General features: G+C 37.5%; 8 protein-coding genes and 1 pseudogene across 16 annotated transcripts in view; 4 read left to right on the forward strand and 5 right to left on the reverse strand.

Moving 5' to 3' along the window:
• Positions 1-5,345: 5,345 nt before the first annotated feature.
• On the reverse strand, positions 5,346-16,135 carry si:ch73-31d8.2 (uncharacterized). 2 transcript variants are annotated; one of them, XM_052144443.1, is made up of 3 exons: positions 16,112-16,135; positions 13,255-13,505; positions 5,346-5,608 (listed from the first exon to the last, which is right to left on the reverse strand). In XM_052144443.1, exons 2-3 carry the CDS (start codon positions 13,460-13,462, stop codon positions 5,475-5,477), a joined length of 342 nt encoding a protein of 113 aa, XP_052000403.1. In that variant the 5' UTR covers positions 13,463-13,505; positions 16,112-16,135; the 3' UTR covers positions 5,346-5,474. The 2 variants fall into 2 exon arrangements, with proteins under 2 accessions (XP_052000403.1, XP_052000402.1); XM_052144442.1 differs by lacking the exon at positions 16,112-16,135 and adding an exon at positions 15,711-15,808.
• On the forward strand, positions 12,698-12,822 carry LOC127656514 (uncharacterized; annotated as a pseudogene).
• Positions 15,280-37,413, reverse strand: brd2b (bromodomain containing 2b). 3 transcript variants are annotated; one of them, XM_052144439.1, is made up of 12 exons: positions 37,283-37,413; positions 34,333-34,621; positions 34,026-34,163; positions 32,994-33,141; positions 30,594-30,769; positions 27,715-28,173; positions 25,721-25,849; positions 21,861-22,109; positions 21,364-21,608; positions 20,925-21,241; positions 19,281-19,409; positions 15,280-17,723 (listed from the first exon to the last, which is right to left on the reverse strand). In XM_052144439.1, exons 1-12 carry the CDS (start codon positions 37,312-37,314, stop codon positions 17,590-17,592), a joined length of 2,445 nt encoding a protein of 814 aa, XP_052000399.1. In that variant the 5' UTR covers positions 37,315-37,413; the 3' UTR covers positions 15,280-17,589. The 3 variants fall into 3 exon arrangements, with proteins under 3 accessions (XP_052000399.1, XP_052000398.1, XP_052000400.1); XM_052144438.1 differs by having other exon boundaries at positions 21,849-22,109; XM_052144440.1 differs by having other exon boundaries at positions 17,705-17,840; positions 21,849-22,109.
• Positions 37,414-40,126: 2,713 nt separating this feature from the next.
• tap1 (transporter 1, ATP-binding cassette, sub-family B (MDR/TAP)) lies at positions 40,127-51,873 on the reverse strand. The gene is made up of 13 exons (XM_052144880.1): positions 51,703-51,873; positions 50,575-50,931; positions 49,893-50,088; positions 47,586-47,700; positions 47,310-47,440; positions 46,841-47,046; positions 46,414-46,611; positions 44,802-44,930; positions 44,428-44,616; positions 44,046-44,219; positions 41,434-41,596; positions 41,114-41,250; positions 40,127-40,992 (listed from the first exon to the last, which is right to left on the reverse strand). The coding sequence occupies exons 2-13, from the start codon at positions 50,899-50,901 to the stop codon at positions 40,759-40,761; spliced, it is 2,199 nt and encodes a 732-aa protein (XP_052000840.1). The 5' UTR covers positions 50,902-50,931; positions 51,703-51,873; the 3' UTR covers positions 40,127-40,758.
• Positions 51,874-53,065: 1,192 nt separating this feature from the next.
• On the forward strand, positions 53,066-77,620 carry LOC127655895 (neurogenic locus notch homolog protein 1-like). The gene is made up of 11 exons (XM_052143940.1): positions 53,066-53,398; positions 57,244-57,388; positions 59,195-59,527; positions 59,775-59,986; positions 61,033-61,339; positions 64,868-65,010; positions 65,478-65,536; positions 65,735-65,864; positions 68,116-68,213; positions 70,162-70,496; positions 74,937-77,620. Exons 1-11 carry the CDS (start codon positions 53,341-53,343, stop codon positions 75,445-75,447), a joined length of 2,331 nt encoding a protein of 776 aa, XP_051999900.1. The 5' UTR covers positions 53,066-53,340; the 3' UTR covers positions 75,448-77,620.
• Positions 77,621-77,756: 136 nt separating this feature from the next.
• Positions 77,757-87,272, reverse strand: LOC127655897 (pre-B-cell leukemia transcription factor 1-like). The gene is made up of 8 exons (XM_052143941.1): positions 86,835-87,272; positions 86,161-86,234; positions 81,920-82,164; positions 81,398-81,588; positions 80,957-81,092; positions 80,668-80,809; positions 79,380-79,474; positions 77,757-78,576 (listed from the first exon to the last, which is right to left on the reverse strand). Exons 1-8 carry the CDS (start codon positions 87,089-87,091, stop codon positions 78,496-78,498), a joined length of 1,221 nt encoding a protein of 406 aa, XP_051999901.1. The 5' UTR covers positions 87,092-87,272; the 3' UTR covers positions 77,757-78,495.
• A 954-nt stretch (positions 87,273-88,226) lies between these two features.
• On the forward strand, positions 88,227-100,281 carry LOC127655466 (uncharacterized). 3 transcript variants are annotated; one of them, XM_052143304.1, is made up of 5 exons: positions 88,227-88,434; positions 89,214-89,771; positions 94,588-94,744; positions 95,525-95,763; positions 98,494-100,281. In XM_052143304.1, the coding sequence occupies exons 1-5, from the start codon at positions 88,375-88,377 to the stop codon at positions 98,629-98,631; spliced, it is 1,152 nt and encodes a 383-aa protein (XP_051999264.1). In that variant the 5' UTR covers positions 88,227-88,374; the 3' UTR covers positions 98,632-100,281. The 3 variants fall into 3 exon arrangements, with proteins under 3 accessions (XP_051999264.1, XP_051999265.1, XP_051999266.1); XM_052143305.1 differs by having other exon boundaries at positions 89,244-89,771; positions 98,494-100,280; XM_052143306.1 differs by having other exon boundaries at positions 88,307-88,434; positions 89,251-89,771.
• Positions 100,282-112,122: 11,841 nt separating this feature from the next.
• LOC127656077 (uncharacterized) lies at positions 112,123-127,039 on the forward strand. 4 transcript variants are annotated; one of them, XR_007972135.1, is made up of 3 exons: positions 124,959-125,013; positions 125,329-125,444; positions 126,476-127,039. XR_007972135.1 is itself a non-coding variant. In XM_052144242.1 (2 exons), exons 1-2 carry the CDS (start codon positions 112,195-112,197, stop codon positions 126,607-126,609), a joined length of 333 nt encoding a protein of 110 aa, XP_052000202.1. In that variant the 5' UTR covers positions 112,123-112,194; the 3' UTR covers positions 126,610-127,039. The 4 variants fall into 4 exon arrangements, 2 of the variants coding, with proteins under 2 accessions (XP_052000202.1, XP_052000201.1); XR_007972136.1 differs by having other exon boundaries at positions 124,967-125,045; XM_052144242.1 differs by lacking the exons at positions 124,959-125,013; positions 125,329-125,444 and adding an exon at positions 112,123-112,393.
• The window catches only part of ext1a (exostosin glycosyltransferase 1a), a 101,119-nt gene continuing 73,297 nt past the window's right edge, over positions 116,358-144,179 (reverse strand). The window contains exons 3-11 of the mRNA XM_052144240.1: positions 143,499-143,606; positions 140,111-140,230; positions 135,948-136,080; positions 134,756-134,874; positions 127,893-127,988; positions 127,559-127,648; positions 124,700-124,860; positions 123,346-123,517; positions 116,358-122,668 (exon numbers count right to left, since the gene is read on the reverse strand). Of these exons, the coding sequence (XP_052000200.1) occupies positions 122,483-122,668; positions 123,346-123,517; positions 124,700-124,860; positions 127,559-127,648; positions 127,893-127,988; positions 134,756-134,874; positions 135,948-136,080; positions 140,111-140,230; positions 143,499-143,606 (1,185 nt within the window). The 3' untranslated portion in view covers positions 116,358-122,482. The remainder of the gene's footprint in view (positions 122,669-123,345; positions 123,518-124,699; positions 124,861-127,558; positions 127,649-127,892; positions 127,989-134,755; positions 134,875-135,947; positions 136,081-140,110; positions 140,231-143,498; positions 143,607-144,179) is intronic.

Raw genomic sequence — 144,179 nt, forward strand, 5'->3', positions numbered from 1 at the left:
TGACCCACATTTTCGATTTATCGATTTTGGTTTAAAAAAAAAAGAAAAGAAAAGATAAAATTGTACCCTTGGGATTTTAATCTGAAGTAATATATTACGTTTACCAGGTACATACTGTGAAACAAATAGGCAAATATGGTTAAAGGGCCACAGTGCCATCTAGTGGCTCGGACATGTTAGTGCATGAAACGTGTTTCAGGGTCTTTCATGTTATGCAATGTTTTCAGTAGTATGCCTAATTGGCAAGCATTACTATTGCTATTGCAAATTTAGAGTTTGGTATTACAACAGACCCCAAACCTTATGTATAATGTCATCTGATCATTAGTTTGTCATGGTACCCTCTAAGTGCTTGTTTGTAAGGGTAAAACGAAGAAACAATTAATCTCAATTGAGTCCCTCTTCCACTTGAATCTCTTGTTTAATGAGGGGTTTTATGCTGAAGGAGAGCAGCACTTAAAGTCGGGAATCAGTATAGACATAAACACAGTTCTAGGTGGATTATTAACGCAATTAAGTACTGTTCTCCCCATATGCATGCTTATCTGGTGCTGTCAGAGCCCGAGCTGTAAATGAATTAATTAGCATTATCTGCTTACTTCATAATGAGAAAATAAAGTGAAGGCCACTGAACGCATACATCAGCATAATCGTAATGCACTAACAGGGTTTGTTTTGATGCAGTGCATTATATCCCTCTATAAAAGAAAACTGTTGCCACATCTCTGATAAAATGATATTAGAGGTGTGGTTTAAATGTCTTTACTCAAAGGAACGGTTTGGCCAATAAGGAAAGTTGTTCCCAACTTACCCTCATTTTGTTTTGTTTTTTTCTGACCGTGGCTTTGAAGCTCCAGAAATAAAAATGTAAGAAAATATAAAAAAAAATAAAATTTACATAAAAGTAGTCCATAAACTGAAAAAAAAAAATATATATATATATTTTTCTAAGTAAATCTTAATTGTATCAAGTTAAGTTAAATCTAAGCTACTTCACGATATACACTCACCTAAAGGATTATTAGGAACACCTGTTCAATTTCTCATTAATGCAATTATCTAATCAACCAATCACATGGCAGTTGCTTCAATGCATTTAGGGGTGTGGTCCTGGTCAAGACAATCTCCTGAACTCCAAACTGAATGTCAGAATGGGAAAGAAAGGTGATTTAAGCAATTTTGAGCGTGGCATGGTTGTTGGTAGGGCTGGGACGGTTACCGCAATACCGCGGTCACGTGACTCCAACCGCGGGTCTGAGCTTGTCACCGTCGTCACCGCAAAAAAACAAAAACAAAAAAAACATTGGCCTGCACATGTGTGCACGTTGTGTTTAATGACATGGATTCGTTGATTCTAATGATATGGATTATGTCTAATGATATTAGCCTACATGGATTCAAGGTTTTCTAAACAAAACTTATCAAAATATGGAGCAAATCCGACCTTTCGCGAGTTGGGGAGCGCAATGTTCCATGACACATAATAACATTCCATTTGTATTAGAGATGCGCGGATGGGCTATTATTATTTAATCCGCAACCGCATCACAAAACTCATCTGTCCGCACCAACGTTTTTGATAAATTTTCAAAACCGCATCCGCGGCGCTGACTGTTTTAAGGTCTGAGCGATGCAAGCGCTGCTGCCGCGAGGCTAGAAAGCTCTTGGCTGTTCTAGAAAGGAGACTGATCCAATGCAGCAAAGATATTTTAAAGGCTAAAGTCCCTAGTAGGCTATAGCCTATTGGCTATGTTGTATCCCCAGAATATCAGCAGTGAAGTCCGTTTCCGATTGGCGCACAGGGATAAAAATAAATAAATAAATAGTAACGCACATCGGCAAACCTGACTACTAGGCTACTGTAGCCTAAAATTTATTTATTTTTTTTTTTGAATTTTGTTTAAAATGCATTTTAAGATTTCTATTTATTTCTCATGTCTGTGAGGCAGTAGGCCTAGCCGCTGAGTTTCGGTTCATTTATGAGAGAGCTCACACGCAAGAGATCGCATCGGCGCTTCCACGTCCTGCTGCTGATTATATGTCTGCTATATTTGCTTCTTATTTATTAATTCCAGGCAATTAGTTAATGAAACAGTGATTAAAATTAAGATACAATTTATACAAATGAAATTTTAAGTTAAAGAAAGGCTTTCTACAAAACAAAACTACTTAAAGTGGTCAAAATCATGTCTGACCCATCTTCAATGCGAATGTATCTGAGAATAATCTTAAATAAGGAAATCTATACAGTGATTAGTTCATGCCAAATTACTGCTTGATGAAAATTTGACTATTTAAAATTGTGCTCGTTTTTTTTCTTCGGATGTAGGTGACAATATTTAAAGTCTGTCTATCAAAAGCGACTTCTGATGTGTGCGCCAAAGTCTGTCGGGGGGGGGCTTCTCTGATCCAGTGTAATGTATTTAATGCGGTTTACCGCTATACCGCGGTAATATCTTGCTTTTCAACCGCGGTTAGAAAAAATCCATACCGCCCCAGCCCTAGTTGTTGGTGCCAGACGGGCCGGTCTGAGTATTTCACAATCTGCTCAGTTACTGGGATTTTCACGCACAACCATTTCTATGGTTTACAAAGAATGGTGTGAAAAGGGAAAAACATCCAGTATGCGGCAGTCCTGTGGGCGAAAATGCCTTGTTGATGCTAGAGGTCAGAGGAGAATGGGCCGACTGATTCAAGCTGATAGAAGAGCAACTTTGCCTGAAATAACCACTCGTTACAACCGAGGTATGCAGCAAAGCATTTGTGAAGCCACAACACGCACAACCTTGAGGCGGATGGGCTACAACAGCAGAAGACCCCACCGGGTACCACTCATCTCCACTACAAATAGGAAAAAGAGGCTACAATTTGCAAGAGCTCACCAAAATTGGACAGTTGAAGACTGGAAAAATGTTGCCTGGTCTGTTGAGTCTCGAGACATTCAGATGGTAGAGTCAGAATTTGGCGTAAACAGAATGAGAACATGGATCCATCATGCCTTGTTACCACTGTGCAGGCTGGTGGTGGTGGTGTAATGGTGTGGGGGATGTTTTCTTGGCACACTTTAGGCCCCTTAGTGCCAATTGGGCATCGTTTAAATGCCACGGCCTACCTGAGCATTGTTTCTGACCATGTCCATCCCTTTATGGCCACCATGTACCCATCCTCTGATGGCTACTTCCAGCAGGTTAATGCACCATGTCACAAAGCTCGAATCATTTCAAATTGGTTTCTTGAACATGACAATGAGTTCACTGTACTAAAATGGCCCCCACAGTCACCAGATCTCAACCCAATAGAGCATATTTGGGATGTGGTGGAACGGGAGCTTCGTGCCCTGGATGTGCATCCCACAAATCTCCATCAACTGCAAGATGCTATCCTATCAATATGGGCCAACATTTCTAAAGAATGCTTTCAGCACCTTGTTGAATCAATGCCACGTAGAATTAAGGCAGTTCTGATGGCGAAAGGGGGTCAAACACAGTATTAGTATGGTGTTCCTAATAATCCTTTAGGTGAGTGTACATTTCTATTTATTTTTTCTCCCCAATTTGGAACGCCCAATTCCCAGTGCACTCCAAGTCCTCGTGGTGGCGTAGTGACTCACCTCAATCTGGGTGGCGGAGGACGAATCTCAGTTGCCTCCACATCTGAGACCGTCAATCCGTGCATCTTATCACGTGGCTTGTTGAGTGCGTTAGCACGGAGACGTAGCGCATGTGGAGGCTACACGCCATCCACCATGGCGTCCATGCACAACTCGCCACTCGCCCTAACAAGAGCGAACCACATTATAGCGACCACGAAGAGGTTCCTCCATGTGACTCTACCCTCCCTAGCAACCGGGCCAATTTGGTTGCTTAGGAGATCTGACTGGAGTCACTCAGCACGCCCCGGGATTCAAACACGTGACTCCAGGGGTGGTAGTCAACGTCAATACTAGCTGAGCTTCCCAGGCCCCCATAAATAAAACAATAAAACGGTGTGAATAAACTTGCAAAGAGTGAAACCATACAAGCTCATTCATTATTCAAGCAGGTCGCCAGTGGCTGGCTGTGAAGTCGCTAGTGGGCGTTCCCACTACTGGTTACCTAGTAACGTTTATAAATGACATTCACGGATGTCATTCCATTGCTGTTGACAGCGAATCTCTTTTCTTGCCGCTAAAAACAAACATTTTGGTGGGAAAAGACTAAATATAAATGGAATCAGTACATAAAATGCTTTATATCAAAGATGAATGAGAAACAAGGCGTGCTGTTTGCCAGAGCGGCTGTTTATCTGCGGCGAAAATGCAAATGTCGGTCTGTCTGGGTCCACAAAATCCCCGCGATCTCAGATACACCTTTCCACGCAGTATTTTTCTTAAAAATGTCCTTGTACGTGGGAAGAGACATATCATAGAGCACTGGAAAATTTCTAACAGCAAGAATTATCCTTTCATCCATCTTTCCATTACTGCAGGAGCTGAGAGAGAGAGAGAGAGAGAGGATCACGTGAGCTCTCCCGTCGTCTCTCCTATTGGCTGTCGCTTCCGTTAGTCGCTCTTCATTTGAATAAAGTTGAACTTGTCTCAACTTTGTTGCGTCGCTGGACACGCCCACATCTAGTCGCCAACGATCGCGACACCTCGTGTTGCTGGAAGTCGCTGTGCTCTCATTGAAAATGAATGGGATGGAGTCGCTGTCAGAGTGTACGCACCTTTACAAGTCTTCTGAAGCATTATGACAGTTTTGTGTGAGAACAGACCGCAATTAGGTCACTATTCACTTGTACATTTCCCCTATAGTGAGCCGTTGACTCTTGAACCACTGCATCCGAAACATGAATTTATTACTAATAAATTATTTTAGTTAAATGATTTTAACTACTCAAACTGATCCGGTTCTCGAGTTCATGAATCGTTCTGTCTGCTTTGTGAACTGGACCATCCGGTTGACAGAAAAGAGTCGGACCAGTGCGGTTCTCGAGTAACTCCCTGACTGTATGATCTCATAGGCATTAAGAAGGTTTTTTTGGAAAAATTTACATTTTCACACACATAATGTGAGACATCACTATCTAATTGTATCACTCTCTTATTGTTAATAATTTATTCAAATTTAAACCTGGAGCAAACAGCAATCATAGTAAAATTTAGGAAATAACACAAATGGATCAAGAAAATACAGAGGCGTGCAAAGAGAATTCATCACTAAGCCCAAACAAATTTTAGGAATGTATTTTATTCACATTGTGTTTTTTACAAAAGATAAATATGAACAAAATTGCATAACAGGCAATGCAATAATATACAATTACAAAATAATTTTAAAATATTCAAAATATAAACATCTGCAACACCTACATTTATTGGACTGATGTGTATTACATCATTTACTCTGAGGACCAAAAGCAGTATTCAACAGTATTTATAACAGGATAAGCAGTTTCTCATACAGAATGAAGCCGCAGAGGTCAGTTGCGAATGGTCATACAGCTGGTGGCTCCATCTTACTCATTACGATAAAAACAATTCCAGCCACCAGTCCCAGAAACCCCACAACAATCCCGGCCACCAGCACTGCTGTTTCAACCTCTCGAGGGTCTTCCTGCTTCTCCACCTCTGTGTGAACACACATAATTGAGTGTTAAGTAATATGTGGAATCAATAAAGGAAGTTTTGTGTACTAAAAGAAGCTTGTACCTGAAATCATCCATTACACATGTCCATATGAAAATGTGTAAAAATACAAATTTGTAGATTTTTTGTTTACTCGTTACAACCGAGGTATGCAGCAAAGCATTTGTGAAGCCACAACATGCACAACCTTGAGGCGGATGGGCTACAACAGCAGAAGACCCCACCGGGTACCACTCATCTCCTCTACAAATAGGAAAAAGAGGCTACAATTTGCAAGAGCTCACCAAAATTGGACAGTTGAAGACTGGAAAAATGTTGCCTGGTCTGATGAGTCTCGATTTCTGTTGAGACATTCAGATGGTAGAGTCAGAATTTGGTGTAAACAGAATGAGAACATGGATCCATCATGCCTTTTTACCACTGTGCAGGCTGGTGGTGGTGGTGTAATGGTGTGGGGGATGTTTTCTTGGCACACTTTAGGCCCCTTAGTGCCAATTGGGCATCGTTTAAATGCCATCCTGGCCACCATGACCATTCTCTGATGGCTACTTCCAGCAGGATAATGCACCATGTCACAAAGCTTGAATCATTTCAAATTGGTTTCTTGAACATGACAATGAGTTCACTGTACTAAAATGGCCCCCACAGTCACCAGATCTCAACCCAATAGAGCATCTTTGGGATGTGGTGGAACGGGAGCTTCGTGCCCTGGATGTGCATCCCACAAATTTCCATCAACTGCAAGATGCTATCCTATCAATATGGGCCAACATTTCTAAAGAATGCTTTCAGCACCTTGTTGAATCAATGCCACGTAGAATTAAGGCAGTTCTGAAGGCGAAAGGGGGTCAAACACAGTATTAGTATGGTGTTCCTAATAATCCTTTAGGTGAGTGTATATATATATACACATATATTAGCATGTTTTTCAGATTTATATATTTCAGTTTCATAACAAATCTCCATCAGATCGAACTGAGTTATAGTTAACTAAATTATATTAAATATGAATTACACTGACGGCAAAAAGTTTGGAATAATGTACAGATTTTGCTCTTATGGAAAGAAATTGATACTTTTATTCTCCAAAGTGGCATTCAACTGATCACAATGTACAGTCAGGACATTAATAACATGAAAAATTACTATTACAATCTGAAAATAATGTTCAGAACTTCTTAAACTACTTCAAAGAGTTCTCATCAAAAAATCCTCCACGTGCAGGAATGACAGCTTTGCAGATCCTTGTTATTCTAGCTGTTAGTTTGTCCAGATACTCAGGTGACCTTTCACCACATACTTCCTGTAGCACTTGCCATAGATGTGACTGTCTTGTTGAGCACTTCTCACACACCTTACAGTCTAGCTGATCCCACAAAAGCTCAATGGGGGTTCAGATCCGTACCACTCTTTTCCAATTATCTGTTGTCAATTTTTCTGTTTCAAAAGTCTGTGTTTCTTTGCCCACTCAAACCTTTTCTTTTTGTTTTTCTGTTTCAAAAGTGGCTTTTTCTTTGCAGTTCTTCCCATAAGGCCTCCTGAGTCTTCTCTTTACTGTTGTACATGAAACTGGTGTTGAGCGGGTAGAATTCAATGAAGCTGTCAGCGGAGGACATGTGAGACGTCTATTTCTCAAACTAGAGACTCTGATGTACTTATCCTCTTGTTTAGTTGTACATCTGGTCTTCCACATCTATTTCTGTCCTTGTTAGAGCCAGTTGTCCTTTGTCTTTGAAGACTGTAGTTACACCTTTGTATGAAATCTTCAGATTTTGAGCAATTTCAAGCATTGTTTAGTTTTCATTCCTCAAAACAATGATTGACTGATGAGTTTCTAGAGAAAGACGTTTCTTTTTTTGCCATTTTTGACCTAATATTGACCTTAAGACATGCCAGTCTATTGCATACTGTGACAACTCAAAAACAAACACAAAAACAATGTTAAGCTTCATTTAATGAACCAAATAGCTTTCAGCAGTGTTTGCTATAATGGCATGTGATTTTCAAGAACCAAATTAACCATTTACTCAAGGATAAGGTGTTGGAGTGATGCTGCTGTCTTCAAAAATGACTTTTTCAAATAGTGATGGTGCTGTTTTTTACATCAGTAATGTCCTGACTGTACTTTGATCAGTTGAATGCCACTTTGGTGAATTGAAGTACCGATTTTCTGAAACAGCAAAATCTGTCCATTATTCCAAACTTTTGGCCGCCAGTGTATATCTAAATCTATCTTTAATTGTGTTAAAGATTACTCAATTTAATGGAATTTTGTTATGAAATTTAAATGCATATATCTTAAAACTGTTATATAAGTGTGTGTGTGTGTGTGTGTGTGTGTGTGTGTGTGTGTGTGTATATACACTCACCTAAAGGATTATTAGGAACACCATACTAATACTGTGTTTGACCCCCTTTTGCCTTCAGAACTGCCTTAATTCTACTTGGCATTGATTCAACAAGGTGCTGAAAGCATTCTTTAGAAATGTTGGCCCATATTGATAGGATAGCATCTTGCAGTTGATGGAGATTTGTGGGATGCACATCCAGGGCACGAAGCTCCCGTTCCACCACATCCCAAAGATGCTCTATTGGGTTGAGATCTGGTGACTGTGGGGGCCATTTTAGTACAGTGAACTCATTGTCATGTTCAAGAAACCAATTTGAAATGATTCAAGCTTTGTGACATGGTGCATTATCCTGCTGGAAGTAGCCATCAGAGGATGGGTACATGGTGGCCATAAAGGGATGGACATGGTCAGAAACAATGCTCAGGTAGGCCGTGGCATTTAAACGATGCCCAATTGGCACTAAGGGGCCTAAAGTGTGCCAAGAAAACATCCCCACACCATTACACCACCACCACCACCAGCCTGCACAGTGGTAACAAGGCATGATGGATCCATGTTCTCATTCTGTTTACGCCAAATTCTGACTCTACCATCTGAATGTCTCAACAGAAATCGAGACTCATCAGACCAGGCAACATTTTTCCAGTCTTCAACTGTCCAATTTTGGTGAGCTCTTGCAAATTGTAGCCTCTTTTTCCTATTTGTAGTGGAGATGAGTGGTACCCGGTGGGGTCTTCTGCTGTTGTAGCCCATCCGCCTCAAGGTTGTGCGTGTTGTGGCTTCACAAATGCTTTGCTGCATACCTCGGTTGTAACGAGTGGTTATTTCAGGCAAAGTTGCTCTTCTATCAGCTTGAATCAGTCGGCCCATTCTCCTCTGACCTCTAGCATCAACAAGGCATTTTCAGCCCACAGGACTGCCGCATACTGGATGTTTTTCCCTTTTCACACCATTCTTTGTAAACCCTAGAAATGGTTGTGTGTGAAAATCCCAGTAACTGAGCAGATTGTGAAATACTCAGACTGGCCCGTCTGGCACCAACAACCATGCCACGCTCAAAATTGCTTAAATCACCTTTCTGTCCCATTCTGACATTCAGTTTGGAGTTCAGGAGATTGTCTTGACCAGGACCACACCCCTAAATGCATTGAAGCAACTGCCATGTGATTGGTTGATTAGATAATTGCATTAATGAGAAATTGAACAGGTGTTCCTAATAATCTTTTAGGTGAGTGTGTGTATGTGTATATATATATATATATATATGTTGTGTTTTTGCAAACCTGTAACGCTAGTAGACGGCAACAAATGAGCGTATTTAATGTGTTATGTGTGAGTCATTGAATCTTTGATTCAACCGATTCTTCACAAGCACAGAGTCAATCAGTTTTATTATTCTTAAATAAAATTTGCAGATCTACAAATCTACCAAGGGACAGAATGCATCCGGCGTTACAATCAAATGAGTCCGTCCGTGAAATAGAGTCCCGAGGGTGTGACTGTTTGTTATCGCGACGGCTTTGAAAGTGAAAAACACTATAGATATGACAATAACTTGACTGGCTTCACATAATTAATGAACATGTTTATTTTTATTTTTTTAAAACAATCATGTGTTAAAGAAAAGTTGGTTTAAGCTAATTGTTCTTAAATGTACTCAGAATTGATCAGGACACAATTATTTTTCCATTATAATTGCTGGTGTGCATATATGATCGGTAAGGTGTGTAAATATGTAAAATATTTTGTAATATTGTGGTTCAGTAATTCTGTGGCACAGGTATAGCTTGCCAAAACTGAAAAACAAGAAATGTTTCATTTCACAATGTATAGCTGTGGTAATATACTATTATTTGTCATATATTATTTAAAAGTCATTAAATGTTGTATTTACAAAGTTATATTGACACATCATAAAATGATTTTGTAGGATTTCTACTCAGACTCTGAATACAGGCAAAGTCTTTCTAGCAAGTCAGTCTAATGTCGGCCATCTTTGGAACGCTCTCGGGAGTTTATTTCAAGTCATGCCAGTGCAGCTCCTATCTACTTAGGAAATCTCAAAAATGGTTGGTCAAGATCATCAATAAGACAATCAAAAAACATATTTCAAATCAGTAATAACATTTGATAATATTGGAATCATAAATTGTACTTCTTTACCTCATATCATACATGCAATTTTCCCAGCTTGTATAGCTAATGCGCATGTGTGTTAGCGATTTGATTGACAGGCGATGTCTGTATCTAAAAGGTGATTGGCTCTTTTGCCTATAAGCCTGGACTTCCTTTCTACCTCCGTTGACCATTGGGAGCTAGAGCTTCTGGTTGGGTGATCCAAAGTCTCCCATTAATTTAAATAGAAGTGGCCCATCTCTGCTAAATACTCTCTGATATAGCACTCATTAAAGCCAATGGAATCGCTATGACGTCAAATGCGGCGGGGGGGGGACTCCGGCCCTCTGCTTCCTGTGAGATTCTGACTCACTTTTTTTATTTTTTTTATTTATTAACAGACTGCTTTATGGTCTGTCCATGGCATGGGGAGAATACTGACAAAAACATTTTCCTTCTGTAAGCTACAAGAGGTTAACCATTAATCAATACCAGACATGAGAGTACACGCCTTATTATTCCAAGTGAAGGCTTTCAAACCAGGGAATTTTTCTCACCAAATGTCTATACTCCAAATTTCTGCATAAAGGCCTTCATTGTGTTATTGGAAGAAGATAAAGCACGAGGGGGCCATCTGAAACATTGTGGTGGACCATTTCTGATGCTGTACAGGAAAAACTACATATTTTGATGTCAATTTTATTTATTTATTTTTAGAGAGAAATGGTATGCCTATAAACTAAAAATTATTTACCTATTAGGGAATAATTTTTAACTTCAATAAAATAAAATGATCTCTTCAAAAAAAGATTTGTTTTCACTCTTCAAAAAAAGGAATGCGGTACCACCCTTGGCCACCAGGTGCCACTATCAGTAAACACGTAATCGTATGCTTTTAATGCTTAATGAAAACACATTTTGAAGAGAGAAAAAAAAATACAAAATGTAAGTGAAAAAAATGTTTTTTTGAAGAGTGACATTTTTATTGTATTTATTTATTTATTTATTTTTTTAAGATTTTTTTTTTTTTTTATGTGAAAAAAAAAAAAAACTTTTGAAGAGGGGGAAAAAAAAACTAAATTTAAGAGAGAAAAAATTTGTGGTTCAGGGCTTCGATAGTTTTGGACTAATGAAATTGTGAAGTGTGACTGTGTGTTGAATTTCATTGATTTTCAATTCAGTACATTCAACTTCCTCTTATCTGGTTTCGAACTCTGTCGGTGGTAGTCAGCGTCAATACTCGGCACACAGTAATTCTAATCCAATACACTTTATGACAAATTCTGCAAATATCCCTCACAGTCCACTGTCCATTCTGTGGGTGGGCTGAAAAAAAATCTAGTATTTGTACACAGCCCTGGCTCTGTAAATGGGACAAATACAAAGTGGAACAGACCGATCCACACAACACTACTTGTGTGCCAATCAGCAACAGGGGGTGGTTCTTGAGCGTGCACAGGATGGGGGATGGGGACAGAGCGAGGGGGAATTTAATTAGAAGAGTGATGCGAAATTTCTGGACAAATGGCTGAGAAACAGACCAAAAGAAAAAGGTCAGATGAATATAAACTAAAAAAGAAGGATTATGATAAGTTTAGGGCTAGGAGCCGCGTCAGCATCAGCGATGCTTTTCAGTGGTGGTGAGACCTCGGAGAGGTAAAAGGCTTGAAGACGGATGCAGAAGTTGCTCTTTTTCTTCTCGATAGTTGGGTAACATACATTTTGCTATGTGTCACAGAACCCATATATGCTGTTGTTGCGATGTAAGATTTAGTAGCAGGAGAGTTGTGAGTGTCAAGAGCTGGTGTGTGGAAAAACCATATAGCATGCATGCATTTGGGGGGGCGGAGCTTCCAATGGAGCACTGAAGGGAGGGGTGTGTTTGTTTTGGCAGTTGAGTTTGAATATTAACAGTGTTTTTGAGGAATCAGTGAATGCACCTTTAAGTGGTATTGGTTCTAGAATTGTTTGAACCCAGAAATGTAGGAATTGATTCCGATTTCTGGTTATCGAGGAGGTAATGTTAAACATCATAATAAACAGCTCACTACTAAGCGTTCTTTGCAATGTTTATAATAGCATTAATTATATTTACTATTAATAGATCCATTCTAAAATTAAATCAGGGGCTATATGCACATACCAAAGCGTGATGGTTCATTCCCATGAGATAAATGTGAGAGAAGTTTGAGTAGTTGTACCTGTTTTTCTACAGGCAAATAGTCTTAAAAGCACCATTGAAATTGTCTGTTTCCACTCATGAGTTCTTGTTTAGAAATAGGTTTATATTAGAATGTACAGTAACTATCCACCACCTTTTGTGTGATACAGTTGAACAAACAGAGCGGATTTACAGATGCTGACGGACTACAAATGACTCCGTCAGGTTGATGGTCGTTAAGATGCAGCCATTTTATCATGCTTTTATAAATTGTTTTAGTGCTATTAGACTTAAAAAATGTTCATTAGTTCAGTGGTCGAGGAAATAAACAGTCCAAAAATATCAACCGGTTACTCCGAAAGGAATCGACTCTAGCTTCAAAATCGATTCCAACATTGAGTCGATTCTCGATTCCCAACACGACGAAATCGATTCCCAGCCCTAATCGCTTCTCGGTCTTTTGGCTAAGATCAAGCATAATATTTGTTCTTAGCGGTTTTATATCTGATACGTTCCTTATCTGGGGTTCATATATTACTTTTATTTTAGATCAGGGAGCTCCACTTATTGATGCCCTGTGTGTGTGTGCGTGTGTGTGTGTGCGCGTGCGTTTGTGTGTGTGTCCACGTGTGTATTTGTGTGCGTGCGTTTGTGTGTGCGTGTGGGGTGGGGGGGGTGGCATTATGAGTGTTATTGTCTCACCCCTTCATTTCAGAGTGCTTGTGTTTAGCATTGTGACTGATTTATTTATTTAATATAAATGTTATACGTTATATATAAATAAAAGTGTCGCTTTTTTTCCCACCACATTTTATTTTAATAATTTTCTTATGTTCAGATGGCAAATGGAGGAAAAGTCACCAAGTCTTGAACTGCTCTGATAAAGGAAACAATTTTTATTAAATGAGGACAAAGTTAATTGGTCAAAAATGGCCAAATACCATAGGAAGGTTAACTATTGAAAAATTATGAGGTTTCCTGCTCTCATTTAGAGGTCTTACCAATGGATTCTGATGGATCATTTTCTCCTGCAATACAGCGAGGAATATTGTAGAAGCAAGTGTTGGAGTGATGTTGTACTTGAGAGGGCAGATCGCTGGCAAGGGTCCAGTCTGCTGCAAACTCTGGTAAGCGTCGCCTCACTCTGTAGTCTGCAGGACCCATGTGCCAGAGTTCCTCACCTTCAAACTCAAAGCCAGCATCTTCCATCACCAAATGTCAGATGTTAGTTGACACATTAAATGCTTGGTCCCTAAGAGAAAGGTCACGTTCAGTTTAACAACCCACATACAAGGTCAGAAATTAAAGGCTTGGGCCACCAAAACAAAAGTAACAAAAATGCACCCTGAAAATGTGTAAAATGTGATGATAAATTAAAAAAAATCCTTCCTGTTTTTATCTGATTATTATTAATAGTAGTAATTTTATAAAATTAGTTACAATTTATAAACTGAATTTAGACAAATCCCATTTTTTTATTAAATTGAATAAACTATTTCAAAAGTTTTTAATATTCTATTCCAGGCCTAGTTATAAATTAATAATGTTGATTTTATGGGTAAGATGGAATGAATTCCAATTTATAATCAGACAGAATTAGAGAACTGATGATACTGACTTGATCAAATTGAAGCTTTTAACATAAAAGATAAAAAGTATTGTTAATCTGTTTTTTGTTTTTTTTAAATGCCCTAATAAAAGTGAAAAAAATTACCCCTGAAAATCAGATACATTGTGCAAATGTTATTTAACTACCACATAAAAGGGTCAGGTCTTGGGGCACCGAAAGTAACAAAAATACCCACTGCAATTTAAACATTTATATTTGTAACATCGGATTATTATTATTATTTCAACAAAGTTATTTACATATTATTAACTGTATTTTGACATGTTATAGCAACTCATAATGTAATAACAGCACATGATGTAATAAACTTAATTTAATAAATGTTAATAATGTAATAATTTTCTAAAAATGTGTGCATGCTAAATGTAATAGGTTGTTACAGTATGAAAAACGTATTACATTATGACCTCACCAAACAATGTTTTTAAAAATGTAACAATTTTGTTATATGGTAATCATTTTCAAAACAATAGTAGAATGCATAAAAAACATTGGTGTTCCTTTACAATAGTACATTTGGTCTAAATCTAGTCTTAAACTACCAAAGAAATACAATGGATTGAAATATTCATGCATTTATGATTATTATTATTACTACTAATATATAGCCTAAATACTAACATAAAGTATACCACTACTAATTATAATAACTAATAAATGTCACCTAACCTTATGTTTACCTGAGGAAAGATCGTCCCATAATGTGCTTAGCTTGTTAGTTATCTAGAGGAGGTGATAAAAACATTAATAATAATGCAGAATATTATAGAGTATCTATACAGTATATGCATTATATTTTAACTTACCTGTGTCTGTTATTGATGTCTGTAAAATTATTTAATGTAGCTTATGTTTGAATAAATCGCCTGTTTCTGTCAAATAATTGTTGGGGAGTCTTTTTCCAAAAAAAAAGTGTTTTATGATAGTCACTATTTAAATGATTAAATCTAGACAATGATTAGAAATGTAATAATTATATAACCAGAAAGCTGAGGCACAAAATGTGTTTTTGGGTCAAACTATCTCAAAATGATGGAGCTGGTCACAATCACAAAACTATTATATTTTAATAAAAAAATATTTGAGTTCAAAATGTAGTTTTAAGCATACATTTATCTTAATGTATTCATTACATTACTCAATTTTGCACATATATATATATATATATATATATGTTTTGTGCTCATATCTTTATGTTGAGAGAAAATGATTGTTATAAACATTGCTTCACTTATCGTTGTGTGCTGTTATTCCATTATGTACCGTGCTTACATTGAGTTGCTACAGAGAGTTCATATTAATAATAAATGACATTATGCACTCAAATTTTGATTCGTTTTAAGAAAAAGATGACATTTTAGACATTACATTTAACGTCTTGCATTATGTGCAGTTGTTACATTAAGCTTTATTACACTGAGTTGCAACACATCCCATTTTTTGTAATACATCATTATTGTTTTTATAAATATTAATTTCAATAGTTCTTAATTCTATTCTAGGCCCAGTTATTTATATAATTGTATAAGACGAGTTACTTTATGGGTAAGATGTAATATTCCAAATCAATCATTAAGAATGAGACTTTATGTGAATAAGTTGAAGTAATTTTAGTAAAAAGTTTGTAAAAACATGCACTTATAAACAGCAAAAATGCCCCTGAAATTTATAGCCAGGGGGCAAATATTGCCCTTCCAACAAAAAGTGAATTTCTGACACTGTCACATAGATGTACATGATTACAATCAACAGGAACAAACTCTACAAAACTCAAATATGCAGATCCGTCCATTTAAACAGCAGTTTTTAAAAAGAGAAAAGTGTTACCTTGATCTCTAATAAAATCTCCAATTAACAGCAAGAGTGCAAAATAGAAATAACCTCCAGAGCATTTCAAGGCCAGCGGCTGAATGTCACGAGTCAGCAGGACATGTACTGGTTTATTTACTTCCTCATCTATCATTGTGCTATTAAAGGTTCCTCACACCTGAATGAAACTACAGTGCTAAATTCCACCAGCCAATCAGGTTTCAGTTCTCTTAAGATACGATTGTAAGTCATTTTTTAAATTCCACAAAAGCCATTGTTATTGAACAATGGGATCTCTTGTATTTTAGGCTAATTAGAAATGACTGTCTGAATGTGCTGGAGTGACCAACACCTGAAATGGACTGGAAAATAATCTAACAAAACACTTTGTGAATACCCATAAGCATATCCATACGCACATTTAATTCACACAAAAACTCAACGGCTTCCCACACTATTCGACCAATTCAATTTCATGACTTGGTGTCATGAAAAAATATTTTCAGGGCTGAAAATCCTCATGTCAAAATTCCCTCACTGAACCAACAAAGATCCAGTCCCTCAAACCTTGTTTCACTGTATTCAATCCAAAGCAGTATTTTTGCAGCACTTACATATGGGGTAAACACCAACAGTAGCAGATCTAGTATTTCTTGTTCTACGTAGTTGCAGAGCAGTACTAAGAAAAAAGACAATTTCACACCTTTGACCTGTAGTTGTATTTTCAACCAAATAAAAACCCATGTGTAATCCAAGGTGCATAAACTCTTAATTATACCACAGATATGGAATATATCACAGAAAATCTGCCACTTGTCATACATTCAAAAATAATATTTTAGAAAAGAAATGCAAATAAATATAAGACGAGAGAAGCAGAAGCATCATTATGGAAACGACATACAGGAAACATGTAGCATTGTTTAATAAATATTCACTCTATTGCTTAAATGCGATGCCTCTACAGTTGTCCTAAAACCCATTAGTCTTAAGTTAACATTCAACTTAATACCTTTTCATATACCTAATGTAGAACATAACTGAATCTAGTCGTGTTTCTCTAGTGCTCGACAAATACAGTCCATCTTCAGAAAGCCAACGAGCCATTATGGCTGTTATTTTCCAATGCTTCACTTTATAAGAGATAAATGTCTTGTCACTAACATTTCACAAACACCTAATACGACTTGATTTATATTTGGACTGTGATTATATGATTTTCATATTTTCATAAAGAAATATAATATAATTAAAAGAACTCTTTCAAGGCAATATCAAGTTGAAACTCGCAATAAACTATGCGGTACACTTAATGTTCCCAAAACCAATTCTGAAACCATACAGTGCATTGTAGCTCAAAACTAAAAACTCTGAAATTAATATTTTCGGTTTGGCTTTAAATCATGCAGTCTGATTTGTATGAGGTGTGTACCTTCATGTAAGTTTTGGTTGCACAAAATGAGATATAAACACTGGGGTCAGTTTTAAAAATGACGCAGAGGTAAGCCACAATTGTTGTTAGGAGAGAAAAGGAAGCAAAAACAAAACAACAAGCTATTTCGTCAACTTAGAAAAGTAGGTTTGGTTTTAGTATACTCCCATTGGAGTTTCCCATTATGGGCATTTTGGTAAAATTCTTCTTTATAAAAGAAACAAAAATCATCCTACACAATATCTATATATATATATATATATATCTATATATCTATATATATATATCTATATATATATCTATATATTTTTTATACACAGAAATAAACAGCAAGCAAGGGATTAGGAGGCACAAATGTGTCCTCGTGTACGGTGGGCTACAGCTCCCAGAATTGTGTGTGATGGGAGAGCCCACTTCTTTTGCCATCCAGCATGTCTCTCTCTCTCTCTCTAGAGGAAGATCTCTTCACCTTGAGTCAGAGTCACTGGTGTCTGATGAAGAGGAGGAAGAAGAAGACGATGAGGAAGAGTCTGAACTGGAGCTGTTGGCGCTGAGACGAGATGGCTTGGTGTGAGGTTCCATGACGCTGGGTTTTTCCACTGTGAGATCGAACAAAATGAAAGGCAAGTTTTTACGAATGAGGAAAACTAGGGAAGTTGTTTTTTTTCTGCTGACTCAGCCTTTTCTTAATTGCCCTGGTGACATTTTCACTGGCCCTATAATGCAAAAATGATAAAAACTAAAATTTTCAGCAAGAAATTTTAAAAAGCATGCATCAGATGCAAAGTACCTATTATTAAACATTATTACAGTTGTTACGTCCCAAGGGACGTATATTATATCATTGTGATAGTGATATTTAAATGTGGTGTGTTGTGTCTCCCTGTGTATTTCCTCGTCATTTTCGCTCTCCATTTAAGCAGGACAATGAGGCCCACCTGTTGCTCATCACCCATGATTGGCTCACAACTCTCTTCACCAAAGAGAGAGGCACATGAGGACATTTTCTCATGCATTAGTTATTCTATCTCTTTAAAACTTAAATACAATTAAAGGCTAATGTATCAAATATGATACATACATTTTTTTTATTATTATTATTATTATTATTATTATATTTAAAAGATATGTTTTTTAGGGATGCACTGATATGAAAATTTTTGGCTGATACCGATGACAATATTTTGCAGCTTACCTTATTTTTTCATCAGTTATCCTCAGGAATGCTTCACTTACAACTAAGTACAAAAAGCTTTTTCACTGTTTTAACAATGTATTATAAACCAATATACTCATATGCTCCCAAGCCCTGGCTTTCAAACTGTCTATTAAGATGCTCATAGCTCTGCAAGATTACTCCAGAGCACTCGTAAATCTACAATCATTTTCAAATACTCCTTAAGTTACGATGGCTTTGGGAAACGGGAGGCAAAACTAAGATGAATCATAACATTTATTCTATGATCTAGACTTATGGTGCTTAACAGTGCGCGCACATCTGCAGTTAAAAACTCGAGATTAGAAATTTGAACCCGTTCACACGCGAGCGATAATCTTTGTTTCTATCAAGTAAAAATTACACCAGAAGCCTGTTTAACCGCTTTTTATTTCTCATATTCTCCGATGCGGTCGTCTTCTTGATTTTTCTTTCCCACCAATAAATATTTAAGGTCCATCAACCACCCACAGACAAAATAATGCATGATTTTAGAGACTTAAATATCTTTCCGAACTCATGTAAGCACTAAGTGTTCATTAAGTATTGAGATCATAGCACGTGGAATATATCAGAACCAAAGCGTTTTTCTTAAGTTGAAAAGATACAATCCACCAGTTCAATTAATCTTCATATAGATCTTCTCAGAACACCTTTGTGAATTTGTATTCAGCATTTCTCTATATAAACTTAAATGTTTCTTGCGGGCATGACGTAATCGAATACTATCTAAACTATATCTTGCATTTAAACTTAAAATATATTCTTTCTAGTCAACAACAAACTTGTATTTTTTCCATCATTTCCAATTGATTACATCATTCGCAGTGCTTCATTGGATTGTAGTTCATTTCTTCCTTTCATCATATACCTTTGTCTTTTTTTCTGATTTTCAAATATTTCATATTGGAAATTTTAAATACTTTTAACTTGACTGTACCTTTAGGTTTCTGTGGTTTCTTCCCAGAGTTTAGCTGTCCGCTCACATCCTGTAGTCTTCTCTCCAGCTCTCTCTTCTTCTCCAGAGCCAGCTCCTCTTGGCTCTTCCCACCTCCTTCTTTCTTTATTACTACATATACAAGTAAATAAAAAATTGGTTAGTTAACAACTGTACTTTTTCTACATCACCAAGGAAACTAGGATCTGTCCTGACCAGGCATGGTGACAAATGTATCAAAATAACACAAAAATGGTGATATGGTCATTATTGGTGAAGTTAATAGGACAGAAATATATTTATTTTATATAAAACAAGTCTAATCCTCAAAATAATAATTATAATTCAGTACAATATTATAATAAAACAATTTACTTGGTCACACAGTAATAATTTATTATTATGCAATATCCAACAGGGTTCCAAAAAATGTACCTTGTTCATTCACAAAAAAAATTTAGTAAAACATATGAAGGTGAATAATGCATTTTTATTAAGCTACTATGTATAATTGTATATAACATAAATACAAATATGTATAGCAAAGTGCATATCATTGAAAATTAATAATTCTCATTATCCCTTGTCTTTATTCATGTGAAAAACATGCCTTAATTATTTTTAAATAGTTTTTTTATTTGATGCCTTTAAAATATATAATTCATTTGGCTACAATAGATGTATGGGGCAGCTGTGGTAGAGCGGGTTGTCCACTCTACCCAGGGTTCAATTCCCAGCCCACCCGACTCCACATGCCGAAGTGTCCTTGGGCAAGACACTGAACCCCAAGTTGCTCCCAATGGCAGGCTATGGCATGGCAGCTCTGCCATCATTGGTGTGTGAATGGGTGAACGAGTCACAGTGTAAAGCGCTTTGAATACCGCTAAGGTTAAAAAGGTGCTATAAAAGTGCAGACCATTTATTTACCATGTTTGGACAAAATGATGGTTCATCTAAAAACATAATAATAATAATAATAATAATAATAAATCACATTTGAGCAATTTCAGAGCAAATACATAGAGATATATACTGAACATCATCAATAGGCTGAAAAATATAGAATATATATTTTTGGAGCCATATCAACCAGCCTTAATGTACGTGATACATGATTGTGTGCAGAAATGGTTTAAAATAAAGATTACAATATAAGTGCAGATAGAAAATGACAGTGTGGAAAAACAACCAAAGTATAAATAATATTGAAGAAAAACAAAACCAACAAACTGTTTGTAAATTCGATTCATTTCCACAAATCAGTTGCAACTGTCAGTTTCTATGAACTGATTCATTACTCTGATTCATCAATTAATTCAAACTCAAAACGTCTCTAAAAACGTGGATTTTCCATATTAAAACATTCAAACAAGTGTTGGAAAATATTGCTGCTTATTACCATGTATTGTTATACTGGTGCATATACATAACATTTATAAAAAATAATTTCTTGTATTTGAAATTAGTGAAAAACACTGTATAAAAAAAAAAAAAACATGCCTTGATTTTTTTTTAAAATAGATAACATATAGAACCTACTTGGCAACAATGCCTGTTTGTTCAAATGCAATATACTTTTAGCTATATTGTCAAGCCCTTGTTAGGATGAGATCTTAGTTTCACCATGAGTTTTACATCTCTGCTCACCATAAGGTTTGCAGGGCTTCTTGCGGAGACAGGTCATTACATATCGTTCTAGTTCACGCAGCGTAGACGGCTTGAGCATCTCAAAGTCGATTTCGATCTCCTCTGGATTGGTGTCACGCAGGGAGGGCTCACGTGACTGAATAATGTGTACCACACGGCCTAGTTTCTCCCCGGGTAGCTTGTTGATATCCAGACTGAGCTGACGTTTGTCATCGTAACTCATGGGAAGACAGTCCTCTTCCTCCTCGGAGTCGTAGTGAGGGATGGAGACAGCATTTGCCGCAAAATGAGATGACGAGGATGATTTCCTTGTGTTCCTGACAAACAAAACACACAAGTCGTATGGAGTTGAAACGACAGGAGGGTGAGTAAATGACAGAATTTTCATTTAGGTTGCACTATCCCTTTAATAAGAGCTAGTGAAATAAAAACTACACACTTGTGCTTGTTGCTTTTCTTAGCAGGCCCTTTCTTGCTTTGTGCGGATGAGAGTGACAGTCGGCTCGATTTGCTCTTAGAAATGTTGGTGGGTTTCTCGCATTCATCACTCATCAAACCTGTGCTTCCTTTGCGCTTCTCCGGCTTCTTTTTCTTCTTCTTGTCCTTCTTTTTCTCTCGTTTCCTCTTGGGTTTGATGATGGGGCCGGAGGAGAGAGCAGCCAGCTGCTCATGCACCGCTCTCAGCTAAAATACATAGATACGCAGCGTTAAATCGTGCATGCTACTGATCCAATTATAAATGACTACAAGCCTTTTATCAATAGCATTGATAAAATAAGGATTCTCCTTTTGATTTCAAGAGAAAAAAGTAGCATACAGGTTTAGAATGAGTGGAGGGCAAGTAAATAGAATTTAAATTTTTGGGTGAACTATTTCTTTAAAGCTTCTTGCGTGGATATGTGAAGAGAGAAAAGTTTTGTGTACCTGAGTACACACCTGGTCCTGCAGTTGGGCCAGGCGTTGCGCTCGCTCTTCCTCGCTGTCAGAACTCGGGCTGCTGTCCTCACTGTCACTGCTCTGTTCGCTCTCTGATGAGGAGGAAGAGGAGGATGAAGAAGAGGATGAGGAGGAAGAGGAGTGGTGCATGCCCAGCATACCCATGTTTCGCCCTAGTGGCATGGGAGACAATTCCTCCTCCTCCGAAACCTCATCGGGCATCTTTGCGAAGCGGAACTCAAACACGTCCTGAAGGAGAACAGAGTCCAGAACATTTTCAATATTATAGGAAATAACTGTTGGAGCTGTTCGGGCATCTTTGCGAAGCGGAACTCAAACACGTCCTGAAGGAGAAGAGAGTCCAGATAATGTTTAATATTAAAGGTAATAACTGTTGGAGTTAGGAGTTTTCATACACTTAGGTTGAAGTCATTAAAACACATTTTTAACCACTCCACAGATTTCATATTAACAACTATAGTTTGGCAAGTTGTTTAGGACATCTATTTTGTGCATGAAATTTGTAATTTTTCCAACAATTGTTTACAAACGGATTGTTTCACTTTTAATTGACTATATCACAATTCCAGTGGGTCAGAAGTTTAGATACACCAAGTTAACTGTGCCTTTAAGCGTTATTGTAACCAATAACAATCAATTAAATAGAGGACATAGAGAACACACCTATAAATACAGAAAATATAAACATCTACATTTTAAAGATTGAGGAGTATATGTCACTCTGATTCAGATTTTATTGAGAAGTCTGAGATAATGAAAAATAAATGTGTTCAATGGGGTTACCTGCCTGATTGGATTGAAGAAGCCTTTAGAACAGAGCTTCATAAAACACACTCTGATTTACTTAAATCAAAAACAAAAGAAAATACAAATTAATTTACTTTTACCAGAATCAGAATGAGCTTTATTGCTAAGTGTGCTCATGAATACAAGGATTTATTTTTTGGTGATAGGTGAAACAAGCAAGTGAACACAGAACATAAAACATGATAAGAGTATAAATAGACATACAAAAAAAAGAGGACATATAACATAGAATGGCATATGTACATGTGCAAGTAGTAATATATGTACAGTTATTGAATTAAATGAGTGAATTTACATATGACATATATTTATTTACATTATTGCACTATGGGGAGTCCTGAAGGCAGTTTAATTTGTTCATGTGGTAAATGGCCTGAAGGTAAAAACGGTTCTTGTGCCTGGTTGTACTGGCACTACGTGCTCTGTAGCACCGGCTATAGGGCGACGGTTAAAAAGGGAGTGGGCAGGGTTTGTGGGGTCCAGAGTGATTCTACCTACATGTTTCCTCAATCTGGAGACCAAGTGTGCCGCACAAGCCCTCAAAAGTGAAGCCAAAACATCTCGATCGCTCCCCGGTGACTGGTCCTAGTATAGGTCATAAACTCCGCCTCCCCATGTTATTCAACGGGACGTGAGACCAACTAAACAATTAAATTACACTTCACATATCTTTTTTCCAAAGATAGTTTCTGTCATTTACTGTAGTTTTATCACGTTGATGTAATTTCAAGTGTTTGTTTTCAAAATAAGTTTGTTTTTAGTTGGTTATTTGATGCTATAAAAACGGTGCTGTGACATCATTATTGACAGCTGTGATTGACAGGTTCTCTGAGCGAAGTAGTCACTGAAGCACCAACTGACTTTTTTTTCGGGATCTTCGGAGGACTGAGGAGATTGGAGCTTTAAATGTAATATCTAAATTTGTATAATTAATAATTTCACACCGTCAAAAGTGCAGGGGCGTATCCTTGCGATCGATTCAGCGAGAGTGAGGGCGGGACCTTGATTTCACGGCTTTACTTCCTGCTCACTACTGCACAGGTCTGGTCCTGAAATCGCAACTGCGCAGACTCAAGTCCCAAGATGTCAGCGCCATATCGGGACACTGGCGGCTTCAGTTCTCACCAATGGAAAAGATCGAAGGTATGTCGTCCATCTTTTTTTACAGTCTATGCTGGAGACGGACAGGTCTTGGAGGGTGGGCAGGGGGACTCCATAATTCTCTCAGCAGTCCTGACTGTCCGTTGCAGCTTCCTTCTGTCCGATTTAGTGGCTGAATCAAACCAGACAGTTATATGTACACAGGACAGACTCAATGACGGCTGAGTAGAACCGAGTCAGCAGCTCCTATGGCAGGTTGAACCTCAGCTGGCTAAGTACAAACTCTGCTGAGCCTTCTTCAAAATGGAATCTATGTGGGTGTCCCACTTCAGGTCCAGAGAGATGGTAGAGCCCAGGAACCTGAATGACTCCACTGCTGTCAAAGTGATATTCAGGAAGGTGGAGGGTGCGGGAGGATTTCTCTTGAAGTCCACTATCATCTCCACTGTTTTGAGCCTGTTCAGCTCAAGGTTGTTGTGACCGCACCAGACAGCCAGCTGCATACAAACTCATCACTGACGTGAGAGAGGCCTTTGACCATGGTGTCATCTGCAAACTTCAGGAGCTTGACAGAGGGATCCTTTGCAGTGGAGTCATTTGTGTACAGGGAGAAGAGCAGTGGAAAGACAATGCATCCCTGAAGAACACCAGTGCTAATAGTGAGGGTCCCGGGTGTGATTTTCACCAGTCCCACTAGCTGCTGCCTTTCTGTCAGAAAGCTGTTGATCCACCAACAAATTGTGGTTGGCACAGAGAGCTGGGTCAGTTTGGTTGAAAGAAGATCAGGCATGATATTATTGAAGGCTGAACTGATCCACAAATAGGAACCTTGCATAAGTCCCAGGTCTGTCGAGGTGTTGCAGGATATAATGCAGTCTCATGTTGACATCATCAACAGACCTGTTTGCGCAGTAAGCAAACTGAAGGGGGTCTATCAGGGGTCCAGTGATGTCCTTCAGGTAAGCTAAAACCAGTCTCTTAAATGACTTCATGACCACAGACGTGAGTGCAGGTCTGTGGTCATTAAGTCCTGTGGTTGTGGGATTTTTGTGGGAAGCAGCAGGGAACTACACACTACTCCAGTGATCTATTGAACATCTGTGTGAAGATGGGGGCCATTTGGTCAGTGCAGACTTTCAGACAGGCAGGTGAGAAACCATCTGGGCCTTAAGCTTTCCTAGTCTTTTGTTTCTGGAAGACCTGGCACACATCCTCCTCACAGACCATAAGTGCAGGTTGAGTAGCAGGAGGGGGGTTCCAAGAGATGTTGGTGTAAGTGTGAAGTTAAGATCAGAGTGGGGGAGGAGTGTGATACTGGGCCTTTACTACACAACATTGAACTGATTTTACAGAGACGTTAGATTTATTGAATCTACAAACTTCAAACCTAATCACTGATGGGACTTAATGATGAAGTGTAATTAAATTTTAAGCTGTAGAAATACTGAATCTATATAGTTTGTTTACTATATACAGTATATACAAAAGAAAAAAGAAATGGATCTGTATATAATGTTGCGGGTTATCTTCCAGTTGTAATTTATTATATGTATATGTTTCTCTTTTCTGGATTTATAGGTGTTTTTGGTTATGTTACATCACGGTCATCAGATGCGCTGATTGGTATGTATTTTAAATTTGGTGCTATTACACTCTGTGTTTGTAAATGCCCGAAAAAGGTTGTATGACCGAAACGTTGCCATAAATAAATTTTGTAATACTCTTTGCAAGCAAAGATGGTGTGTGGGATTCACACTACTTTTCAGGTGTGTGAGGTTAGTTGTTCATTGATTTATTTATTTTGAAAAGTTTTTTAAAATTTGACCCATAAAGGTCCATGTTCTCAACAGGTTTTATAAGATTCATAGGCTAAAATGTCTAAATTGCACCATCTCTAAATTCTAAATACTAAGGTATTGTAGTTTATCTACCTGTAGTTTTCGTGCCATGGTGACAACATCATGATCGGGTGGGTTGTACTTGTAGCAGTTGGAGAACATGAGTCTGACCTCAGCGCTAAACTGCTGAGCGTCTCTGTACTCGCGCTCATCCATCTTCCTCTGAAACACACAAACAAGATACACATCACTGCATTATGATTTGGAAAACTGACTTGGAAACTTGGTCAATTATATACATTTTCAAAGGCCTTTTATGTATAGATTTTACCTCTTTCCAGTCTCATTCCAGAACCAGACTTAAAAATTAGCTATAAAAACCCATGATTATATTATATTATATTATATAACCATTTCAATATTTATTATGTGATCATTATTACAATCACTTAAAAATGTATGTCTGTTTCACATTGTTTCAAAAGCTATTGTACTTGTTGGAAAGAATGTCAGTGAAGAGCATGCTTAAGAAGAAATGTGAGACGAGATGTTTGGGGGAAAAAAAATAATTAAATATTATTTGTGAAAAGAATATTTGAATGGCGATCATCTCAAGACATCAGACAGGAAGCTAAAGCTCGGTCTTCTAAATGGACAATGACCCAAGCATACCTCCAAAGTTGTGGCAAAATGGCTTAATGACGACAAAGTCAAAGTTTTGGAGTGACCATCACAAAGCCCTGACCTCAATCCGATATAAACTTGCGGGCAGAACTGAAAAAGCGTTTGTGAGCTCAGTTACAACGGTTCTGTCTGGAGGAATGGGGCAAAATTCCAGCAACTTATTGTGAGAAGCTTGTGGAAGGCTACCCAAAACATTTGACCCAAGTTAAACAATTTAAAGGCAAAGCTACCAAATACTAACAAAGTGTTTGTAAACTTCTGACCCACTGGGAATATTCTCTCTACTATTATTCTGACAGATCAGCCACAACGTTAAAACCATCTGCCTAATATTGTTCAGGTCCCCCTCGTGCTGCCAAAACAGCACCAACCTGCATCTCAGAATAGCATTCTGAAATTAAGTTAGTCTCACCACAATCGTACAGAGAGGTTATCTGAGTTAACATAGACTTTGTCAGTTGCAACTAGTCTTGCCATTCTCTGTTGACCTCTCTCATCAACAAGGCCAACAGAACTGCTGCTCACTGGATGTTTTTGGCATCATTCTGAGTAAATTCTAGAGACTGTGTGTGTGAAAATCCCAGGAGATCAGCAGTTACAGAAATCCTCAAACCAGCCCATCTGGCATCAACAATTATCCATGCGATTATCTAATCAGTCAATCATGTGTCAGCAGTGCAGTGCATATAATCATACAGATACAGGTCAGGCGCTTCAGTTAATGTTCACATTAGCCATCAGAATGGGTAACTAAAAATAACTATTCCAAGATGATGACAATCGTTAAATGCAATCTGTTTTACATCCATCCATCCATCTTCAACTGGTTATCCGAAGTCGGGTCGTGCCCCAAACTTCCCTATCCCGAGCCCAAACCACCTCAACTGACTCCTTTCGATGCAAAGGGTCTACACCGAGCTCCTCACGGATGACTGAGCTACTCACCCTATCTCTAAGGGAGAAGCCCGCCACCCTTCTGAGGAAGCCAATTTCGGCCTCTTGTACTCGCAACCTAGTTCTTTCGGTCATGACCCAGCCTTCACTCCATAAGTGAGTGTAGAAACAAAAATTGACAGGAAACTGAATCAGCAGGAAACCGATGGAGTGCGTACTCCGGGTAGGGAAGGAGGTATTGCCCCAAAAGAAGGAGTTCAAGTACCTTGGGGTCTTGTTCACGAGTGAGGGGACAATGGAGCGGGAGGTTGGCCGGAGAATCGGGGCAGCAGGGGCGGTTTTGCACTCGCTCTATTGCACCGTTGTCACGAAAAGAGAGCTGAGCCAGAAGACAAAGCTCTCCATCTACCGGTCAAAATCTGTTTTACATACCATTTAATAAAATAGTAAGCAATATACATTATATTCTGTACGTGTTTGTTCATGCAGATGCAGTGCATGCAAGTCACCTTGATAGTGCTGAGGTCCATGGGGTGTTTGATGATGTCGTGATAGTCATGGAGACCCAGCGTTGATGCATCCACAGGTTTATAAAATGGCCATGCGTATCCTGCATGTTTTTTGGACAGCAGCTCTTTAATGACGCCACTACAGTAGCGCAACTGCTTGCTCAGTTTCCCCCTTCGTGAGGGCTGATGGGGTCGCACAGAATCGGGCAGGTCCTTACACGGAGGTTTGATTGGCCGTCGAGACAGCGGTCGCCCTAAGATGGGCTGCAGGTGGGTGGGCTCATTCACGCCCCTGACCACACCAATGCTGGGAGCGCAGTCACCAGGCATGGAGGAGAGTGAGAAAGGCATCTCTCCGCCCGATCCGTGACCTTTGCCCATTCCTCCCATATGGCCGGGAACAGGGAAGCCAAGTGTAGTGGGTGTGGTGGTGTCGGCTTTACGCTTCACGCCCTTCTTCTGTGGAGAGAAAAGGGACAAAAATCAGCTTTCATTTAGAGCTTGCTTGTGCTGAACCTACTACGAACTAAAAAGTGCTTTAAAGTAGTCCATACAACTTGAGCACTATATTCAAAGTCTTCTGCAGCCATATGAAAGCTTTAACCATCAGGAACAGTTTAACAATCCAATTCTTAACTTGCACACATTTAAATCTGGCATGTTTATGGTGTAAACAGCTGACGGCATGATTTTTCATACCATCAAAATATATTTGCATAGCTATTAGTGGGATTGCTTTGTCCTTTATACATGAGAACAACACAGAAACATGGAGTAATGTGTTTGGGATGTTTCCTAACCAGGTAAAGAAAAGGAAAAACTTTTAAAGGTATAGTTCACCCAAAAATGAAAATTCTCTCTTCATTTATTCACCCTCGTGCCATCCCAGATGTTTATGACTTTCTTTGTTCTGCAGAACACAAAGGTTTTTAGAAGAATATCTCAGCCCCTGACCACAGGGTAGGTCCATACAATGCAAGAAAATGGTGACCACAACTTTAATGCTGCCTGTATGTGCTGTTTGGAGTTTTAAAGTAATCCATAATCCTCCAGAGGTTTAATCCATGTCTTCTGAAGTAATCGGTTTGGGTGAGAACATACCAAAATATAACTCCTTTTTCACTGTACATCTTGCCATTACAGTCTCTAGGCACGATCGTGATTTCAAGCTTGATTACACTTCCTAGTGCTTGACACATGTGCAGAGTGCAAGATGGCGCTAAGAAGTGTAAACACGCTTGAAATCATTAATGCTAAAGGAGAATGCTGATGTCTATTTTGGTCTGTTCTAACCCCATACAGTTGTATTAATTCAGAAGACATGGATTAAACCACTGATGTTTTATGGATTACTTCTATGCTGCCTTTGTGCCTTCTGGAGCTGGAACTTTGGTGACCATTGTTGTAAGGTTTATTTCTTGCATCCTGCTCTCCACTTGGTCCAGTCAAGGATGTATTTTAATCCCATGTTGACTTGTTGCATATTTCGAACTTTTCTTCGGTCGTCCATGGGTTCAGAGACCTTCTGGGTGGAGTCGTAGGGCCATTTTTGCCATTGTTTGGCCACACCATCTGAGGCACATTTTCTCTGTGCTTGGCATTATGTCTAATGTATATTCTGGCTTGGGATGTGGTCCATTATAGTTATTTTATTATAAGCTTATAATATATTATAATATATAGCTTTTTCTCATGGTCACAAATAAGAGCATGCGCTCTCTCTCCTTCTATCGCACGTGCAGTGGACGCACATGGACATGGACGCAGTGGACATGCAAAGCAGGTTCAAATTAAACTGATCCACTAGGTTTAAATGGCAAACAAACACGTATTAATGACATGTATCCATGTATGACTACAGAGAGCACTTCAATATGAAAAGAAGCAAATCCCAGGAATATAAGTTGATTTAGAAATCCCGGTCTGACTTTTTTAAGTCCCTTTTGGGGGTTAAGGACATATTGTCACCATAAACAAGCAGATATTACAGCTTTTCCTACTTGCATTACATCTTGTGGCCAGTTGTCCCACTTCCTTTGGTGATCAGTGTGCTGCACTGATAGGCTGAACAACGGGGCAGGCGAATGCTCTGACATCGCAATCCGCATATATCTTCTCCCTCGAAATGAATATTATCCATAACGAGCACATTAAACATGATAGTCACTATAGGACTGCAACAGTCATATCCGCAGGTTGGAGACGGTGCAATGGGGGTGTTTTCGCCTGTCAGTCAATGATGATCTATGAGAGTTTGGGCATACCAAGATGGCCGCTCGAACAGTTGCGGTGGCTTCACCTCCTGCAGGCAGTTTACCATTGCGTCAGCGATCCAGTTCTATATATACATATATCAGTGATATGAACGCGCACAAAGTTTTCCCAATTTGTACGCAAAATTTGGTGACTCAAATATTTCTTATTGCATTTGTGAGAATTTTACTTGCTGTCTGGAGCCCTGCATTTGCTGCATGACTGCAAATGCAGCACATCCGATCAGAAATGACAGTGAAAACTATCCATTTAGAATACTAATGCCAGACTTATCATTGTGGCCACTATCAGATCGTTCGTTTACCCAATCAGAACACTTTCTGCCTGTCAGTCATTGTGCACATTCGCAGGGCAGCCCACACATGCTCGTACAAGTGCCAGTGTCCTGCTCAGGAGGGACCAACAGCTCAGTGTTTTGGAAGATCCAGAATGGCTAAAATCGCTTAAAGCACCTTAAAGTATCTTTAAAGCTGCAGTGTAATTTCTGACTCGTTATTGACAAAATAAACATTGTTTTCAAACAGCCTTCCAAATACGTATAACCCATCTGCTATTGATAGAAAAAACAGATTTCATGAGATTTCAGAAGTTTAATGTGTACATACCTTTGCGGTGGGCTGAGTGGGAAGTGTGCTCATCAGTGATGGAGGTGGGGCAGTGTTGCTCAGCAGGGTCTGTGGAGAGGTGAAAAACCGAGAATCTGGTATATCAGGAGATGAAGGAGAATAAGCCGACTGAGATACTGCAGGCACCTGGTGAGCGCTGGTAACACATCCTCCACCTGATGGAAATAATTACAATATCAGAGCAAAACTATTTGCATTAGTAAGGCTGTAAAGACTGAACATCAAACAATGTATCTTTCCAGTGCATGGGTCATACTATTTATTTTAGATTTTGTTGAGCGTGTGGAGGCTTCACACTATTCTCCATGGCATCCATGGACAACTCGCCATGAGAGCGAGAACCACACATTATAGCAACCACAAGGCGGTTACCCCATGTGACTCTACCCTACCTAGCAACCGGGCCAATTTGGTTGCTTAGGAGACCTGGATGGAGTCACTCAGCACACCCTGGATTCAAACTCACGACTCCAGTTGTGGTAGTCAGCTTTATATATATTTTTTACATTCAATTTATCATTTTATTTATTTATTGATAAAGCCGTTTCATTGCAATGGGCATTAAAGGTCTACCATTACTGGTACTTCGGTTTAGATTAAAAAGGAACCAATTGTTTTTGAACCACTATACATCATAAATGTGTATAGCGTGATGTATATAGATATTGTCCAAATATTTTTAAAATAACAATATAATGTTTGTTTATATCACCTACCCCTTGGTCACAGTGTTTCTCAATTGGTTTTGCATCAGGACATACATTTACATTAGACATAATGTGGCAACCCAACACAGTATCAAAATTGCCAACTAAACATAAATTATTCACTATAATTCACTTCCAAAAAACACATTGTGGTTAGTACAAACCACGTTTATCCTTGCTGCAAGTGAATAAGAATATAAATGAAGTCTGTCTGACATTTTCTTTATCTTCTAGTAGATTTGTTCATGGTGGTCCAGAAGAGCATGTCACACAACCTGTCCATGTTGGTATCTGCCCAATCTGGCTAGCCTCAAAAAACCAAAAGAGCCAAAATACTGTAAAGTTTAATTGGACATACAGTCTTTGATGTAAACGCTTTTTGTCCTTGCTTTGAAAAACTGAGAAGACTTTATTTTAAGACTTTATTAAACTAAGTTAGGTTAACTAAGTTAATACCATAATCATATTTTACAATACTATACCAGCTAAAGTATCATGATACCACACAATAGTGTGTTAATTCTTAACAGTTTGTCATAGTGGTTCTTAGAAACTAGCCATTCCACTTATTGCTCGGAAAGTGGTGAAAATAACTGACGGTTGAACTGGGAGAAGGCTCAAATTGACTAACTTGTTACCAATACAAAAAAAAAAAAAAAAGTCACCGTATCAAAACAATTCAAACGGCAACGCCTTTAAACATTTACTCCATTATTTATGTGATTATTTGAATGTTGGTAACATATAAATAAAGACACTGTAACATTGAAAAGACTCTCCTAGTAAACAGCAACTCAAATGCAGATTACACACACACACACGGGTAGATCGCACACCTCAGAGGCATGATCAAACCTATCTGGGCTGCATTTTCCAAAAGCATTGCAAGCTTAAATTGATGGTAGAGACCATTGGTGCCAATCATAAATGCAAAGTTACCGCCACTGTGCATTTGTAATAGTTTTTGCATTTGTCGATTTTTCCAGAGAAACTGTAAGTGTTAAGATAAAGCATTTAGGTTAAATGAAGTGGCACTAACCCGTGTGTATTCTGCAGAAGCCATGGGATGTGTCCGAAGGCGTTTAATAATGTTGCTGGGGTTTTCCCCTTTGGCTTGAAATCTTTGTAGGCATTCATGGCCGATGGGTTTTTCCGGTCTCATCAGACAAAACCCAAAATAATTCAAAATCTCGCTCCATGAATTGTGCTATTTAAAACATTTCTCACTCTCCAAAGTTTTATATAAATCCATATTATCCATAAGGAGACATGACTGCCAAATGAACATGCTGGGATTCAGATGTGTGTGTTTGAAGCATGGGAAAGCAACACATGGGAAAGGCGACACCATTCAAAAAGACTACTTTAAAGGTCTGATTCAAATGAAAGTTTTAGCGAAAATAATTTACTACTGCACATACAACATAATGTAATTTACGGTACTACTATATTAACAGTACTACAGTTTAAAAAACATTTTTGGCACCACTAGTATTTTGAAGCTTTATTATCACGATACTACCATAGCACCGGTATACCATGCAACCCTTCTATGCATGACTAGCTATAGTTAATTCCATTTAGCATTGTTCATTCCCTGCTGTCCATGCAGAAGAGACATGTGACCGGCGACCCCCAGTTTCTCCTCCAGCTCCATCACTCTGTAACTCACCTCTCCCTCCGCGTCCTTTGACAGTCTTGGCTCCTCTGCCCCTCGGAGCCGGAGGGGCCAACTCAATCTCATCCTGGGGCATTTGGGCGACTTTCTGTAAGAAGACCTTCTCTAGAGATTGTGCCATTAGCACTATATCATCTGTAGGCTGTAAGAAAACATTCTCTTAATGGGCCATATTCTACACTTCTTTTTTACTCTCTCTCTGTCTCTCTGACCCTTAGAATTAAACAGGCTACTGTACCTTTAAGACTTCTTTATGTCAGTAACTTCTGTTATGTTTGGCTAAACTCTTTGTTAACATGTGAAATGAATAACAGCTAGTGCCGGGTGACATATTGAATATTCACATTACTTGTCTTTGCAATGTAAAATCAAGCAGCATTTTTGCTATTTTGATCATTTGAAATTGCCGATAGTGGATTAATCGGTCGATAGTTTTTAAAATTGATTTACAGAATATTCAAAAATATCAAATATTCACAATATTCAGTCTTTGCAATGTAAAAAGAAGGACCATTGTTGATATTTCTATCATTTTAAATGACGGATAGAGGATTAATCAGTTGATAGTTTTTTTTAAATAGTTTTTTAGAATGTTAAGAAATATTCTTAGACCTTCCTTACTATGACACATCCCAGATGCAGTTAAGTGTTCAACCAAAATCCCAATAATATACAGAAAAAAAATCCACATTTGGTGCATAACACAGGACCTAACGCTAGTCACATTTGTCTTTGCATTCCCTCGATTCAAATTAGAACACTAGATTATCAAATTCAAAATAACAAAATATGCATTGAAGTGAGGATAAAGGTATGGAAGAGTAGTGTCAATGATGAGAGATTAAGACCCAGCAAATCCCAAACAAGTACACTTTGTTCTTACGATAAAACCACAAATAAAGCTACAGCAATTACATGAAATAACCATGTTCAAGGCTGTATTTTCCTGGTCTAACCTTTAGGTAATGAATAAACCACTGCAGAATGTTTCCATGGCAACTTGTTTGTGTCTGCACACACGCACACCTTATTGTAGATGTAACAGTTGGTGAACATTGTGTTGAAGTCCTGCAAGCATTCGCTAGCACTGCGGTAATAGTCATTCTCCAGTCGTATCTTGATGGTACCCATATCCATTGGCTGTTTTATGATCTTATGGTAGTCCTGAAAGCAAAATAGGAAATTATGTAATTAGATGGCACATCAGATTACTTTGTATATGCATTCTCTTCTTTAGCATATTTGTGTATATGTATATATTCATTAGCATCATCTTCATTGGCATATTAATATAAGGTGAGTATTTAATGACAGAAAGTGAGCATTTACTTACAGGTAACTTGAGTTGGGTCGCATCCACCGGTTCATGAAAAGGCCACGCGAAATGATGCCGCCACAATGCCTTTACCAACACCTTGTAAAGGAACTGCAGTTGGTTGGTTGCTCGTCCCTGTCGACTGGGATCCTTCACCTGGGGCAGTTGGGATCGAGGAGGGCCGGGCAGAGGCGCATGGGGTAGAGACAGACTCTCAAAGCCCTCGTACAGCAGCGAGGGTTTCCGAATACGCTTGCCGGAACTCTGTTCCATCCCACTTATGACAGACAGCCCCACTCCCACAGAGCTGCAGTGAACAAAACAAGAGAAACATGGACAAACAATACAATCTTAATATAGAGAAGTAGGGGTTATACATGCCGTTACATGCCAAGTTTGGTGGAAAAAGTGTGTCCTTAAGTGTTACTGCAGTGATGTGGTGTGTTACGACAGGGTTGGAAATCCTTTTTTTTTGTGTGGGCAACCCAGGTTCGATTCTGCCTTTTGACCAACTTTTTCTTCCATCCTGTTTCCTGTCTCTACTCTTAATATTTACTTTAATACTACTTATAATAATACATAAAAATCAATATAAAGGTTGATTGCCTACCAGTGATTTGGTCACGGTGAAGGTTGGGGAGTTGAAAGGTTTGATTCGGGTAAAATTAACCATGGTTTTACTCTAGTAATATTGTAGTAACTATAATTTTTGGCGGAAGCCATAGTTTCAATTCAATTAACCATGGTGTTAATACAGTAATATAGCGTTAATATAGCAACTGTGTTTAATGTTGTGGTTACTGTTATTTTACTACAAAATGCCATGGTGATATTATGGTTACTGTAGTAAAACAATGGTTATTTTTTGTAAGGTAAAGATAGGGTTAGATTTAGGGGTTGGTGTAGGGTTTCTGTAGGCCTCTAAATAAACATACTGCAGTGATGCCACTATACCGTATTTTATTTCATTAGGGGTGCAAATACTTCTGTTAATACTTTTTCTGAAGACAGACACAAATGATGATAAATGCCAAAATATTGAGTAATCCATAATTTTGTAGAAGGTGTAAAGTACTATTTTTTGCCTATGATTGTGGAGAATCTAGATTCTAGCACATATGGTTCCAGTGTGTGTGTGTTTTAGTGGGCTAAAGTACAGAACTGGCAAGCAGAAGGTTGCTGGTTCGATCCCCACAGCCACCACCATTGTGTCCTTGAGCAAGGCACTTAACTCCAGAGTGCTTTGGGGGGATTGTCCTGTAATAAGTGCACTTTAAGATACTTTGGATAAAAGCGTATGCCAAATGCATAAATGTCCCTTATTCTTAAATAGTGCATTTGTAGACAGTATTTTCTGTTGGAAAAGAAAAAGTAGCCTCATGCCATGTGCCCAACATTTGGTTTTCCAACATAGAAAATGTGTAAAATGTAACAATTTACACAGAGCCCATTTGCAAGCCCCATATCTCTGGAATTTAACCATACAGGGCCTTAAAACTTAAGATACAAAGAGAAACCTTTGTTCTGAACCAGAATCTAAAAGGATATTAAGATATATGTAATACTAATGGAGTTATAGGCACCCCAACTTATGTTTGACAAAAAGTGTTTTTGTTCCAACACCATTAACACAACAAGGGGTGACAGTCAACTTGTTTTATTAACAGACCTACTTGTCTCAGTGTAAAAATAAAATAATGATGCTGCCATCTTTCTAAGGTTATTTTCTTTATCTGAACTTTTGCTCCAAAATCATAGGTGAAAATTTGTATTTTTTACCCTCCCCCCTCTCAAAAATAATGTATTACTCAGTAAATGTTGAATATTGCCATTTAATATTTAACTTTCATCATCATTTGTTTAACTTTAACCAGTAAATCAGATATCAAAACCACAACTTTGAGCCGGGTACATCTGTTAGAATTGACACAGAATGACTCATTACATATTTGTTTAGATTTTACTATACCTACGTATAAGATTTTAGAAATTTCAGGTAAGGGAGAATGAGAAAGTGCTTTAATGATCATGAAAATAATTATACAAGCAAAATTTTATTTTGTGGTGTAATATGATCCAGACATGTTCTTGTCTGAGATAAAAAATACAGTCAGACAGATGTTTATGAAATAATTAATGACACTTCAGACAAAATTCTACACTGTACAGTACAACATACTTTATTGTGGGTGTCATCAGGTCTTTTACTCGATCTACCCCAACTATCCACGCCACACTATACAGCCTACTTTAATGTGTGATCACATGCACAGAACAAACTTTGCATAGATAAAACAGCTTATATATGGTACATCCGGCGCAGTACATGCATACACACAAATTGTGCAATCACCACCATGCACAAACTAATCTAATGCACAGGGAAGTTATTTCAAAGCTTAAAATGACCACATTGAATGCAGGTTTGTGCAAAACTATGCATAAAATGTTACAAATGTGTTTACATTTCCCTTTACAAAAATGCACCATTGCAACTAGCTTTTAATAAAATGCCATATTAACTACGAAATATCCTTTAAAATATTTTGCCTAAGTAGCATTAAACAAAAATGTCTTTTTATAGACCGAGGTTCTCTATACTCCAAGTTACCTGCATTTAACAAAAACTGATATTTTACACCAGTAACTATGGTATTTTGACGTGAACTGTGGTGACCATATGTGTAAGTGTTACAGTGCAGTAGCCCTTTAAATGCTGAAGATGGCGGAGAAAACTGATGCAGTTTCGACCCCTCAACACAGGGATGCTCGGTGCATGCTGCCGTTCAAATGTCTGAAACTCATTTAAAAGGATACAAAATCCAGTTTTATTCGAGGTTTTAAATTCCACCCCCTATTAAAAGAAATACGCAATGTAAACAAACGCTTCCTTCCTCTTTCCTCATCCTTTGTGATCAGAGATACACATGTGATTCGTTTATAGACTCCGAAAGCTCGCCAATACTACCTGTCAAAAGACGGGTTGACGGCTGCCTCCATAAGGATGGATCGCGATTGTTTTACGGTACGGGATCCTGCGGCTTCGCCTCCGTTTTATCTCGCTCTGCTCGAGCTACCCCGCGCCGTCCAACGAGCAAATGGCGCCTTTCAATTTCCGCTCCCGGGTTTTTATACAACCTCACTACTGGCCAATAAAAAATCGCCCCGCCTTTGAGTCCGATTTCTTATTGGCTGAGTTTGAAGCCCCTCAAGAGAAGGATACGCCCATATACGGCAGAGCGGAAGTGAGGAGTTTGTGTATGACTCACGATTATCATCTGGTGAGGATTTTATAATGCTGAAACTGTAATATTTTGCGATTTATGTATTTGGCACAGTGCGTTTTAATGAGACTTTACTCAGAAAGACATTATTTAATTTAGGAAACAAAGATATATGAGTAATTTATTCTTCTTTATTTTGGTGGCTGAATTTCGTATTCATATAACCAAAAATTGTGCCTGCAAGTTCAAGAGTTTAAAAACGTTTTTAACCTACCAGACTTTTAAATTATATTGAATAAATTAAATGAATAATATAGAATTTGATAATATAAAATAATTAGGTCGAAAATTTTGTAACAACAATTATTTGGTACTACAATAATTTTCCAAACTTGTATTTTTTATGGATGTATGCTGCAATTCTTTTTATTATATTCTGTACAGTATACATGTGTTATTATAGGTAAATACAGGTAAAAAAAATATAGATATATATATAATAATTTTGCTGTTATCTTATATATTGTTTAGTGGCCAGTGGAAGCTTGCGACAGACCGTCGAAAATAAATAAATGTATTTTTTTATTTGATTTTAAATTGACTTAAATAATGAAGATAAAGGCACCCAAATAGTATGTAAAGCAAACATTTGCAAAATGATGGAAAAGGTTTCATGATAACAAGTTATTATTACTCTTTATAAGTCATTAACAAGCAATATATACAGAATTATAGATAATATTTAACACATCACTAGTTAATACAATCAAAAAGATAGAAATATCATGAAACTTTGATTCATATATTTTCATGCATATTAATCTGTAATTGCATTTAGTCATATGCATACAATGCAAAAGCATTTTATAATGTTTGCTAATGAAAATTATAAAGCAATAAAGTATTCTATAAAACATTAAAAAATTGCACCCATTGAATTTTTTTTTTTAATTTTTGCTCTGCGTAACTTTACATCTATGACACACACAAAAAGGTCAAAAAAGGTCATAAGAAATAAACATAAATAAAGTAATTTTCTTGCTTGTTTTACTACGCAACTTGTCCTTCTGTCTAACAGTATATGGGAGAATCTCACAAAACCGAGTTATATTTCATTGCAAAATCAAAAGAGAGAAGAATAAATATTTTTCTTAAAGGAAATTAAGCTTATTTTACGACCTTTAAGATACCAGTTTACTACCAATAGATTACTAATGGTGATGTTTTTTAAAAATGTTTTGGACAAGGCTACTGTATGTATCACATAATACACATGCAATGTAATCCATGTCCAATGGATATCTTTGTATACACTGTGTAATATAATGTGTGCAATACGTGCAATATTTACTTTTTGGCACACTATATATATAAAACTGGTAATCAATGTGTACTTTTGTCTTCTAATTCTTCAAATTATGTCTATTTATTGTAATGTATACAGTGAATAGTGTGTAAAATGTGTATCTTGTTTGTAATGTAGACTATTAAACAACAGTTAGTTTGGGTCCTGGAATCTGATTGGACGAAAGGTGGTCCAAGAGTTCTGATTTCTCACACCATCAGCCCTGGGACACTTTACTGCTTGTATCACTCCGCTTGTGTTGGCTTTCCCAACTAAAGTGTAAGAGCAGATAGATGTGTGAATTTTTCATTTATCCCTGTGACATTAAAGATTTGAGCCAGCAGGTGGTGACAAAAGATGGTTTTGTGTGTGCTATGAGCGAGTTGAGCTGACGTTTGACAAACTGCGTGTTGTCAGTCTGCAAATTTCTTCAAAGTAATCTGGAATTGTCTCTCCCTCCATGATTGTACGGATTACTACTACGCTATAGCTGAGAAATAGAGTTAAACTAGCAGCTTCACCATTACTGCCGATCACATCTGTGAGTCGCAACATAGTATTTTCACACTCTCAGATGAGTATTTTCACACTCATCTGGTGAAGATGAGAATGCTTTCTATGTCCGAGTCAAAATAAGAGTCCCCCAAAAAATATACAATAATGAAACTGGCATCCTCCATGATCACACGCTCATTCACATTCTCTCTCTCTCTCTCTCTCTCTCACACACACACAAACGCACGCAGGCTTGGTCACATCTTTTGAACTGGCAAATCCTGAATTAGTGCCGTAAGTAGTTCCACACACAAGAGCACTTCTAAAAGCAATATTAAAGATATTGCTTTAAAGCTGAAGTATGTCATTTTGTCAGCATTAATATACTTTCTACTATCCCAGATTAAAATGCTGAGACAACATTATGTAAGTGTGGCAGCGGGGGTGTGGTCAAGCGTCCATCCGGGGGAGAAAGCGGTAAGGGCGCTTGCACCTGAGCTAAATTATGTCTAACACCTGTCTCTAATTTCAGTGAGCATGGGGAGAGTGGCATAAAGACGGCCACAGAACCTCGAGAGAGACGTCAGTCTAGTGTTGGCGTGGTCCAGAGAGTCGAGAGAACTATTTCGTTACCCGAGTTGCGTTTATGAGAAGTTTGTGTTACGGAAAGTTGTGAGCACTACTGAGTGACCATTAAAGAACCTTACCTGAGTGGAACGGCTTGTCTTCGTGTCCTCTTTGAACCTTTACGGTAAGCCATTCATATGCTGTAAACTCTGTGTCTCTTTAGGGCTATAAAAATGACTGTTTGTTTTGAGTGACCCACTTAGACCCAGCCCAACAATGTTACTCAACCAATTGCTTGAGTTGGGGGCGGGGCTATCAGACTGTTTGAACTACAGTAGACGAGGGACTTATTCAGAAAGCTGTTTTGAAAACATTGTTTATTTTTGCAATTCCGTTCGGGGTGCTAGTGACAGAAATTGCATTCTTCCGCTTTAATATATGTACCTAAAAACATTGTATTTCAGCATACAATATTACAGAAATGAGAAACACCACTGAGAACAATGGAAATGAGATTAACTGGAAAATACTGGAAACATTATTTTTAAAATCATTTCTTAACGCAAAATATTATTTTTTATTTTTTCCCATTCGATTTTGGGGTGAACTGCAACCTGGACATGATTTTGTGAGATTCTAACATATTCTTTTTGATATTTACACCTAATTAAAAAAGACTAGCATTTATATGATTGAGCGGATTATGTATTGATGCATTATTAGAAATAATAGAAAGATTCGACTATCCCTGCTTCATGGCCACTGTTGATATCACATGGTAGCCGAGACTAAATGTAGAGCTGGAGACGTTCATCAGGGGTCGGTGTTTGTGGCATCCTTTGTTTTGCGTTGGATAGAAGCATTCTGTTGTCTCACAAACTCTGCATACAATCCTTTCTTTGCCAGAAGTTCAGTGTGGTTGCCCTGCTCGGCCACTTCCCCTTCTCGTAGGAAGAAAATGTGATCTGCGCTCTCGACCCCGCTCAGCCCGTTACTGATGAGCAGCACCGTGCATTTCTCCATGTCCTTTCTCAGAGCGCTGTACACCTGAAAATTACGTTATTCATGTGTTAAAAAGTTATAATGCAACTTCTGAACAAATACGGTGCATAATGGCTGAAAATATTGCGCTATATTTTTCATCAATATGGTCCAGCTCTCCTCTTACCCTGTGTTCACTCTCTGTGTCCAGCGAGCTTGTTGCATTATCGAGCACTAGAACCTGCGGTTGTCGAATCAGAGCTCTAGCGATGGCGATACGCTGCTTCTGACCTCCGGAGACTTGACCGCCCTTCTCTCCTGCATCTAAACCACCAAAAACACGTGTTACTTTCTCAAACAATTATAAATCAGTGAATCTGAAAAGAAATAATCTGGATAAATATTATCCGATGAGTACTATTAGCACTCTTAATCTAGACGTGCGCAATACAATATTAGAGCATCAGATGTGCTTTTTATTTACAGTTAGAATGGTAAAAGACTCACCTGTATCATATCCTTTAGGAAATGTATTCAAAATGAACTCATGTGCATTGGCAAGTTTGGCAGCTGCGTACATCTCTTCATCAGAGGCATTTTCTTTACCGTATTTGATGTTTTCTCGCACTGATCGAGCAAACAGAACTGGCTCCTGTGACACCACACTAATCTGAAAAGGGTGCAAATTGAACTACATAAGCAAATCAAGAATAACCAGTCAATTTTATTTATCTTCACTTTGATATATTGGGTGAATCTCACACGTTTCAAACAAAAATCAAAAGAAAGAAATAAGATGTTATATTTTGCAAAAAAAATTAAGCCTTTTTGTAAGACTTTTAAAATATGCAGCATTATGACATTATTTTCATAAACATTTAGGCTTCTCACTTTTTAGTGAGAATAGTTTTTTCACATTCAATCATATATATATATGATACAATGTATATTTGCTGACTGAATACTTTGCTGCACAGATTGCACTGTATAATTTTATTTCTGTGTTCTTTTTCCTTTTTATACATTTTTACTCATTTTAAAATATCTTGTATTTTCTTTATCATTTCAATGTAAATCACTTTGAATTAACACTGTGTATGAAATGTGCTATATAAATAAATTGCTTTGCCAATTGAAAAGACATTATTTAATATAGGCTACTGTATACTATGCTTTTTATGATTTCTATGGTGTTAATTTCCCCATTTGGGTAAAAAAAAAATATATATATATATATATATATTTATTAGGGCTGTTGATTTAACGCATTAATTCAGTGTGATTAATTTTACAAAAAATAAAGCGTTAAAAATGAATCGTTAATTAATCGCACTTCCCCCGGACCATAATAAGGACGATTCCTGAGAAATGCAAGCTTGTAGTACCACCTGTTTACTCCAGAGGGCAGTAAGTGAAATTTCAGCTGTATGAGCAACGCACAGTTTATACAGTGAAGAAAACACTTCAGTAGGCAGAACAACAAACATGCTTACGTTCTTGCGTTCTTAACACTCGAAGGAGCGCAAATGCAATCTAAGGGATCTCAAGATGTGTTTAAAGATTGAGTATTAAACTATATTTAACTGGACACCGTGAACTAAACATTTTATGTTTATGGCGCAACACACCCGAGACGTCTAAAGTAGGTGTAAATTGATGGGCCCTTAAACAAGCCCTCATAATAAATCTCCAACTGATTGACAAATTCACTTGTGTAATGGATTGCTGTGAACTGAACGCCAATGATTGACTTATGATCAATAATATGGTAGTAAACAATACATTGTATTCTAAAGCCACTTTTTGTATTGTCTTATCAATGATTAACTTCTGCCACAAGAATGTAAAGCATTTTAATTATCTGAATATTTTTTATTTTTATATATATATATAATTTTTGAATATTTAAAGATAACTATGTATGATTATATATTGATATAAATATGTATAATCATTATATATTGAATTATTGTTATATGAGGGGCTTTCTCAGCAAATATTTGTATATGCGATTAATTAATTGGGACACCATGTAATTAATTCGATTAAAATGTTTAATCGATTGACAGCCCTAATATATATATATAAGCCTGTTTTTCCGGACCAGTTCACTTGTTTCTTTTGCGAGATCTGCCAACATTGCAATTGGTATATCACTCACCCATAGCACAGCGTACTGTCATTTAAAAAAGAACGATATACACCGTTCATTTATTTAGTTCTAACCAGTTAACATCTGGAATGGATGCTGGATAACGCCAGAACCGGAGCAAAAAATTACTGTTTCTGCTCAGAACGAACTGAAAGGAAACAATCGAATTCTCATTATTGTAAAAGCGGGAAAATGTATTATTTAAATTGTAAATTACTTTTGTAAAGCGCAATTGTAAATATAAAACACGGTAGCATTTGTTGTACTTAAATTAACAGATTTTAATTAGGTCTGTCGATTTAACGTGTTAATTTAGTGTAATTAATTATATAAAAAATAACATGTTAAGAAATGTATGCAAGTAATCATGCCCCTTGACGTGTATGTAAATTACATAATAACAGTACAGATTTTCCTACCATATGAGCCGCAAGTGGGCGGAGATATCTACTAATGTTCATCACATACATAAAGCAGTTGTAGAGGTGCAAACAAAATCACTGACTTTTTCATGCTTGAAGTACATCAGTTTTTTACAAGCCGTGTGAATAGGTAGCAGCGTGCCTCAACAAACCTCACACAAGCAGTCCCGCCAAAGAATGAGATTCGCTCACTCTGAGGAAGCAGAAGCAGAAGTACAACGGGTTGGCAAAACACAAAAGAATGCAGAAATCATGCGACGTGATTTTGAAAGTTTCCACTACTTGTAACTTGACAGAGCGTCCTAAAAACGTGGCGTTTATGATGATGTCTACCAGCGAGATGGTCCAAATGCATCCGTCTGCAGCACGCACGTTCATAGAGCGACAATTAAAAATAGCACAGGCGGAACGAAAGATTGCACTTAACCGTAATGAAAATAATGTCACAATTAAAAAAAAAAAACATTTTAAATTATTATGATCATTTATTCTGAAAAATTTAAAATGCTAATAACACATTGGTATCTAACATAAAGTAAGATTACCTTCTCATGCAGATATTGGTCTTTGTAGGCTAGCAGTGGTTTTTGGTCCAGTAAAATCTCTCCATTATTAGGCTGGTAAAATCTCTCCAATAAACACACAAATGTGCTTTTCCCAGCACCTGACGGTCCCACTAGAGCAGTGATCTGACCTGCCTTCAGCTCGAGAGAAACATTCTGAAAAAGACCAGCAACAAACATAGAACCATTATAAAAACATACAAGCAACTTTCTATATTTTTTAATACAAATACAGATATTTTGAGTGGTTTTATAGCTTTTATTTATTTCTTTTCAATTTAGAGTTCAATATGACAGACATGTTCTAGACAGGTAACTAGCAAATATACAGACAGGACATTTGCTGGGCATTATCAATACAAACCTTCAGTACATATGTATCTGGTCTCTTTGGATAAGCAAATGTGATATTTTTGAATTGCACATGTCCTTTTAGAGCTTGAGGAGCGAGTGATCCATCAGGAGGAATATCAGGCTTACGGTCGACATACTCGAAGATCTTCTCTGATGCACCAACGGCCTTCTTTACATGCGGCCAGTATGACATCAGAGCCTGTCACAGAAGTAGTATGTGTTTAGAGGCATAATAGCAAACTAGATATTTGCTTGCTTTGCAATTTTGGGTATCACTCATGTCCATAGCACAAACAGAATGGAATGAGATACGCACCAAAGTTTAAAACACTGGATTAGGGGATTGTTTATATTGATAACAACAGACTTTGTGTGAAATATTACCTCCACAGCAGTCGTGAACTGCAGCTCATATAGCACAAAGGCCACCAGATCACCACTACTGACATCACTTCCTGTCACAAGCCGCCCTCCATAATACAGTATACTGACTTTTAAAGCCAGACTGGACATCTAAAAAAGGCACATTTGATTAGAAATGCAAAATATACATATCCATTAATACTGTGCTAAAATACCAAGTAATTTTTCTTAAAGGTACAGTTCACCCAAAATGGAAATTCAGTCATTATTTGTTCACCCTCGTGTTGTTCAAATGTTTGCATTCCACTGTTTAGAACAACATGAGGGTGAGTAGATAATGACATAATTTCTATTTTTGGGTGAACTATCCCTTTAAGTTAGACTATGTTCAGAATGGAATCCTAGAGTAATGCTTTTCTCATACTACGCAATATATACTGTATACTGCACACTACATTTGAATCCACAGTAAGTACTTCTGGTTTCTGCTGGAAATGGAAGGTCAAGTTTAGCACATTGCATTGTGGGATTTATGGCACTTTTCCACTGCATGTTACGGTTTGACTCGACTCAACTCTACTCGCTTTACTTTTCTGAGCTTGCTTTTCCAGTGCTGTTTATTGCCGCCTCAACGAGGGTGGGATTATAGGCTGATCGACATAGTTGCGCCGCATCTACTGCTGTGACATCATCTTAAATGCAACACAAAACAATAACACAACCGCTAGCTGTTAGCTACTAGGTCATTGTGGTGCATAAAGCAGTTGAAAGTGTAACAGTTAAATTGGCCTGGTTGTTTTAGAAGCAAGCTTTCTAGTAGCTGTTACCTAAATAAATGAAGCTTTCAAGCAGAGTAGAGTTAACGTAACAAAACATACCATCCTCCATCGTGGACTCCAGCTGTGGCTGAGTCCAGGGGACTCTCCCTTCCATTGCTCTCCAGTCTATATAGCGTCCATTTGGTCGAACCACTTCCACCTTTCCTTGATGGTTCTGTAGTCACTTTAAAAACAATTTTTACTTTTCCCTACACTGTTGGTAGGTCCGGTGGTTGCCGTGTCTCAGCTGTGCAGCCAACAGCTGAGACACTTCCTGAAATATATTTTCGTTTAATTCATCGCTAATGTGAGGAACATCTGCACCTCGTTTATTGACCACGGCGTGGTTTTTTTACAATTCGAAAGTCGTTTGAACAAATTATACTGTTATCGCAATTGCTAACTTCAAAACTAGCGGGTTGATGTCCTGTGTCGAAAATCCAGTGACGCTGGTAGTGATGATTCTCCCTGACCAATAAGTGATCTGCAGGGTTTTGACGTCACATTTAGTATCGGCTCGGCTCGCTTGGAACCTCGACCGAGGTGGTATTAAAAAAAGTACTAGGTACTATCCCAGTGGAAAACCCCCAAAAAGCAAGCAGAGTCGATTTGAGTCAAGTTCTGCAGTGCAGTGGAAAAGCCCCAATAGTATCTCATGCAGTGTTCTCTACTCTATACTTTGGCAAATGTCGAAGATCAAATGGATATTCCATGCATACTGAAAATTTGCATGCATATTGCATAGTGCAAAAATAGTGTGAGTAATATGGAAGTATGCTATTCCAAACATACGCTTAGTGCCAGTACTAACTTACACTATTGGTCCATGTAGAGGCAGCATAAGCTGCGGCTTCCACTTTGTTCAGTGCATACGTCTCCTCTAAGCGCTTCCTGTATCGCTCAGTTTCTCCGTCCTCATTAGCAAAGCTCCTGACTGTCTTAATGGAAGAGAATGTTTCCGTGGCAACATCGTTGGCCTTGGCGAGAGACTCTTGCACTTGTACAGAAAGTTTCTGTAGGAAAAACACATTTGCACGTGAGCACAACAGCTTTCAATGCAGTCAGTCACCGTTAACTTTCATTGTATGGAAAAACAATGTGGAGGCTAACATAATCTCCTTCTGCATTCCAAAGAAGAAAAAAAAGTCATACAGGTTTGGAACGACATGAGGATGCGTAAATTATGACAGAATTTTCATTTATGGTGAACTACCCCTCTAAATCAATCTGTATGTGATTTACCTGGTAGAACTGGCCAGAGAATTCTGGAATGATCCAGATGATTGGGAGGCCGAGAGCGGTGAAAATGGACAGTCTGGTGGACAGCAGCAGCATGGAGCCGAAAAGGAAGATGACACGCATGAAGTACCACATGAGAAGACTCAACTTCTCACTGAGAGACTCACTCATGGTGTTGGTGTCCGTTGTGATACGAGACACAATGTCCCCTGAAGAAGAGGACAGTAAAAGATTTGTATTCAAGCAATAGAGCGCAAAGTAATAGCCAGCATATTTACGACTGAGCTACCCAGGCCCCATTTATTCTATATATTTATATAAGCTACTAATACAAGTGTATTACTCTTAGCTCCTTTAAATTAATTTAAGCATGTTTAAATCCAATGAGCAGAATTTTGCATGACAGTTATAACAAAAAAATAGATTAAAATCTATCTGAAGCTAGCGGCACTAATGTTTACAGAAGTTTTACCTGTTGAAGCTTTATCGAAGAATGGGATATCCTGTTTGAGCACCGACTGGAAGACGAGACCTTGGATGGACGTGTGTATTCGGCTCATGGTGATGTTGTAGATGAGGTCGCACACAAACTCGCACACAGCACTACAGAAAACAGGTACTTTTATCTTTGAAGCATCTGAGGAACTGTTTATCCTACTGATTTCTTGACTAACATTTCAAACAAACACTACATACTATTCAAGCCTGTATAAACATGTGAGTATGTGTTGTTTGGTCCTGGTCTCACCTCATAACGGTCATCAGTGTCATGACAGTGATAGCGTGATTAAATGCCTCAGGTTCATCTTCATTCATGATCCAGTCTGTCATTTTACCAGTGTAATGGGGAATCGCCATTTCACCTGCGAGGCAACCAGAGAGAGCAGGATAAACCAGATAATTCCAGAACATTACCAGTATTTTAGTAAACAATTTTATGTCATTCAATATATAAAATATAAATATTAGGGATGAGACGATATGGTTATCTCACAATTCGATTCGATATACGATATGAGTTTCAAAATTCAATATAATCTCAATTTGATATAAAAACACTTAAATTACAAAATATTCCAGATTTAATTTTTTCTAAAAAAAAAAATGTTTTAGCAAAATACTCATTTTCAACAAAATCTGTCCTGAAAAAAGTATGTGAAAATGTACATTTTATATTTCAATAATTTGTTTGTTATCATTATTATAATCAAAATGTAACTTTATAGAAATACAAACATTCTTCATTATATTAATTAACATTATATCATGAAATTGTATATATAATAATGATATCCGCTATAATTGTTTGAAATAATGTGAACAATTTACAAGCAATACCATTGAGTTTACATTCATTTGTATAAGAAACGGTAAAAAAGTACTGTCACTTTAAGAGAATCAACGAGCGGTTCACAGTTTTCCTGACTAGCGAACATTAACGAGCATCTCTCAGTTTCTGTAGCGCATCCATGCTGCGTGAAATTAAAATGAATATTCATTTGTACTTTTTTATCTGACTGTAAAGCACAGAAAGGATATTAAAACACATTATTCAATGATTGTGGAGTGCACCTCATCTTTGATGGACACACATTACACGGAGGAAACAATCCGCTTTAATCTCATGCACTTTTCATCAAAACAAGGCGAATTTCCAGGTATTCCAGTACTTAAATTTCTAAAAGCAAAATGTAAGCTCTTTAAGGACCTTGTGTGAACCCTGTAAACAGTGTAGAAAAAATGTGCGGTAGGTGTAAAATCAAGTGATAGAGAGATTATGATGTTTGACAGGTTAATGAAATATCCTTTTGATCACAGAAAACCACGTTACAAGAGAGTTATGCCAAAATATGGTTTGTCATTTTTTTGGTTTGCGATATATCAAGTCCAATCCCTAATAAATATCATCCAGGTTGGCATGCACTAGTAGAAAATAAAGATGTTTTTGTTTCAGTATACTGTACTGTATATGCTCATGACAGAATAGGCAGGCAGATATATCGGTTTTACCGATTAATCAGAGCCGATAGTTGCTTTTTAGAACTACCGGTTAACAGTAGTGATGAACATTTTGGCAAATTCTTTTAACTGACTAACTGCGAGTTTTAACCATTAATTAACTGGTTAACTGATAATCCATGACTTAAACCAAAGTGACCAAACAGGCATGACAAAGCTCTATACTGGCTGAAACAAAGCAGGCGCACATGACAGATGTGCATACGCAGCAATAGTTATTACATGACCAACCTTATATTTCCTTCTCATATTCCGTAAACAAACACATTTTGAATGGATCGCTTGTACGCCAAATTAACCTACGAGCGGATAACTTTAACAGTATGATGGAAGAATAAAAACAGTCTTAGACTACCTACAAATTATGCTGCTGGGTCATCCTAATCGTTTTTGTTTAGAAAAATCAACATATATTTACATGGGCAGGGGTCAGTATGGTACGCAGCTGGTTGACATAGGTGCGGTTCTGAGAATGTTGAATATTATAGTAAAAATATAAATATTTTAAAATATCTAAAAATCCTTTAAAAAAGATGCATTCACCTGACAAGCAGCATATATGATGTGTATACTTGCTTTTAGGGAAGTATATTTTGTATTTTTGTTGAAAAATACACTTATATTTATGATACATTTTCTTAAAGCAAGTCTAAATATATTATATGTTGCTTCTCAAGTAAATGTGTCTTTTTCGAAGGATTTTTAGACCATTTTAAATGGAAAACAAGAAAAAAACTTGATAACAATAGGATTTTTTTTGCTGAATTAAACTTAATAAAAAGTTGTTTTTCCTTTAATTTAGTGAATGTCATTTAGAGGTATATTTAAAAGATGATTTTGTCCTCTTTATTGTTAGCAAGCATGTTTAATACAACCTTTAAAGTCAGGGCACAAGCTGAATAGTTTAGGTTAAGAGCTAATGATTAATCGTTGCAATAATCACCCGAAAAGTCAAATAATCGTTTGAATAATCGTTAGAATAGTCGATTATCAAAATAATCGTTAATTGCAGCCCTACTTTGAACCCTGGTATTACCTAATGAAGACACAACCACAAAGAAGAAGACGGCTGCAAAGCGCCCTCTGAAAGGCTTCATGTATCCCAGCAGTCTTTGCAGCGAGGCCTTGCCCTTTGGCTGGGTTTCTTGCTTTTTGGTTGTCGGGAGGATGTTGGGCACATAGCGTTTCCACAGCAACAGAGACAAAGCCAACACCACATACCCCTGCAGAATCTGAAATATAATCACATTTCAATGCAAATTTTGTAAGGTCTTTTACACCTTAAGACATTAAAGAATAATTCAATAGACAAAATGTACATTTTGTCATAATTTACACCCCTGAATTTAATTCCGACTCCATATAATTTTTTAATTTCTGCTGTGAGATACATAGCTCTCAAAACTCATTTGCAGTCACCTTTTCAACCTTTCTGTTTCACAATCTGTCACATGACACGCAAGAACCAATGGCGTTTGGTGTCAATGACTAAGGCTGGGTATTGATCAATGCAGGGTGTTGAAATTGTATACATTTAAGTTGATATTGCATTTCCATATATTTTGCATGCAAACAAAAGTATAAATATAGACGACATGAGGGTGAGTAAAGAATAACATAACTTTAATTTGGGGTGGACTATTACTTTTAAAAAACTCTTCTAGTTTTTTGTATGCCATTTAAAGGTGTCAAAACACATGGACAATCACACATCTTACCCCTTGCCAGGTGTGCCAACCCCATACCAGCTCCACAGTAGACCTGCCACAAGCCCAGAGAAGGGTGATGTACACTGGGTAGAGAAGACCGTGAACTCCAGCGGTCTGCACACCCTCGAACCCTTTCATCCATGTCGGGCTGCCGGAAAAGGTGAAGGCAAGGAAGAGAAGGAGGCAAGTTCTGATCAGTCCCCCAGCCCACAGTGTGATAAAGGAGTTATTGATGAAGGACGGGGACAGCTGGATGGCACCTACGCACATCACCGCACATGTGTCCACACACAACACCAACACAGCAAATAGAGGGACGGCCATCTTATCCTTCATCTCAAACAGCGAATATTTTAATGAACACCCCTAAAACAAATGAAATCACAGATTAAATAAACGTTGCAATGACAATCCGCAAGGAAATATAAAGAAAATTTAAATAAAGCAAACAGAAGAGCCTTATAAAAAATACTTTGTCAGTTCAGTGATGGTATTAGATGATAATACTGTGGTACTCTGATATATACCTTGGACCATGGTACCAATTATCACATACCATGGTATTTAAATGGCCCTCCAATACCATGGTATAGCCCAATGTCCAAGAAACCATGGTAACAGCATGGTACCATACACAAAAAACATGGTAATGCCATGGTGAATTTTTGCAAGTGACATAATATAGAAATAGTTTTAAAATACCATGGATTTACCATGATAACATGTATAAAAAATTATAATAATTTACATTTTTTATCAAGTTTCCATGTCCAAAAGCATGCTGTTAACATGATTGAATTCCAAAAATCATGGTCTCATGATGGTCCCATGTCCAAAAAAATAATATCATGGTACTTTTTTAACAAGGAAGAATGCCATGCTATTAAAGAAGCAATACAAAGGTACTTTTTTGTAAGTGGACTCTAAACCACTTTCACTTTCATTCTCAAGTATATTTTCATTTATGTTCAGTGCTTAATCCTTTCTAATCAATGCGTTTTATAAGGTAATTCACTTTTAAAAGGAAAGCTGTAAATATATATGGACTATCCAGTATAATGTAAAAACTGAGTAAATACAAAGACTTCCAAGCAATTCAATCTTTCAATATGGCATTTAAAGGACCACAACACGTACCTTGTGTAATATGCACCTTCTGAAAATATGTTGTAAAATGACAGGATTCAGTGTGGTCGACACGTCGATTTAATACATTCTGTCTTTTTTTTTTTAAATCATTAAATAATAAAAATAGTAGTTGGACAAAAGCAACGCGATTTTTCTGCGCTCCACGCAGCACAACATCTCCCGAATCTGAAACCGAAAGTAAGATCTGCAAGGAAAATCCCGTGAAGGATAACTAATGAATATTAATAACGTAACGACGTTTGGTAAATAAACCAACCCCATTGGCTGAAAGGCAGACGTTGGTAGGAGGGCTTGGTTCATTAATATTAACTATGTTCCGTGACTAGAACTCTACTAAGCGACGTCACAAAAGCCTAATAAATATACATGAGTTATGCATTTTGTGTCCCGCCTCTCTACAGCCGAACAACGCACTGGATTTTGGCGATATTTGACGGATTTTGTACAGGTCTATTTTATTTTACAAAGTGTAAAAAAATGAATTTTTATTTACGGGTGTTTTTAAATAGAATTTCATTTCATAAAACGATATTAAAGGTAAAAAGTGTATATGACAGAGACACAGCAGTTTTAAGGTGTTTTGTTGTTTTGTACACTCTTGTACCTCTATTTGGGTATTATAAATGTACATTTGATAACAACTTTGTCTCACTGTAAAGTTTAAACGGACATGCTTGTCGCCTGAAAAATGAAGAAATCAGGACAGAAATGTGAAATAAGATGCAATTAATTTTTTTTTTTTTTTTAGGTTTTTAATATTATAATATAATCCTAAATATCTATAGAAGCTATAATAATAATATTTATAATATACAGTATATAATAATTTACTGATTTCAAATATAATACTGTATTCTGCTAATAATAATAAAACTAGTAATAATAAACAATATTATAATAATATTATATTCAAATGAGCTGGATTTAAGAAATCATTGATTGTGAAGTGAAGCAGTTTCATGTATTTTAATTCTGTTCGGCAAAATACTTCATGCTTTCTGATTCATTGAGGGTAATTCTGCCACTCTAATGAGTATAATAAAGTCTATCTATCTACAAAAGACAACCTGCTAAATAAAAGAAACGCAAATATACAAGACTTTTAACAGGGTATATCAAAGTTTGATATTATGTCTAATTTGCACACAAGGAAAGGAAGGTATTTTTGTGTGGCATTGTTCAAATGTCCTGTCAAATTTCCTTCGACACAATAATAATTCATAAACATTCTTGAATAGGTCAAACTCCTGCAATAATAGTGACCTTTCAGATTCACACACACACACTCGTACACGCTCATTCCTATTCTTCTCCACACAGTGGCAGGAAGTCGTCCAGATATCCGTAGCACTTCTGAAAAAGAATGAGGGACAAATATTTGGGAGGGAACAGATGAGGGTGTAGACATGAACGTTCACACGGTTTCCAGAGTATTTCTGAACTGATAATGCATGCATACATCAGAGGGATCCTACCAAGAAGACATTAGATTAGATTAGACCAGGCCTCAACTTAGAAGACATCGGGTCCTGGTCTTGGTGATTCATACTTAAGAGGGCCGTGGTGTGGTGTAATATCAAGAAAGGAGGAACTTTTGAAAGCCTTGATTATTTTGAGTGTTGTGCCATGCACCTGACTGTGACATTAACCTTCCTAGTATGGTCGATGAGCATATTATCCCAAGGTGAGTCAAATTCAGTTTCCTGTCCTTTAAGGATGGGTAGATGAATGTAATTGGATGATGTGATGACTACATTCCAAACTGCATAAATGATGCCATCGGAGGGCACTTTGAAGGGAGAACAATTTTGATGGTCGTTCCAAATATAATTTTGACTAACAATGACTTAAAAAGTGAGTCCCGAATGACTGTTATTGTTTAGCCAAATACTTTTAAGCCCTCCAATGCTCTTTAAGTGGATGGTAAAGTCTTCGAACGAACTAGGGTTAGTAGGGATGATCAGTTCTGAATGGAATGCACCCGGAATGTTCTAAAGACCTTAAATGAGCTTAGATTGGAATTGCTTAGAATTTTGACTAACTGATGTTATAATTTGAATTTGAATTGTTGGACGGCAAAATTATTTGGGATCTTTGTAAAAGTTACGCAATTTTTTAAGTTTTTCATCTTTAATTCTATTAAATAATCCTTAGCTATATTTAAAGCATTGCATCTACATGTTTTATGTTTTATCTTGTGAATTGCATTGTTTTGTGTGTGTGTGTGTGTGTTTTGAAAATGTACAGTAATTTCAAATCAGTTGATTGCAACACGCTCCAATGGGACAGTCGAGAGTTTACCACTGTGAAACATCACCATTTCTTCTAATAACACTTATTATGCATTTGGGGACTGAGGACACAAGTTTGTTAAGTTTATCAAATAGATTTTTTTCCCCCCCATTCATCCATTATGCAAGTCTTTAGCTGCACAATTGACTGGGGTCTTCATTGCCGTTTGCTATGTTTCATAATGCGCCACACATTCTTAATTGGAGACTGCTGGCAGGCCAAACTAGCACCCACACTCTTTGCTCACACAGCCATGCCCTTGTAATCCGAGAAGAAAAATGGAAATGATCTGCACTTATATGGCACCTTTTTAACCTTAACAGTATTCAAAGCGTTTTACACTGTGACTCATTCACTCACACACACATTCATACACCAATGGCAGCAGAGCTGCCATGCAAGGCACTAGCCTGCCACTGGTAGCATCTTGGGGTTCAGTGTCTTGCCCAAGGACACTTCGCCATGTGGTGTCATGTGGGCAGGGATTCGAACCACCAACCCTGTGATTAGTGGCCGACCCGCTCTACCAACTGAGCCACATGTGGTTTGAAGTTGTCCTGCTGGAAAATGCAGGGGCGTCCAAGGAAAATACGGTGCTGTGTGACAGTATATGCTGCTCCAAAATGTTTACATATCTGTCTGCATTAATGGTGCCCTCACAGATGTGCGAGTTACCCATGCCATGGGCACTGACACAGCCCTGGCCCATACAGACACTGGCCTTTGGACCTGATGCTGATAACAGCTTGGCTGTCCTTTTCGTCTTTGGCCAGAGAACACGAAGGCTGTTTTTCAAAAACTGATGTGGACGCATCGAACCAAAAAACACAGTTCCACTGCTCTACTTTCCATCTAAGATGAGACGTCTGCGGCGCTTCTGGACAGTGATGATGTACGGCTTCTCCTTTACATAGTAAAGTCTTAACTTCCATCTGTGGATGCAGCGGTTAGTGGTCTTGACTAACAAATGTTTACTAAAGTAATCCCAAGCCCATGTTCATGATATCTATTCCAGATGAATGATGTTATTTAACACAGTGATGTCTGAGGGATCAGAGATTAGGCGCATTCAGAAGTGGTTTTCATCTTGACCTTTACACACGAGATTTGACCAGATTCCTTGAATCTTTTAACTATATTGTGCACTGTAGAGGGCGAAATGCCCCAAATCCTTTCAATTTGTCTTTGGGGAACATTGTTCCCAAAATGTTAGATTATTTGTTGAAGCATCTTTTGGCAAATTGACCAGTCTCGAATGATTCTTGCTCTTGAAGGCTGTTTTTGGACGCTCCTTATATACTATAACACGATTGCTTCACCAGTTTAACATCTCCGGTTTCATATCGTCTTGTTATTTCAACTCGTCAAATTGTAATAAGTCTCAACTTTTTGGAGTGTGTTGCAATCATCTGATTTGAAATTACTGTACATTAAAAAAACAATTAAATTCACAAGGTAAAACATTATGTAATGTGTAGTTGTAGGGATTTTAATATAGCAAAGGCTGAATATAATTCTAAAAAAGTTTCATACCGTTCCGGAATTGTGGTTGTAGTATATTTTCATCTGCATTTCTAATGAAGTATAACATTATAAAATATATATATAAATACATGAATATGTTCCAAAAGTAGAATTATATAAATGGGTCCAAAAGTCTGAGACCACATTGAAAATCTGGGACTTTTAATGCTGGAAATAAACAAGGATTCTTTTTAAGGATTTATTCTATCAATTTAAAGCAAAGAAAGGTTGTGACATAAAATGAAAAAGATATTTAAGATTCTGCACTTCTGCATTTCTAAGTCACTAATCAAATGCTAAATAAATGTTTTTCGTACTACTCTGGGTTCAAAACAAGTTAAGCTCAATTGATGCATTTTGATGCAAAATGTTGATTACCACAAAAAGGATTTTAAACATCCCTCCTTCAAAAATCAAGTTTACAGTGAGGCGCCTACAATGAAAGTGAATGGGGCCAAATTTTGAACTGTTTAAAGGCAGAAATATCAAGCTTATTAGTTTATAAAAGCACTTACATTCATTCTTCTGTTAAAACTTGTGTTTATTTGAGTTGTAAAGTGGTTTAAATCGTTCTTTGTAAAGTCATTATAGGGTTTTGGGGTTTATGGCGTTACATCTTCATGGCAACAGAGTTGTAAAATTGGATATAACTGATAGTAAATGATTTTATCACACTCATGTTAGCATGCATATTTTTTGCATCATGTGTCTATACTTTTAAAATAGTGAGTATGTTAATGTTTACAGATTGGCCCCATTCACTTTCATTGTAAGTCCTCACTGTAAACCAGATATTTTCCTTTTTTTTTTTTTAAAGAAAACGTAAGTCACAAACCGTGTTGATTGAGCTTAACTTGTATTGAACTTGTATTGAATTTCCCTGAAATTGTTATGGCGATAAATGTTATGGTGATTTAATTTGTCATGAAATGTTTTGCAAAATTCTAAATTAGATTTTTGGAACTCACTGTATATTTTTATTGTTATAAAGTGAATGCACATTCATACATAAGATAATATTTAAGTTTTCCAAGTATAGAAAAAAAGGTTCCATTTTGGACCGTGTTTATTATTTTTTTATTGTTCATTTGTGGTCATTACTGGTGGTTTTACTCATTTTGTTTCACACCTGCAAAACCCTATTGTCTCTCTCCATTACATCCATTGTCGCTATGGTAATGACCTTAAACCTTTATCTACACATCTTCTACTCCATTTCCTGTTGCTGTTCGTCTCTTCTGGAAACGTCCTGTTTGTGTCATTCCCCAGCTTCCTGTTTCTCCTGGATTTTAGGTCAAGGATCCACCCCCTTGATCCTTAATGATTCTCAACTGCCTTTGAACTGTTTTTTTTTTTACTACTTTGAGCTAATTTCAAAGGGAAAGATCACCAAAAAAAATTACGTTCTGTCATCATTTACTCACCTTTATGTTGTTACAAACCCGTATGAACCCAAAATGACAGGTTAGTCAGAATGTTCATCTCAGTCACCAATCACTTTCATTGCATCTTTTGTCTGTACCATTTTACATGTACTGTATGTCCAAGTGAATGGTGACTGATGCTAACATGCCTAGCTTTGGAAAAAATAAAGTCACATGGGTTTGGATGAACCGGACATTTTCTTGACAGGTTTCGAGAGATTCACCTATTTAAAAATTGCCACATTTATTGAGTGTGCTAATAACTATGTCCTTGCTTTCCCTCAAAAAGCCTCTCCAAGTGATACCTACAGCAGCTGCCCGGCAGGCCAAGCATGCCAGGCCAAGTTTGCAAACGGAATATGTGACCAGAAGTGCTCAAGTTCTGCCTGTCTGAGAGATGGATTTGACTGTCTGAAAGACAGAGGCACCTGCACGTGAGAAATCATCACAGCAGACACTAATAACTCATATTAAAACTGGGGAAAAGCATCTTTGGTTACACTTTACTTAAAACCTGTATATAGTGGAGACTGGGGCTTGTTCTTACACTTTTTACTGGGTTGGGTTTATTTTTTAAAGTCAATTTCTGCACAGCCACATTCCTTAAAAACTTGGCTATATAAAAGCAATTGAACATTTTAACCATTCTTGCTCAGGATAAAAGATACAGTTCATTAAACATACAGTAACCTTTCAAAAAAAGAAAAGGAAAATCAAGGTTACAGTGGGGCATTTACATTGGAAGTCAATGGGGCCAATCCGTCAATGTTAAAACACTTAATGTTTCAAAAGTATAGCTACAAGACATAAACAATCTGCGGGTTAACATGATTTTAGTAATAAAATCACATGCTAAACTTTTCTGTGTAAAGTTAAAGCCAATTTTACAACTTAATTGCCATGACGATGTAATGTCAAACCCTAAAATGACAACTTTACAGCTCAAATAATGCTTGCGTTTTAAAAGAAGAATTAATGTAAGTGCATTTATAAAATTATAAGATTCAAATTTTCTGCCTTTAAACCCTCCAAAACATGGCCTCATTCACTTCCATTGTAAGAGCCACACTGTAACCTCGATTTATGCTTTTTTATTTAAAGAAAAGGAGAGAAGAGTCGAACATATTTTTTGTGGTAATCAACATTGTCACAAAAGACTGACCTGAACTTGTGTTGAACCCAGAATATTCCTTTAAAGATTTTTGAGCTTTCTGTGTTTCAAACCAAAATACAAAATCTCTGCTAGAGAAAATACATATTGGCACAGTCAGACTTTTGACTCTGAATCTATTGTTACTGAGATATAGCCCTTGTGACAACTTCCCCATGGGACAACTACACTGTAAAACAATCTTGTTGTTTCAAATTTTTGTGTTCCTGCTGCCTTAAAATGTTAAGTTGTCGACTTAAGAGGGACAGTTGTTTAACGGAACATTAAAGGTGCTTTAAGCCGTTCTAGAATTTCCCCAAGCCGAGCCTGTGCCCCCTTTTTTCCAAAACCAATAATACCAAATGAGTTTTATTGAGACATATCGAGCAGAAACGGCTGTTAAAAATAGCAGCAAAATAGCGCCCTCAACGGACAACTGTTATAAGCAACATGGCATAAACATGGCATTAAGCCTCAGTAATTAAATGCATCTACTATGAGAATGTTCAAAATGATTGACAGGCAGAAAGCATTATTGGCCGCAGACAAATTTTTGTTTGCTGTTTATAGAGACTAGCTGTCACTGAAACGTGAAATATCTCACAACATTTATTTCATTAATATCATTCAGGGAGTGTGACATTTTTTTGCATCTGGAACCATTTGCAAAATGTTTTTAAATGGTTATACTTCAAATTTAAAAATCTGTATATTATGTGTATTTTAATAGTCTTGACAAAGTCCCAAAGTTTGGTTCCCGTACTAAAAAATATGTGGTATTCAAAAATTATTATCAACCTCTCGAACACAATAGGAGGGTTAATGTATAAGTGTGAATAGCTTGAGAATGAATAGTTTTGAAACATAATACTGTATATTATAAATGTGATTACAACTATATCAAAAGAGCATACGACTGATTTTAAGGTGCATTATGTGATGATGCACTGTGAATTCATTGCAATATAAAAATAACCTTTATAATGTATTACATGTGCAGGCAGCAAAGTAAAACGTTACCGTATAATCTTTTGCAAAAAAAGAAAGAAAATTGTCATCATTTACTTACCCTCATGTTTTTCTCTCTCAGTGAAGGATATATTCAGTACTGCAAGGATCATTATGACAACAATCACTGCGAGCAGGGCTGCAACACTGCCCCCTGTGGATGGGATGGCTCGGATTGCTACTCGAACCAGTATCCCATCTGGGCCAAAGGGACACTCATATTACACACTAGAATTCAGTTCCAGAGAGGTCCTATCCAGAACGGCTCTCTCTTATGGGCTTTAAGCACTGTTCTTCTGACGAGCATTAAACTCAGAGGCCTGACACCTTTCCAGACCAGTCAAGACCTTCGTACACTAGACACTCGACAGCTCTCTGACCTGTACACTCAAACAACACCCTACGACAGTGATGGGCAAGTGATATAGTCATATCTTGTTGTTTTAAAGGGGAAAAGTATATCCCATCTTTTGTAGCTTTTATTGATTTGTTTCTCCAATAGTCAAGGTTTCAAGACGGTTTAAAAATGTCTTGGGTTGTGAGTATGCCCATGTAATATCATCAATCTAATCTAATAGTAATGCCTGAATCACCTGTTTCTTCAATATGCAATGGTCTATTTCTGAATTTTTTGCTGACTTCATCTCATTTCTGTACTACAGATCGGTGTTATTCCTGCAGTTGGATAACAGACCGTGCTCCCGTCTTCCCTCCACCTGTTTCCAGTATGCCATTGAAGCTGCACACTTCCTGCATGCCATGTTGGCACAGAATCATGCCACATTTCCCATGATCACAGAAGTCCTGGCAGCTGTAATTAGTGTGCGGGGAGTTGATGAGGAAATAGGAGTCAGAGAGGAGGTGAAACACAAGGGTATGTTTTCATTGTATTTCAGCCAAACATATGTACAGGGTTTCCAGAAACTAGCTGGATCTTAAAGGAATACACACACAAAAAAAAAACCTATTTTTAAGGTTTATGCATTTTTCATGTTTAATTAAAGATTACTCAATTAGATGGAATTTTCTTACATTTAAATGCATAATTTTTTTTATTTTTTTATATTATGTAGTTCAGCTAAAGACACTCTATTGTCATTTCAACCCTGTGTGCTATACATTTTTTTCCGTGAAACGCTGAAGGAGAAATTTTGATGAATCTTCACACAGCTCTTTTCCGTATGATGATAGCTTATAATGTGGTGGTGGTGTAGTGGGCTAAAGCACATCGCTGGTTTGATCCCCACGGCAACCATCATTGTGTCCTTGAGCAAAGCACTTAACTCCGGGGAATTGTCCCTGTAATAAGTGCACTGTAAGTCGCTTTGGATAAAAGCGTCTGCCAAATGCATAAATGTAAATAATGTCCAACAATGTAAAGCTCCAAAAAGGTCAATAATAATAATAAACAACATAAAAGTTGTTCATATGACATGTGCAGGGGCGAAAATTTCATCAAAATGTTGGTGGGGACAATAAACATAACAATTCTCAAGAGCAATTTTTGAAGGGGACACCAAGGTTTTTTTTGTTGTTGCCCCGTTTGCATTTGTATTATTTTATTTCTTAAACAATTATTTTAAGAATATATCATTATATTATTTACAATACACATATTTTAATGATATTTTAGGGGGGGGACAACCCTCAGATAGGGGGGGTCCTGACCCCCCCGACCCCCCTCGCGATATCCGCCTATGGACATGTGTGCTATTTTCCAAGTTCTGTGAAGTCAGATGGTAGCTTTGTGTAATAACAGGCCTGATTTAGGTCTCAAATCACCAATAACTCTTTATTCACAGCTTTTAAATCTCATTTGCATCTGTTTTCACATTCAATTTAAAACAGTAAAAGATGTTTCTTTTTCTCCAATTTTAGAGCATTATTAAGATTCTAAATGTAATCGTTTTGTTTACGAAGCCTCCCCTACCTGGATGTGGCCTGTGGTTGGCGTTGCGTCTGGACTCGCAGTGGCGGTGGCCGTGATTATTCTAGTGCTGATCCTGTGGTTAAAAAAAAGACGACAGCGGCGAGAGGGAGGAGAGCGAGTTCGTCACAGGTCAACGGTAACCGACAGCAATAATGGCAGCAAGGCCTGGATGCGGCGTGCTGACCACCAGGAGAAAAGAGGAAGAGAGAAAGACAAAAATGGGATAAAGAAAAAGAAAGCAAAAGAGTCAGGAAAAAGACGTAAAGAACCCGTTGGCGAGGATGCAATTTGTATGCGGTGAGTGAGACTGTTCAGAAACAAAAACACTCATTTTTTGTGAACTGAAATAAAAATGATCGGAAAGCTGAAACTAAACTCGAATAGATTTATTGCATGAATACATGCTTCTAAGATACCTTGTTTTGGCCAAAATGGCCAAACAGCATCTGCAATTCCATCAGATAAAAAATAAATGCATGATGGCCGATGTAGAGGAATGTATTAATTGGTGTTTCTTCAACTTTTACGACAAACAGATTTCAAAATGTTTCTTAATGTTATACGAAGGTCACATTAAAACTGAAACGTTTGCATGTGCTGTCTGTGCGGGTTTAGTGCACAATTCACTAAAAGAGTTATTCAGATAAAGCAACGGCAATTCTGATCATCTGAATCATCTCTTTAACTTACCGAAAGTGCGCTAATTGACTACATCTTGATATAGGTTATAACGCTCTTACTCGTCATTTAACCATTATTTGATGAATTTCTGCTAACATGATCAATAGAAAGTACAAACATCTCTTTTAGATCAAATCCATTTTGCTGCCTGATTTCATTTGGCGGTAATAGCATGATGTAAATTGCATTGGGGACTTTTTATGAATGATGCACAATAAATAATAAGCCTAATTTACATATAAAGGAGGCATGTTTGTGTCTAAATTAAAGCAATGACAATTACTTAATTTGAATACTCAAGACGCAGCGCAGTTTCAGTGCTAAAATGCCACAGGCAAAAGCACTAGCGGCTCGGGATCACAGATATAGGTGGGGCAGGTTTGGGCTGATTTTTTCTTCTTTTTTCTTATTACAATATTCAAATTGTGCGACTCATTATTCAAACACGCTGACACTCTATGGGTGTCCTTGCATTATTCCACCACTAGGTGAAAACCTTAGAACATAATGTTGATTCTAATACTCTAAATTACAACGATTTATCTTAAAATGTTGACAGATCAAAATCTAAATCAAAATATTATTTTTTAATGTTAAAGGGTTAGTTCATGCAAAAATTAAAATTGTCCCATAGTTGACTCACTCTCAAGCCATCCGAGGTGTATATGTCTTTCTTCTTTCAGCCAAACACAGTTGAAGTTATATTAAAATATATCCTGGCTCTTCCAAGCTTTATAATGGGAGTGAATGGTACCTTAGATTTTGAAGCCCAAAAAAGCGAATGCATCCATCAGAAAAGTAATCCATATAACTCCAGGGGGATAATAAAGGCCCTCTTAAATGAAGCAGTGCGTTTTTGTAAGAAAAATATCCAGATTTATAACTTTATAAACTATAATCACTCGCACGTTCACAAGAGAGTCGAGTTCCGGCGAATGACGTAGGCGTAGCGTGAGCTCCGGTGAGAAGTGACGAACGTGGGAATGCAGAGGATAGAGCAAAACAAAATGCCGGTCAATAATTAGAAGACAACAATGAGGATTTTTAAAGAAAAATGAGTTTTCTGCCCAGCCCTATATGTTTGAACCGGAGTACACCAACCAGGTACTCCGGGAGATGGAGGAGGCAGCAGCAGCGGCACAAACAAAAGAATCTGGTAGACGGAGAGAACGGGAGACGTGGTGGCGCTCATGCGGGAAATTCGAGGTAATGCCAACAGAGGCTGAGAGTGTTTGATGCCATGAATGGACAATTGGAATGACTGGATAGATGCACAAACGCACCATTTTAAGACTAATACAAATCTACAGTATAGCTACAACAACTCACTTAATTTCACCGCTTTCCTTTGCTGTAAACAACGTGCGCTTCCGCATTCATCACTTCTCACCAAAGCTTACACTATGCCTATGTCATACGCCGGAACTCGACTCTCACGAACGCGGACGGCTGAAAGAAGAAAGTCATATACACCTAGGATGGGTTGAGGGTGAGTAAATTATGGGATAATTTTCATTTTTAGGTGAACTAACCTGTGGCAGGGCGGAGGGCGGGCCGGGTCGTGATCCTGCACACATTTACGGAGGCATAATTAGCCTAATACGGGACCGGTTGTGTAGGATCACGACCCGTCCCCACCTTCCGCCCTGCCACATAACCCTTTAATTGTTATTGAAGAACACCATGAAGGAGAGGGAGAGAAACAAAACTATCCACATGCCATTTACATGTTTCCACAGTACTAAATAACTAAATGCTTTATATGATAATAATGTTTTAAATCAAAGTAAATTTAAAACCCGAAAGATTCAAGAGCCGAAGCTTTTTGACATAAAATTTGTAATCACACAAAATGTACAATGTCTTATCAACTACCCTTATCTTTTGATTGCCAAACTATTTATTTTGTATGTCTGGCTCCGCAGGACCAAGTTGTTTGATTGTCAATTTGTCTTGAATTTGCAGAAAACGACAAGCTGTTACACACAAGTTAATCGATAGTGCTCAACATGTTCACAATCTGTCACACTGCTGGCATGCACTAATAATAAAATTACCTTTGGTATGGCACTATGTTTATGGGCAGATTTATTTCAATGGGTCTCAATAAGGGCTTGTTGCAGTATCATATTTGACCACAGATTTCCATTGGAAAACTGAGTGGCACTGTGGAGTTCGGGAGGGCAGCAAACTCTCTGCCCAACATGCTTGAATATACAGTATAATGTATATCAAACACTGTGTTATGGCACTTTCAGCTACTTTACAACTTAAAAATAGATAAAAACTTTTACTAGACCTGCTTTTAAATACATATGTCAGCTTTTTGAACATATATAGATTCAAAGAAATTACATTATTGGCAGTGTATAGTATGGATCTGTGTTTTCAAGTGTTTGAATATTTAGGAGGGGCTCTGCCCTACCTACCTATCCATATAGATGAGACGAGTCTAAACAAAGAGTGAAATAAACATAACCCATTTCAATATTTATTTTTATCCATTTAAAAAAAAAAAAATTGTGTCTTAAAGTTGTGGCGTCATTTCCATAACACCAAACAATTTTGGCCCTAACAACATTTTTCAAAAGTCAGTGCTCTTGTTAACCAAGTCGACAAAAGTGTCAGTGAAGAGCATGCTTGAGAGGAAATATGAGACAAGTGATGTTTAAAGAAAATACAGAAAATTTAAGGTAAATTTCACTTGTGAGCAGAACATTTTTTTTTCATTTTTTTCAGTCATTTCCAATTAAGGTGTAATTTTGCCAAATTATGCAAAAACAGTGAAAATATTATTTAATTGTGTTATTCAGGAGACATAAAATGCTAGGTATGAAACACGTGTCTTGAGATTTAATTTACTTTTCAACAAAACATCAGCATCGTAAAACTGCTGCAATCCTGCATAAGATGCTAAAAAGCAAAGTCCATCTAGCACATATTAGAAAACCAATTAAAAGTAGCATAGATTAACGTAAAAACCCATTTGGTGTAAACTGCCCCTTAGAAGGCAGCTGCCTGTGCAGGGAGTAGTGAGGCAGTTTGCGTTTGAAACACAACCCCCTGCTAAAATGCTTGTGAAGAGTGAGGAAACAGCACTTATAGTAGGTAAAGAATTTCCTGCTTCCTCTACACTAATGATAGGCCCCTCAGGAAGGAACTGGACATCGGAAGTGACACAGATGTGACCCAGAGTTCCATGGAGGACATCAACAGGACGATCCGTGACCACAGATCACCAGACCAAAAACACTTCCAGACCAACCACCAACAACCTCGCATGCTAGGTGAGATCTCTATACCTTGTTAAGTGAGGCGGAATACTAGCTTACTACTTACTTGTGTCTATTAATTTGTAAAAAAATCATATTGCATGTGAGTGGCATCCAGTTATCATCTTTGAAATACTGTAAATATGGTTGCTTTGTATTATTAATTCAATTGTGGTGTAATAATGTCTTAACATTTTAATGTCAACGCTTAACATTCAAATAATGAGTCAAGAAAGAGATGTTAAAAATGGTGGCTGATATAACTTCCAGATCATTCGATAAATTGGAAATGGAATTGTACAAGCATGCTGTTCGGAAACATAGCCTTTGAAAACCATCCAGAAATAGTATACTTTAGTATACTAATGGCAATGCCATATGATATGAGATACATTCATTCTAATATTGCATATCATTTAGAAGGGATTGTCTGAGAATTGGTGCATGGCCACTGTATTTTATTTTTCTATTCTTATCTCAAGCTCCCCCTAGAGGATGGGAGAGAAATGCTGTTCCTGTACCTCAAAGACCACCAAGAAATGTGAGTCAATTTTAGCTTCAAACATTCAGCCTATGTATAAAAAAATATATTACACCTTTAAGTTTAATATGTTCTCAGAAAATATTGCAAGTAATCATTGCTACATGCTGTATTGTTCGGCATTTGATGACAAATCTTTTCAGATGTGATCTGATATTTGTCTCTGTAGAGCTAATCATATGTTCTGTGATGTCTTAGACTGCTCCAGTGCAGTGGTGCGGTCCAGATGGCTCGGTTGTGCTTATCCGAGCTGTCAGGAGTGGCCTTGACCGAGTGGTTCTGGAGCTCTTGAGAGCCGGAGTGCCGGTTAATAACACCGACCATACTGGTAAGTGTTGCATTAATAGTCCCTAATCTGTTCTGATGCAAGAATACATTGAAGGAATGGTTCACAAAAAAAAAAGCCATTATTTACTCACCATCATGTCACCTCCCCCTTATGGAAACATAAAAGGAGAATTTTTGAAGAGTCTTTATGCAGCTCTTTTCCATAAAACAACAGTTTTATGGTGTTACAGTGAGCATGACAACCAACATAAAAGTTTCATTATTAATTAAACTTCAAATTACACGATGAATCGGCGACAGGGGTCGTCAATTTCACTATTGACGAATCCCCGACGACTCTGAACGAGCCTGCAGCCAAATTACATTTCACAACAGAGTACACTCGAGACACGACACACGTGTCTCGAGACACGAAAACAAATGCATGATCTCATGTTATGCATTTTAGAATATGATTTGAATCCTATATTTTATTGGTTACAAATTGAAAAAGTATCTCCTACTGAAAAATCTACCTATTTGCTTACCTGACTGTCCAAGAGAAATGGCCATTTCTCTCCAACTCTTCTCTTTCTCCACCCGGTTGTGCTACAGTTCAGAGGAAACATCAAATAGGTGCTGGTGCTCCTGCCAATGTTCCCCTCATTTGTCCTCCATTTCTTCGGTCCAGTGAGACTTTATTGATACTGCAGCCATGCTAGTTGATGTTCTGTTGCAGGAAGATCATGACCCCTCCCACTGAAACTTCCCGAATCACAGACAGGAGAGCGTTTCTCTCAAATCGCGTCTCCGATTTGACCACGATTTCAGGCTTTTGTCGGCGAGCGAAAATCTGGCTTAAAATCGTGTAAACTCGGCATAAGCTGAAGCTCTGAAATCTCATCTGGGTTTGTGTTCATATTAAAAATCAGCTTGTTGACACACTGCACACTGAGTTTTGCTTACTGCCCCCTGCTGAAAGCAGGTGGTACTTTAGGTTTAAATTGCTCCTGTGGTAGGAATATTCAAGCGTTTCTGTCTGCATCCCACAAGACTACAAGGAACCCCCACTTCACGACATGCCCACTACACGTAACGCCCCCCTTGGATCAAGCAATTCTATTGGCTACAAGACCTTTTAAAATCCTATGCAATCGCTGAATGATACATTTTCTCTTAACTCTTTAAATATGGCAAAGAATAACTTTTAGATTATATGTCACACCATATATTATTAAACAGATGATATAAATGGTAAAATGTACTTGTTTAATGTGAAATTTGGTGGAAGTGCTTTTTATTCCTGATGAACGACTTCTGCTTATGCAATAATAATAATAATAAAAGATATAAATAATAATATAAACACTTACCAGTTCTGTTTTCTCCTGTTAGTTTACAAGCTAATCAGTTAGCCTATTAGCTTAGCATACTGCTAGCTTGGAGAGATGTATTTTTGCTGCAGTACTCCAAATGAACACAACAATCAGTGCATGAATGTAAATAAAAAATTGTTGCAAGACTTCAGGATTACGCTGGTTATTTGGAGGGGGCATAACTTGTAGTAGTCTTATTCCCTCTCGGAATATTACTTACTACGGTCCGAGGGAATGATTAATTATGTTAATTATTTTTATATAATTAAATCACACTGAATGAACTCACAGCACTAATATATATGGAAAAATGTCAGAATATGGATTTGGAATGACATGAGGGTGAGTAAATAATGCCAGAATTTTCTTTTTTGGGATAACCATTACATCAGGCATGATCACCCTTCTGTTCCTCCAGAAAACACGTATTAGGACACTTACAGTAGTCCTAATACGTACGAGTAGTGTGCATTAATAATGTGCTCATTATTTGTGAGTGCCGAGGATCGAATCAGTTTTTGGCTGATTTTGTTTCCTGTGCAGTTGGGGAGTAATGTGTTTTGCCCTTTCTCGTTGTCCCTCTGTCACCTCCTCTGTCCTCCTCTACTATACTCCCCACTGCCACCTGACCTCACTCCAGCTCCCCTCATCAACACATCTTATTCAGAACAGAGTTAATGTGCTATAGCGCCCAGTCAATGTGGAAATAATGTATTAACCTTCCATGCTTCTGTTTCTATCTCATAAATTTCTCTCTTTCATGGTCACAATTGTTGTCTTTCTGTTTTCCATTCTCATAACACATTCACTTCATTTTGTGGCTTCATCCACTATTTTGTGTCCCCCACAACACCCCATATCCTGGTCACCCTTTCTCTGATCAATTGCTTCTTGCATCTATTTTCTTTCTCTCTATCTCTCATTCTCTTGATCCAGGGAGATCTGCCCTCCACTGGGCATGCTCGGTAAATCATCTGCCATTGACACTGACTCTCATTCGCTACGGTGCTGCAGTGGACTTGCAGGACCATAAGGTGAGATAATCTTACATTTATAACCAAAACATCCTGGGCGGGGTGGTATGACCAAAACGGCTTATATGATGATATAGTTATTTTTGCTGGAAGTTCAACTACAAAAGGGTATTTTTGGATAATCTAATGAAGTAAATACTTGATTTGGCTTTCTACGAAGCCCATATTTATAATGCATTGTAAAGGCATTATGAATGCATTATACTGAGCTTGTGATGTCTTATAATACATCTTATAATAAGTTCTAACTTCTCATAAATCATTATAACTACAGTTATCATGCTATTACAGACTTCCCCTATTCATAGTTATACTTTAGAGTATAATGCATAAAAACATTAAATATTTTGTGCATATGTAATTTATATAACTTCCAGGATGACTTATAATGTCTTATAACTACTTAAAAATATATTATGGATGCGGATAAGAAGACATTTCTTTTGTCACTTTACTTAAAGCATACCTATTATATATAATACATTATAGCATCTGAATATAAAATTGGATGTTGCTTGTGTTATAATGCGTTATCCTCTAAGGTTTTACTATGAATATATAAGAATAAAATAAAATTGAATATAATTGTGTTTATAATTATTTATGAGAAGATATAACATATTATAAGGTGTATTATGAGACATTACTAATGCATTATAATGACTTTACAATGCATTATAAACATGGGCTTCATATAAAGTGTTCCTGAAAATGTTATTTCTTTTATTTGGACCTTTATGGACATAAACCAAAAGATAAGATTATTCATAATAAATGATAAGATAAAAATGATAAGTTGCATCCGTGCAAAAACAGCTTCACAGTATGTCACACTTTACTTAAAAACAAAAGACTCAAAAAACAGTAAAACTAATATTGTGAAGTACAGAGTCCCGACTTAATGAGGCACATTCAAGGCTGTTGTAAAGTAGTCTATAAACGGACAAATAGCAATAGCTGCAGCCCAGAGATCTCTAAATTGGGTCGGAATCATCAAAAGAGGACGGGGCAACTCCAGAAAGGGGGCTGGGCCAGCTCCCAAAAGGGGGCAACACTTCCACACGTAGTTAGTGTTAGGGGCTTCGTATATCGTTGCTAGCGGTTTGGAGCTGTCGCCCCTTTTTGGATCTCAGCCTGCAGCTGTATGCATCTCATGACCACAGGTGTGCGACGTTAGGGGCCATTCACACTGAACACGTGTTTGTGTCCATCTGCACTGTTTCACAAAAGTTTTTCTAAGTAAACATCTTGACTGTTGCTTTGCTCTAGGTTTTTTTAGAGCAAAAAAGGAGGAAAAAGGAGTTTCTTTTGTTGTTGAAAAAAAGACGTGGCGGGGAGAACTGTTAACAACTCCACAGAGGTGACTTTTTTGCTCCCTTGAATACATGGGATGGAAACGCTGCTTTATTCGCAAAAAATTTTTGCGATATTCTGACTTTTCACATAAATGAAATTTGGATGGAAACTTGGATGAAAGCATAGACGTCTATCTATCGCATGTTTACATAGAAAAACTATAGGACAAACAGTGCAGACCAAGATAACACAGAATGTTCTCCTAATGTTGGTTAGCATATGGTTTCCTTTTGGTTCTTTCAATGGAAACCAATTACTAATGTTCTTTTTAGATTATATTTATCTAAACCATAAATTAACATTCCCAGAATGTTGCATGGTTTTTGTTTGACAACCTTAACATTTTTATTTGTATTTATTTTTTAACCAGAAAATAACCTTCTGGGAACCAAAAATTGTTAGTTGGAGATAGAAAAAAAACTTTTTTTGTGTGTGAACGGCTCCTTACTCGGCTTCGTGTTGTGACAAACAACACTACTCAATAAGTTGGTAAATACCATAAAACGGCCAGCCCTACAATAACTGAATCATTGTAATTCACCATTGATAAATTATAGTCACGTATATTAAAAAAAACTATGTTTTTCTATAGGGTGAAACAGCTTTGTTTCTCTCAGCACTCCACGGTTGCTATGATACCGCACGATTCCTCCTCCTTAATGGGGCAAATCAAGAGCTTCCTGACTGCAAAGGGCGGCGGCCACTGGATGTGGCTCGGGCGGGATTACATCACCAAGTCCTTGAACTCTTATTGGTTCATAGAGTTCAGAGGGCGCCGGTTCCTCTAGATCCAGCCACTGAGGTGCTTTGGGACGATCGTGCTTACGTGTATTCACCTTGGGTCGCCTCACCTCCATCTCTACCTGGAAGAAGTGCCTCTTTTTCAGGGGTCAGAGGTCACAGAGGGACGGCAACACCTCCACCTAGGTAAGTGAATACAGCATCATTTAATATGACTTGAATATAACATTTTACTTTACATTATAAATGATAAATATTATGCTTTGATTTAAAATGTGTATGCTTGGCTATTTTCAGAATGCCAATGTACTGTTAACTGCATAGTGCGCATTATATACTGCTTACTAATTTTTTAAAGTAGAATGTGAAACAGCATGCAGTATGCAAAAAGCATGTACAGATACACACAGTAGCTATGGACATAGGGTTGGGAGGGTTACTTTTAAAATGTACAGAATAACTGCTGTAAAATGTAATTTGTACTGTATTCCATTAGATTACTCAAGGCCAGTAATGTAATCCAAGTACTTTGGATTACTTCTTCAGCACTGGCTGATTTTGTAACTTGCTTTGACTCAAACCAAGTTCCAAGTAACAGTACAATAACAGAAAATACCCTTTTATTGAAATACGTTCTCTGAAAACAAGCTGATTCTGTTGGTTCCTGTTTTTCAAGTCTCTTATTTTGAAAAGTTCATGTCATGTGCTTCCCTAGTCATGTGATGTCCTGTTTTCCCTCCATGTTCATGTGTCTTGTTTTCATTGGTGCATTGTTTGATTACTTTGTTATTAATTCTATTTTGTCATTGGTTTTAGGTTATTAGTCTTGTGATCATTGTTCTATGTTCCCCCATGTCTGTGTATTTAAGCTCTCATGTTTGCCATTGTCTCTTGTCTAGTACTGATGTTTGTTTGGTAGCACTTTCATAGTTCATGTCATGTTTAAGCCATGCTAAGTCTAGTTTAGGTCAGGCCACATTTATGTTTTACCATGTTTTAGTCACGTTTATTTCATAAAACTGCACTAGGGTTCTACACATCGTCATTGCCAGCTACAATGTTACAATATATAATTACTGTTGCATCTGAAGTAAATTTATCTTGTTTTAAGGATTTTTTGATATTTGTATATGAAAATAATAAAAAAATTATAATCAAGAATAAGAAAATTAGGATCAAACATGTATTTTCTTTTTAAAATTCATTATAAAATATAATCCTGCCTGGTAACAGGTGCATGTAAGGGTTAGAAATAGCATTTTAGCATAGGATAAAGCTAAATGTTCACATGACAATTTACTCAAGGTTAACTATTTCTGATGCTCCAAACTTACTTCAAAAACCCACAGCATGTACACAACGACAACTTTTTCTGATCGTGGATTCTGATTGTAGAATGAGGCAGAAAATATATTATTTGTAGCTTTCTATACAATGCTAAAGGCTACATTGGTTAGCATTTCTCAAGAATATCCTTAATCCTTGTAAAAATGTGACAATTGCCTAGTTTCCATCCAATTTACATGCTGTTTTGTTATCAACAAAGTGAAAATGCATTAAACGTTTTTGGCGAAATTTGCCGTCTTCTGCCGGTTTCATTCAAATGGCATTTATCGATAAAAATGATGTGCGTGATGATGCCACGCTTAAAAAAAACTTTGTCGCATAAGTTTTGGTTTATCGCAAAAGAAATCTGCCTTTAAGCCGTTTCTATACAGAAATGTGTGTATACCACTAATTCTGTTGCTATCACCTCCCAGACCCCCCCAATTCAATTCATTGAAATTTGCCAGCTTACGGTCACTTTAATTTCACAAATAAATGCAATCAGAAGAGGAGGAATTGCAATAAAAAGGGAACAGTTGCCTTGAAAGGACTGTAATATTGGTCCTGATGTTGCGCCTATCACAGGTTGCCACCAGTTTTGACCAGAAAGTGAATGCCTTGGCCCTGTTGAAGCTGGCAACCCCCACCAGTAGTGGGGGAAACTTTCAGTCTTACTATAAGGACCATCCATCCATGTGTATATGCACACGTGTGTATGCAGAGCTATTAAAGAAAAATGTATGTGGTGTAATATCAGGGTCCGATCAGTCACAACATTGATTTGACCTCAGTGATTTGGACCGTGGCATGATTGTTGGTGCAAGATGGGCTGGTTTGAGTATTTCTGTAATAGCTGATCTCCTGGGACAAGCACAAAGTCTACGGTAACTCAGATAACCGCTCTGTACAATTCTGCTGAGAAGAATATCGTCTCAGAATGCTATTCTGAGATGTGGGTTGGCGCAGTTTTGTTGCCACGATGGGGACCTACACAATATAAGGGAGGTGGTTTTAATGTTGTGGCTGATCGATATATGATACATTCCTAATATTCAATAGGCTATTGCAATCACAACTGCATTATGTCCCGTATATTTTCCAGCAACTTTTAACAACCAGCTGAACTTGATTTTCATCTAAAATAGTAATTTTAACGTCATAATGCAATTTGCATTTTCTGAAGAAGCTCAGCAAATGCGATCCGAGGTAAAGAGGGTTAGATTTCAAATATTTAAATGTTTTAAAATGTTCAAAAGCTAATTTTCTGAACTCCGCATTGGACAAATAATTCTGATAGTTTATAGTCTTGAAAAAAGTGCAGAACATTCTGAGAATGTCATTCAGCCGAATCTTTTCATCTACAGAACAGGATATGGCTAATATAAGTATGTGTAAAGAAAAGGTATATAGGCCTAACAATATAATTTTTTCATTTAGGAATTAATTTGTTAATTTATTTAATTTAATACTGGGAATTTTGCCGGCATTTTTTTTTTTCGAAAGTAAGCTAAACAATAGTTTTAAAGAATTGCACTATGTTAGTGTTCCAAAAAGGTACACTGATGCTTTTCTCCTAGTATTGTGAATTTATTTTTTATTTAAAACATCTTTGTTCACGGAAATGATATGTTTTTTGTATTGTGGGCTAATTTCTGTAACATCTTGTAGCTGGCAGGACACAGAAGCAGATGAAGTTTGATGATCCCAAGTGCAGTTTTATTTGAAGATGTGCAAAACCAAAAACCCTAACTATACGTGTGAACATGAATTTGAAACTTGACTTGACTATAAACGTGACATGACTTGAACTCGGTTACAATAAACTATACTCGACACTGGACAATGGCAACATTAGGTCTTAAATACATGGACACGGGGAAACATAAGCCAATAAACAAACAGAACTCTAAACAAGATAACAAGAAAATAAGCATAAACCAATTACATGAAAGAACCAATAACAAGACTAAGAACCAATAAAAACAAGACACATAAACATGGAGGGAAATCAGGACATCACATGACCTGGAAACGGGAACAAAACCTTTCAAATATACAAGGCCAGAAAACAAAACATCTAGACATGACAATTTCATGACTGTCGACTATTATTTTGAATGGTGTGGACAAGAAACTTTAATAACTAAACGGAAAGCTACCGCAATTAAATTAATTGCAAAGAGTGGCCATTCGTTTGTTCTCCTTGCACTTGTCGATGACAGGTGCATGATACGAGATATTTGTGTTGGCACTCCTGGAAGTGTCATGACGCAGATGTGTTTGCAACATCGGATCTGTGCTGGTATGCCGTTAAGACCAATCCATAACTGTGCGAGTAATGCCTCGCATACAATACATTGGCTTTCAAGGATGTATACCTGGTCGTCATGATAAACACAGGCTAACGATTGGGGTAAATTCTATCATGTGACACTACATTTGTGCGTTAATGCAAATTTTTTCGACAAAGGGTATTTCCAAACCAGCTTTTCTAGACATATTTAGTATCGAGTTAAAATTAAAAAAAATATGTCAACACGTAACATTTTTGCGATAATTTGCATTTCCATCAGCTATATCAATAAACTTTTTGATGCTCTAAACATTTTGTCACAAAAAACCCTTGGATGGAAATGTAGTTTATGATTGAATTTTAATGGGACCTTTAAGCTCCCAAGAGGAAGTTTCTCAGTGATGTCAGTGATGTCCATTTTCAGCTATAATGATGTTAAAGCACCCTCTGTCTGCTTGTATGAATGAAACATCCTTCGAAAGTGTTTCAAACAGTGCTCAGATCGCATCATTTATATACATGTTTTAAAACTGAATAGCCTAAATGAACCAAATGACGATAAAATGCAAAGTAATATCTTCAGTCAACAAAATACTTTTTGAATGTAACTGTATTCTGATGGCCAACTATTTAAACTGTATCTGTAGTGGAATACAGTTACTAATATTTTGTATTTAAATGCGTTACCCCGTTACTTCAGCTTGCACACTGCCTGCTATTTTTAAGCTCTTTTTTGTTGCATGTTAATTTAAGCAATTGCCATACAACTATCCTCTTTGAAAAAAAATGTTTTTTTGGGCTATTTTCATTATTAATCCAATTTTGTGTAAAGAAAACCTATACTGCACATTTTTATCAATGTAGTAGGTTATCTGTGTTTAGGCAACAGAAAATATTCATACTTAAAAAGTAGTATGCTTAGTATAGTAATATGCTATTTCAAACATAGCCTTTGTAGTGAAATATGACCAACATTCAGTATCAAACTCACATTTTGTTCTCAACAGTGATTGGCAGATGGGCAGTGTACAATGCTCCTCCCCCCAGAACTGGCGTCCAGCACCCAACCAATCAACGACAGCATTGGTCAGCCCCAGGATTCTTGGCCACCCCTCTCAGCCTATCAGTACTCTTCAGGAAGTGACATCAGAGGCAGAGGAAGAGGAAAGGGAGATGACCCAGAACGTTTCTCGAGCAGCAACACCTCACTTCCTGTCTCCTCAACCAGCACCTCGACAGCGCTCGTTCTCTTGTACTCAACATGCACTGAACCGCCGCTCCTGTGGCAACCAACCAGAGCTGTCAGTTGCCATGGCAGCAGCCAATGAGCATGTTGAAATAGTGATTGTGCCCCACCCTAAAGAAATGCCCAGCCAATCAGAGAGGAAAACCACAGTGACTGGGCCGAACACAGCTCAGATTGACTCTGAGAGAGAGAATACAAGAAACTGCAATTCCAAAATACAGAATGAGAGAATAAATAATGAGCCAAGCATCTCTATCCAAACCAGCATGTGAGAGGAGACAAAGAGAGATCGAAAGAATAGTTCATCCAAAAATGAAAGATCTATCATCATGTACATCACCCCACATAACCCAAATGCTTGGAGAAATTTGAAGAACCTTTTTGCAGCTAATTTCCATACAACAATAGTTAATAGTGACCATGGCAGAGTTTCCCAAAAATATCGGAAGAGTAAGTAGATTGTAGAAACCACTGCCATCAGTGGTCTCTACGGTAAACTTTTGGGAAACACAGCCCACGTTTGTTTAGCTCAAAAAAGGACAAAAATATCATAAAAGCCCAATAAAAAATTCCTCCAACCTGTGCCCTATATTTCAAGTCTTCTGAAGCCATACGGTAGCTTTATGTGAGGGAGAAACAATGCAAATAATGCGTTTCATTTTTGGGTGAACAATGCCTTTAAATTATATTCAACCTCATATAAACATGTTACCATTTCTGAATCAAATGCATAACTGTTGTTTACAATTTTTATAAATGTGTAAATGTATTTAGTTTTTTAGCAATTGAAATAATCTCCTTATTGCAAATTTCCCCTTAATGTTTGCTATAAAATGTCAAGCCGTTTTTCTTTATACTTTGCTATTATGTCATGATTTTTCTGTAATATGTTATAATAAGATTGTATTTGCTAACATTAGATAATGCATTAGTTATCGTGAACTGAACAATAGATTTTTACAGTATTTATTAGTCTTAATTTAAGCATTTAGAAGAGTAAATTGATCAAAATACTAGTGCATAATGTAACTACAATATACACTAACTAATGTTAACATGAACAACTTTCAATTTAAAAAATATGAATATGTTGGAATTAACATGAATTGCCCGAAACTAATGAATGCACTTAAAGTATTGTTCATTGTTAGTTAATGTTAACTAATGTTAATAAATACAACCATATTGTAAAGCTTTACTGATTATTGTTTTTTTTGTATCAGCATAAAGGCAGGACAACAAATAATACCATGATGTATAAATACTATACAACTTGAATCATGTTTGTCGCAGTAATATTAATGTATTTGCATGCAAACAACGTATTTCAAGAATGGCATAAAATAATCGAAAACATTTGCATCATGTTGCATCCGAGACTACTGTCGCATCGGCCAGCAATTCTCATTTAAGCAGAAATGATGAATGTGTACACAGACAGTCTTTATTGTAAAAGAGGTAGAGAATACAGGTGTTTCACTGTACAGAGAAAAAGACAGCACTGTTGATATACTCATTCAAACAGTAAATAAAGACTGTAAACACACCTCATTCATATAACTGGTACATAAACAAACCCAGTAAAAAAGAGAAGCACACACACACAGAAATACACACACACACACACACACAAAACACAATCTTTGGATTTTCTATATTGCCCCCTTCACCCAAGCCAATTCTATCTATGTGCTTTTAATTAACGATATACAGCAGTGATAATAACAATAATAATAATATAGATATAATGAAAGTAATCTTAAAGCATTTTTAAAAAAAGCTCCCTCTTTCAACACCCAGATATTGCAGTAACAAAGTGGAAATTGTGATGTAGTGGAAAAGTGAAAAATAAAACAAATAAAATATATGGCAACTAAAAAACGTTTTCTCATTCAGCCCTTTTCTCTTGCACAAATACACTCAAACTCACTCCAAATGGACAATGGGTCACAATTCATGCAACACGAGCAGAACAAATTTAGGTAATTTTTCGCAAAACCAAACTTACATAAAATATATATATATATTCTTGTGAGTTTTTCTCGCATTGAACTGAATGCACAAATCTATGTTAGAATAATTTGAATAATTTACACAGAAAATGTACTTAAGAAGGGTTTTATTAAGGATCAACATAGAAATTCGCTCTGCTTAAATTGAACCGTTCGAAAATCTACGCGAGAAGGGTTTTATGAACGATTTACACAAATTCGCTCTGCTCGCACCGAATTCAATACGTAAATACGAAACTATACGTAATAATGGTTTTATGAAAATCTGCACATAAAATCGCTCTGCTCATATTTAGTTAAATGTGAAAATGTCTGCAAAACTCGTTATGAACGATTTACATAGAAATTCGCTCTGCTCACATTAAATTCGAAAAGTTACGTAAGAATGGTTTTATGAACCATTTACACAAATTCACTCTGCTCGCATTGAGTTCAATGCAAACATTTACGCAAGAATGGTTTTATGAACTATTTACACAGAAATTCGCTGTGCTTGGATTTAACTAAATGCAGAAATGTATGAATGGCTTTACGAACGATTTACAAAGAAATTCAAGAATTGAATGCAGTGAGCAATTTAGACATTCACCCTACTCACATTAAATAAAATGTGAAAATGTATGCAAGATAGTAATATGAATGATTTATAGAGAAATTTGTGCTGCTCGCGTGAATTAAATGTGGAAAATTTCGTACTATTGGTTATTTGAGCGATTTACACAAGACGGTTTGTAAAAAGATTTACACAGAAATTTACTCTGCTTTCAGTTAACTTAATGCAAACATTTACATCATGTTTTTCTGATTGACAAAAGAAATGCATTATACTCGCACTGAATTGAATGCAAAAATTTACGCAAGTATGGTTTTATGAACGATTTACACAAATTTGCTCTACTATATTAATTGTGAAAAAATGTGAATGGTGTTACGATTTCATTCACACAAGAAACACATTCTGCTTGCACTGAATTGAAAGCAATCATTTTTGAGCGGATTTACACAAATTTATCTGTAATAAATTATTTGTGAAAAAATGTGAATGGTGTTACGATTTAGAGAAATTTGTTATATTCACCAAGAATTGACGGTGAAAATTTGTAAGGATGGTTTTACAAACCAGTTATCCAAATTCATCCTACTTGTGTTTTGTGAATGAGGTTCAATGTAAAGTACAATAATGAGAATAAAAAAAAAAAAGGCAAAACAAAATAAAAACCTGCAGTTGGGTAATAGTATGACCACCATTATTTCATTACTTTAGTCCTCCGAATGTGAGCCAGCTGTCAGTGGATAGAGTCGAGTTCATCAGTCAGAGTTGTCGGAGTGATCACTTCCGGGTGAAGTGGCGGAGGGTGGTGTGTTTTGATCTTGCCAATTACCATTAGTCTGCAGAAAGAGAGATTGGAGTGAAAACCATAAATACCATACTCATCCTCAACAAAAATTATTTTCACCACACTACAGCTACCAACTTTACCCAGCTGCGACTACACATCGTAATAACATCCTAAGTTAATGCACATACACGAAATGCTCTCTTGGTGTCAATTGGCTTTAAATAGTCAGTGCATGTGAATCTATGGAGACAACACAAATGTAAAGGGGGTCATTGACATATAAGGTTTTTAAATCTTTGAAAAATGTCAAAGTGTCCAATATGGTTTCATAAGTTTTTTAAATTTCTAAACAAAAACAAAAATGCATTTGATGACTTTAATAATGTCATGTGGTGTAACCATTAAGTAAAAGGTATTAAAGTCATTTATTTGCGCCTTATATACATGTGTACACAACTTCTATTTAAAAATATTATTTCATAGATCCAGACAAATAAACAAGCATCATGACATTGACCCGAAGATCACAGTTCTTTCACAGTGATTTGCATATAATCCCCTCAATAAACAGTAGTTTAAAGTGAGACTGACATAAGCATGCATGTAATGAGCTTCTCACACAGATCTCTCTGGTACTATAGAGTCTTTCTGAAAAGCCTGACTGAAAGTCCTACCAGAGAGAGAGAGGAGAAGGACATTTAGCAGAGCTGCACGGCAAAGCAAACACCAACACACACAATAAACCCAATCTTTCCTTCTAATGTTACCAAACCAGTGAAGTCCTAACACACATGCAAAGATTTGATTACACGCAGCAGGGGCCCAGTGATGCCGTTGACATATTCTTCATACCTGAGCACCCATGTGATAGGGAGGCTGCTCGCCATTCATTGGAGGAACTTCTAAGAAGCAGTCAGCTGACCCAGAGAGAGAGAACGACCCTGATCCTGTTACAATGAGAGGTATGAAACACAGTCAGCTATGACAATACTCATCACAATGATTTTAATCCCATATACAGACCACTCTGACATTGAGCAAAGCCTAGTGAGCTGCATATCTAGTAGGACTAGGCGATATATCGAATATTCAAAATATATTCTTTGCTGGCGATTACAGATTTAAATGATAGAAATTCACTTTTATTATATGGGGAAAAAGATGACTAAAGGCTAAGGTGCTGCAACTAACGATTATTGAAATTAATCTGTAGATTATTTTTTTAAATAATCGGATAAAAAAAGCCTAATTTTATTTTTCTGTATTTTATCAAAACATATATTACATTTTTTTTTTTTTTAATATAGAAGTTTATGATTGCTTGCCATACATTTGTATATATAGAATTTTTAAAATATGTTATCCCCAGTCCATTCAAACAAACATGTTTTTTCTCCATGTCTCTCCCCACTCAACTATCAATTAATCTACCACATCCAGGCTGCATCCGAAAACGTAGGCAGCTGATTTGCTGCCTAATCAGTTAATGGTTTAACTCACAGCAGTTTTGAATGAATGGAACTCTTAAGCAAACTGGTCTCCGAACAGTTTGAAAAGCACCTTATTTTCATCCTGCCTCCGTATTCAGCATCCGAAGGCAGCATTTTCCTGGTTTCGGATGCAGCATCGGTTTGTGGTCACGCCTAAATAATCTATTGCCCTCTTGTAGTCTGAGGTTTGTAACCGCCAGAGCAATGCAAGAGCGCAGGTAATGTATGTACAATGGGACCACGCATTATACAAATAAAAGTGCTCCAAAAATGTTAATATAACCAGCAAAATCACCTCAAATATATTATAAATATTTGAAATATTGTCCAGCCCTATTTCAAATGGACAAATATAATATGTAAACACACTAAGGGGCCGTTCACACCAAACATGTATTGTTGTGACCGTCTGTGCAGTTTTGGAATTATTTTTCTACATAAACATGCGGACATATTTGACCGTTGTGCTGCGTATCGCTGTTTGTTTTTTCTTCAAAATCACGCGTAGGGGCAACACATTTTTAAGACACTATCAAGTTCAAACGCGCCTTGAGAAACCTTAATTCTGTTCCATTCGTTGAGCTGAATGTAACTTTATTTAACACAAAAATGCATTCAGTCTGAGCGGCCCCTAATAGACTCAAACAAACCAGTAGAATTTGGAGTGTGGGGCGAATCCTCGCTCTGTGTCGCTCCTAATGCCGTCTTCATGGCGTACAGATTGGCCTCTTCCTGGAACTTCCCGATGTTCTTCTTATAGCGAATCCTCTTGTTGCCAAACCAATTGGACACCTGTTCCGATTTCAGAGCCAACATGAAACTGATATCTCTCTCTGAGGAATGCACAGTCACATAGTGCAGCGAGAGCCAAGCACTTCTACACAGCAGAAGGAAACCAGTCTGTTAGAATAAATGTAGATCCAACAGAGGAGTTCTTACCTGAGAAATGGTGATGCCACAGCTCTTGGCCAGCTCTTCTTTGGCTTCCTCACTCGGGTACGGGTTCGAGAGATGTGAATAGAAGTATTCGTTCAGTACTTCTGTGGCCTGTTTACTAAAATTACGCCGTTTGCGCCTGCCAACCCAAGAAAAGAAAATAACGCTTTTCTAGAAATGTTTGCCTACATAATCATTCATCAGAATGTAATAACTTGCTATGCTTCTAAGGTGACTTCCCTTTTTGACCTACGTCACTGATCCCTTTAACTTTTCATCCCCTCTCCTCCAATTATCTGGCTCCATTCACTTTTCACAATGCAATCAATTCCTGAATTATAAAATCAAGTCCTGTCCTGCTTTTTTCTCATTGAATAAACAGTTTCACTCAGAAATACGTCAGACGAGGTAAGTAATATAGGTTGCAAATGACGATTCACCCACCTGGCGTCCAGAAACCGTGAGCGCAGTATCATAACTGCTTCGCAGGTGCTCTGTTTGAGCTGCGTCTGTATGGAGCTGAACTTTCGATGGATGATAGCCACCATGCGCTCGATCTCACGGGGAGATACAGGCCGGGTTCGAGACTGCTCTCTCAGCAGGTTCATAACATGTGTGGTGAACTCACTGCAGGCCTGTAAGCAGCAATGAGATTAGAAACTATCTCCATTGTATATTCAAAACATTTTTCCCATGACAAAGTGCATCAGACTTCCATGATTTTTGTTCTTAAAATACATTGAGCATTTTACACCAATGATAACTGGATTTGCTTTAGGACCCATATATTGTACCTAAATTCTGGATCAAACAAAAATATAATTAAGATGCTATGTGATACATTAAGAGCATCAAGTAATTTTTCTGTTTTCTGATGCTTAATACACAGCTATGTGAAGCAGGATTTTGGACCAATCAGATGACACTGTGGGCAGGGCTACCCAGCACAATGGCAGTGATATGTACCTGCTCATATTTTTCCAGCTCTGTGTGGTATATGTTCCGAATTTGGCTCAATTTGCTTTTATAGTCAGAGTGCTCCAATGAGCTGTCAGGTGACATCCCGCCAGAGCTGGTCGCGGCAGAGACAGCTGCAGCGGCTCCGCCCCCCTTTTCTGGACCGGCTACACCTTCAGCTAGCAGCATATTGTCCAATCGCACAATCTGTGGGTCTGGAGGTTCCTCTTCCTGAGCGTTTCTCATTGAAAGACCTGAAACAAGAATCGATTGCAAAATATATAATTACAGAAATATATTATTACAGCATCTGTTCCTCGATGCCGATTGGCCAAATCAGATTCCAGCCATAATTCAATTTAAGATATAGCTTGATTCAAAAAAAAAACTCTCACTGCACAGCACCAATAGAATAAGGTTCTGTTTTTGTATGCATGTCAGGAAATATATCTTCTAGCGGAAGGATGCCATTTAATGAATTTGTAGCTTCAACATAGTAACTGTGCTCTAGTATTCACAATGACTTACATGGACACCAGAAAGCAGCTTATTGCTAGAAAGTGGCATTTCCATTTACATGCACTGTATAATTGGTGTACTCTTTACTCCAATATTCATGCGGCTCGGCTCAGTAGCTTTCTCCACAGCAATGTACTTTATCCACAACTCGTGTAAATAACAAACATGGTATCCAAGGAAGACTTCACTATTTTGTTCCCCATTGCTTATCATTATTTACAGATATTCCAGAGATGTTACTGCACTTATTTCCTTAAACACAGCATCTCTGTTGGCTTAAGGTCTGGTCTCTGACTGGGCCTCTCCAAAAGGTAGATGTTCATTTTTTTAAGCCATTCTGAAGTTGATTTACTTTGATGTTAGTCATTGTCCTGCTGCATCTCCAAACTGCAACTGAGCGTCAGTTGGAGCACAGCAACCCTGACATTATCCTGTAGGATCAACTTGGGAAAAATTTTTCCCTCGCCGATGGCAAGCGTTCCAAGCCCAATAGCAGCAAAGCAGCCCCAAATCATGATGCTCCCTTCATCAAACTTCACAATTGGTATGTGATACCCTTTTTACGCCATACATAGTGGTGCCTGTTCTTCCCAAACAATTCAACCTTAGTTTTCAGTCAACAAAACATTTTCCCTGTAGCATTAAAAGCCAGTATGGAACAGACATATGCCGGTATTCGTAATACAATATACCGGGTTAGTTAACTAAAAGACATCTTAAAAAGGGCAAATATAATTTCAAGTGATAATATGATGTCTGTGAGTGACCTACAACATACATTTTCCATTTAGCTAGAGTCATGTCTTTCAAACAAGCTCTAATTACAAGTACAATCTCCCTGGAGGAACCTAGGTTGAATGCCCAAACCACTGAGCAGAATCAGTTATTTTAAAGATCTTGTGTCATCCCGGCTTGAGACCTTTGTGGTAGCACTTAAGATACCAAACCATCAGGCAACTACCACTCTTAATTAAAGCATATTGTCATAAGATGTAGCTGTTTACCAGCATAAAGACTACTAAAGTTCTTCGCTGAGTTTATTTTGAACGATCCCCAAGTCCCGTTTTAAGTCAAAGGGAGATCGGGCCTATTCAGTGGTGGCACCACGGCTTTGGAATAGCCTTCCACTACATATCAGGTTTTGTACATCAGTCAATGTTTTTAAATCTTATTTGACTTGCTTTTAACTGTGCTTAATGTGGGTTGCTTATTTTGTTATGTGTCATTGTATTTTCTACATTCTGTATTTATATGATCTGTTAATGCTATAATGTGAAGCACTTTGGTCAACATGTGTTGTTTTAAATGTGCTATAGAAATACAATTGATTGATTAATAAACTGAAATTAAATCTATGGTTAGATTTGTTTCAAAACAGCACAATGCATTAACAGCGCAGAGTGCATTAGCAATACGTTATGACTAATGACACATCATGCAAGCCTACAGGCTGTAAGAGAACATGCCAAACCAGGATAATTAAAAGGTTCCATTAGGGAAAAAGCCATTTAATTACTAACAATCTCAGTAAACATTTCCTCTAATGGGATTTCCTTATGATTTCCCTAAAGCTTCATTCAAACCAATGGACATTATGTCATTGTTGTGCAAATAGTGCAATTCTAACATGCAAATACTGGGATGCCTCATACAAATAGAAGGGTTTAGGATTGTGTTGATATGTTGAAGTGTGGTGTAAGGGGCACTATAAACTCTATGGGAAATGGAGGTGCCCAATCCAACATAGCCTGACTACGCCACCCTGAATCCCTCTCAGGGAGAGTTAAGTTAAATTATAGACACAGATTCCTTGTGTACCGTAATACAGGTCAAAATTGAGGACAAATTTTGAATTAATTAGATTTTTAGGAGTTGTAAATTCAATCCTCATTCAAACCATTTTTTAATGTTAAACAGCTCCTTTAACATGTATACAATGAGTTATTGCATGCATACAATAGACTATTGCTATGTATGAGTTGACAAAGGTGAATATTTGTGGTAATATTTTACTTATTTGGCTTTTAAGATCTGCAAACTTTGTCTTCAGACAAGCCAGTTCACATTTGTTATTTTTGGTCACATAGTTATGTTCTAACAATTCAAATAAAAAAATATGTATAACATGCATATGATGGGAAATTAAATAGTTTTGATAGACTGAGGTTACTATAAATTATATTTTCCTATTTGTTTTATTTTTTGTTTTTAAGATATGCACATTGGCGGCCAAAGGTTTGGAATAATGTACAGATTTTGCTCTAATGGATTGGTACTTTTATTAACCAAAGTGGCATCAACTGACCACAATGTATAGTCAGGATATTAATAACGTGAACAATTACTATTACAACTTGAAAAATTTTTTCAAAACTTCTTAAACTACTTCAAAGATTTCTCATCAAAAAATCATCCATGTGCAGCAATGACAGCTTTGCAGATCCTTGTTATTCTAGCTGTCAGTTTCTCCAGATACTCTGGTGACCTTTCACCCCACACTTCCTGTAGCACTTGCCATAGATGTATCTGTCTTGCCAGACACTTCTCACACACCTTACAGTCTAGCTGATCCCACAAAAGCTCAATGGGGTTAAGATCCATAACACTCTTTTCCAATTATCTGTTGTCCAATGTCTGTTTCTTTGCCCACTATAAACTTTTTATTTTTGTTTTTCTGTTTCAAAAGTGGCTTTTTCTTTGCAATTATTCCCACAAGGCCCTTATGCCAGAGTCTTCTCTTTACTGTTGTACATGAAACTGGTGTTGAGCGTGTAGAATACAATGAAGCTGTCAGCGGAGGACATGTGAGGCGTCTATTCTCAAATTGGAGATTCTGATGTACTTATCCTCTTGTTTAGCCGTACATTTGGCCTTCCACATCTCTTTCTGTCCTTGTTAGAGCCAGTTGTCCTTTGTTTTTGAATACTGTAGTGTACACCTTTGTATTAAATCTTCAGTTTTTTGGCAATTTCAAAACATTGCATAGGCTTCATTCCTCAAAACAATGATTGACTGACACGTTTCTAGAGAAAGCTGTTTCTCTTTTGCTATTTTTGACCTAATATTGACCTTAAGACAACCCAGTCTAATGCATACTGTGGCAACTCAAAAACAAAGACAATGTTAAGATTCGGTTAATGAACAAAATATCTTTCAGCAGTGTTTGATATAATGGCAAGTGATTTTCTAGTACCAAATAGAATGTTAGGATAAGGTGTTGGGAGTGATGGCTGCTGGAAATAGGGCCAATCTAGATTTGTTCAAAAATGACTTTTTCAAATAGTGATGGTGCTGTTTTTTTTACATCAGTAATGTCCCGACATTACTTTCTGATCAGTTTGAAGAATTAAATGTAACTATTTCCTACCGAAACAGCAAAATCCATACATTATTCCAAACTTTTGGCCACCAGTTTAAGTGCTACGAACTTGGCCTTCAGATAAACCCATAACAATGATCCTATTGTTGTGCAAATAGTGCTATTCTAACACATGCAAATAATGGGATAGAGAATGAAATTAAAAGGTTTGAGAATAAATTCTATACTAGGATTCATATAGGGGATTGTTTTGATAAAATAGGGGATTTGTTTTGTATTTTTATAAGGCGTACACTCTTTGGCTTTGTTCTAGCGAAACATGGCGTCCTTAGCTAAACCACTGACAACTTTTAAATCAATTATAAAGTTAACAGTTACCACATTCAGAACACCATGCATGCCTGTTACTCACCAGTTTTCTCTTTTATTTCGCACAGCACACTGAATAAAGCCGGTTTCATCCGATGACAGTTTAAAGCGTGTTTTCTGTCACAAAACAACAAACAAAAAGTCAGTACGCTAACAACAGGCTAGTGCGTTGTCAATAAAAGGCTGGTTACAAGACTATAAACACTGCAATTGTGCTATAACTGAAAAATAAATACATAATTCATAACATTGCTAATGTAAATAGACTTTTTTACATTTTAATTGAAATCCCGCTGAACTGCCATACTCATTAAAAAAAAACTTATTAGCCTGTATTTTCTTGGAATGAATAGCAATAAAAACTAAACGGGTGCAATTAAACAAACACAAATATTTAGATTATAATATACCTTTATTTTGGAATGTTTATATCGCACCATAACTGACTATAATGAGTTTTTTTAAACTCACGAGACACGTAAACAATAGCAGCTACCTCGCTAACTTCAGCATGGAGGCTAATAATCATTTGAACAATAATAACATATTTGATCGCATCCTTGATCAAATAAAAGTGCATTTGTGTGGAATGCAGGTGATATTAGTGTTATAGTTAAATTATTCTGTTTTCAGCAGATGCCTCAAGCGACCATTAGCTCCGATGCAAAACGTGCAAGTTTTAAAAAGCAATAATTTCAAATAACTTCAAAACCTCACTTTGCTTGAGCTTCGTCTAAACTTTGGTCTGTGATGGTCATGATCTGTTGCAGGATATCACCGATGTCCCGGCGGTTGTCGTGTCCGTTTTCGGTACCTTCAAGGCCCCCGGGGTCTCCTCCGTCGGGGCGGTGTTGCGAGGACGGGTGTACCGGGTTGAGGGAATGCATTCCCGGGTGGCCGCTCAACCCGAGGCCGCGGCTTGCGCTGGGACCGTTGCCTGTGATGGGCTGCAACATCCTGTGCGGTACATTCATCTAGTTGACTCAGTGTGAGCGAGTGAGTGTGTGTCCATGCATCACCACGCTGGAGTCCCCTAGCGATTTACAGACAAAAACGTGCCCTTGCATGGAAATAATCATTTTTGCACATGCACAAGTCAAAATCAGAATGCATTGTGACCTATCCAGTAGCTGCAGTCCTAATGCAAGGGCCATTTACAGTATGAGAGAATACACGGAGAGGTCAAATTAAATCATATCTCATCTAATATTGTGTCTGGTCATGCGCTTGTGCATTTCTGCTCCCTAGAGTATTGCAGTGCACAAATATGATGCAAGTTCATTTCTGGTTGTTTTGAGTGATAAAACCTTCTAAGAACATGTTCCCTAAACACCCAAATCAAATACGTACTATATTTTGCATTAAGAAAATTAAGCTTATTAATCTGAAGACCATTATGATTTGTGCATCGTGACAGTATTTACATGACAACAGTAATGCAAATACCATTGCTAATAATGTAAAAAATTATAATAATAATAATAATAACAATAATAATATTTTTTTAGAATTGTCGTGAAAATAATGGTACAATGCAATAAAGCATGATTTTTTTTACCCTTTTCATTTTGGTGTGAAATGTGACCTTAACATGTTTTTGTTTCATGAGGTTGTTGCCTGAGGACTTTTTTAAGTTTGATCAATGGGAGAAAAAGCAGGAATTGTTTCTTGGTGTTAAACGGAATGTGAAAGTTAAGAATCTTATTTTAAATATATTGTGTTGTGTTTTATTTTCAGATACTCAGTTTGTTTCTCCTTTACGCTTATGCCTTACTTTGTGTCACATAATGAAACTTCTCTATTTTGCTGGCAGTCAACAGGAAATCTGCAAAACCACAGACTGTGTTAAACAAACAGGCCGCCAGTTTCAACATGCAAGAATTTCACCCAACTCAAAAAAACTCAAAAGCTGTTGATTTTCAGCAAACATTGCCCATACCTTTGCTTATAAAAAAAGATTATCAGTCAAGCAAATTTTGTTTGAGCCAAGTACAAACTAGCAATGATTTTATCATCCTTTTTTATATTGAATTTTAATGCATCAAGTTAGTAAAGTAAAACTGGCCAAGTAAATGGGGGTGGACCAGGGCCAAATTAGTGGAACAGGAAGAGACAGAGCAGACTTTGAGGTAGTGAAGTTGTCGATACATCGTGGCAGCATTCAACTCTTTTATAAATGCCTTTTGTGAGAAACACTCATATAGTTTGACTAGGATATGTGGGAGTTATTGCATGTTCGTACAAGGAGGTGAGATGTATGTGGTGTATACTTGACATTCCGCTGTGGGGACCTCATTTTAACTCTAAGTTTGAGAAGGTAAGCAGGGCCATTGAGCAGCTAGTTATAGTGATCTATTCTGGTTAACTGATTGCTTTAAGTACAGTTATTTTTGTCTGTGCATTGATAACATGTTTTATCTCGATAAGCTGTGTTGTCATATGACACATTCTCATACACAATGCTTTTATGGGTTGGTAAAAAAATTATATAGATTTATGAAGTTATTAGGGTTTCTTCAACTACGGTCACTTTTCCTGTAGGTCTAAGGGGGTTGATTTTTATTCAAACTAGCTGATTATTTATATAAAATCACATTTGCCACTCACCACGCCTTTATCATTTATTTTGCAACTTTTCAAATTAATTTCATGGATATATTTACTGTTTTACACTTGTCCAAAACCCAGAGTTTTAATCTTAATATATGAAAATCCCACATTATTAAAATTGTGATGCTTCAAACAAAGAGTGAAATAATCATAAAAACCATATTTCAATATTTGATGTGTTGAAATGATATACTGCTACACAAATGGACAGAATTCTCTTGTGATTCATTTACCTCCACTAAATGACATTGTTAGAGGAGACACGTGAGAGTGTGAAAAGCGTGTTTTAAGGTAGTTTATTTTCTACCAAAGTACCAAAAGTGCCAGTAGTTGAAGAAACAACCATAAAGACATTGTAAACACTGAATATTTTAGGTTCTGTATATATATGCTAACACACACTAACTGTTCATAACCGAGTCCCTTAAGTGTCTTGACTTGTTTAAAATATGGAAATATGGATTCTCTACATTCTTATTTTTATAGCCTCTCATATTTTCTTCATTATTTATGGAGATTTCAGTAGAAGCGACGATGGACTCCACAGAGGTCACAGCTGAAACCTCAGAGGACAAGCAACTAGAACCCCTTCTCATTTTCGAAGAGGGGGATGAAACGTCAGATATTATAAACAGCAGAGAAAGAGGAAGGACAGTACTGAGAGTTAGAAAGGCTGAGAAAAACAGAAAAGATGAGACTGGCGACATTACAGAAGTCACAGAGGGAAGTCAACAAGATGAAATCAATGTCCTTGTAGGAAAAAGTGAGAGTGCAGCAATAGAAGGAGAAATGAATGAGGAGGGAACTTTAAATTTAGAACATCGACAAGAGGAAAAGTTGGAAGATCATGAAGGGTGTGAAAATATGACGAAAGTGGACGAGAGAATGTCAGACGGGACACAGGAGATAGATGAGAATATGCCAAAAGAGGAGACACAGGAACCAGTGGAGAAAATGACAGGCATGTCGACTCAAGATAAACCGAAAGCTCAAGTTAAACTACGTCTCAAAGACAGACTGAGTCCTGATGATGCAAAGCAAACGGTAACGTTTCCAAATTATATTGTGCTGAATTTTTTTAAAGATACAATGAAATGGCTTGACGAATGCAGTTGACGTATGTTCTAATTTATGCCCTCCCTTTTTAAAAACCAAATAGGCTTTAGTTTGCATCACATGGGACCCAAGATTTAATACTTGCTAGTCATTTGCATTTGTTATTGGGGGAGGGGCATTCTCATCATACACAGCATTTAATTTGATGAAAAGCTGGAAACGTCCAGGAGTACAGGTTGATGTCATCAATTTTTTTGGTCCATTTTTCTGAGAGTGTAAAATTAAAATGAGGGTATCTGGTAAAAGTTTATTTTGACAACTTTTTGGTGTACACTAGCAAATGCACGGTTGATCGGAAGTAAATGTCAGTTTTTCCGCATGCCGCAAATTCGTCTTTAACACAGTACGATCTGACTTAATGCGCACAGTGCAGTTTTTCTAGGCACTTCGAGAGTATGCATCTTTGCGCCAAACTGGTCTCATAGAATCATGTTACAATAACTAAATAATTTTTTCAGAACAACAACCATTTTTATTCACTTTTACAAATCACACAATGCTATCTTAAGATATCTAAACACTTTTACTATTGCGCATGATTTGAAATGCAATACAGTTTAACATTTGCTTTACATAACTGTGACAGGGTGGAGGGTGGGGCTGGGTGGTGATTCTACACACCTGGTCCCTTATCAGGCTAATCAAGCCTCCGAGAGGGATAAAGGCTGACTGCGGAGGGTGGTGCAGGAGAGAGAAAGATTGTTTATGGGCAGCTGACCATCATGTTTGTGTTTGTGTCTTTTAAGTTTACCATTAAAATATTATTTATATTGTCAAGCCGGTTCTCGCCTCCACCTTTCCCTTAATCCCTTTACACAGGTGCCGAAAACCCGGTAAGGAGGAGGGATACACCGTAGTAGAGTTCTCGCCACTACCATCCACCCCAACGGAGCAGCCGCTGAAACACGGCAGGGTATGAGTCCGATGACCACGAGGGGGGAGGGGCTCGCTGCCGACCGCCTGGAGCGGAAGTACCGCTGCCAGGGGCGGGGGAGACCCCTTCTGTTCCCGAGAATGCGGCGGGGCGTTCCGTCCGCCAGGGGCTGGAGGACTGCCTCCGATCCGCCGTTGAGGCACGGCTGTCGTCCGTTAGAGGGTGGAGGAGTGGCAGAGGACCAAGCTACGGCGTATCAGAGAACTGGCGAGTAAGTGTTTTTTCATTTCTCTCTCCTCTCTCTCTCTCACTGCTGCTCCTCCTTTCTCATTAATCCCTTTACAATAACCATCTACATTTAAAAGCTTATTCCAGTGTGATTAGGTCGTGCTGTTAGATAGACTGATAGAGTGTTGTACTTGCAATGTGAAAGAACCGGGAACGAGTTGTGACGTGGAAAACCGTTGCCGGCGGAATAACATCCATTTCATGGGAGTCCCGGAGGGAGTGGAGGGACAGGATATGGTGGAATTCCTGGGTGGGCTCTTTCCGAGTCTGCTTGACATGGCAGGCCATAAGCTGGAAATCGAACAAGCTCACAAGGTTCTGCCTCGGTGATCCGCGGAGGAAGACAGGCCACTATCAATTCTGGCCAAATTTCTGAGATCATCTGATAAATTTATCATATAAACATATTTATATCTTGTGTTACATGAGACGAGAAGTAAAAGAAGGCTTTCTTGGAAGAACCACAGCATTTTCATGTTCCCAGATTTTCTCTCGACAAGAGAGAAGTGTGATGCAAGGAATGCAAGAAACTTTTACATCAGTGGAAGGTCGCTTTGCACTGATATTCCCAACCAAACTGAGAATTGATGCTAAGGATTGCCATAATACAGTTCCATGCCCACAGCAAGGGATGTCCTTCATAAAGTCAATGGAGTGAGTGGGTCGTCTTGTTGTACTCATGTTGCAGCCGAGTGGACTGGCTCACTGAAATTTCGCTTGAATGTTTGATGAATCTGCGCGCTCTTTTTGTGCTTGGTCTACCTATCTGCTGGAGTTTATTTTGTAGAATAACACACCTTCAGGACAGTTTTATGGATGACTCTACACACTCCTTGTGCTTATCCCGCCTATTTGCTGGAGTTTGTTTTGTGGAGTATTTCTTGCAAAGTCATTGCAGTAAGTCATTTGCTTGCACTCATGTTGCAGCCGAGCGGACTGGCTCTGGTTGTCCCGAACCCTCCTGATGGAAGTGAGTGCAATCAGGTGGGCCGTCTTCAAGGAGAGGGCTTTGAGCTCGACTGACTCAAGCGGCTCGAAAGGGGGTCTCTGAAGGCCTGAGAGGACCATTGAGAGATCCCAAAAGGGGAACAGGCTTGGCTGGGAAGGATTTAACCTCCGGGCCTCTAAGGAACCTGATAATCAAGTCGTGCTTACCTAGGGACTTGCCGTCTACTGCGTCGTGGTGGGCTGCTATAGCAGCGACATACACCTTCAAGGTGGAGGGGGACAGCCTCCCCTCCAGCCTTTCCTGCAGGAATGAAAGCACTGACTGTACTGAGCATCTCTGCAGGTCTTCAGATCTGGAAGAACACAATTTGCGAACAGACGCCACTTGAGTGCATAAAGTTGCCTGGTAGAGGGAGCTCTGGCTTGGTTGATCGTGTCCACAACTGCAGGTGGTAGACCGCTTAGGTCTTCCTCGTCCCATCTAAGGGCCAGACGTGGGGATTCCAGAGGTGCCCCGTCCCTGAGAAAGAAGGTCCAGCCAACAACTCGAGGCAATTGATGTGCCAACGCAGGCGGGGCCCCGTCCAGGAGCCAGCGGCTGCATGCCCGTAGAATGGAAGAATTAAAGAATGGAAATCTTCCGCCAACCATGACAAAAGCCCGGATCAGTCTGATTCTTAAAAAAGACAAAGATCCAAGCAAGTTTAAGTGTTACCGTCCAATTTCCCTGATCCAGTTAGACGTAAAAATATTGTCAAAAATTTGGCTAACCGATTAAGTAAAATTATGACATCAATTATACATATAGATCAGGTGGGGTTTATTCAGGGCTGTAGCTCTTCTGATAACATTAGGCATTTCATCAATATAATGTGGTCAGTGGCGAACGATCAGACTCCGGTCGCTGCCATCTCACTTGACGCCGAAAATGCATTTGATATGGTAGAATGGGATTATCTTTTTAAGAGTTTAGAAATATATAGGTTCAGAAATACTATTATTGGATGGATTAAGTTACTATATAGACACCACGTAGCGGCAGTACAAACCAATGGTTTAATTTCAGATTATTTTCTCTGGATATTCCTCTTTGCCCTCTTTCCCCATTATTGTTCTGTCTTGCCCTGGAACCATTAGCAGCCACAATAAGAAAGCTTTTAGCTTTTGCTTTACGAAGATTATATTTTATTATTTGTTTCCAACCATACTAGATCTATGCCTTGCCTCTACAGAATTATTTATTCCTTTTCTAAGCTCTTAGGATACAGAGTCAATTTGGATTACAAATCCAAAGCTTTGGCTTTGACAGTATACTGCCCGGTAACTGCTTTTCAGCAGGGCACCTTCCAGTGGCCCAAACAGGTCATTAAGTATTTGGGTATTTTATTCCCAGCAAATTTGTGTGATTTAGTTAATTTTGACCCTTTAATAATAAGGGTTTCGAACGCTATGAGCAGATGGGCTTGGGAAGGTTAATGTTATTAAAATGATTGTTTTTTTCAAAATTCAACTACCTGCTACAATCTCTCCCCCTAGATGTCCCCCTTTCTTATTTCAAGCAATTTGATAGCATAGTGAAGTCCTTAAATGTGTGTGATTTTGTATAAAATTTTGAATGGTTGGGTGTATTCTCAAGTTGGGCCACAGGGATATTTGTTGAGGGTCAGTTGGGGGTTAAAAGTTGATACGATGTATATATGTTTGCTTTTCTGTTTCATTTGTGTGAATCAATAAAAAGTGTTAATGGTAAAAAAAAGGTTTAGGGTAGTGTGGCAAGTTTTGTTCATTTAAAACTTGATAGAGCATTAATATTAAAATCCTCATCAGTTTGGGAGAACACAACTCGCTTTTAGCGCCACACTGCGAAAGTGCCGCAATATTAGTCATGAACCTTGTAATTTCATTTTGCGAAACATTATGTGACTACCACAGTCACATCATTTTCATGGCATCAGGCCGCTTTGTGCGTTGTCGTCCCATGTACCTGCTGTTTGCCACGCTAAAAGAGGATCACAAAAGAGTATGTCACAAAACATAAATGTCCGAATGTGCTTGCGGCCAAAAAATATACTTTGAAAGGGCTCCATCGTGCATGAAACAGAATGGCACAGGAACAACTAGTACACCCGAGCATTTACTTGTTGAACACATTCAAGTGCTTTAGCCTTTTAAAGTATACACTTTTGACCACAAGGCTGCACACTACGACTACTTTGCGATAGGTCAATTTTTCATTTGAAATGGTCAGCCATGAGATTTAGTAAATAGGATAATTTTGATTTCATGTACACTTTGATAAGGCCATTTTTATTGCTATCACTTAGAGTAAGGGGTTTGAACAAACACCTAATCCTTACAATGAAATTTTGGCATGTAACCTGTCCCACAAAGTTTGTTCTAAGGACTTGAACAATGCCTCATATCATTGATAAAAATTTATTGTCTTATGAAACAGGATCCACAGAAATATAATAGTGTATAATTTGTTTATAATGTATATTTTTTTTACTATTTGTGTATCTGGCACATTAAAATCAATGATTCTTAGTCAATTGACTTTACATAGATAAGTCAGTTCAGCTAAGCTGAAGGAAGCAATTTGATGTAATGATAATTTGTTGCTCTTGTCATTAGGATTGCCGGTTATCGCCAGACTTTCCGGATGCTCTGTGTGAGCTGCTGTACGCATTACAAGAGGGCCGACGACTCAATGACCAGCGCTGCTCATTCAGACTGGAGGGCCGGAGAAGATGTTACTCTGAACCCAGCACCCCACGCCAATGTCAGAAAGGTGAAAAACATACACCTTAAAAAAGTACTGTGGCAGTACCATGGTAAAGAGATTGCATAACAGGGATTTTACCATGGGTAAGGAGTGTTCATAGGCATGATAGGAAGCAGATAAATGACACTAATGTTTAGAAAAGAGTAACTTTTATTAATCATAATATTGGAATAAGCAATTCTTCTGCTGCATAATATAGTTCATTAGCCTTATAAAACAACATAAGACATAATTATTTTGTAGATTCACACATGTAACCATTTTTGGGCATCTGGTAAGGATGCCCCCTGGCCGCCTCCCTAGGGAGGTGTTTCAGGCACGTCCAGCTGGGAGGAGGCCTCGGGGAAGACCCAGGATTAGGTGGAGAGATTACATCTCCACACTGGCCTGGGAACGCCTCGGGGTCCCCCAGTCAGAGCTGGTTAATGTGGCTCGGGATAGGGAAGTTTGGGGCCCCCTGCTGGAGCAGCTGCCCCCGCGACCCGACTTCGGATAAGCGGTTGAAGATGGATGGATGGATGGGTATTTATTACATGCATGGTAAAAGTCGCATGTTTGAACATCACAATCAACATGGCCTCTTTGGCTTTATTTGATTGGCTTATGTCTCTGTAGCTCAAGTGGTAGAGCATGGTGCTATTAATGCCAAGGTCATGGATAGTTCGAACACATACTAGAAAGGTGTACATTATATCTTGGATTTAACCGTCTGCAAATTGTTGTATGTCTTATGTACATTGTTTGTTGCGTATGTTTGTTTGTTACAAATCGTATTGTTCCCAACAGTGGTCTTCTCCTCCATGACATCACTGCAGAAGGAGGAGTTCTTCGATTTTCTGGTTACCTCGCAGGGTCGTCGACTTGATGACCAGCGAGCAGAGCTCCAGAACATTCCTTCAGTGCCCCCACTACCCCAACCCAAAGCCAAACAGAGGAAGAGCAGCTGTAAGGTCACAGAAGTCAACCCAAAAGTTCCCCCACAAACACCCAAGGAGGATTTTTATAACATGATTGTGATTTCACAAGTAAGTGCTCTAATCATGTTTCAGAGGTAATATTGGTAAATAATAAGTCATTGAATTTTGTTTATACATAATTTGGTTCAATATCAGTAGTACAGATATGGCTAATTTAATGTTGCTCAAGGTTTCTTGCACCAAAAACTGGCGCTCGACAGTTATGAGGTTTTTTGCCATTGTCGAAATCCAGAGAGTAGGGTGGCCCGTGGCCAATAATATAATTTAATGCATTAAATTGTTAAAAGATTTACACAATTGCTGAATGTAAGTAATCCCCTATTTTACACCAAAAAAATCACAAAAAATAGAGCAGAAAACAGAACGACCACATTTGTTAATCTGTCATAAGGACAGTCAAGTATCTCAAAATGCTCAAATGTCCCAACCAAAAACAATCATTTTAATAAACAATCTTTTGAATAATTTGAAACTATAATAATTGTAATATAGTGTTACATTACCATTTTGCACCCAAAAATATTTGGATGTTTTTGCCATTAGGTTTGGGAACCGAGAACGAGAACGGTTTCGTATTCAGTTTTTTTAAAAATACCAGAGCGGTATGACTTTCAGTTGCATTAACGTTTCTTGAACATGTATGTTTTCACTGATGTGGACAGAACAATGCACTAAAATACTCAAATCTATAGCTGTAATGAGCCGATTCTTTTACGTCTATAGTACGAAACAGTACAAACAGAATAGACCGATTCCTGAACAAATCACTGCGTTTACATGCAGCTTAGAAGTTCGATTTCAGTTGGAGTAAAGCAATAATTCGCCTTTGTAAAATGTCATGTAAACGTCACCGCAGTAAAGATAGTTTGCGGTTAGCACACATTGTGTTTTTCAACAGTGCCCGCCCAATTTTTCAGCCGTCTTGGTTCCGGAAGCATTTTCTGCATACTTCTCTCCCACAGTCTTTTTATAAAATTCTTCATAACAGAGTTGTAAGCCATGAACCAACCCAGCCACCTCCGAGGTGAATCACAACATCACAAACTTTGTTTTGAGACAAAACATTATTTGAAAATCGGACATAAAGACAAAAAGGACAAGACTGTGTATTTACAGTCCTTATGAACTACAGTCCCATGATGCATTGTGAATGATGTCATTGAATATAAAACGGTGGGAATATAAAAAGTTATTGATTTTTAGGTTGTTGGTTATTAGAAGCTGTTATAAGCAATATATTTTAAGTTTATTGCAAAATATTCCGATATGTACAAATATATAAGAAGTTTCAGGATGAAGGGAGACCTACTCGATTACGTCATTCACATTGCGTCATAGGAGCGAGCGGTCGTTCCGAGGCACGTTTAGCGGGTCTCGTTCGCATTGGTTCTCTGATTGGTGGATCTTTCTCTGGTGTACCATGGGTAGTGTAGTTGTTTAACATGAATTCTGGGAGATTAGTCAGAAAATTAGTTAGTCTATGGGATAAATTAATGGGATTTTTACTTCCGGAACCAGACTGTTGCGCTCACTGCATTATGCATGTGATCCGAAAGACAAATGGTTATTTAACCCAGAAATCTAACGCAACACAAAGCAGAGAACAAGAAGCAACAACAACACAAAGGTCGCATAGAAAATGCTAGAAAGGTTCGTTTTCGGATAGATCAGCACTCTGTACATTGATGTTTTGTCTGTATTCTACCCATTGACTAATCCTCTTACCTGTCCACCATTGTAACACCCATATCACCCAACACACAAGTAGCAGTGGCATCATCTTTGGTGGACTATTTTAACAAATGACATCATAAAATGCAATAAAGCCATTAATATGTACAATGAATTCAGAATGTAAACATAACAAATTAGCTTTTTTTTACTCATCTCATGTTGATTCCAATCATAAAATGAGGCAAAAAGTATGATATTTTTTGAATATGCAGCCTGAAGCAAATCGCAGGTTCAGCGACAGATGCAGAACTGTTTAAGTATACAGACAACAAACCTATAAAAAAACGACTGCTAGGAAAATATAGAAACACCATATATTTTCTTAAAGGGATAGTTCACCCAAAAATGAAAATTCTCTCATCATTTACTCACCCTCATGCCATTCCAGATGTGTGTAACTATCTTTCTTCTGATGAACAGAAAAATGTAAACCTCATTTTAGTTAAATCCATGTCTTCAGAAGTGATATGATAGATGTGGGTGAGAAACAGATCAATATGTAAGTCCTTTTTTACCTATAAATCTCTACTTTAACTTTTAATTTCTTCTTCGTTTTTAGCGATTCACAGTCTTTGTGCATATCGCCACCTACCTGGCAGGGAGGAAAATTTATAGTAAAAAAGGGCTTAAATATTGATCTGTTTCTCACTCACAGCTATTATGTAGCTTTCGAGGGCATGGGTTATCCACGTTAGTCTTATGGATTACTTTTATGCTGCCTTTATATGCTTTTTGAACCTTCAAAGTTCTTGCCACCATTCACTAGCATTGTATGGACCAACAAATATTCGTTTGAAGACTATAGCTCGACCACGCAAAAACCTGTGGTAGCTTAATTATAATGTACAGAATGACTCTTATGAGCTGGTTATTTTAAGTGAATCAGAAACATACAGCGCAACCAGTGTAGTCCAATTCCCGAACAATGACTGTTATGAGTCAGCTCTTTTAAATCTACAAAGCCACAATAAATCCTGTTTTCCGCCATACGTCCCTGTGAAATTCGTGTTTTTCTTTATATCCTTAATTTCTTCTCGCTTTTAGGCCCAGGGGCGTTTGGAAGAGCAGCGCAGTTCAGCTCCAGGACCGATGGACGATGAAGATTTCTTCTCTTTGTTGTTAAAGGTCCAGGGGGGAAGAATGGATGAACAGAGAACCGAACTCAAACCTGTTAGTTTGTAAATGCTATCAAGCTAAGTAACAAACATGAAGTTCCTGCTTTAACGGGCCTGTGTCAATGTTACGCAATGTGTGAGTTTATGATGTCAGACTCTTTCCTGTCCGAATCTGAATAACTATAAAGATCAGACTACCACTGTAAGAATACTTGCACTACTTTTCAACGTTTCTGCATTTATTGCGCTTAAAACCAAAGCTCCATACAGAAAATGATGGGAGATTATAGGATGTCTCTTTCTTTTTAATATTAAATACAAATTTCAAGGTTCTCTGTCTTTTTATAATACTGTACATGTGTTTTTACAGTCTCTAAATGAAAAGAAATGTTTAATTGTAAATTATGATGTTCACTGTTATAAGGAGAAAATACATCAATTGAATGATACAAAGGCTTTTTACAGTAAGATTTATATACAGTTGATTTTGTAATTACAACAACTCCTTTAATGAAATGCAAACTAAACATTGTTGATTGCAACAGAAAATAATTGTCATTTGTCCCTATATGTGTTAAAACAAGCCAGAATTGGGTTTATAGTAATGCACTTACAATTTAAATCAATGCAAAGCCATTGCACAGGGATAAATGTTCAAAATGTACACTTTTTTGGTTTTGAGAGGATAGCTACAATACTTCCAATCTATAAATGTTTACATAAGACTATTGTGATAGAATTACTCACTAACATTGTTAGACATTATAGGAACCAGTCTTATGCATAGACATGATAATGCATTGCCAGAAGTACATCTGCCTACTGCTAAAAGAAAAATTATAACCGCTTTTAAACCCTCCAGAACATCTTGCCCCACAGTAAGTGCCTTAATATAAACAACATTTTTCATTTTTTTAACAAACTGAGGGACAAGTCAAAATGATTGTCTGTGGTATTGATATTATTATTACTATCATGCATCACAGTAGAATAAAATGTGAGTGAAAACACCAGTTTTTCCATATTCTGTAGCAAGCAAAAGCAGTAATAAGATCCTTTTTTTCAGTGTCAATTTACACAGATTTCTGTGCACATTTGTTTGAGTGTCCTGTATTTTCACTATTGACATTAAAGAGATCACTGAACATGTCAGAACTGATTGCGTGTCATAGATTTAAAAAACAAAAACTGCTTATGACAGTAACGGTTCATTCTTGTTTATCCGGTTCTTCTATTGCACACAGACACACAGACACACACACACACACACACACACACACACACACACACACACACACACACACACACACACACACACACACACACACACACACACACACACACACACACACACACACACACACTAATTGATGATCCCTAGCTAAAAAGATTATATCAGAGGTACAGTTGATGAGCTTTGGTACCTTAGTCTTTAAGGTGTCAGACCCAATTAAAATGAAGCCCAAATATTGTTTATGTCACATCACAATAAAATGCAACATTTTTGCAAATTATACTGTACATGAACTGGCATCTACAGCAAGGATATGGTATAGGAATCAAATGCTGCCTGTATGTGATTTTTCACCCTTTAAATTCAAAGGAATAAATAAACTATATATTGGATTTAATTGTCATAATCATTATTATTATTGTTTTACATTTTTCATTAATTTGCCAAATAAATAATAATATATTATAATGACAATGATAGCAGGCTATTTGTTGTACTGCCTTTAATTTATGTTGATTTAAATAAAAACGAATTACTCTATTACAGCAATTGTGAACTGAATCTAATGAGAATCACCACTGAAAACAACAAAATAACTCAATAGAAAAACTACAAACATATACATATGCATTTTATCCGTGAGATCCACCCAATGAGATTCGCTGGATTACATCCTCAATTTACCCACTAGATGGCAGCAGACACTAATGACTTTAACATGATGAGACCAGGATGAAGAGGTCCTGCCTTTAATATTGATCATCAGTTATGGGTTTCTCTTATTATATAATACAGCGGTTCCAAATGTGGCACTTGGACACTAAAAGTGTCCTTCCTTTTCAAATAAAGCAAAAATCTGGGTTACAGTGAGGCATTTACAATGGAAGTCAATGGGGCCCATTTTTAAAGGGTTTAAAGACAGAAATGTGAAGCTCATAATTTTATAAAAGCACTTACATGAATTCTTCTGTTAAAATGTATGTATTATTTAAGCTGTAAAGTTGATTAAATTGTCATTTTTATGGTTGCTTTAGGCTTTTAGGGTTTATGAAGATATGTTGTCATGGTAACGAAGTTGTCAAATTAGATATAACTTTAGACAGAAAAGGTTAGTAAGTGATTTTTATCCCACTAAAATAACATTTTATGCATAAAAGTCAATATTAACACATATTTTGGCCCCATTTACTTCTATTGTAAGTGCCTCACTGTTAGCCAGATTTTTGCTTTATTTGAAAGAAAGTTTATTTTTGTAATATAAGGATTATTCTGTGTTCATTACAAGCTCAATCAACAACATTTGTGACATTTAAGCTAATTAGCATTTCTCAAAAAAAGTACAAATTGTAGTTACAGTGAGGCATTTACAATGGAAGTGAATGGGGCCAATTTTTGGAGGGTTTAAAGACAGAAATGTGAAGCTTATAAGTTTCATAATAGCACTTACATTAAATCTTGTGTTAAAACTCATGTATTATTTGAGCTGTTGTGTAAGTAATTGTTTTTACGGTCATTTTAGTGTTTTACAGTTGGTTGACATTACACAGTTGAAGCAACAAATTTGTAAAACTGGCTACAACTATACACAAAAAAAAAAGGTTAATTAGCGATTTTATAAATAGTATTTTAATGTTTACAGATTGGCCCCATTCACATCCATTGTACGTTTTTTAAAGAGAAGGAGGGGCAAGTCAAAATAATCAATATTATGCCACAAAGGCTGTTGATTGAGCGTAACTTGTAATGAACATGGAATATTTATTTAACATAATTCATTTAGTGGAATGGTTTGCTTGAAAAGTGTGCTTGTGCTATCTTTTTTTTTTTTTTTTTTTTTTTTAAAATGCCACTTAGTTTGATATGTTAATGCAACATCAATACTAAATTATTAAGTGGCTTAAGTGTCCAAATACAGTTTTGGAGTCACTGCATGCATTATAATAAATGGCAGCCAATGCCAATATATAAACAAGTTACAGTTCTATTGTTTTTACAGGTGAAAGTGACAAACTAAATATGAAAAGATGCATCCACCACACTCACTGTTTTTTACACTTTCTCATTATTGTTCAGGCACTCCTCTGTGAGTCACATCTCATTGCATTCCTCTCTTCATTTCCTTCTCCTTGACTGGTGATGAAGGTGAGCAGACACGCTGCTTAATGTAGACAAATGAGAGCACAGCATCTATCTCGCCCCATTCTGACTCTAAAATATGGTTTAATGCACAGGACTCGTATTTAAAGGGATAGCTCACCCAAAATGTAAATTCTGAGTTAACTTAGCCTCTTGTCGTTCCTAACCTTAGAGGACAAAAAAACTTCCATAAAAATATGATATATTAATATATTATTTTCCACTTTTAGTGAGTAATTATTTTTTAACAAACATCACTCCTGATCATATCTACCAACTAGTCAATCATTTTCAGGATTTTAACCCTTTAAATGCCAGTTTGTTTACATATTGCCACTGTTGTTTCACACACACAAGCACGCATGCACGCACACACACACACACACACACACAAAAAACAACAACAACATTTAGTATGATTTAAAAACTGTTTTCCTCATGGGGACTGACACAAAATGTCCCCAAAAGGTCAAAAATGTCAGGTTTTACTATCCTTATGGGAACATTTGGTCCCCACAAAGTGATAAATACATGCTCTCTCTCTCTCTCTCTCTCTCTCTCTCTCTCTCACACACACACACACACACACACACACACACACACACACACACAACAACCGGCGGTGACGTCACCACGACGCTTGTGCCAGGCTATGTGCACGTTAAGGCCACGTGAAGTGTCGAACGCCTGCTGGCAGGAGGTCACGGGTCGACTGACTGAGATGACTGGCTGATGCACCACCTGTGCCCCCTACTGTGCCAACTTGCTGTGCTTTAGCCACCCGGCGCTCTGCTCGTTGTTGTGAGCATCGCTCCTCTGCGCTCCGTTGTTGTTGGAGGGTGACTACCTCCAACTGGCCAGTAGCGTCCTTCACACACACACGCACGCACACACACACACTGATATCCATACCAACACACCCACTCAATTTTAGCTGCATCATTAAATTTGCCTGCAGTGCTCTATAACACAGCAAACAGAAAATAAGATAAATGTATTTCCTCCATAGGCCAAACATGAGAAAAATGGTGTCTGGTGGAAAATATAAAAAATTTACATTTTGAAGCCAGGACTCCAGAATGAAAGCATGATAGAATTCATGATTTTATGCTTTAATTGCACTGGAATCAAATAGTGCAATGTGTTTTAATGGGGAGATTTTGTCCTTAAGGGCCTGAGTGTAACTATTTTGTGTACATGGTGTATTATAGATGTACAGTGGTTGCCAAAAATATTTGCACCCTTGGTAAATATGAGCAAAGAAATCTAACTTTTAAACAGAGGAAAACAATTGAAATGGGAAATATCTCATTATTAAATAATTATTTTTCCTCAAAATGCATTGGGACCCTTTTATTCAATACTTTTTGCAACCTCCCTTTGCCAAGATAACAGCTCAGAGTCTTCACCAGATCCAGAAGACCATGTTGGTGGACTCTCCTCTTCAGTTCACCCCAGATGTTTTCTATGAGGTTCAGGTCAAGGGACTGGGATGGCCATGGCTTTTTTTGTCAGTGAACCATTTTTGTGTTGATTTTGATGTTTGTTTTGATCGTGGAGACAATATAGATTAGACACACATCCTTTACCAGGCCAATTCTTAACATTATTAATTATTGCCCTGATGGTGGAAATAGGCATTTTCAATGCTTTGGCTATTTTCATATAACCACTTCCCATTTTGTGAAGCTCAACAACCTTTTGCCACACATCAGAACTAGTCTAACCCACTGTGATGGATGATTATGGGAATTTGGCCTGTGTGTGCCCTCATATTTATACCCCTGTGAAACAGGAAGTCATGGTTGAACAATTTCATGTTCCTAGTCACTCAGATGCACTAAACATGTTAAATATGAATGGGAATATACTGTACTTCAGATATATTGCACTCATAAGAATATCTAGGTGCCAGTAATTGTGGCCAATGTGTTTTGGAGAAAAATATTTATTTAATAATGAGATATTTCTCCTCTTTCATATGTATTACTTCAATTAAAGGTTAGAATTTTGTGATTGAAAGATCAAAAGGATAAATAATGCTTTTTCACAGCCTTCTGTGCTCATATTTACCAAGGGTGCCAATATCTTTGGCCACCACTGTATAAAAAGAACTGAGGTTGAAATATAATAATTCACCAAAAAATACACACCTTTGGCATACTTTATACCGTTGGAATAAACACAGCCTTAATGATTGAAAAAACAATAATGAAAAAGACAAAAATGTCCCTAAGGTCATCCAAGGGTTAAACACTGCCTTATTAAAACAATGAAAATAAATGTAAACATAACTAATATTATTACACATATTATATACAGTAACTGCATTTTTGGCATATATACATTTAATGTATTACCAGATGAAGGCTGGCCCTCTCAAGTTTTTTCTAACATCTTATAACACTTTTTAACATCTTATGGAGTTTTTACCTACAAAGCTGCTTTAAAAACCACATGTATCATGAAATAAAGTCAATTATATTTATTGTCAAATAAAGTAGACTTGACGCAAGTGGCCAATCTATTGGTTTAGCCTGTCTTTGCTCTATAGCTTTGTTGTTCTAGTCTACTTTTGACAATTTGTGTTATAAATTGTGGCACTACTAACATTGGTCTTTAAAGTCAAGGCAATGCTTCCGGTCCTCAAAACAAGGTATTCCAGAGGGTTTAGAAGAAGAAATGTGAAGCTCGTAGTTTTGTTAAAGCATTTATACTAATTCTTCCATTCAGAAATGACAACTTTAACATGCACACCAATACAGACTACCAAAAAAAAAAAAAAGACTATACAAGAAAACCATCGCTGAGATTTTGAAGTCTTTTGATGTCAAAATGTAAACAGTCATGCACACAACAACTGTGCAAGTTAAAACATATAGACTGTTTACCGGACCTTCCCAGAGTCCACTGAACACTGAACGTCAGAGATCTACAGTATCTTCCCAGCTCCCCTGTTCAATACATGAATAGCTCCCAAAGCTCTGATTTAATTCAGCTGGCTATGAGGGATAAACTGACATGAATTACAGTCAGTGTTTGTGGCATAGAGCCTGTGGTAAACATCACAGACAGGCCTGGGTCAGCTCCTTGACCCTTTATGACCCCTCTACTCACCTGTGTCCTCTTCTGTGTCCCTCCGGGGCCCCGATTTATCATGTCTCTAGGATCAGGGACACAGTCTGTATGCAGTAGGGCTGTAGAAAGGAGTCAATAGTGTGTAATAAAATACATTTTCCATTTCAGCGTGGACATTTTTATTTGTCCACTCAAAGCTAAACATCACTGCCTCTGCATTTTCTTGAAAGGAACATGGTGACATTACAATAGTAAAATGAGCTTGTTAATCTGATTATAAAGCAAACAGATCTGTTACTAAACACTCTCTTTCTTCACAAATATTAAAACAATTTCAACTCATGCCCATTTATCATGCCTATTTACTTCTTTATTTGGTAAGTAGCTGTGATTTAAGTAGGATAATGTACAGTCAGCTGATCATTGTCACAAAATAAACCCCTTCAGGATGTTACAAGATGACCCTGTCAGGGTTTATTTTGCATAATGACCGGCTGACTCAGGTTTTTTTCTGAATTCATAACATGGATTCATTTTGAAGAGTGCAGCACATGCAGATTATATATGTACTTAATTAAATTGCAGCCTAGTTTAATAATCACACTAGGAAATATCACAATTAAAATTTTATTATTTGTGCATTAAATCGTTCTTTTTTTCCCAAATATGTCACATTTCGAGACATTTTATAGCTAATGCCATTTTTATGACTGGAGTCAGTGATTCCGTACTTCTTTTCACATCGCAGAAATCAGGGCGAAATTAGGGCCCTACATGTGGTAACCACGGTATTAGCAGACTCGGATTGTTCTTTTATTATTAAACATTAATTCACATCCTGAGGTGTAAAGGCCGCATCATAACACTACCATGTTGGGTTGTGAGCTCATTTAAAAAAAAAAAATCAGCAGTCGCGGTGCAGAACTCCTCCGTCTCATAAGAAAAACTCAGCGACGGAGGAGACTGGTAAATATTGTGATGTTCCGACATCATCGTTGAGTGTCGCATTAAGGGTGACGCAAATGACCATTTGAAATCCGAATAAAATAGACACTTTGGAGAGAGAAAGAGAAGCAAAGGCTGTGCTAGCTAAAGCTGCTGTAATGGTGGCTGCAGCTGCAAACTTGAAATCAGCAGAAGTCTCTTCCTGAGCAAAGCACACAAAAACGCATTTTAGAGTATGTGAGTAAACAGTGTCGGCAGTGGTAGCAAGCATTCGCCTAGAAACAGATCTATGAACAATATCAGCCAGTAACACACACAGTTCCCAACTTACCAACAGGACATTTCTTCACAAAGGAGACGTCTAATGTCTATCCACCCAGCAGATAATACATATTTCCCTTGAACAATCAGATACACCGTGCTATGAGCACCCCTGCCTGCACACCTTACCCAGGTTGCCATAGTTATTATCCGACCATTCCTTCCCACCACTCTGGTGATACGGCCTCAACAGATTTGGCAATATATCTAGCAAGAAGCCAACTAGTGTCATCTGGGCTTACTAGGTTTGATGTTTGTTTGACTACTTAACTTTATTGAGACCTTGAATGTCACAGCATGGGAGGAGATGGATCTTTTAATTAAGTGGCTGGGTACAGACTCTGCAGAACATGCTCAGCCTGTTAAGTCAGCAAATACGAGGAACCCATCAGCTAGGTTAGATCTTATATGGGAGAGGTTGGATGAGATGTACGGGTCACCAGAAGCCATTGATGGTGCTCTGTTTGCAAAATTAGAAAGATTTACAAAAATAGCACCTAAAGGCCACCAGAAGCTCACAGAGTTAAGTGATTTGCTGTCTGAAATTGAGTACGCTAGGCAAGATGTAAACCTACCAGGGCTTTCATATCGTGACACTACCAGGGGAGTTAACCCCATAGTTGAAAAATGTTCATATGGGCTTGAAGAGAAATTGATGATGGAGGGCTCTCATCATAAGCGGGAACACAGAGTTGCCATCCCACCATTCTCTTTCTTTTCTGAATTTCAGCACAGGCAAGCCAAGGCTTTCAATGCCCCTAGCTTTCATCTCACCTCATTTTCTATTGCTCAAAATAGAAGAGACTGGTTCAGTGAGTTATACCATTGCCCACAAAACAGTCACTGTGCGTAAAACAAATGTTTCGCCAAATCCTTATTCTCCTCCCATTTCTGATGGTCCAGACAAGCAATGATATCGCAAATCACATTCACTACAAAACTGTCGAGGTTTCAGAGAAATGCCAATTGATGAACGTAAAAGAACACTGAGAGCACACAAAATCTGTTTTAAATGCTGTGCCTAAAACACACATGTGGCTCAACATTGTTAGGCACCTGTGCAATGTTCTGAATGCAACAGTGACAAACATCAATCAGCCCTTCATCCAGGCCCCCCACCATGGCTTTTCAAACACACTCCTTTCCCTACACAGCATGGTGGGGAGATAGAAAACACATCTGATGCTGCCATGTCATCCAATTGTACATAGGTGTTTGAAAATATGCCTTGTTATTTTAGGGGCAGCAGTGGCTCAGGTGGAAGAGTGGGTTGGCCATTAATCTCAGGGTTGGCGGTTCGATTCCAGGCCCACATGACTCCACATGCCGAAGTGTCCTTGGGCAAGACACTGAACCCCAAGTTGCTCCCAATGGCAGGCTAGTGCCTTGGTTGTATGAATGTGTGTGTGAATGAGTCACAGTGTAAAGCAATTTGAATACCGTAAAGGTTAAAAAGGCGCTATATAAGTGCAGACCATTTACCATTGTGTACCCAGATGGCAATAACAACAAATGCAGAAGAATATATGCCATGCTGGATGACCAAAGTAATAGGCCTGGTCAGAGTTCTTTGATATGTTTAACACACAAGTGTAACGGGAGCCAGCTGGTAGATAGCTGTGCAGTGTGTAACCCATTAGCGACTGACGCTAGAGGCTGTAACCTTTAGCCTCCTTGTTAGAGCACCCGCCTCCCACGCCGGAGACGTTGGTTCGAGTCCCGTACGGAGTGGGTAGAACAGGAGCGTCACACATGAAGCTGTCCTGGTGTAGCTGAATCAGCTGGTCAATGAGCTGCTGGCTACATAGTAGAGCCTGTTAATTGTGCCCTGAGTCTTTCTCTACCAACACTCCTGGAATGCAATATAATTCCTGACAACAGGGATGAAATCCCTTCTAGAGCAGCAGCAGGCTGTCATCTTCACCTCAAACCCATATCGCTTGAAATACCACTTCTTTCTAAAAATGCTGAGATCCTGTTGTTGTTAGGATGGAACATGTTAAGGGTGCACAAAGTCCACCAACAAATAAATGGACGACATGATGCAGCATATGCCCAAAAGCTGGATCTGGGCTGGGTAATGACGTGTGGCATCGGCCCCTTGAGATCACTAGTATGAAGACATGGAGACTGGCAGGCCAAGTCACTTTCCTCCATGTGAGTGTCAATTAACCGTTAAGGAAAGTTCATGTCCCCTACTCGGTACTTGTCTTTCAGCTGTAGTCCTTGTGAGAATAACTTGGTTGGGGTCAAAAATGGAAATATTGGCTAGTCAGTGTTTCGCGATTCCACAAACAGCTGGGAAGCTCATCACCATTTTGCAACCCACGGCAATGTCTGCCTAGCAACCGTCAATATGCTGTGAGTTGATTCATGCTGAGGATAATCAACAGAAACCATGCAGAGCTTGCTCCTCCAATACAAGAAGGCAAGGAGTACTGGTATCTGCCATTTCTTAATTAAATATGTGTGTTTTTATTCCAGTGCTTAAAGGTGCAGTATGTAAGATTCAAAATCCTTGTTATTAATGACACCTGTGGCCATTAAGTGAACTGCAGCCAGCTGCCTGTTGCTCGTGATCGCACACACGCACTCCATAGGGACACGAGCATCAACCACAACAATGAAACTGAACGTGATTCACCAGAATCATGCTGACAGATGAGGTAGCATAATTAAAATTACACAGTTATGATTGTTTTACTAGAAACTTTGAAACTGTACATTATATTTGACTCTCCAGTGCTGGAAAAGGGCTAAAACAAAGTGTGGATATAAGTCTGACTATGCGAGACTGTAGATTGAAGTTATCACTTTTCTTTGCATGATACATTGACTGCATTTATTCGATAGCCTATGTCGGTGTTAGCTAATTAGCCATCTTTATCAACAGCTGTTAGCTAAATTTAGTGCATGACAGTAGCTGTTTATAAAATAGACTACATCATAAATGTGTTGACACAATTCAGTATTGATGTGATTCCATCACAACTGGCATTTTGATGTATCGATGCGCTATTGTTTTATAATAATAGACTGTATATATTTTCTGTATAACCAAGTTACGTTACACTAATGAATGGAGATTTTTGCATTATTTTGAACATTGTCTAGCATTCATTTAATGTGTTATTGTAGTTTAACTTGCTTAATAATTACAGATTAACATTGACATTAACCTGACGTTTATCATAAAGAGAAGTTCATTTAAATTATTTGAAATTTAGGAAGCAAGGTAGCTTGCAACTCGTCAGCATTAGCAGACAAGCTCAAATTAGCTAAAATTACACAGATCAATCCTTATAAGGATCTAATAAGTCCAATAAGTTTTGATCCCCAGAACCGAAAGAAGGTCCCTCCAGGAATCAAACGCCCTACCAATGTTCACTCTAGTTTTCGCTCGACCACAATCACGTTCCCGCTAACCCAGATGGGATTCAGTAGATAATTATAATTTTTTTTGGCTTATTCCGAGTTTGTGTAGTAGTCAGTGTTGTGCTGGGAGACAGACGTTTGCTGGATTCCATCTCTTAGATAACGTTACCCATTGATGCATACTGTCTGTTGACCATGTTGAATAGCGGAATCACTGAGGCAAGGCTCTCGACCCGCTCCCTTCATCTGAAAATCAGTCTACAGGCTTTAATAGGTAACCTAGGAAGTCAGGGAAGGGCTCATCTTTTTAAGTTGCATTACAAGCCGTTCACACATTGGCAAAAAAAGGCACATATTACCTGAAAATGTTTACATATTGCATCTTTAGCTTGGTGGCATTTCCCTTAATAATGGGCTATTTTCCAGGCCAGACATGAACAATAGTCTGTTTAGTGTCCTTATAAGATTTAGGAAGAATCAAATTGCCATCACAGCCGACATAGAGCAGATGTTACATTGTTCAAAAAGTATTTTGATTACTGAAAATATTACTTTGCGTTTTATTGTCAATTGTTTAATTTAATATTTCGTCTGTTCAGTTTGAAAATATTTATCCATATAAATTATGCAATCGGAGGAGTGTTTGAAAAGTGGTGAAACACTTTCTCACGATGTATATGAGAGGACAGAGAGCGCTCTCAAACTATTGTGAATGAAAAGAATCTTGACGTCAAAAGAACATGACATCATTGATGAACATTCCCTTTGGAAGCTTAATACAGAATCCACAAACGATCAGATGTCATTGTGCACATTCTGTGGTGTTTTGAAGGAACTTTAGAGCACCAGAAATGTTAAACCTTGTGTAAACTGTCATGTGAACATTTAGCTACATTAAATCTGTTCTAAACAAGTAATCCAAAGTATTTAGATTACATTACTGACATTGAGTAAAGTAACAGAATGTTATAAATTACATTTTACAGTATGTATTCTGTAATCTGTAGTGAAATATATTTTCAAGGTGGCGGCTGTGGCTCAGTTGGTAGAGCGGGTCGGCCACTAATCGCAGGGTTGGTGGTTCATATCCCGTCCCACATGACTCCACATGCCGAAGTGTCCTTGGGCAAGACACTGAACCACAAGTTGCTCCTAATGGCAGGGTAGCACCTTACATAGCAGCTCTGCCGCCATTGGTGTATGAATGTGTGTGTGAATGGGTGAATTTGTCTCAGTGCAAAGCGCTTTGAATACCGTTAAGCCTTAAAAAGGTGCTATATAAGTGCAGACCATTTAGCATGAACTGTCCCAACCCTGTAAGTCAAACAGATTTATTATACTTCAATTACTTTTCTATGACTGGAAAAATGCATTGCAAAATTCCAGGTTTTCCAGGACATGTGGGAACCCTGCTGATTATAAATTATCCCCAGTGAAACATGAACAAAAATGCACTTGGTGCACATTTATGTATGTATATTGGCACATAGCAATTATGATTTTATTTGTTATTCTCTGTACAGACAGCAATCCAGATTCCAGAGCTCTATTTGTTCTTGTTCTGGACTAATGGACTTAAATCTGTGACCTCCGATGAACCACACAGCAGTTCGACTATTATAAACATTTCCTGCTGCTACAAAGAAAAAAATGATATGTTGGAGGAACATAAGATTGCCCCAACAAAACACCAGAGCTTTTCAACAGCAGCTGTGTTTTCCTGAACCAAACGTGATTATGATGCTGTATTTGTGTAAGATGTGGACTCAATATGCTTTCTTCTAAACAATGGCATTCGTTTATGCATAAGTATTATGAGGTAACCAACGAGAGCCTGACTTGTTTTGAAGTTACTGTATATTTTAAGAGCAATCCGATATAATTACAGTGCTTGGGAATTTATGTTTTTGTACAACCAGCATCAAAGCATTCAATACTGGTGAAGCATATTGGGAGAAGCATTTTCTTGAGCTACTGTGTAGCATTAATGTAACTATGGGTTACAAAACATTTAAAAAGACTTATTCACATTTACATACTGACAGCACCTGTTGATGTTGCTCAAAACTAGGATACTTTTCAAAAAGTAGCCTACAGTGGCATGGTACAGTAATAGTATCAGATGGTAATAGCATAGTACTTTGATGTATGCCACAGTACTACATTACAATAGCATATTCAACTGTAGTATTTACATGGTACCCCAATATACATGTACAAAATGATGGTGATGAAATGGTACTTTAAGTGCTTTCATGTACTGTTAAGCCCTTGGTATCCACATGATTCTAATTGCCTGTTTTGCATTTCTGTTCTCAAGATACAATGTAAAAACTACCAAAACGAGTTATTCAGATGGAGAACGACAACCATTTAAGTGTTATTTGGAGAAAAAAATTATTTCAGGCTCAACATGTGCAGTTGTTGGCTGTCATAACAACTCAAAGTAGTTAATGATATCAACATAACTAACCTAGGGCCATCGTTTCATGACGTCTACATGCTCAGGTGAAGCACTGTCCCACAATAAATGTATTTTCCATGCTTGATGTGAACACTGCCACAGACACACTTAGCTCTACTTTAACAACCTGTCTAGACAACATCTGTCCTCTCTCCTCTAGACCAGCACGGACTACACCACCCAGCCCCTGGCTGTCTGACATCCTTCGTGAACATCGGACTGTTCTCAGGGCAGCTGAGAGGAGATGGCGGAAATCTAAAGATCCAGCTGATCTAGGTAAATATCAGCTTCTGCTCGCAACTTTTTCAAATAACGTTAAAACTGCAAAAACTTCATATTACCAGACCAAAATCAACAGCACCACAGACACTCGTAGCTTGTTTAGAACATTTAACACACTTCTCTGCCCTCCCCTCCACCACCTGACACATCACTGACAGCAGATATATTCGCCACATTTTTTACTGATAAGGTTACAGCCATCAGCAATACATTCACAGCACCACACCCTGTCAAACACCTGGCTCCTGTATGCAACCCTTCTTTCACTATGTTCTCTCCTTTAACTGACACTGAGGTCTCTAAACTCCTCCTCTCCAACCACCCCACAACCTGTTCCCTTGACCCCATTCCATCACACCTTCTCCAGGCCATCTCTCCGTCCATCCTACCGGCACTTACACACATAATTAACACATCTCTTCTTGCAGGCACTTTTCCCACTACATTTAAGCAGGCTCGAGTAACCCCACTGCTGAAAAAACCTGCACTTAACCCCACACAGATAGAACACTACAGACCAGTCTCTCTCATCCCATTCATGGCAAAAACACTTGAAAGGGCAGTTTTCAATCAGATCTCCGCCTATCTCTCACAGAACAAGCTGCTGGATGACAATCAGTCGGGCTTCAAAAGTGGACACTCCACTGAGACTGCCCTGCTGTCTGTCATCGAGTCACTGAGACTGGCGAGAGCTGAATCGAGATCATCCGTTCTGATTTTGCTGGACCTTTCTGCTGCCTTTGACACAGTCAACCATCAGATCCTACTCTCCACCCTCTCTAAACTGGGTATCACTGGAACTGTGCTTGACTGGTTCAACTCTTATCTCTCAGAAAGGTCCTTTGAGGTAGCATGGAGAGGGGAAGTATCCAAGCCACACCAGTTACTTACTGGGGTACCTCAGGGATCAGTGCTTGGGCCACTTCTCTTCTCCATATACACAACATCACTGGGACCCATCATCCAGTCACATGGTTTCTCTTACCACTGCTACGCTGATGACACGCTAACTCTACTTGTCTTTCCAGCCCAACGACACCACAGTGACCGTTCGAATCGCTGCCTGTCTGGCAGACATCTCGGCCTGGATGAAGGAACACCACCTTCAACTCAACCCTGCCAAGACAGAACTCCTTGTCTTTCCAGCCAACCCTATTGTTGAACACAACATCACCGTGCAGCTGGGTCCAACTACAGTTTCGCCTTCCAAAACGGTCAGAAATCTAGGGGTAACCATTGATGATGAGCTAAATTTCACAGACCACATTTCAAAAACTGCAAGATCTTGTAGATTTACACTCTACAATATCAGGAAGATAAGACCCTTCCTCTCTGTACATGCCACACAACTGCTCGTTCAGTCCCTTGTCATAACTAGACTGGACTACTGTAATGCTCTCATTGCAGGCCTTCCTGCATGTGCTATTAGACCTCTCCAAATGATCCAGAATGCAGCAGCACGTCTGGTCTTTAATGAACCTAAGAGAGCACATGTTACACCACTCTTTGTCTCTCTCCACTGGCTGCCGGTTCATGCACGTATTAAATTCAAGGCCCTGATGCTGGCATATAAAACAGTCACTGGGTCTGCTCCAGCATACCTAAAAACATTTATGCAGAGCTACGTTCCCACCAGAAGCCTGCGGTCGGCTAAGGAACGTCGCCTTGTCGTACCAAAACAAAGAGGCACCAAAACACTTTCCCGGACTTTCAGTTTCATCATACCACGGTGGTGGAATGACCTTTCCAACTCAATCCGGGAAGCTAACTCACTCTCTATCTTCAAAAAACGGCTAAAAACACATCTTTTCCAAAAGCACTTAACCGGTCAATAATAAAAAAAAAAAAAAAAAAAAATATATATATATATTTACATTTCTTGTTGCACTTAAATCTGTTTTGTATACTATTATGATGATAGTAAAACTTTGTAATATGGCACTTTTTGTACCACTGTCTCCCTAAGATGATTCGCTGATGTTCTTCCTCTTTTGTAAGTCGCTTTGGATAAAAGCGTCTGCCAAATGAATAAATGTAAATGTAAATAACGGTCATCTCGACTCCAAGTATCGGCACTTTAAAGCCATGTTTGTACAAATGTTTACAAATGTAATACTTTAAACATCACATTACCCGCTAAGAATATATGCCGATGCGAGCGAAAACACTGGAGACCGGAAATTGAAAACAGACGAATCGTGGAACACTTCCGTGTTCAGGAAAAAGTTTGATACTTCCATTTTGACGCGTACGCTAGCCTGTCAAAGTATACTCCATATAACTGTGTGTTGGCGCATGCACGCTACGACTGCTATGAGACACCGGACTTTCTGTTCAGGAGTTTAAACACATTAAGATGTCTTTATATTCCTTCAGACTCGAGTTATACTAATGCAGGTATTTCCAGACCTCCTCAAACTCACGCTCTTGACTTGCACATCCATTGTTATTGTTTTTACCTTCACCTCCTGATGGTTAGCGGTGATTACATCTTCTTGCGCTTCTTTGTGACCGCAATGGCTCAAAAATGTAAGTGTTGCCACCTTGTGGACCCACTAAATAGCGCACTCTAAATAGAGAACTCTGCCGATGACGAGATTTGCGTCATGCGTTGCGTCCACGTCTGACCGAAGTATACTTTGGGCTTTAGTGTTACTGCAGTACAGAGTTTGCACATGTAAATGAATAAAGTTCTTCTTTGTTGCTGGCAAACCATGAATTTGGAGGTTTAGTTTAAATTGATTGTAGGTCAGTATCCACTTCATTCTGTGCTGTTTGCTCGTTTCTAAAGCATTACGATAATGTTTTACTAAAGCCACGTCCACGGTCCACACAAATGCATTTTCATTTAAAAACATGTTATTTTGCTACGTGTAAATTCACGTCTCATCCACACTAGAATGGAGTTTTCCTCCACGGAGTGTTTTGAATACACTCTCTATTACCGCATACTTTGGAAAACAATTACAATAGGAAACTAAGTATGAGTTTTCATACTTAAACGTGTGGAGAAAACTCTCCAATAATTGAGTGTGTGATATTGCTGATATTGAGTGCATTTACATGTTTAAGAATAAACCAATCAAGATGGGTAGGTTTTTTTATCCATTGCCCTGATTTCGTTTTTCAGAGCGTCAAGCGCCTCCTGCAGGTATAAAACTTTGTGTCTCATAAGACAGTCAGTGGCTGACAACATGTGCAATTTCACGAGTCATGTTAAAGGCATCCATAAAAAATCTGTTGTCTTGCCAGAAGTACAGGTATTAATTGTAATTTTTTGAAAGGGTTAATGTTACCAGAAACATTACGCCTAAAGCTTTTTGAATGTTTGATATGATGTGTATACACATTTAAGAGTATGCAATGAATATAATTTTCTATTTATCTGTGCATTTGAACTGCTATTATGCACTGTGCAAAGTGCTGTAATGTTGTTGTTCATTGTTAGTTCAACCTTAGTGCAAAGTGTTAGCAAAACTACATTGCCACATTCATACAACATGCAGGGTATGACTATTTCCAGAAACATTAGAAAAATAATATTTTATAAACAATATTTTTCACCTATATACAATTTGTGTGCATTTCATCATTCAATGATTAAGGCCGTATAGATATCATGCAATCAGAGTAAATGTTTAAATATGTATAATATATTTAATAATAATTAAATTATAAGAAATATTTAATTTTAATTGAGTATGAATTTAGTTAATAAAATTAATAATTCTTTAACAATAGTTTGATAAATGGCAAAACAACTACATTTGCTTTGGTATCATTTAACTAATTTTATACTTGAGTTAAGCATGTTTAAATGAATATCATTTAAATTTTCTTTTGCCAAGAATAGTTTATGTACCAAAAAAAACAAGACAAACTTATCAAATATCATTTTATTTTTTTAGAAAACATGTTTTTTTTTTATATCTTAAAAAAAAATGTTAAACTTTCAGTTTATTGTTCATAATAACGTAAAAATAATGTCTTTACAAGGTTCAAAGATGAAGCAGAGAAATTGAAATCAAAATACAAACGATACAGTCCTCATGTCTGGTAAATACATGTACAGTACACATGCAAACATGAGTGATGAAGCGGCGTTCCTACAACACGGGCAGGAATGTCATAAACCATTGTCATAAAAACTCCAGTGTTTGTTCAAGAAAACTAAATCAATGTGTTAATGCACAATAACAGATTGAAGATACCCACATATGATTGACGTTATTTGAGGAAGAGATTGTTTTCAAGGATTTACAAGGATTACAAAATAACTCTGAAGTGTCTTGAGAAAGGCACGTTCATTTAAAAGCAAAAAAAGCTTTGTAACCGGACACATTTAAAGGAATAGTTCACTGAAAAATTACAATTCTCATTATTTACTCACCCTCATGCCAACACAGATGTGCATGACTTTGTCTTCTGCTGAACACAAATTAAGATTTTTTAGATATCTCAGCTCTGTTGGTCCTTTCAATGCAAGTGAATGGTGGCCAGAACTTTGAAGGTCCAAAAATCACATAAAGGCAGCATAAAAGTAATCCATACGACTCCAGTAGTTAAATCTATATCTTCAAAATTGACGATAGTTTTGGGTGAGAAACAGATCAATATTTAAGTACATTTTTGCTAGAAATTCGTCTCCCTGCCCAGTTAGGGGCATATGCAGGAAGAACGTGAATTACCAAAACACAAGAACAAGAATGTGAAAGTTAAAGTAGAGATTGACTGGACAGGGAGGAGAATTTAGAGTAATAATTGACTAAAATATTGATCTGTTTCTCACCCACACATATCAACCACTGAAGTCATATGGATCACTTTTATACTGCCTTTAAGTGCTTTTTGGAGCTTCACAGTTCTGGTCACCATTCACTTCCATTGTATGGAGCTACAGAGCTGAAATATTCTTCTAAAAATATTAATTTGTGTTCTGCTGAAGTAAGAAAGTCACACACATCTGGGATGGCATTAGGGTGAGAAAATGAGAGCATTTTCATTTTTGGGTGAACTGTCCCTTTAAGCTTGATTAAAGATATGAGTGATTCTTAAAGTACAGGAACGTTTTTATCCCAGGGGTTGATTTCTACTAAAAAAGATGTTAACTTCTTTTTGTTATTAGACTGTCATTAAACTGTCTTGGACACTTTTTAATGCCTTCATCTTTTATGTTTGCTTATTAAATGCCTTTTATCTGTATAGATTTCACTGTTTTCTTTGTTTTAAATCTTAAAAAAGGAAAATCAATAAAAAAAACATTACATTATTATTACATTTAACCTAAAGAAACAGGTGAATAGATCATTTCAATATTTGAAAATGATTTAAATACATTTGTAAACAAATCACTGAAATTTTATTAAAAAAAAAAAAGCTTTAAATACCATTTCCATCACAAATTCTTTTTTGAGATGAGTTGAAAACGACAACTGAAATGTTTATTATTTTCAGAAATGGCATGTAAACACCTTTACCGGTGTTCTGACTGGTTTATCCATGTTTAGCGCATGTCTCTTCTTGGTTTGACATCAGAAACGGACAATAATGCGATCATTTCAAATCTCATGTAAACACAGTTTTTTTTTGGCTTGTCAGATTTGTTTTAAATAACCTGATTTTTGAGAGTAATCAGCGTATTGGCGTGCATGTAAATGTGCTTTTGTTAGAGAACAAATTAAATAAATTTGTGAGCAAAATGTCTCCAAAAATGTATGAAATGCTCTGAGTTTTAAATGCTTATTTATGGAGGATTCGTTTTTCAGAGCGTCAAGCGCCCCCTGCAGGAATAAAACTCACAAGACACAGTCAGTGGCTGACAACATGTGCAATTTCAGTCAGTAGGTCTGTTACCTGCACAAACATGTTTATGCATTTAGAAAACATGAAATATACCACACGAGTCATATGTGGAGTCAGTGAAGATGTTAAAGGCGTCCATAAAAAAAACGTTTTTTCTGGGTGAGGAAAGCATTCCAGATGAACAGGTATTAATTTTAATTAATGTTTCCAGAAACATTAACCCTTAAGCTTTTTTCTGAATGTTTGATATGATACACGTGTATGCGTGATTTTCCTAGTTTAAGAATGTAAACGAGGAAAATAATTACATCTATACAGATAGAAGCCATTTGAAAAGCAAATTAAATTAATTTGTGAGTGTTAAAAGTGTGTTTTACATTTGTTTTCTAGACGTCCACGTGATCAAAAGTGCCAATAGTTAAGAAACACCCATATACTGTACGCAATTTGCAAGCTTTATGATGTCAAGATAAGTCGCTTGAATCATCACAACTGATTTTACTTGGACGAGCGGTGCAACATCTCAAGCTACACGGAAGCACGTCCAGTTAAATAACTATTAGACCTTTGCAACAGTAATGTTTCCTGCAACGTTTTCACCTTTGGTTCCAATAGGACCCTGTGCTTTCAATAATACTGAGACAAGACTGATTTCTCTTGGTTGTGCAGTCGGTTTCAAACTTCGGCAAGAAAGAAAATGGCCCTAAAAGAGACACAGAATCCAGTTTCTGACTCCATGTTTTCCCAATATAGACTCATCTTGCGCAATCCATTGAAAACACATTTTCAAAGTAAAGCAAATTTGAATAAAAGCAAAATACTTGTGCCCTGCTTCATCATTTTCAGTCACTTTGACCCAGAAACACATTTTAAGTTTTATGCAGTCAAGTAAAAGGGAAAGTCTCACCCAACTTTCAAATAAATATATATCTGCTGCAGTTTTGAGTAGAAACGTAATAGTTAAATCATTAAAAGCTCAGACATTCCTTTTTATTTTAGTGCATAACACACGCTTAAAATGTGTTTTTGGGTCAAAGTGACTCAAACTGATGGAACGGTACTCAAAGAAGTACAGTGGCGGTACCATGGTTACTGATTGATTACCATATTTATAAACCACGATAGTGTATTTACAGAGTACTTCAATGATTAAATATCATTTATCACATTAAATATGGCATCTGCTCTGATTTGATGTCACGGATGGATTGTGGACCAAAGTATCTTTAAATCTGTCTCTGTTGGGTCAGCCGGTTTTATCAATTAAAATCGAAATGAAAAATTAATGGAAAAATTAGTACTTAACTGGACCTGACACTCTGAATAAACAATGTCCTCTCCCATCTGCACAATCCAGTATTGTTCAAATATTTGTTTTCCATTTGATTTGTTCCATCTTCACTGAGTGCAAAGGCGAAACTAGTGTTAAATGTGTCTTTTACACATACATATCATGTATGCTTGGACATTGAGCGTGTTAAACATACTGGCCACGTACACACTGCAAAGTTTTGGGAGTGACAATCGCATTTAAATGCAGGATTGATTAACTTAATTATTGTGTGTTAACGGAATACTGAAATAACTCCTGAAATTGTGATGGTTGACAGTGATACAATAGTGAATGTTTTGGCATCTCGTGGCTGTTAACAAGACAAATGGATGGCAACAATTAAACCAGTTTAGAGATCGCTCTGTTTGACAAAAGAAATGGGGATCCGAGATATATTATCATCAGGCAATTATAATAAACAGCCATCGACAAAATGTGACAAATTAAAAGAAAAAGGTTTTTAGTTTTTTTGGCATTTATCAACACAAGTTCTCAAGTTCTCCAGTTCTCCCGTGAATGCGCAAGCCACAGCGAATGAGCATCTTTCATAACGTACATTAACGTGCAACGGATTTTCATTGAAAAATTACTTTTAGGTTGTTTCTATTATGCATGAGCAGCATTGACTATTTTTATGGTCCGTTTTTAATCTATTTCTTCATTTTTAATGTTCAGCATTTTATTTCATATTTGAGAATACACCTCGACAGATGCATCGCTCTGTGTTTATGCTGATTTTTGCTTTTAAAACCATTTTTGAATGAAAATATTTTATTTTAATTTATTTTATTTTTTTTGCACTAATCAACACATTTTATCGCATTAATGTGTTCGCCACTGCGAACAAGCTTTTTTTGCTCATGGATGACAATATTTTCACTGAAAAATTACTTTGACTTGTTTCTATGAGAGCCACATGCTACTTTGACTATAATTTTGGTACTTTTTTTAAGCTTTTCATTTAATTTGTAACATCTGACAATTGATTTAATTTTAGTAAAACGACATCGACAGATGCGTCATGTTTTGTTTACGCTGATTATGCTTTTAAAATAATATTTTAAACAAGTTTACTAAACAAAATTGCGCTTATCAACACATTTTATCGTGTTAACGCACGAGCCACTTTGAACAAGCTTATTTCATAGTGCTGATGAATGTGCAATGACGTCAAGATATTCTCAAAAATGTACGTACATTTTGGGTTGTTTCTATGAGAGCCGTATGCGACTTATGATACTTTTGGGTACTTATTTTAAAGCTTTTAATTTGTTACGTCTTAATTTTATTTAAGTTAAATGACATTGAAAAATGCGTCATGCTTTGTCATGATAAGCATTTTTTTAAACAAGTTTACTAAACAAAATGGCATTTTTTTTACGCTTATCAACACATTTATCATGTTATCGCACAAGCCGCTGTGAATGAGCTTCTTCCATAGTGCTAATAAACATTCAACGTATGATTTTCAATGAAAATGACGTACATTTTGGGTTGTTTCTTTGAGAGCCGCATACTTCTTTTACGATAGTTTTAAGTACTTTTTTTATTTAAACTACTCATTTAATTTTTTATGTCTGAGATTTTATTTCATGTTAGTAAAACGACATTGAAAGATGCGTCATTGCTTTTTTTATTCTTGTTTTTTAGCGCTATTATCGCACAAGCCACTATGAATGAGTTTCTCTCACTCATGAACGTGTAACAGACGTCTTGCATTTCAGGTTGTTGCTATGACGCAGAGCCAAATTGACTACTTTTATGATACTTTTGGGTCTTTTATTTTTTTTGCTTTGAAGTGAGTCACTCTTAACTGCTGTTGTACAGAGTAGACGGCCGCGATAATCATTTATATTTTTTTGGTGTTCTGGTTAAGAAATTAAGTCATACAGGATTGGAACGATAGTGAGTAAATTAAAAGAAATAATTTTTCTGGTTTTTTTTTGTAAATGTGGTCATCAATATTTTGAGAGATAATCAAGTTGTAGAATTACGGTTATCACTCACAAGAGGAGTAACAACCGTATCAAGCTGCAGTGTGAACGTGGCCACTGATATGGCATTGCACTTGTGACAATTAGACCATAAAAGTCAGACAGATACTGAGATGTTTATGGCATTGGGTCTGAATCATCCAAAAAACATGTTATTTCAACAAAATACATAAAGGCTCATACAGAAAGGAAGAAAATTAAACTTTGGGCAAATTTGAGTAACACCTCCCATTTCTATACACTGATCCAAATATAAGCAGCATGAACAAGGTGTTTTGCATTCATACAAAACCCCTTTGGACTCCCAGATACAATCCATCTGAAAGTTCAGGCACTGTGACTTAGTGTTCGGCGGTCTAGCACACCAGCTTTTCCACAGGCTGTCGTCCAACGTCTTTAATAGGGGAGTAGCGCTTGCCAGAGTGGCGGAAGGCAAACAGAATAAATGTGCATGAGCAGCTCGTGGGTCACCTCCCCTTAACCCTTCCAGCCAAAAGTATCTCACACAAAGGTCTCGTGGCTGTTCCAGAAGCTAAAAGCGGTGTGTTGTAGTCCACATTCCGACTGCACGTAGATTTGTGTGCATGGCTACCCATCATGGGCTAGGTTGTCATCTTTGTCAAAGCATCACAAGAGGGGGCTTGGAAGACAGAACGCTGGCAATTTTGGCATTGGACTTTGTGTTTTGCTAAACTCATTCAAATGGCGTCAATGTAATCTCGAATTGGACTTCATTTATGATGTCGTAGCTTCAGAATTTCTTCTATTTTCATTTAAGATTCCATACATCTAAATTCAGTCATTTTAGTGACGTTCTGTGATGACAGATCTTCGTCAAACACAATGTTAACTCATCATGATTTCCTCCCTCACTAGGGTCTCCATGGCCCCCCATTTTCACCCCATTTATGCTGTTTCCCATCCCCGTTTATAAGGACGGTGGTTTCAGGTACGTCAGAGCCTTTCGATGTCTCTGTATTTCTTGCGCAGTATCGATACCTGGTCTTTGAACAGAACAGGATCCAGTCTCATCTGTGAATGGACCAGGGGCATGGTGCCAAACCAGTTGGCAAATTTGTTCATGCATGTCTGCCGTTGGGCAAAGTGGTCGGGATCTGCCCAACGAGATGCCCGTGATGTCTGAAGAAAAAAGAAAGGGTTAGTTGAAGCAGACACTCCTCTTTCCCAATCTTTTTGTTGCAGAGCCAATTTTACCCTTGTATACAAACTATACAACTGCATTGTCATGTGTTTCAGCAACTGATTATGGAACAGTTTGATTAATACTGGTATATAAAGCTAAATATTACACAGCTCTCTAAAATACTCTATTTTGATTGGTCAATCGAGCCATTTGGACTGTTGGTCCAAGAGGGTTTGAAAGATTGAACCCAAAATTGGCACCAGGAATGAAAAGATGCTATAAAATCTGTGTCCCAAATTTCATAGCTTTTACCAAATAGTTCTGAGGCTACCATAGATTCAAATGCAGAAATAAACACGTACAAATGATGTGTATAAACACCCTTGATGCTTGGCTCCTAATAAAGGCTTTCAGGTTGCAGAAATTGCTCAGGTAATCCACTACACACAAAATAAAGCAATCTTATTATGAGAATAACAAAGCTGTTAGCAATTTTGGGTGGAAAAAACAGTGACACACTCGACAGTGTAAATCATACTCTTCCACGGATTTCCAGGTTCAACTCTGTGGGAAATACTATCACTCAAACAGCTTGAAAAGACAAATAAAAGATGAAATGATGAATTCTAAAGACTAAATAACAAAATTATATTGCATTAAATGATGTACACACCTGTCCCATCATTGTCTCTTTGTACTGTTTCTTTTGAGTGACCTTGATAGGGGGCATCTTAGTAACAGCAGACACTAGGAAGTTCATGAGGATGTCTTCACAGTTGGAAAGCTGGTCCACCATACTCTTCAAGCTGGCAGGCAGGTAGTGGGTGTACAAGTAGTTGTAATACCTACAGCGAGAAAATATGATATGTCAAATATGTTGACAATACATGAAACATGGCAATTCCAGAATGTATTGTGGCAGTCTTAGACACATTTTTAATTTAAGATGCATAGAACATTTTGATAATCGGTTCCCACGTTCAAAGAAAACCTGGATATATCAGAGAATTTCGAAAAAGGCCTGGAAAGGTCATGGAAATGAGTTTCAGCTTAAAAAAACGAAATAAATTTGTATATAATTGTGGCACCGGGGGCATGATCAAGCGCCCGTCCCCATCTTCTGTAACGCGGGCGAGGGCAAAGAGAGCACGGGGGTCCGGGGTCACGGCAGTGGCTGAGCGGCATCCTGGCTGAGGAGACTCCGGATCTCATGCCTGTCCTCTGCTCGAGCCCGCATGATCTCGAAGAACTGACGATCTTGGTCCTGCTGGAGCTCAAGCAGGGACTGTTGGTGGCTCTGATGCATTGCAGCGAGGGACTGGAGGACCTCCGCCAGCTGGGAGGACTCTACGGGGCGATTTCCTTCAATCACTTGGATAATTTTGTCCCGAGTTTAGCCACCAGTGTAACACACTTCTCACAAGGAGGACACAGGAAACGGGGCTTTAACTCCACAGGTAAGGCTTTTAATCGGCCACTTCAATACTTACAGCTTCACAAATATAAACAGTCTCAGAGGCACGTAGGCACTCAAACTTATTAGCTTCACAAATATCAACACATAATTTAGCTCAGGTGCAAGCGCCCTTACCGCTTTCTCCCCCGGATGGGTGCTTGACCACGCCCCCGCTGCCACAATAATATTTTAGTTAAGCGCTCCTCTAAAATTTTCTTTGGCTAGTTGTTCTTTTTGAGAGCGGTCTCTTTAAAAAAATAAAAATAAATCCAGTATCCAGTAAATTAGTAAAATTACCAAGTAATTGGTAAAATCGTGGAAATTCATTGTCATAAAGGGGAAGAAAACCTTAAAAAGTTTCAGTGTCTTTTTATTTTGGGGTGAAATATGACCCAGACATTTAAAATAAAAACAAATACGTATAAAATATTTACCCAATATTGTATGTATGTTTGAGCTTACAGGATAGCGTTATTAGCTTAGCAACATGCTAACGTCAGACAGCTCACTAGGGTTTGGAACAGCGCTAATGTGTTTACATGCTGTTAGTTTGTGAATTTCTGTAATGTACCTGTGATAGAGAGCAGCTCCAGTGAGCACAATTGAGTAGTCATTGGTCCATTTGGAAGTGTAGCCCCAGCGCTCTTTGTTGGTGTCCCAGAAATGACTCCGAGCGGGGTATCCCACAATCCTTTCAGGGAAACTTTGCCAAACAGTAAAGGCAAAATCCACCTGTGGGAACAAGTATGCTACTATAAGTGCTATTTACTCAACCACACACTAAAAAACCCACAGATCATTTATTCTGTCAAAACAGATAAATAAATTAAATACTCTTCTGGCCTCATTTGACTTGGAAAGACTACACACCACAGCAACTCACAGGTCGGGCAACCAGCTGGACCTCATTTTTACACGTAACTGTACCACCTCTAATATTCTTGTTACACCTTTACATGTTTCTGATCACTACTTTGTTCAATTCAACATGATTCTCCCATCCATTGTAAAACCGACCCCACCTTTGGTTTCCTTTCGCCGTAACCTCCGTTCCCTCTCACCCTCTCGCCTTTCCACTGATGTCTCTGCCTCTCTTCCCACAATAAATGTATTTTCCATGCTTGATGTGAACACTGCCACAGACACACTAAGCTCTACTTTAACAACCTGTCTAGACAACATCTGTCCTCTCTCCTCTAGACCAGCACGGACTACACCACCCAGCCCCTGGCTGTCTGACATCCTTCGTGAACATCGGACTGTTCTCAGGGCAGCTGAGAGGAGATGGCGGAAATCTAAAGATCCAGCTGATCTAGGTAAATATCAGCTTCTGCTCGCAACTTTTTCAAATAACGTTAAAACTGCAAAAACTTCATATTACCAGACCAAAATCAACAGCACCACAGACACTCGTAGCTTGTTTAGAACATTTAACACACTTCTCTGCCCTCCCCTCCACCACCTGACACATCACTGACAGCAGATATATTAGCCACATTTTTTACTGATAAGGTTACAGCCATCAGCAATACATTCACAGCACCACACCCTGTCAAACACCTGGCTCCTGTATGCAACCCTTCTTTCACTATGTTCTCTCCTTTAACTGACACTGAGGTCTCTAAACTCCTCCTCTCCAACCACCCCACAACCTGTTCCCTTGACCCCATTCCATCACACCTTCTCCAGGCCATCTCTCCGTCCATCCTACCGGCACTTACACACATAATTAACACATCCCTTCTTGCAGGCACTTTTCCCACTACATTTAAGCAGGCTCGAGTAACCCCACTGCTGAAAAAACCTGCACTTAACCCCACACAGATAGAACACTACAGACCAGTCTCTCTCATCCCATTCATGGCAAAAACACTTGAAAGGGCAGTTTTCAATCAGATCTCCGCCTATCTCTCACAGAACAAGCTGCTGGATGACAATCAGTCGGGCTTCAAAAGTGGACACTCCACTGAGACTGCCCTGCTGTCTGTCATCGAGTCGCTGAGACTGGCAGAGCTGAATCAAGATCATCCGTTCTGATTTTGCTGGACCTTTCTGCTGCCTTTGACACAGTCAACCATCAGATCCTACTCTCCACCCTCTCTAAACTGGGTATCACTGGAACTGTGCTTGACTGGTTCAACTCTTATCTCTCAGAAAGGTCCTTTGAGGTAGCATGGAGGGGAAGTATCCAAGCCACACCAGTTACTTACTGGGGTACCTCAGGGATCAGTGCTTGGGCCACTTCTCTTCTCCATATACACAACATCACTGGGACCCATCATCCAGTCACATGGTTTCTCTTACCACTGCTACGCTGATGACACGCTAACTCTACTTGTCTTTCCAGCCCAACGACACCACAGTGACCGTTCGAATCGCTGCCTGTCTGGCAGACATCTCGGCCTGGATGAAGGAACACCACCTTCAACTCAACCCTGCCAAGACCGAACTCCTTGTCTTTCCAGCCAACCCTGCTGTTGAACACAACATCACCGTGCAGCTGGGTCCAACTACAGTTTCGCCTTCCAAAACGGTCAGAAATCTAGGGGTAACCATTGATGATGAGCTAAATTTCACAGACCACATTTCAAAAACTGCAAGATCTTGTAGATTTACACTCTACAATATCAGGAAGATAAGACCCTTCCTCTCTGTACATGCCACACAACTGCTCGTTCAGTCCCTTGTCATAACTAGACTGGACTACTGTAATGCTCTCATTGCAGGCCTTCCTGCATGTGCTATTAGACCTCTCCAAATGATCCAGAATGCAGCAGCACGTCTGGTCTTTAATGAACCTAAGAGAGCACATGTTACACCACTCTTTGTCTCTCTCCACTGGCTGCCGGTTCATGCACGTATTAAATTCAAGGCCCTGATGCTGGCATATAAAACAGTCACTGGGTCTGCTCCAGCATACCTAAAAACATTTCTGCAGAGCTACGTTCCCACCAGAAGCCTGCGGTCGGCTAAGGAACGTCGCCTTGTCGTACCAAAACAAAGAGGCACCAAAACACTTTCCCGGACTTTCAGTTTCATCATACCACGGTGGTGGAATGACCTTCCCAACTCAATCCGGGAAGCTAACTCACTCTCTATCTTCAAAAAGCGGCTAAAAACACATCTTTTCCAAAAGCACTTAACCGGTCAATAATAAAAAAAATATATATATATATATATATATATATATATATTTACATTTCTTGTTGCACTTAAATCTGTTTTGTATACTATTATGATGATAGTAAAACTTTGTAATATGGCACTTTTTGTACCACTGTCTCCCTAAGATGATTCGCTGATGTTCTTCCTCTTTTGTAAGTCACTTTGGATAAAAGCGTCTGCCAAATGAATAAATGTAAATGTAAATGTAAATGTAAAGTCAATGTGAAATCAATATACGTATACAGAATGATCCGTTATGGCTCACCTCGGTTGTAGATAGCACAGTGTCTTCATCCAGACACAACACTGCATCTGTTTTGATGGCATCATAAGGCAGGAAACGGCTGCTCATCACCTTAACACGTAATCAACATATGAAACTACTCTCAACTTCAAAACAGATTTGACTTCAGTAAGAACATGTAAACATCAACGGCAGAGAACAAAAGGGCATCAGCAAAAAACCAAGACACTGTTTATCATTCTTTTTAATTTCCATTGCAAGTCAGAAACACCAGATCAAACTTAATTTGATATGATGAGAATATAAAGACGTTGTGAGCGAGCAGCTCAAATGAATGCACTGGGTCGCGGTATACCTTGCTCTCGCCCTCAATAATGATGACCGGGACAGATGTGGCGGGCCAGCGGTGCTTTGTGGGCAGGGGCTTGTCACAGTTCCACAGGACAATAATCTAACACAAGAACAAGGAGAGAATATCAGATACTGAGAAAAATCACTGGAGTCCATAAAACACCTGCTGACTAAAAGGAATAGACCAGTAACAGATGTTCAGTCAAAACATCCTAACCATCAAGTTGTTCTACTTAATGCTAATGTGCATGCGTACATGGTCTTTGCGTCATTTTTGTTAGGATTTTGGAGAACGCCCATAAATCCATGCTACCTGGACTGCATTGGTTTGACGTGAGGTAGGTATTACATGCATTTGTTTTTGTTAAACGGTTACTATATTTAAACTTAATTTTTAAAGCATGTATTTATAATTGCAAAAGCATGATATTGAACTTATGTCATTGTTATTTTGTTGTTTTGGTTCAGGTTGTCCAAGTAGTCAAACTTTGGTCATACCAGTACACGTTTAGGTCTTTTACCGTTATTGCTAGGCGCTAGCGATAGGTCTATATAAACACAGATAACTTGCTGCAGTAATGTCTATAATTGAATTGATTCGTCCTAATTTTTTACGTTGTTAAATGAGGCAGAGTTACAAACTACTTTCACTGATGGGTGACATTTCTATCATTACTAATCTAAATGTGTAACATTGGCTTCATTAGTCTACAGCCTAACCAAAAGTATTGGTAGTGACATAAATATTGTGTTTTGCAAAGTATGCTGCTTCGGTATATGTAGATTATTGTTTCACATGTTTCTATGGTATACTGGAAAACAAGGATAAGCATTTCATGAGTTTTAAAGGCTTTTATTGGCAAAAAAACGTTCAATTTATGCAAAGAGTCAAAATTTACAGTGTTGACCCTTGTTCTTCATAACCTCTCCAATTCGCTCTGGCATGCTGGATATTAGCTTCTGGGCCAAATCCCGACTGATGGCGATCCATTCTTGCCTTATTAGTGCTCGGATTTGATCACAATTTGTGGGCTTCTGCTTGTCTACTCACCTTTTGAGGATTGACCACAGGTTCTCTATGGGATTAAGATCCGGGGAGTTGCCGGCCACGGATCCAAAATTTCAATGTAATGATCTCCGAGGCACTTCATTATCACTCTTGCCTTGTGACGTGGTGCTCCACCATGCTGAAAAATGCATCACCAAATTGCTCCTGGATCGTTGGGATAAGTTGCTCTAGCAGGAGTTTTTGATACCATTCTTTATTAATGGCAGTGTTTTTGGGCAGAATTGTGAGAGGGCCCACTCCCTGTGATGAAAATCAGCCCCACACATGGATGATCTCAGGATGCTTCACTGTTGGCACGACACAGGACTCATGGTGGCATTCACCTTTTCTTCTCCGGACTATCGATTTTCCAGATGTCCCAAACAGTCGGAAGGGGCCTTCATCAGAGAAAATATCTTTGCATCAGTCTTCTGCTGTCCAATCCTTGTACTTCCTGCAGAATTTCAGTCATGATTCCATAGCTGACTCCTCAGGAGGAGACAGTACTGGCGCTTGCTGGACACTCTGGGACGTCCTGAAGCCTTCTTCACTGCAGTTGAACCTCTCTCCTTGAAGTTCTTGATGATCCGGTAAATGGTTCTTTTAGGTGCAATATTCCTTGCAACAATTTCCTTGCATGTGAGGCCATCTTGATGCAAAGCGATGATGGCTGCACGTCTTTCTTTAGAGGTAACCATTGCTAACAAGAACACAATGATTGGAAGCACTCCTTCCCTCCTTTTATAGCAATCAGTCTGCTCTTATAATCCGAATGATAGAGCATTTCACCTGACTAGTACTCGTTCACACTTTCCCAGGTGCTGCTGATATGATTAGTGAAATGATGTTAGCTGGTCATTTTGTGCCAGGACCAAAAAACTGTGAAATTTGGGCTTTTGTGATAAAGTTATTTTTTTTTGGCCAATGAAGCTTTTTGCTTTAAAATGCATCTGATCACACTGCACAATAATCTAGAAACAATGTGAATCAGAAAACTTTGCAAAACACAAAATGTATTTCACTGCCAATACATGGATTGATCTTGCTTGGATACCTTATCCAATGTGGTAACACTTTATTTTACATAGTCCTTGATACAGAGTAATTACTTAGTTAATTACTTAGTAATAAACATTGTAATTACATGTACCAAAATGTAATTAACATGTAACTAAGTTATGGTACAGCCTGTACTTACAGATTGTAATTACACACATGTAATAGGCAGCTACTGTTACACATATGTAACAAGCCGAGTCTGTTATATACGTGTTACAAACTTGGTACACTGTTTGTACACTAATTATGTAAGAAAGTACTTAGTACCACACAATGTAACAAGAAGTACTTAAATATATTAGGCTACTAAGGTCTGCAGTTACACATGGCAAATGTATACGTTTTGTAGCATTACATGTATGTAACATAAAATAAAGTGTATCAAGATTGTACTTGAGTGCAATTCATGTGTATTTACATACCTTATCCATCTTAAATAACCCACTAGTTCACCGCTAAAATACATGCATTAGCTTCTTTATTACATTAAAATGACAGAAAATTACACAGGTATAAGCCACGTAAAATAAAGTGTATCAAGACTGTACTTAAGTGGACTTCATGTGTATCTACATACCTTGTCCATATGTACCTTAGTTTGGGTAAACTCACTAGTTCACAGCATAAATACAAGCATTAGCTTCCCAACTACATTACAATTACAGAATACTGTTTTTTAACTCAATAGTGTAGAGTTGAATTGATGTGGTTACCCTTTCCATCCACCTGCCTGCACACAAAAGGTGACATTATCAAAATGACAAGTCAAATTGTACATTTATTTTCCCCCTTCAAATACAACATATAATTAGCAATGTAATTAGGAAGCTAATGCATGTATTTAAGCTGTGAACTAGAGAGTTATTTCAAACTAAGGTATATATGGACAAGGTGTGTAGATACACATGAAGTCCACTTAAGTACAGTCTTGATAAACTTTATTTTACGTGGCTTATACCTGTGTAATTTTCTGTAATTTGAATGTAATAAAAAAGCTAATGCATGTATTTAAGATGTGAACTAGTGAGTTAATTCAAACTAAGGTACATATGGATAAGGTATGTAGATACACATGAATTGCACTCAAGTACAATCTTGATACACTTTATTTTATGTTACATACATGTAATGCTACAAAACGTACACATTTGCCATGTGTAACTGCAGACCTTAGTAGCCTAATATATTGAAGTACTTCTTGTTACATTGTGTGGTACTAAGTACTTTCTTACATAATTACAGTGTACCAAGTTTGTAACACGTATGTAACAGACTCGGCTTGTTACATATGTGTAACAGTAGCTGCCTATTACATGTGTGTAATTACAATCTATAAGTACAGGCTGTACCATAACTTAGTTACATGTTAATTACATTTTGGTACATGTAATTACAACGTTTATTACTAAGTAATTAACTAAGTAATTACTCTGTATCAAGGACTACGTAAAATAAAGTGTTACCATAAATGTTTTATTATTTGATGTAAAATATAATGGTTTTTGGCAGGTTAGATTTATATGCATTTTATTCTTTTTAATTATTGCAATAGTTATGGAAAAGAAATGTGATGAGGTTTATGCTTTGCTGTCTCTGGAATCATACCCTGATGGATATGATAAAGCCCAGAGGCAGAACCTCAAAAGATACGCTAATCAAATTCAAAATTAAGGGTTAGTATTTTAAGGACTAGAAGATTTGATCTTCAGTAATACAAGTTTTTAGCAAGTACTATTAATGCACATTTGAACTAAGGGATTTCACTTTACACTTAGATGGAGAACTCTTGTTTGGAACCAGGAGGGCAAGAGTATAGAGGAGGCCAGGAATCTCTTAAATGAGTTTCATTCAACTCCGGTAATCTACAATCCTGATATCAAGTAAGATCATTCTGAAAACATACAGTACTGGCTCAGGATACTATACATGGTTAACTTTATTTTTTCAGGGACTATGTGACATTTGCAGCAGATGGGCACATTCTGAATGTGTCAATTATGACAATCAGGCAACATACACTATTCAAAATGTATTTAAATTACACACTGCTGTTTAAAGTCGTTTAATTTGGTGTTTGAATAAAGTTTTTCATGTAACTATGCTGTTCTGTTATTTGATCAAACATGCATCTAAGAAAGGAGAACAAACCTGGAGTTACATTGAGAAAGATGGGTAACAAAGTTCGAACACTTTCTAATAGGAAACAAGACCATCGGAACAGGCTAAATATTATTTTAAGATTGTTTAAAACCGAAAAATATGCTAAATATTAAATGTGACAAAATTCAAAGCTTGCATTGACCATGGTTGGTCTGCTTATCAAATTGTGCAACCCAAACCTACACTGCAGGTGGGATGTTTTGACAAGGTTTAATTGAACCATTAAATGATAATACAATGCGTTATTATGCCATTAACTGCAACTAAATTATGGCATAATGACTACTGATTTCTCTCAATAAAAAAAACGCAAAGGCTCCGTGCAGTAGCACGGATCGACAGGGAAAACTGACGGTTTACACTATGGTAGGATAATCTGATTAAGTAGGACAGCTCGACAACCCGACCCATCAGGTTTCAATCTGTACATAAATTCCTTAATAAAAGTTTTTATTTTCCTACCAGAGCAATTCAAGCTTAAGTACATGTAACTTCATGTTCTTACGCTTTGTGATATATACTTATATATATATACTATATATATATATATATATATAATTTAATTATTTGAATTATGTGTTATTTATTATGAATTATCTTCATTTGGGGGCCTTTTCAGCAAATATTTATATATACAATTAATTGCGATTAATTTGATCAACAAACGGCATGTCATGCAATTAATTTGATTACAAACTTTAATTGATTGACAGCCCTAGTAATTAATGAAAACATAAATGGGTCTACCTAACTTGCTTCACAGACACAATTAAGGCCAAACCATACTCTACGCAAGTATGTGTATGCAGATGCGATCGCTTGGCCACCGCATTGCAATGCTTAACATGCGTTCTTGCATTAACATGGTGGAAACATACTCCACGCAAGTTTGAAAACACGCATGCTCTGCCACGACAGTTATTGCCTTGAAAGAGAAAACACCGTAGAAGCAGACAGTTCACACTAGTCTTGCTATAGCGCCTCTTACGGCAATGCTGAGAATGCAACACATACTAGGTTATGAATTGCTCTCTGATGCATTTCAAAATGCAACGAGACATGAAACAGAGCTTGCATGTTTATAAACTTGCCTAGAGAATGTTTTGGCCTTTATTCACAGACATGTGCAAATGAACAAATTAGGGGATATTCAAACAGAACTTGTTTTTGTGCATGTCTACGCTGTTTTTAATTGTTTTACAGTAGACCTTATTCACAACAGCGCCATCTTTGATTTTTGATGGGAAGGACAGCGAGGCGGACCGTCTCTTCAATGGGCTGTACTGCAGTTTTTTTGGATCGTTCCGCAGACAAAACGTTGAAAAAATCTTTCCAAGAACATTCAGTAGACAAACACGCCAGACAACAAAAGTTGTGGAAAATCAGATGAGATCTAGGAGCTTTATACAGTTTAATACCGTGGGTGCCATTGAAGAGATGGTCTATCTCTCACAGAGTCATTGCCATTCCAATAAAGATGGTGGAACCGCAAATAAGGTCTTTGTAAACATGCAGGACAGTTTTTCACAGCTGCACTGCATATCACAGTTTTTAAGACACCATGTCAAGTTAAAAAGTGCTTCCATTTTTTTTAATGCATCTCGAGACTTTTGAGTTTCATTCAAGCGTGTCACAAATATATAACTTTCTAAAGGACTTCTGGTTCCAAAGAGCACTTCATGTGAATGTTACACCCGATTCCAAATTGTTCTGCACCAAGCCAAGTTTCATTTAGCCAATGTTTTTTTCCTTCTGTTCTGGTGTGCTGAGGGGCCTTGTACCTTGTTAAAACTGTATATGTTTATGGTTACTATACTCTTACTAGTGTCGCCTACAATGCTTACATCAAATACAGTCTATTGCAACACATTTACTTTCTTGAAGTAGAAATGTAAAGAGTGAGCAGTTTCAGGTCTGTGCTTAAAATCTGACTGTACCAAGTCTTGGGTAGAGGTTAGGTTCAGCTTAATTTTAAGGCAGAACTCTAGGTCTCAGTACATTTCTAAAGGTGACCTAACATTATTTAAAATACATACAAATAAATTACTTTAATAAAATGCTAAAAATCAAGTTCTTCCATAGTCCTGCTTAGTATAGGTCCCTTTACTGCAATCCTGTATTTTCTTTCTTTTTATTGGTTTCATATAAATAATCAATAAAATGAAACTTTATTTCGCAATTTTCAACACGCTATACATCCTTTTAATCTATTGACCTTCCTCATTTTTGAGTCCCAAAGCTTGATGACCACTAGAGGCCCTTTTTAGGAACTAAGGGGCTGTTCACAAATGACACACTGTTTTGTTGCATCTGAGTTGTTTTTTTAAGCTGATCTAAACAAAAATGCTAGATAGACATATCTGAAGGTATTTTTCAGCATCTTTCTCCATGTTAATTTCTAAAGGTACCAATCAGATGATTCTTGGGGCAGGATAAGCACACATATATTAGTAGCTGTGTATTGGAATTAATGTTACTATGAAATGACTCCGTTCAATTCCGTTACATTCCCTCAAACTGTTTAAAACAAAAAAATGTGACCTGATGTTTTTTAAGACTGTAATATTTTTAGAGATTTTATTATAGATTGAGAGTCATACCTGAGCACAGTACTGCGATTTGGCCACAGCCACTAGCAGCTTGAAAATCGGTTGTGACTGAGATACGAGAGGCGTCACTGCATGAATGACGGCTGTAAATTTCTGCTGTGGTTTGACACCTGTGGAGAATAGAATGAATAAAGATGGACAAATTGCATGTTGTCAAAAGAACACAATATTTAACAACCCATTCAGTTCTCATGCTAGTCGTAACATCAAACACCTAAATATCATGTTTGTGCAACAAACATTAAAAAATACCTCAAAGGAGAGGTTAATTAATTCTCTTTGTCTACATTTGCCTAAATTTGTTTTCTGTTTAAAAATTGTGACCAACCCTGTAACAAACAATGAAACAAAATGAAACTCTTTCCCTCATGTTTCATCCTAACACACACACACACACACCAAAAAAAAAAAAAAATTAAATATATATATATATATATATATATATATATATATATATATATATATATATATATATATATATATAAACCTTTTTTACATTCCTGGTACTATTTAATGCAAAATATAAATTAATTAAAAAAATAGATTAAGTAATTATATTTTGCATATGGAAATTAAAGCCTATTTTTAAAGTTTTTTTTTTTTTTTATTATACATTGCAAGACTATTTTCATGACAATTCTCATTACCACAATGATAAAAAAGTTTTTTTTACTAAATAAGTTTGTGTACCCTGGTAATAAATGTACCATGGTTTTACTATACTGTAGTAATAATGTATTAGCCATGTTTTTTTTGGTGAAAAGCCAAAAAAGCCCCCCCAAAAATGGTTTTACAATAGAAAAATTGTGAGCCGTAGTAACCTTTTTTTTTTAGCAGCAACCATGGTTTTACTATAGTAATACTGTAGTAAGTGTGATTGTAGTAACAAGGTTTTTATTTGGCAGAAACCAACAGTTGTACACTGCACATTTTGTATACATTTAGGGTTCAATATGACCAGGACATATTCTGGCAGGTTTTGTGAGAATACTAGCATGTTTCTTTGGACATGGCACCATGGTAATTCCTTGGTAATCTTGATGTACCTTGGTGAACCATACAAACAGCATGGTATATGAAGACAGTGATTATTCTGTACCACAGTATATATCAAGGTGCCATGGTATTATTATCAGATAATAACTTTGAGAGCTTTGATAGTGTTAGAACAGAGGCCACTCACCGAGTTCGGCATAGAAGAAGGGGAAGTCGCCCAGATAGGAGGAGTACTGCGGAAGGGTGAAGAGTCCACCCGGCAGCCGGTTCCACATCAGTGTGCTGCGGGCGTTGTGCTGCAACACTCGATCCTGGATGATCTAAAGGGCAATTCCACAAATAACATCAAGCTTCACTGATCTGAAACATTTGGACATGTATAAAATCTAAATTTCTCCAAATAAAGAAACTGCCTTTATTTGTTCAAAAGATGGAATATACAGTTGGAGTCAGAAGTTTACATACACTTTAGCCAAATACATTAAAACAAAAATGTTTTGGGTTGCCTTCCACAAGCTTCTCACAATAAGTTGCAGGAATTTTGGCCCATTCCTCCAGACATAACTGGTGTAACTGATTCAGGTTTGTAGGCCTCATTGCTTGCACATGCTTTTTCAGTTCTGCCCACAATCAGATTGAGGTCAGGTCTTTGTGATGGCCACTCCAATACTGTGACTTTATCCTTAAGCCATTTTGCCACAACTTTGGAGGTATGCTTGGGGTCATTGTCCATTTGGAAGACCCATTTGCGACCGAACTTTAACTTCCTGGCAGATGTTTTGAGATGTTCATTTTCCTTCCACATGATGCCATCTATTTTGTGAAGTGCCCAAGTCCCTCATGCAGCAAAGCACCCCCAATTAAATTTTTCAATTCAATTTTATTTGCATAGCGCCTTTCACAACACACAGTTTCAAAGCATCTTTACAGAAGATCAGCATTAACAGACGATAAATCTGTAATGTCTATAAAGTCGATGAATCATCATTGTGTAATTAAATAAAATACGATTCTTAATCGGGTTTAAAAATAATTAAATAATAATTGTATTAATAACTCCAGTGAGCAAGCCGAAGGAACACAAAACTCCACAAGATGTTTGTTAATGGGGAAAAATAACCTTGGGAGAAACCAGACTCAATGTGGGGGCCAGTTCCCCTCTGGCTATCATCATGAATATAATGCCAATATTACTCATGTATAGTTAAAATAATGGTTTAAAATTATGAAACTAAGTAAGTGTTAAGGGTCAATGTTTAAACATCGATTGTGTTTGAACTGTAAGATAAATTACCACAGTCTTTGAAGTCCATCTTGATTAATTGCAGAAGTTCACATAGATGCAATTGTCCTTGTTAATTGGCTGATGAAGGCTTTTGTTGGCAATAGTTAGTCTATGCATTCCATTTCAAGATCGTAGTCCATCAATAGACCGAGGTGATAGACCCCACAACATGATGCTGCCACCCCCATGCTTCCGGTTGTGATGGTGTTCTTTGGCTTGCAGGACTCACCCTTTTTCCTCCAAACATAACAATGGTCATTATGGCCAAACAGTTAAATATTTGTTTCATCAGACCAGAGAACATTTCTCCAAAAAGTAAGATCTTTGTCCCCATGTGCTCTTGCAAACTGTAGTCTGTTCTTTTTATGGTGGTTTTGGAGCAGTGGATTCTTCCTTGCTGAGCAGCCTTTCAGGTTATGTCGATATAGGACTCATTTTACTGTGGATATAGATATTTGTCTACCTGATTCCTCCAGCATCTTCACAAGGTCCTTTGCTGTTGTTCTGGGATTGATTTGCACTTTTCGCACCAGAATTTGTCTCCTTCCTGAGAGGTAACTTAGTGTGTGTAAACTTCTGACCCACTGGAATTGTGATGTAGTCAATTAAAGGTGAAACAATCTGTCTGTAAACAATTTTTGGAAAAATGACACGTGTCATGCAAAAAGTATGTGTCCTAAATGACTTGCCAAAACAATATTTTGCCAATATTAAATCTGTGGAGTGGTTAAAAATGTGTTTTAATGACTTGATCACTTAAGTGTATGTAAACATCTTACTTCAATTGTATATATAGTGCAACTAGCTTATTTTTTAGCACAAGACAGTTTGGTGTGAACGACTCCTAACTGTCATAAAAATGTGGCCAGCAAGACTGGAACTGTGTCACAGATCCACCCATCAAGACCTGACCTGGGTGTCCTCTTACACCCTAACAGCAATCCAGAACATCTCTAAGCTGCAAAGCTTCCTCAAGGTAAAATGGTGTGAAATCAGAGCCCGAGACTGGCGGTGTAGCTCCACATTCACTCAGGAATAGCTCTCGACATGATTGACTGGCCAGACAAAACTGGCCCATTCCAATCTATATGACTGGCCACTCTATACTCTGTCTTTTATTAGTTTCAGTCTACTGGGAGACCCAAAAGGGTTTTTGTAACATTATTCAGAGGTAGGGACGCAACGGAGCTATGAAACTGAATGAGTAAACAATATAAGGACTGTATGTCCATGTCATATGTCAACCCAAAATCAAAAAGAAAGAAATAGGTTTAACTTGCACACAAAGAGTGAATCTTATTTTACAGACTATTACGATTTTTGTCAAAGTGACATTATAATGTAAAAAAAAAAAATCTCATTCTCATTACTTAAATGTGGAGTAAGTCATTTCAATCCAATACACTTTGTCAAATTCCGCGAAAGTCTCTTCACGGTTCGCTAGCTGTCCTTTCTATGTGCGCTGAAAAAAAATCTGGTGTTTGTACGTTTCAAATGAATAAATAAATAGGTATTAATATTATAATGATGATGACGACAAATTATTACAGTGCTTGCCAGGCAGAATATTGATATTCCTCAATCAATCTGGGGTGTGTTTCCCAAAATCATCATTAGCCAACTATGGTCGCAAGTTCCATCGTTACAACATAGTTTAACGATTTGGTGTTTCACGAATGTTTACAAACAGCATTGCAAAGTTGTGTGGTTGGAACTAAAGCTCTTTACCTGTGATTAGAAGCATAGTTCCTTGTTAGTTTGCTGTGAGGACATCATTTGACATCGCTGGGGCTTCATTCAATATATATCTTTCATTCTGTCAAGACATTGGCCACATTTACATGCATTTACAAAAACGATTTATTCCCGGATTTTGTAGAAAGCGGTGTTTTGATTGTCACGTAAAGGAGAATGCAGCCTTTTAAGAGATTAAAGCCAGTTAACAGAAAGCGCTTTATCACACACAGCTTTTATTTTAATGTATAAGTGCTTTAATATGTTTTTGAAGAGTGCGAATGTGCACATGCTCAAGTGCGTCGGGGAACACCGAAATCTATACTGTAGAGGGAACCCAATCTATTGCAGTGCAAATCTGTCACATAACAAAGTGCATGCCAATTCTGTGTCTTCTGCAGCTTTCTCACATTAAATGGCTTTCTGGTGTACGTGTAAATGAGCTACTATAATTTAATATTTGCACAAGTTATTGCTCCACCCCTTGAGTAACATTATCATTAATGACAGCTCAACTAAAGTGGTTTGAACGATGCATGTGCTACATTGTTTCTATGGTTTCGGTAACTAGTTGTGACCAGCTAGTTGATTTCTACAATGATGCATCATACAATGGTGGTTACACAGTGAGTAATGCCGTTGTATGGTAAATGCACCCCTGGTTAGGGTTTGTTCCAAGTATTAAAGATCTACAATTAATTCAGCCCGAACCACTTAACATCTTTGGTTTAAGTTTGAAAAAATGTACCTTATATTGATAGAAAGTTCACCATTAAAAACTTAACTGACATCATAGACATAATCATAATATTTGCATACTGAATTGCAATTGGTCTTCTAACATTATTTTTGACTACTTAATTTTGACTGAGTAACATAATGGCAAAGTGGGCATGTAATACACACTTGTATTTTCAGGAAGCTAGTATTTGTCGTACAGCTGTTATTTTATGACGATTTAGATAAAGCAATGAGTTGGGAGAGGATGACTGTCATTACTGTTTCAGAGTAATGAGAATCCTCATTGAGAATAATGGTAATTACAAACAAACTCATAAGTAAAACATTCAGACACTTTCTCTTTATGGTAATGAGAAGGAGATTTTTTCGCATTACAGTAATGAGAATTGAGAGGGAAAATTGTCATATAAATAAATGGCCCAAAAATAGATTTCTTTCCGCAAAACATAATTTAGATTTTTTTTTTAGTTTGATTTAGGCGTGAAATATGACCCAGGATTTGGTAAGAGTCAACCAAACAGTCATTAGATCTTAATGGCTCCACAACTTGATAATGGCGAGTGATGTTAATTGATCAAGAAATCACTTACCTCCAATGTAGTGAGCACGATTTTCTCTACAGAAGAGAAGTACGCCTCCCACAGGAACTGAGTCTGTTGGCGGAGAGATAGTATGCGATCTTGATGGATGGAACGGACTGTAGATGGAATCTGTGTGGAGAACACAGCTTTGTGATATTGTTTTTTCAACTTAACAAACCTTCCCAATCTGATAGACATGGGTTAAAATAACATTTTACCATTCAATAGAGCATGCATTTATAATCTTTGCATTTATAATCATTGAAGGAACTATTCCAAGTTAAATACAAGTTTAAACTGAACTGAAAAACTCGTGCTGAGTGTTGGGGAGTAATTAACTAAAAGTAGTGACTCTAAACTTTATGATATATAATATTGTCACTCTATTTGCATAACTTTTATAAAAATTAACCATGGTTTTATTATTGTACTGTAGTATTGTAGTAGTAACCATGAATGTAGTACACATTGTTAAGTTTGTGGTTACTATAATTTTACAACAAACACCATGTTAAACTGGTTATTGTAGTAAAACGATTTACAAGTTTTTTAAGGGAATGTCACCCTAATTAAACAACTGTCAGTCAGTATTATTTAATTCTTCAATTACAACTTCTGAATGCAAAATTCAGTAATATCATCCAATTGTTAGATATCTAAAAATAGTTTCCTCTTTAAATAGCATCAATGAAGTTAGCTACTTTTTGTAAGTAGTTTGTAGTGCAGCTAACTACTTTTCTAACTACTTTAAGTTGCTTGTATCTTGGGAAGCTGCAGTTTTAAAGTAGTTCACCCAGCACTGCTCATGTCATTCCAAACTTGTATGCTATTATTTGTCCTGTAAAATACACATCGAGAAATTCTGAGGAATGCTCACACTCCTCTTCCATGCAATGACAAATTATAACTTAACAGCAATCTTAAAAAAATGTAATTCAACTAGTGTTGGACCGATATGGCCAATATCTGAATTGCCGATGCCAAAATCGATATCTAGAGAGCAGGATGGCCAATATAAACACAGATAAACAAAATACAATTTAACAATAGCAAATGAAATGTACTTTACATAAAATTTCCAAAGTGAAACAAATTTATTTTATGCAATACTCAAACATGCATTCATTTGAAAAGAAAAAACCTTGGATTGTCTAAGTGAACACGGTTATCCGACGATGCCAATAAATCACAAACATGCCAAATATCGGCTGATTATTCAGCCTGGCCGATGTTTTGATCTATCACTAATGTAAACTAATTCTAATACTTATACAAGCACTTGATTTTTGTAATCTGATTATGTAATCCAGATCACAGGTACTCTATTACTACCCAACATGGAGCTTCTGGAATATTTCTTAAATTAGGCATTAAGCAGGCAAGTGTAAATGAACTGAACTACTGCATACAGTACCACTGAAAAAGCCTTGGGCCTTGCTTAGCCATTCAAGAGTACTTTTCCAGGATTTACACAGCCAACTGAGAGCATAAGTCTCAAAAGGTGTGTGCATTTATTAAAAAAACTAATAATTTTTAAACACAAACAACCCTTGAGGTAGATTTCCATTATGAATATATCTGGTTGATTCGCCACAGAAATTTTTGAGAGAGTCAGAGCCAAGGGCACGAGAGCATATTAAATGTAGAAATGTGCTACTGCGCCATGACAGAAGCTGTCACTCTCCCGGCCCCAAAGTGCCTTTGAACCACAGCTGTTAAAAGGTGAGGGCAAGAGGTCCCATTTCAATTACTAAGCAACATGTTTTTGCTCTCAGTGTTAAAGTCTCTCGGGGTCTTTAGACCATCAGTGATCGGTGCAAGCTTGTGCCCGGGAAATTATCATCTGACATAAGACAGATTTAATTTGTGCACAATGAATAAACATGAAGAATAAACGAAAACATGGTTATGCTGGCTTGTTTTTTTCGTATTTGTATTTAATTGTTATTCAATACATTTTAATAACAATAAATGACACCTACTTATAACACAACCATCCCAAAATATAAAAAGCTAAATAACAATAAATAAAATAGGTACAATCCTCATGTGCGTATATGCAAAATGACTCATACTTGTGCTTACCTCTATTTTCAAATTATCCATACTTTTAAGTACTTTTGGGTAAGGCTACATAATTTATCTTCAGATAAACTTCAGAATTCCAGTAACCTACAATTTAGAAGTTATTTGTCTAATTAGAATGGACAAGTTAAAACAATTAAACTTGCATGCTTTAATAGTATTTATGTAGTTATAAATCAATAGTAAAAAGATAAATAGGGTAATAGGACTAATATATTAAATTCTGGAAAATGAACTTAAAAATAATATGCCCAAATAATAATAACAAATGTAAATAGAACAGGAAGTCTGGAAAGACACCCTTTCAGATATTTGGAAGGAATGTTCTTGGAAAATACATCGTTTTAAGACACCAGAGATTCAATCAAAATATGATGCTCATAGAACAGGAGAATGTTGGTGTAACTGAGAAAGTCAGGCAAATCATACTCGTATACTCTACATATGCCCAGCTCTAAAAGAATATTGGACTGTAAAAATATCATTTTCTTAGTAAACTGCCAAAAAAACTAAATTAGAAGATAAAATAATAATAAGATAAAATAATAAAATGTACTTAATATTCCATACTGCCTAATTTTTTTAAATAAAAATACAATAGTGTTTACAATAAACAAAAATATAATAATATATAAATATTTTTATAAATGTATAAAATGATACAATTTATCCACACTGAATACAAAACTGCAGCACAGCAGGACAAAATCATAGCCAGATATTTGATGTTTAATATACAGCTATATGGAACCAGATTTTGAAACAATTAGGGCTGGGTATTGATACAGATTGATTCTGATTCGTAAGATCTCGATTCGATTCATATGGGTATATATCTGATATAATGTCCCTTTTGGTTACATTTGAAAGAAATTCTCTCCCAGCTAATCCTGTTAATTATACAGGGGACCTTCAAACTAGGTAAATTAAGAACATTTTAATATTACTAATTATATTTTATTACTTTTTCACCATTTGTCACATTTTAGCTTCTTTTTTTTTTTTTAAACAAAAAAAAACAAGTCCACGTATTCAATAAACCAATATCTTATCATATTGCAAATATAATATTTTATTACATCTTTATTGTTTAATTGCATAAATTTACTATTTACAAATATTTACATTTGATTTTACATGTGCTAAAAACTGTTAATGTCTCTTTAAGAAATCCAGCATTTCTATGAAGGAGCGCATGTTTACGAGAGAAACACTCCACAACTATACAAAAAAATTACTGGTGAGTAAAATCTTTACTGAGGGACTACTGTAGCATGTAGTCGTGATATACAGTAGTGGGCGGCAGACATACCTGCAGCAGTAGTCTCTCGTCTCCAATGACTGCAGCCGTACGCCAGTCAATAATCTCTGAGAAGGGCAGCTCCCAGCCGTTACTGAGCATCACCGGTACGCAAGCGGCCTGCGCACACAAAGAGACACATTAAAACAGGCTGAAGAAATACATATAACATGCATCATTAATTGTTCTATAGAGCATCTCAAGCACTGGGAATCTGGCAGAGACGGAAGGGAACACAAAGCATAAGAACCAAAGACTCACAGGTCATAACAACAGAAAGAGAATGAGAGATAACAATCAATGATGGAGACAAGAGAACAAATCACAATGTGATATAGCAGAAAATAAATAGGCTTGATATTTTAATGCTTTTTGACAATATTCAATATATACTGTATATATTCATCCAGAGAATCTTTCATTTCAAGCAAACAGCTGCTGTTGCCAAAGAGATTCTAAATGTTTGAGATGAGAAGTTATAGTAAAAATCAAGTAAAAAATACATCATGGCATGTTTTCCACAGTTTTCACTAAATTAACACAAAGAAGGATTGTATTTAATATCTTTTAGCAGTCAGAAAAGATGGGCCTTGTGTTTTTCCTCCATAAAAACAGGATAACTTTCTTAGCTACAATCATACCATGAAAGTCATGAAAGACCTCAGCCATCCTAATAATGTACTCTTCTCTCTG

The sequence above is a fragment of the Xyrauchen texanus genome, chromosome 15 (genome assembly GCF_025860055.1).
Source record: "Xyrauchen texanus isolate HMW12.3.18 chromosome 15, RBS_HiC_50CHRs, whole genome shotgun sequence".
Classification (NCBI taxonomy): Eukaryota; Metazoa; Chordata; class Actinopteri; order Cypriniformes; family Catostomidae; genus Xyrauchen; species Xyrauchen texanus.

Bases quoted from the DNA above. Each gene is read 5' to 3' on its own strand.
- si:ch73-31d8.2 (XM_052144443.1), bottom strand. From the start codon at position 13,462: ATGGAAGATGCTGGCTTTGAGTTTGAAGGTGAGGAACTCTGGCACATG. The intron at 5,609-13,254 runs GTAAGACCTCTA...GTGTTCACACAG, and splicing joins TGATCCATCAGAATCCATTG to AGGTGGAGAAGCAGGAAGAC.
- brd2b (XM_052144438.1), bottom strand. From the start codon at position 37,314: ATGGAGGCAGCCGTCAACCCGTCTTTTGACAG. The intron at 34,164-34,332 runs GTAAGTAAATGC...TTTTGCTTTCAG, and splicing joins CGACCCAACTCAAGTTACCT to GACTACCATAAGATCATAAA. The intron at 19,410-20,924 runs GTGAGCAGAGAT...TTGTATATGTAG, and splicing joins GAAGCCCTGCAAACCTTATG to TAATAAAGAAAGAAGGAGGT.
- tap1 (XM_052144880.1), bottom strand. From the start codon at position 50,901: ATGAAGGATAAGATGGCCGTCCCTCTATTTGCTGTGTTGGTGTTGTGT. The intron at 46,612-46,840 runs GTAAATCACATA...TTTTTCCTACAG, and splicing joins TCTCTGGCCAGTTCTACCAG to AAACTTTCTGTACAAGTGCA. The intron at 44,617-44,801 runs GTAATATTTCAC...CTTCTGTGACAG, and splicing joins AGTTCACGACTGCTGTGGAG to GCTCTGATGTCATACTGGCC.
- LOC127655895 (XM_052143940.1), top strand. From the start codon at position 53,341: ATGCACCTGACTGTGACATTAACCTTCCTAGTATGGTCGATGAGCATA. The intron at 53,399-57,243 runs GTGAGTCAAATT...TCCCTCAAAAAG, and splicing joins GATGAGCATATTATCCCAAG to CCTCTCCAAGTGATACCTAC. The intron at 68,214-70,161 runs GTGAGATAATCT...GTTTTTCTATAG, and splicing joins TGGACTTGCAGGACCATAAG to GGTGAAACAGCTTTGTTTCT.
- LOC127655897 (XM_052143941.1), bottom strand. From the start codon at position 87,091: ATGAATGTACCGCACAGGATGTTGCAGCCCATCACAGGCAACGGTCCC. The intron at 86,235-86,834 runs GTGAGGTTTTGA...GTTTTGTGACAG, and splicing joins TTAGACGAAGCTCAAGCAAA to AAAACACGCTTTAAACTGTC. The intron at 81,589-81,919 runs GTACATATCACT...TGCTGCTTACAG, and splicing joins AGCTGGAAAAATATGAGCAG to GCCTGCAGTGAGTTCACCAC.
- LOC127655466 (XM_052143304.1), top strand. From the start codon at position 88,375: ATGTGGTGTATACTTGACATTCCGCTGTGGGGACCTCATTTTAACTCT. The intron at 94,745-95,524 runs GTGAAAAACATA...TGTTCCCAACAG, and splicing joins CCCACGCCAATGTCAGAAAG to TGGTCTTCTCCTCCATGACA. The intron at 95,764-98,493 runs GTAAGTGCTCTA...TCTCGCTTTTAG, and splicing joins ACATGATTGTGATTTCACAA to GCCCAGGGGCGTTTGGAAGA.
- LOC127656077 (XM_052144241.1), top strand. From the start codon at position 113,488: ATGAAGGAACACCACCTTCAACTCAACCCTGCCAAGACAGAACTCCTT.